At 50.0% G+C, this 142470-nt stretch overlaps 3 protein-coding genes across 4 annotated transcripts; all 3 read left to right on the top strand.

Moving 5' to 3' along the window:
- The first annotated feature begins 9725 nt into the window (after positions 1–9725).
- Positions 9726–15536, top strand: LOC139239502 (basic leucine zipper transcriptional factor ATF-like 3). Its single transcript, XM_070868295.1, has 3 exons — positions 9726–9978; positions 11400–11504; positions 13264–15536. Exons 1-3 carry the CDS (start codon positions 9877–9879, stop codon positions 13468–13470), a joined length of 414 nt encoding a protein of 137 aa, XP_070724396.1. The 5' UTR covers positions 9726–9876; the 3' UTR covers positions 13471–15536.
- Positions 15537–27692: 12156 nt separating this feature from the next.
- Positions 27693–101621, top strand: LOC139239503 (membrane-anchored junction protein). Of its 2 annotated transcripts, XM_070868297.1 has the most exons (10): positions 27693–27996; positions 33611–33656; positions 37330–37405; positions 39450–39575; positions 52447–52475; positions 62404–62507; positions 81280–81358; positions 90100–90166; positions 96963–97089; positions 100320–100451. In XM_070868297.1, the coding sequence occupies exons 1-10, from the start codon at positions 27896–27898 to the stop codon at positions 100366–100368; spliced, it is 804 nt and encodes a 267-aa protein (XP_070724398.1). In that variant the 5' UTR covers positions 27693–27895; the 3' UTR covers positions 100369–100451. The 2 variants fall into 2 exon arrangements, with proteins under 2 accessions (XP_070724398.1, XP_070724397.1); XM_070868296.1 differs by lacking the exon at positions 96963–97089 and having other exon boundaries at positions 100320–101621.
- An 11768-nt stretch (positions 101622–113389) lies between these two features.
- On the top strand, positions 113390–119983 carry gpha2 (glycoprotein hormone subunit alpha 2). Its single transcript, XM_070868052.1, has 3 exons — positions 113390–113575; positions 116783–116967; positions 118751–119983. Exons 1-3 carry the CDS (start codon positions 113395–113397, stop codon positions 118847–118849), a joined length of 465 nt encoding a protein of 154 aa, XP_070724153.1. The 5' UTR covers positions 113390–113394; the 3' UTR covers positions 118850–119983.
- Positions 119984–142470: the final 22487 nt, after the last annotated feature.

Genomic DNA, 142470 nt, shown 5'->3' on the forward strand with positions numbered 1-142470 from the left:
GCCGTGTAGGAGGGGCTTGTTATGTCTGTAATGTACTTATGATTGACTCCACGAGGCAATGTGTTGTACTCAAACTGTAGTGACCTTGGTCCTTTATTCAAACTCCAGAGTGAGGCACAAGCATGGTGGGCAGCCTTTTATACTGGGCCCTGCACACCTATGCAGGTGACCCTCAGGTCTCCCACCGTAGTGCTCTCTAGTGGACAGCCTCTGCCGCAGGGGCAGGAAACCCTGGTCTCCACCAGTTGCACCCTCTAGTCGTGCCAGCAATGTATATACACAGTGTAAACCTTATTGAAAGTACATCAGGTAACAAGTCTCCATCTTATGCAACTATACAGTGACTCCACAGAGAGTATATCTATGGTCTGCATATATAACAGGGCTCTTCCCTGAATTAAAGTGAAGGGCCCAAGCTGTGTACTCTGCATATTGGGAACCCACCTACCCGGACCCCCGGGGGAGAAGGGTGCCATATGATCAGCCCGAGGACCGTGCTGAGCCATTGCGGCACCGACCTCCTGCGTCCGGAGCTGCCTGCCTCTACTTTAACTTTCGCCCCGTCTGCGGCCGGCTGCCTGGTGCGCGTTCCGCTGAAGCTGTCCTCGCCCCGCGCTGCTTCGGGGGGAGGGGGGGGGGAACTCCAATCTAACAGGGCCGCTAAAGGGGGGGCGATGTGCATGGCGATGACGTCACGGTCTCCGGGCGCAATGTTGTAGCACCGTCGCTAAAACCCCGCCGAATTTAACGGGAGTCGTTAGCAGTGTTGCACCCAGTCGCAAAGCCGTCAGCGCCCTGTTACTGCTAACATGGGGCGCAAATGACCCCAATTTCTTCCCCCGTGTGTCCATTTGAAGCACATGCAGTTCATGCACTGCTTACAGGTCGGTGATTGGAGCGTGGGCAGATACAGCAGGAGCAGTGAGAGACTATGGAGGGATGTGATCGGGGCCCACAGGAGGCGTGAGTTCGGAACCAGGGGCCCAGGGACAGCACGGGCCCAGCCCACACTGTGCGATATGAGTGCGCACTAGGTCCGTGCAGCAGAGCAGGTCTCTAGTCGTGTTGGTTAACCCTTGCCACTGGACCAAGACCTAGCTCTGTCAAGCCCGTGTGGTGGCTAGTGTGCAACGGTCACCCCACGTTAAAAAAATCCACGCACAGGCATCTTCCACTCTTCAGGATGTAGTTCGGGATCCGGAACATTGAAACTCATCCCTTTTCGGCGTGGAAGCAAGTCATCCTCGTTTCGAGGGACTGCCTATGATGGTGATGATAAACCAGTAACAATGGACAGAAACACAGCGATACAGCGACAGACCCAAACAGCCAGCGTCACTTGGATCAGATAGTTTCTCTAAACGCATTGAAAAAAATCAAGGTTAGTGTTGGTGATGTTAACGAGCAAATTTAAACACAATCATATAGCATTCCTTCAATGTAATTGAGATTTAAACCTCCAATGAAAAGGAAAAATATCTAACATAGGCTACATCTTGGTGAACTACTGGCACTGCAATATTGTGTCCAATTCTGGGCACCGCACTTTAGGAAGGATGGCAAGGCCTTGGAGAGGGTGCAGAGGAGATTGACCAGAATGGTTCCAGGGATGGGGGATTTCAGTTATGTGGGGAATCTGGAGAAGCTGGGGTTGTTCTCCTTGGAGCAGAGAAGGTTAAGGGGAGATTTAATAGAAGTGTTCAAAATCACAAGGGGTTTTGATGGAGTAGATCGGGGAGAAACTGTTCCCAGGGGCAGGAGGGTCGGTAACCAGAGGGACACAGATTGATGATAATCGGCGATGGAATCAGAGGGGGAGATGAGGAGAATGTTTTTACGCAGCGAATCGTTGTGATCGGGAACGCGCTGCCTGAAAGGGCGGTGGGAGCAGATTCAATAGTGACTTTCAAATGGGAATTGGATAAATAGTTGGGGGTAAATGTGCCGGGCTGTGGGGAAAGAGCAGGGGGGAGTGGGACTGATTGGATCGCTCTGTCACAGAGCCGGCACAGGCTCGATGGCCCAATGGCCTCCTTTTGTGCTGTAAAAGTCTGTGTAAAGTCAGAATAAAATGAACTCTCTTTGACTGCAGTATCTCTTTCTCTCTCCCGCTGTTTAATACGCTTTCTAAAGCTCACAGAGCACACTACAAAAGCCACAACACAAGTGTCATCATATTTTCTCTCACTCTCGCTCACATGCAGATGCTTTCAGTTGAAAAGCAAAAACTGAAGATGAATTTAACCTGAGTGGAGCTTATGAAATGTGACTGATATGTCCTTACTATACAGAATAAATGCACATGAGGCCTATACTTGGGGGAAGGTCACTCTGTGACCAGTCACCTTTATTGCCAAGACCTCAAAAGCAGAAGGTGGGTGGAGCTTCCCCTTTTATACCAGAAAGTCCAGGTTAGGAGTGTCTCCCACAAGTTCGCCTCCTGTGGTCAATATTCTCAAGGTGTACAACTTAGGTCAGCTTATACATGGGTTACAATGATAGTTGAATACATGACATCACCTCCCCCCCCCCAAAGTCTTATTGGGATCACAGGTTAAGTCTCTCTGGTGGTTTACGCTCCCTTGTAGAGCGCCTGAGTTGGGGCTCCGGTTGTTGGGCGCTGGTCTGAGTGTCTGCTGTTTGCGGTGCCTCAGGCCTGTCCGGACTGTCCACAGTGACTGGGCTCTCCTCCCTTTGGTTCCGGTATTCGGTCACCTGTGGTGGAGTAAACTCTACATCGTGTTCTTCCTCTGCTTCTTCTATGGGATTGCTGAACCTCCTTTTAGTTTGATCTGTTTGCGGCAGATTTGTCCATTGGTAAGTTTAACTACCAGAACCCTATTCCCCTCTTTGGCAATCACAGTGCCTGCAAGCCATTTGGGCCCTGCAGCGTAATTAAGGACAAAAACAGGGTCATTGACATCAATACAACACGCCCTCGCATTCCTGTCATGGTAGTCACATTGTGACTGACGCCTGCTCTCAACAATTTCTTTCATAGTAGAGTGTGTAAGGGATAACCTGGTTTTGAGCGTCCTTTTCATTAGCAGCTCTGCGGGTGGAACCCCTGTGAGCGAGTGTGGTCGGGATCTATTGGCCAACAGGAGGTGTGATAAACGGCTTTGTAGGGAACCCCCTTGGTTTCTGAGCATCCCTTGTTTGATTATCTGCACTGCTCGTTCCGCCTGGAGGCCGGCTTGAACGGTGCCGTTCTGACATGGTTGATACCATTGCCTGCCATGAAGTCCTGGAATTCAGTGCTTGTGAAGCACGGGCCATTGTCGCTGACTAAGACGTCCGGTGGCGAACATTGCCCGTAGACTTTCTACCGTGGCAGAGGATGTGCTTGAATTTAAAATGTCACACTCAATCCATTTTTCCCATGAAAGGACCTGCATAGTCCACATGGATGCGTCACCATGGATTGGCCAGGACCATGGGCTAAGGGGGGCTTCCCTGGGTGCGTTGCCCAGTTGAGCACACGTGTTGCACCTGCGAACACAAAGGTCCAGGTCTGCATCTATCCCTGGCCACCAAACGTGTGACCTGACAATTGCTCATTGTGAAGTTCTCTGATAAACACCTCTCTGCCCTTCTGGGGCATGACTACTTGGTTTCCCCACAGTAGGCAATCGGCCTGAATCGAGAGTTCATTCTTGCGCCTATGAAACGGTTTAAACTCCTCAGGGCATGCCCATTCAGGACACATTTCTTAACTAAAGACAGTAGCGGGTCTTTATTTGTCCAGACTTTAATCTGATGGGCTGTCACAGGTGAGCCTTCGCTTTCGAAAGCTTCAACAGCCATGACCATCTCAGCATCATGCTCAGTTGCCCCCTCAGTGGTGGCTAGTGGGAGCCTGCTGAGTGTATCGGCACAGTTTTCAGTGCCCGGTCTGTGCCGAATTGTGTAGTCATAGGCGGCTAACGTAAGTGCCCACCTCTGTATGCGGGCCGATGCATTCGCATTTATGGCCTTGTTGTCGGCCAAAGGGGACGTTAAGGGTTTGTGATCTGTCTCCAGCTCAAATTTCCTGCCAAACAGGTACTGGTGAATTTTTTTTACAGCATATACACATGCTAGCGCTTCCTTTTCTACCATCCCGTAGCCCCTTTCTGCCTGGGACAGACTTCTGGAGGCATAAGCTGCCGGCTGTAACTGACCATTGGCATTCACATGCTGCAACACACACCCGACCCCATAGGACGACGCATCGCATGTTAAAACTAGTTTCTTACATGGGTCATATAACGTTAACAGTTTGTTGGAGCATAACAAATTGCATGCTCTATCAAAAGCCCTTTCCTGGCTGTCCCCCCAGACCCAATTGCAACCTTTGCATAGGAGCACGTGTAGCGGCTCTAACAGCGTGCTCAATTTTGGAAGAAAGTTGCCAAAATAATTCAGGAGCCCCAGGAACGAACGCATCTCCGTCATGCTCTCTGGATCGCTTCCGTTTTGGACGCAGTAGGTCTGATCCCGTCTGCTGCTACCCTCCTCCCCAGGAATTCTACCTCTGAAGCTAAGAAGACGCACTTCGCTTTTTCAGTCGCAGCCCTACAGGTTGTGGAGGTGTTCTTCAGTATCACGATCCGTGATGTGGATGTCGTCTTGAAAAACCACCGTCCTTGGAATCGACTTGAAGAGGCTTTCCATATTTCGCTGAAAGATCGTGGCAGCCGAACGAGTCCCGAATGGACATCTGTTATACTCAAACAACCCCTTGTGTGTCGTGATGATAGTCAGCTTCTTCGACTCACTCGCTAGCTCCTGAGTCATGTAAGATGAGGTCAGGTCCAATTTTGAAAAATGTTTGCCACCGGATAGCGTCGGAAAGAGGTCCTCCGCTCTCGGTAACGGGTATTGGTCTTGGAGTGACACCCGATTGATGGTGGCCTTGTAATCGCCACATATCCTGACCGACCCACCCGCCTTGAGCACCGGCATGATTGGGCTCGCCCAGTCACTGAATTCTACTGGCGAAATGATGCCTTCCCTCAGCAGGTGGTCCAATTCGCATTCTATCTTTTCCCGCATCACGTACGGCACCACTCTGGCCTTGTGATGTACTGGCCTGGCGTCCGGGTTTATGTGAATCACTACCTTGGTCCCCATGAAAGTGCCGATGCCGGGTTGAAATAATGAGTTAAATTTGTCCAGGACCTATGAGCATGATACTCGCGCCACAGAAGAAATTGCATTGACATCGCCCCATTTCCAGTTCGTGACAGCAAGCCAACTCCTCCCCAGTAGTGCAGGACCGTCCCCAGGACAATCCAGAGTGGCAACCTGTTTTCCGAACCTTTGTGGGTCACGACTACCGTGGCGTTACCTAGCACCGGAATGATCTCCTTTGTATATGTCCGTAGCAGTGTATCAATCGGCAATCATTTTGGCCTCCTGGCCTTGGACACCCACAACCTTTCGAACTGTTTGATACTCATCAGGGACTGGCTGGCCCCCGTGTCTAGCTCCATTAATACTGGGATGCCATTGAGGAGCACTTTCATCATTATCGGTGGCGTCCTGGTGTATGAACTGTATATGTGCTCCATATGAACTTGCTGAACTTCAGCTTTCAGCAATTTCCCCCAGTATTCATTTGGCCTCGTAGGGCTTACATCGGGCCCGTCCTCCTCGTACATCAACCTGACTGCAAGCTTCCTGCACATTCGCGCCAAGTGACCGCTGATGTTGCAGTTTCTGCAGGTATATTGCTGATACTGCAAGCTCTGACTGGGTGTTTGCCTCCACACCTCCAGCATGAGCTGGAGGCCCCATTGTTGCAAACAAATGGTCCATTACCAGTCGATCGTCTCTGACTGTCTCTGTAACTGTCCTTAAGTGCACCATTAACAGGTGTTGATGGCCCCATTATTGGCCGCATTGTCCATTGCGATGGCATGAATCGCCGTTCAGCTAGCCATTGTCTCTATTGAATTCCCCCTTTGGGTTCGACTGCATGCTGGGGCATGTCCGATTGCCCTTGTCTGCCTAGAGAACTGTGTGCCACGTTAACAATGTTGACTCCCTGGTCGTTTGCCGCATTTGAGCCAAGGTTTTTGCCATAAATCATTCTGGTCTCTTCCTCCCCTGAGATAATTGTCTGGGCTATCAGAGCCGCCGCTTCCATGGTCAAATCTTTGGTCTCAATCAGTTTCCTGAAAACCCCAGCTTGCCCGATTCCCTCAATAAAAAAGTCTCGCAGCATCTCCACTCTGCATGCATCTTGGAACTTACATAGGCTCGCCAGTCGCCGGAGATCTGCCACGAAGTCTGGAACGCTTTGCCCTTCTCGCCGCCGGTGCGTGTAAAACCGGTGTCTCGCTACATGCATGCTGCTCGCCGGTTTAAGGTGTTCCTCGATCAACTTACTGAGCTCTTCGAATGTCTTGTCCGCCGGCTTCTCTGGCACTCGAAGGTCCTTCATCAGGGAGTACGTTCTGGATCCACAAACCGTCAGGAGATGAGCCCTGCGTTTGTCGGCTGAATCCTGTCCCAACCATTCCTTAGTGACAAAACTTTGCTGTAGTCTCTCAATAAAGTCGTCCCAATCATCACCAACACAGTACCTCTCTTCTATGCTGCTAGTGGCCATGTTCGATTGGTTTAAATCCCAGTTTCTCGTCGCCAATGATATGTCCTTACTATACAGAATAAATGTACACGAGGCCCATACTTGGGAGAAGGTCACCTTTATTGCCAAGACCTCAAGAGCAGAAGGTGGGTGGAGCTTCCCCTTTTATACCAAAAAGTCCAGGTTAGGAGTGTCTCCTACAAGTTTGCCCCCTGTGGTCAATGTTCTCAAGATGTACAACTTAGGTCAGCTTACACATGGGTTACAATGATGGTTGAATACATGACAGTGATCTCTTGTTATTTTTCAAAATAATTTGAGGGAAGGTTACTGGAAGAAAATGCTGGGAACGAAAATGTTGGTACGGCTCACTGAACAGTATTACAGCTTCCTGAGAAATTAGATATGCTGCAGAGGCTCACACTACACAATCCAAACGCACAGTCACAGTCCAGGGCACAAATACCAACTCCATGCCCAGGCTTTTGGGAGAGGCTGAGGCCTTCATGTATAAACTGTCCACATAGTTTAATCCTTTTAGCCCCGGTATCATTCTGGTGCATCTTTGCTGCTCCCCGTCCAAGCCCAATATATCCTTCCTTTGGGATTGATACAGGACTGTGGGAAGAGAGTGGGGCAGTGGGATTAGTTTGGGATTGATACAGGGCTTTGGGGAGAGAGCGGGGCAGTGGGATTAGTTTGGGATTGATACAGGGCTATGGGGAGAGAGTGAGGCAGTGGGATTAGTTTGGGGATTGATACAGGGCTATGGGGAGAGAGCGAGGCAGTGGGATTAGTTTGGGGATTGATACAGTGCTATGGGGAGAGAGTGAGGGTGTGGAATTAGTTTGGGATTGATACAGTGCTATGGGAAGAGAGCGAGGCAGTGGGATTGATATAGGGCTATGGGGAGAGAGCGAGGGTGTGGAATTAGTTTGGGATTGATACAGGGTTATGGGGAGAGAGTGGGGCAGTGGGATTAGTTTGGGGATTGATGCAGGGCTATGGCGAGAGAGCAGGGCAGTGGGATTAGTTTGGGATTGATCCAGCCAAGAGCTGGCACAGACACGATGGGCCAAATGGCCTCCTTCTGTGCTGCAAGCCTCTGTGGGTCGATGATTCTGTGCTCGTATCTCCCAGATTTAGCTAGTCTTGCCTACATTATTTCTCCATACTACACGCTGTCTGCTCAGAGTCTTTAGCTGTTAGATGAACAGATGCGATATACTTTAGCAGTGTTGACGTTTGGTTGATAGCCTTACAACTTTCACTTGAAATTTTCACAACTTCCTTTCAGAAACCCCTGCCAACTTTGTCAAACCTCCGCAGATTTTCTGGGCTGGGTGCTGCCAGTAAAGGCTCAATATGCCGCATGCTGTCACAAAAGAAAGCAACCAATAAGGACGATCGGCTGTCAGAGATCTTTTTTCAAGGCACCACTCAACTAGACGGGCACCAGAATTGCTCAGTACAAGGCCCTCCTTTGGATCTGCTACACTTCAATCATGAGAGCTGTTTAGCCTCTGACCCACAGACAAATATTTACCGCCGTGTAGCATTTGATGCTGGTCCCTCCTGCCGCGGCGATGCCCATGCAGTTGAATAGCCCCCCTCCCCCCCAGACACACACTGTCCAGGCGCGCTAATCGGTCTGTGGGCTTGCTCCCTCGTCTGGTCCTGTTACAGCTGTGAGCGCTCGGCTGTGCTGTAGCTAAGCCTAATCCTGGTCTGGCCACATAGAATAGAATCACGCAGCACAGCAGGAGGCCATTGGGCCCATCATGCCTGTGCCGGCTCTGTGACTGAACGATCCAATCAGTCCCACTCCCTGCTCTTTCCCCACAGCCCTGCTAATTTTTCCCTTTCAAGTGCCGTCTTTCCGGATGAGACGTTAAACCGAGGCCCCATCTGCCCTCTCAGGTGGATGTAAAAGATCCCATGGCCACTATTCCGAAGAAGAGCATGGGAGTTCTCCCAGTGTCCTGGGGCCAATATTTATCCCTCAATCAACATCACTATACCAATAAACTGGTCATTATCACATTGCTGTGTGTGGGAGCTTGCTGTGCGCACATTGACTGCCACGTTTCCCACATTACAACAGTGACTACACTCCAAAAGTACTTCATTGGTTGTAAAGCACTTTGGGACGTCCTGAGGTTGTGAAAGGCGCTATATAAATGCAAGTTCTTTCAAGTATTTATCCAATTGCCTGTTTGAAAGTTACTATTGAATCTGCTTCCACCACCCATTTAGACAGCGCGTTCCAAATCATAAAAAGAAAGATTTGCATTTATATAGCGCCTTTCATGTCTACCGGACATCTCAAAGCGCTTTACAGCCAATGAAGTACTTTTGTAGTGTAGTCACTGTTGTAATGTGGGAAATGTGGCCAGTAACTTGCGCACAGCAAGCTCCCACAAACAGCAATGTGATAATGACCAGATCATCTGTTTCTTTTGTTATGTTATTCTTCAAAATAGTGTCATGGGATCTTTTATGGCCACCTGAAGGGGCTGACAGGACCTCGGTTTAACGTCTCATCCGAACAACAGCATGACACTCCCTCAGCACTGCCCCTCCGACAGTGCGGCGCTCCCTCAGTACTGCCCCTCCGACAGCATGGTGTTCCCTCAGTACTGCCCCTCCGACAGCGCGGTCCTCCCTCAGTACTGCCCTTCCGACAGTGCGGTCCTCCCTCAGTACGACACTCCCTCAGTACTGCCCCTCCGACAGTGCAGCACTCCGTCAATAGTGGCACTGGAGTGTCAGCCAAGATTTATGTGCTCAAGTCTCTGGAGTGGGATTCGAACCCACAAACTTCTGACTCAGAGGCGAGTGTGCTACCCACTGAGCCACTAAAAAATCCTGAAGAGATACATATATTTTTTTGGAGGGGGGAGGGTGCAGCTGCTAAAATTCTAATTTAAATTCTAGGAGTTTACCAAGTTTGCACGAGTGGATTTTTTTTTGTCGCAACTATTTTAAACACCGCATGTGGGAGGCAATGCCGGACATTGCAAAAAAAAAGATAACGTGTCGAGACTCGGAGGCGGAACCATTGGGACTTTCCCAGCCATGTGACTTCTTGCAATTTTCTCCCGTGTTTTCTAAGCAACTGGAGGCACGGCTTATAATAAAATGAAACTGAAGGCTTCAATAAAGGGAAGCTGTTGCCTGTGCAGGCTTCTTTGCAGAGTGTTCGCTCAGTTCAGTGACAATAGCCTCCTGTCCTGGAGAGAGCATTGCTTCTCGTTTCTTCCCTTTGCACCCTGTGTGTGTGCTCGCTCAGAAGTTTTATGAAGTTTAACAACTTTTTCTCGCCCTGCAGCATGGCTGGCATAGCCCTGGATTACTCCCCTGAGTTGGAGTCGGATGATTCCAGCCTGAATTCTGAGAAGGTAACCCCAATTGCTGTCTTCCTGTGTCTCTCTCTTCTATGTTAATGGTTTGGGGAGATTGCTGTGTTATTTTTTTTCAGGAACTTGTGCTGTCCACCAACGCTTTATGAGACTAGAAATGACAGGCAAATGGCCAATGTCTGGGATATCGGAGTTCTGTTCAGTGTCATAGTGGCTTAGTTGGTGACCTTCATTCCCCTGTGAGTCAGGAGGTCGTGGGTTCGAGCACAACACCAGAGACTTGACACCATATTCCTGGTCAACACTTCCCGTGCAGTACTGAGGGAGCGCCGCACTGTCAGAGGGGCGGTACTGAGGGAGCGCCGCACTGTCGGAGGGGCAGTACTGAGGGAGCGCGTACTTTTGGAGGGGCAGTACTGAGGGAGCGTGTACTTTTGGAGGGGCAGTACTGAGGGAGCGCCGCACTGTCGGAGGGGCAGTACTGAGGGAACACCGCACTGTCGGAGGGGCAGTACTAGGGAGCGCATACTTTTGGAGGGGCAGTACTGAGGGAGCGCTGCACTGTTGAAGGGGCAGTACTGAGGGAGCGCCGCACTGTCGGAGGGGCAGTACTGAGGGAGCGCCGCACTGTCGGAGGGGCAGTACTGAGGGAGCGCGTGCTGTCGGAGGGGCAGTACTGAGGGAGCGCGTGCTGTCGGAGGGGCAGTACTGAGGGAGCGCGTGCTGCCGGAGGGGCAGTACTGAGGGAGCGCCATGCTGTCGGAGGGGCAGTACTGAGGGAGCGCCATGCTGTCGGAGGGGCAGTACTGAGGGAGCGCCGCACTGTCGGAGGGGCAGTACTGAGGGAGCGCCGCGCTGTCGGAGGGGCAGTACTGAGGGCGCGCCGCACTGTCGAAGGTGCAGTACTGAGGGAGCGCCGTGCTTTCGGAGGGGCAGTACTCGGGGAGCGTTGCACTGTCAGAGGGGCGATACTGAGGGAGTGCTGCACTGTCTGAGGTGCTGTCTTTATGATGAGACATTAAACCGAGGCCCCATCTGCCCTCTCGGATGGACGTAAAAGGTTCCACGGCCACTATCTGGAGTGCTCCCTGGTGTCCTGGGCCAATATTTATCCCTCAACCAACATCACTAAAATAGCCTAACTGGTCCCTTATCGCAATTGCTGTTTGTGGGATCTTGCAGTGTGCGAGTTGGTTGGAGTGTTTGCCTACATCACAGTGGGTGGGTTCACAGGTTGCAAAGTGCTTTGGGGAACCTAGTGGAGGTGGAAGGCGCTATATAAATGCAAGTTGTGAAGGTCTCTTAATATGGAGGAGCAGAGGATGGGTGTTTTCTGGCATCATCGCAGAGTGGGAATTACTGGCACTTTGGCAATGTGAGGTGTATTGTTGGGGGGGGGAAGGGAGTGGTGACCCTTGCCCACGATCCGACGATAATGCTCTTTCTCCCAATGTATCCAGGATTACGAGGGCGATGGCAAAAAACTGAGACGGAGGGAGAAGAACCGAATTGCCGCACAGAAAAGTCGACAGAAGCAGACACAGAGGGCGGACATTTTACACCAGGTAATAATAAACTGCGCTTGTGAGAGTGCGGGCTCGTGTCTCCGTGTCTGAGCGCCCCCCCTCCCCCGTGTCTGAGCGCCTCCCCTCCCCCGTGTCTGAGAGCCCCCTCCCCCGTGTCTGAGAGCCCCCTCCCCCGTGTCTGAGAGCCCCCCCTCCCCCGTGTCTGAGAGCCCCCCCTCCCTCGTGTCTGAGCGCCCCGCCTCCCTCGTGTCTGAGCGCCACCCCTTCCTCGTGTCTGAGCGCCCCACCCTCCCTCGTGTCTGAGCGCCCCCCACTCCCTCGTGTCTGAGCGCCCCCCCTCCCTCGTGTCTGAGCGCGCCCCCTCCCTCGTATCTGAGCGTCCCCCCTCCCCGTGTCTCAGCGCCCCCGCCAACCCCCATAATCCCGATTTGTTTCCGTCGCGTCCTCCACTAGAACCTTACTGCACAGGAGGAGGCCATTCGGCCCGTCGTGCCCGTGCCGACTCTGTGAAAAAACGATCCAATCAGTCCCACTCCCCCCCCCCACCACCCTCCCCTCGCTCTCTCCATCGAGGGCGCCGGTTTGAAAGGCCCAGAGAGGGATGTGTGTGGGCTCGATGAAATTTAATCTGGCAGGGTTTGCACAGAGCCGGGAGTATTCACGCACTGTCTCGCTCTCGACAACAGCCGTTGAGCCCGCTGTGTGGTCGGCACGTGTCGATTCCAACCTCTGGACTTTACGTCCTGCGTGCAGAGTCGAGACACATGTGAACTTTGAGCTTGCAGTGATGTGGTTAGTCACACAGCACTGTGGTTGCAAGGGAGAAGAGTAATACTGACTCTGGTCATGTTTCAAACTGATGGCCTTCACACCCTCCTTCTCTCCCTCCCATCTCAGCCACATTGCCTCTGTTTGACCTCTGTCGTGTGATTCCTGCTTAATTGTGTGAGCTCTGGCTCAGTGGGTAGCACTCCCGCCTCTGAGTCAGAAGATTGTGGGTTCGAAAACCCACTCCAGGGACTAGAGTACATAAATCTAGGCTGACACTCCAGTGCAGTGCTGAGGTGAGGGTGCTGCCTATTGAGCCGTGACTGAAGCCAGCAATTTGAGCACAGCAAGCTCCCACAAACAGCAATGTGATAAATGACTGCATGATTTATTTTTAGTGATATTGAGACTCCCAAGCAAGCGCTCTTTCACGGAGCTCCTTCACGGCAAACGAGCCAAAGGTGGGCAGCGGAAACTTTACAAGGACACCCTCAAAGCCTCCCTGATAAAGTGCGACATCCCCACTGACACCTGGGAGTCCCTGGCCAAAGACCAGTCCGCCCTAAGTGGGGGAGGAGCATCCGGGAGAGCGCTGAGCACCTCGAGTCTCGTCCCCGGGAGCGTGCAGAAATCAAGCGGAAGGAGCGTGCGGCAAACCAGACTCCCCGCCCACCCTTTCCTTCAACCACTATCTGTCCCACCTGTGACAGAGACTGTGATTCTCGTATTGGACTGTACAGCCACCTAAGAAATCATGCTAAGAGTGGAAGCAAATCTTCCTCGATTCCGAGGGACTGCCTTTGATGATGACGATGATGGTTGAGGGATAAATATTGGCCCAGGACATCAGGGAAAACGTGCCCTGTTCTTCTTCAAAATAGTGCTTCAAATGTGCCTCAATGTTTGGTGATGAGTGATGTACTGGGGTGGGAGGGGGTGACAATGGGGGAGAAACAGGGCCCAGTTGCGAGTGAGTTTTTAAAATTAAATGAAAGCCTCTCATTGACCAGTCTGTTGTTTTACTCCCCAGGAATATGAGCAACTGGAGAGGGAGAATGCCTCCTTGAAGAAGGAGATTCAGAGCCTGAAGGATGAGCTGAAACAGTGGAACCAGGTGGTCCTACAACACGAGCCGCAGTGTGCCATGCTGACTGCCCCCTTAACCGGCAAACCCCAGGTCGATCTGACGGACTTCCTGCCCGAAGACTGGCGAGAGGCGGAACTACTGAAGTACTAGAGCCCGGTCCCAGAGCGGGGCGAACTGCGAACATTCACACAGCGGGCACAGTGAGCCACCCTGACCACCGATCTTCCTCATGTCCCCCCCCCACCCCCCCAATACTTCGGGGACAAACGGAAAATCAGGCTGAGCCCAAGGGACCTGAGATTGCAAAAAGAACTTGCATTTATATAGCACCCTTCACGGCTTCGGGACGTCCCAAAGCACTTTACAGCCAATGAAGTACTTTCAGAAGTGTAATCACGGTTGCACGTGACTGTCTGTCCCACCTGTGACAGAGACTGTAATTCCTGTATTAGACTGTTCAGTCACCTAAAAACTCACTTTCAGAATGGAAGCAAGTCTTCCTCGATTTTGTGGGACTGCCTATGATGATGTGTCTGTCTTTGTGCGCAAGTGTGTGTGTCTTTGTGCGTATGTGTGTTAAACTGTGTGACTCCAAAGTGAAGCCTGTTTGTACCTCCACTCACTGGCAAGAGGCACTACAGTGAGAACCTGCTGTGCTGATGGTCCGCTGAGCGAAGCTGTTGAGAACGTGGAAGTGGTTTGTGCCTCCCCAGATGGGGGGGGTGGGGGAGGAATGTCCGATCCTGGGCTAGCCACAAACTAATCAACCTTGAGAAGGCCCGCTTCCTCCACCTCACCGGCAATCCACTACATTTAAATCCTTGTCATAAACGGGCTCTATTAGTTTTCTTCAAAAATCTGTTTCAATCCAGTTGCGTGCACTTGCTTGAGTATCAGACGCGTGTGCACGTTTAGTACAGTGCACCCCTCCCCAGAGAGCTATTGAGTACTTTAACAACAACAATAACGTGAATTTATATAGCGCCTTTAACGTAGTGCAACGTCCCAAGGCACTTCACAGGAGTGTTATATGCCAAAAATTTGACACCGAGCCACATAAGAAGAAATTACGGGAGATGAGGTCGGTTTTAAGGAGCGTCTTGAAGGACGAAAGAGCGGTACAGAGGCGGAGAGGTTTAGGGAGGGAGTTCCAGAGCTTAGGGCCCAGGCAGCTGAAGGCACAGCCACCGATGGTGGAGCGATTTATAAAAAGAGGCTTAAAATTAGAGCCAGGCCGTTCAGGGTTGATGTCAGGAAGCACTTCTTCACGCAAAGGGTGCTGGGAGTCTGGAACTTTCTCCCTCAAAACGCTGTTGAGTTTGGGGATCAATTAAACATTTCAAAACTGAGATTAATAGATTGTTGTTGGGCAAGGGGATTAAAGGTTACGGAGCCAAAGCGGGCAGATGGAGTTGAGATACAGATCAGCCATGATCTGATTGAATGGCAGAACAGATTTTGCTGGGGGGGGGTGGGGGGAAGAAATGACATAATATGGTCTCACTCCCCAGCAAAGCCAGATCTCGCACTCTGATTCAATAGTGGGAAAAGGCATGCAGCAGCCTGTTTGATGAAGTCGAGATAAGGTTTTGATAGAGTAGATCGGGAGAAACTGTTTCCAGTAGCAGGAGGGTCGGTAACCAGAGGGACACAGATGTAAGATAATTGATCAAACAATCAGAGGGGGAGATGAGAATTTATTTTACGCAGTGAGTTACTGTGATGTGGAAAGGGCAGTGGGAGCTGATTCAGTAGTGACTTTCAAAAGGGAATTGGATAACTACTTGAAGGGGGGAAAGAGCAGGGGGAGTGGGACTCATTGGATCGCTCTGTCACAGAGTCGGCACAGGCAAGCTGGGCCCAATGGCCTCCTCCTGTGCTGTATGAATGTATAACCTCCATGTAGTTGCGACAGGGAATGTATGGGTTTGTACGCATTAATTTCTGGAGCTTATAAAATTAAGTACTGTGTTGCATGGGGACTGGCCATGACCAGATGTAGCTCGCTATACAGACGCACATACTGAAGCTTCCCTTGAGGAGGAGCTGAGAGAACTTGCGGCATTCTAGAAGCCGTTCTTGCAAATGACATTATACACTAAACAGGAGTAAGCTCTATCCTGTCATTTACCTCCCTGTAACATATTGTTTCATTTTTGTAAAATGAATGTATAAATTGTAGCAATGGAGTTTACTCGATAAAATAAAAGTTAAAAGTAGGAAAGATTCATCCTGTTTATTGATGCCCTTTCATGCGGGATAATGCTGTGTAGGAGAGATAATGTACTGGGCAACGGGGGGGCTAATGTACTGGGGAACAGGGGGTTTAATGTACTGGGGAACGGGGGTTTAATGTACTGGGGGACAGGTGGTTAATATACAGGGGGATGGGAGTTAATGTACTGGGGAACAGGGGGGTTAATATACTGGGGAACAGGGGGTTAATGTACTGGGGAACGGGGGTTTAATGTACTGGGGGGCGGGGGGTTAATATACAGGGGGATGGGAGTTAATGTACTGGGGAACAGGCGGTTAATGTACTGGGGAACGGGAGATGAATGTACTGGGGAACAGGGGGTTAATGTACTGGGGAACAGGGGGTTAATGTACTGGGGGATGGGGGTTAATGTACTGGGGAACAGGGGGTTAATGTAGTGGGGGATGGGGGTTAATGTACTGGGGAACAGGGGGTTAATGTACTGGGGAACAGGGGGTTAATGTACTGGGGGATGGGGGTTAATGTACTGGGGAACAGGGGGTTAATGTAGTGGGGGATGGAGTTAATGTACTGAGGAACGGGGTTAATGTACTAGGGAACGGGGGGTTAATATACTGGGGGATGGGGATTAATGTACTGGGGAACAGGGGGTTAATGTAGTGGGGGATGGGGGTTAATGTACTGGGGAACGGGGTTAATGTAGTGGGGGATGGGGGTTAATGTACTGGGGAACGGGGTTAATGTACTGGGGGATGGGGGTAACTACTGGGGGATGGAAGTTAATGTACTGGGGGATGGGAGTTAATGTACTGGGGAACGGGGGGTTAATGTACTGGTGATGGGGGTTAATGTACTGGGGAACAGGGGGTTAATGTAGTGGGGGATGGGGGTTAATGTACTGGGGAACAGGGGGTTAATGTACTGGGGGATGGAGGTTAATGTACTGGGAAACGGGGGGTGAATGTACTGGGGGACGGGGGGGGGGGTAATGTACAGGGGAACGGGGTTAATGTACTGGGGGACTGGGGGTTAATGTACTGGGGTTAATGTACTGGGGAACAGGGAGTTAATGTACTGGGGAACGGGGGGTTAATGTACTGGGGAACAGGGAGTTAATGTACTGGGGGAAGGGGGGTTAATGTACAGGGGAACAGGGGGTTAATGTACTGTGGAACAGGAGGTTAATGTACTGTGGAACAGGGGGTTAATGTACTGGGGAACGGGGGGGGGTTAATGTACTGGGGAAAGGGGGGTTAATGTACTGGGGAACAGGGGGTTAATGTACTGGGGGACGGGGGGTTAATGTACTGGGGGACGGGGGGTTAATGTACTAGGGAACAGGGGGTTAATGTACTGGGGAACGGGGGGGTTAATGTACTGGGGAACGGGGGTTAATGTACTGGGGAACGGGGGGTGAATGTACTGGGGAATAGGGGGTTAATGTACTGGGGAACGGGGGGTTAATGTACTGGGGAACAGGCGGTTAATGTACTGGGGAACAGGGGGATGAATGTACTGGGGATGGGGGTTAATGTACTGGGGAACAGGGGGTTAATGTACTGGGGAACAGGGGGTTAATGTAGTGGGGGATGGGGGTTAATGTACTGGGGAACAGGGGGTTAATGTACTGGGGAACAAGGGGTTAATGTACGAGGGAACATGGCATTAATGTACTGGGGAACAGGGGGTTAATGTACTGGGGGATGGAGGTTAATGTACTGGGAAACGGGGTGAATGTACTGGGGGACGGGGGGGGGGTAATGTACAGGGGAACGGGGTTAATGTACTGGGGAATAGGGGGTTAATGTACTGGGGAACAGGGGGTTAATGTACTGGGGAACAGGGCGTTAATTTACTGGGGAATGGGAGGTTAATGTACTGGGGAACAGGGGGTTAATGTACTGGGGAACAGGGGGTTAATGTACTGGGGAACAGGGGGTTAATGTACTGGGGGACGGGGGGTTAATGTACTGGGGGACGGGGGGTTAATGTACTGGGGGACAGGGGAGTTAATATACTGGGGAACAGGGGGTTAATGTACTGGGGAACGGTGGTTTAATGTACTGAGGGGGCGGGGGGTTAATATACAGGGGGATGGGAGTTTATGTACTGGGGAACAGGCGGTTAATGTACTGGGGAAGGGGGGAAGAATGTACTGGGGAACAGGGGGTTAATGTACTGGGGAACAGGGGGTTAATGTACTGGGGGACGGGGGGTTAATGTACTGGGGGACGGGGGGTTAATGTACTGGGGAACAGGGGGTTAATGTACTGGGGAACGGGGGGTTAATGTACTGGGGAACGGGGGTTAATGTACTGGGGAACAGGGGGTTAATGTACTGGGGGATGGGGGATGAATGTACTGGGGGATGGGGGTAACTGTACTGGGGGATGGGAGTTAATGTACTGGGGGATGGGAGTTAATGTACTGGGGAATAGGGGGTTAATGTACTGGGGAACAGGGTGTTAATGTACTGGGGATGGGGGTTAATGTACTGGGGAACAGGGGGTTAATGTAGTGGGGGATGGGGGTTAATGTACTGGGGAACAGGGGGTTAATGTACTGGGGAACAGTGGGTGAATGTACTGGGGAATAGGGGGTTAATGTACTGAGGAACGGGGGGTTAATGTACTGGGGAACGGGGTTGAATGTACTAGGGAATAGGGGGTGAATCTACTGGGGAATAGGGGGTTAATGTACTGGGGGATGGGGGTTAATGTACTGGGGACCAGGGGGTTAATGTACTGGGAAACAGGGGGTGAATGTACTGGGGAACGGGGGGTTAATGTACTGGGGAACGGGGGGTTAATGTACTGGGGAACTGGGGGTTAATGTACTGGGGAACAGGGGGTAACTGTACTGGGGGATGGGGTTTAATGTACTGGGGAACAGGGGGTGAATGTACTGGGGAATAGGGGGTTAATGTACTGGGGAACAGGGGGTGAATGTACTGGGGAATAGGAGGTTAATGTACTGGGGAACGGGGGGTGAATGTACTGGGGAACGGGGGGTTAATGTACTGGGGAACGAGGGGTTAATGTACTGGGGAACAGGGGGTGAATGTACTGGGGAACGGGGGGTTAATGTACTGGGGACCAGGGGGTTAATGTACTGGAAAACGGGGGGTTAATGTACTGGGGGATGGGGGGTTAATGTACTGGGGGATGGGGGTTAATGTACTGGGGGATGGGGGTTAATGTACTGTGGAACAGGGGGTTAATGTACTGGGGGACAGGGGGTTAATGTACTGGGGGATGGGGGGGTTAATGTACTGGGGAAAAGGGGGTTAATGTACTGGGGAACAGGGGGTTAATGTACTGGGGATGGGAGTTAATGTACTGGGGAACAGGGGTTAATGTACTGGGGAAGTGGGGGTTAGTTTACTAGGGAACGGGGGGTTTAATGTACTGGGGGATGGGGAGTTAATGTACTGGGGATGGGGGGTTAATGTACTGGGAGATGGGGGTTAATGTACTGGGGACCAGGGGGTTAATGTACTGGGGGATGGGGGTTAATGTACTGGGGAACAGGGGGTTAATGTACTGGGGGACAGGGGGTTAATGTACTGGGGAACAGGGGGTTAATGTACTGGGGAACAGGGGGTTAATGTACTGGGGACCAGGGGGTTAATGTACTGGGGGACAGGGGATAATGTACTGGGGACCAGGGGATTAATGTACAGGGGAACAGGGGGTTAATGTACTGGGGAACAGGGGGTTAATGTACTGGAGGACGGGGGGTGAATGTACTGGGGAACATGGGGTTAATGTGCTGGGGAACATGGGGTTAATGTACTGGGGGACGGGGGGGTTAATGTACTGGGGAACAGGGGGTTAATGTTTGGGGAACAGGGGGTTAATGTACTGGGGAATGGGGAGTGTTGATGAACTGGGGGAATGGGGAGATTTGAGTGACTGGGGGATGGGGAGATTTGAGTGACTGGGGGATGGGGCGAGTTGAGGGACTGGGGGATGGGGAGAGTTGATTAACGGGGGATGGGGAGAGTTGAGGGACTGGGGGATGGGGGTGAGTTGAGGGACTAGGGGATGGGGGAGTGTTGAGGGACTGGGGGATGGGGGAGAGTTGATGAACCGGGAGAAGGGGAGATTGATGAACGGAGCATGGGGCAGAGTTGAGGAACTGGGGGATGGAGGAGAGTTGAGGGACTGGGGGATGGGGAGAGTTGAGGGTCTGGGAGATGGGGAGAGTTGAGGGACTGGGGAATGGGGGAACGTTGACGGACCGCGCGGGGATGGGGGAAGAGTTGACGGACCGGGGGGAGGGGGGATGAGTTTGGACGTTAACCGTCCTCCAATTTGGGGAAGGATCTGGTCTCCTGCTCATACCTCCTCTGCAGCCACATCTGTGGGCGAGAGTGTTCGTGAGCGAATGCGGGGGCGTCAAGCAGCTCGAAACCCGTGAGAAGAATAAGTCTCCGATGTCGTCGAGAGCAAAACAAGGGAGAGAGAAAAAAACTAGCTTCGGAAAGAAAAAAACCCCCAAAAGTCGAAAGCGGGCCATTTACGAAAATGTGAGGCCCCAGTGGTTGCAGAGGGAAAGATTCGGGTGGTGGTTGAACCAAGGTGTGAGCCGTCACTGCACATCAAACAAGTACCTGACCCCGGCACGGACGTCACAGATACTCGGCTGTAAGAATTACTGCTTCCTACCCTCTCCGCGTCCGCGCAGCTGGAGTCTTAGTACCAGCCCACAATCCAACGCCTACTCGCATCCTGTTTTGATTGGCGTTCCAGTAAGTGACCTTTTTTGAAAATTTTGGACGCTTAGGAAATGGCAGATGTGACGTCTTGTTGCTGCCTCTGAAATTCCGTTCTCTCGAACAGGATGTTTTCAAACCTGAAACACTGAAAGAGTCCCAACTGCTTTTACCGATAATTACAGCGAGCATACCCAGCATAGAAACAGGCCTTTATGCTTCTCACGGGCCTCCCCCCACCACCTCTTCATCTCACCCCATCAACATAACCTTCTATTCCTTTCTCCCTCTTGAGCCCATATTCCAGGCCGACACTCCCAGTGCAGGACTGAGGGAGACCGCACTTTCGGAGGGGCGGTACTGAGGGAGCGCCGCACTGTGGGAGGGGCAGTACTGAGGGAGCGCCGCACTGTCGGAGAGGCAGGACTGAGGGAGCCCGCACTGTCGGAGGAGCAGTACTGAGGGAGCGCCGCACTATCGGAGGGGCAGTACTGAGGGAGCGCCGCACTGTCGGAGGGGCAGTACTGAGGGAGCGCCGCACTGTGGGAGGGGCAGGACTGAGGGAGCGCCACACTATCGGAGGGGCAGTACTGAGGGAGCGCCGCACTGTCGGAGAGGCAGGACTGAGGGAGCCCGCACTGTCGGAGGAGCAGTACTGAGGGAGCGCCACACTATCGGAGGGGCAGTACTGAGGGAGCGCCGCACTGTCGGAGGGGCAGTACTGAGGGAGCGCCACACTGTCGGAGGGACAGTACTGAGGGAGTGCTGTACTGTTGGAGGGGCAGTACTGAGGGAGTGCTGTACTGTTGGAGGGGCAGTACTGAGGGGGTGCCGCACTGTCGCAGGGGCTGTCCTGAGGGAGTACTGCACTGTCGGAGGGGCAGTGCTGAGGGAGCGCCGCACTGTCGGAGAGGCAGTACTGAGGAGTCGCTGCACTGTCAGAGGTGCCTTTTTTCAGATGAGCCGTTAAACCGAGGCCCCGTCTGCTCTTTCAGGTGGATGTAAAAGATCCCATGGCACTATTTTTGAAGAGGAGCAGAGAGGTTATCCCTGGTGTCTTGGCCAATATTTATCCCTGAACCAACATCATTACAGAACAGATGTCTGGTCATTAGCACATATCTGTTTATTGGAGCTTGCTGTGCTCCAAAATTACTTAATTGGGTATAAAGCGCTTTGGGACATATTGAGGTCAAGAAAGGCACTATATAAATGCAAGTCTGTCTTTCTTTCTTACTCGTGCGTATCAAGCCTCCCCCTTAAATACATCGATACTATTCGCCTTAACCCATCCCTGTGGTAGCGAGTTCCACATTCTCACCACTCTCTGGGTAAAGAGGTTTCTCCTGAATTCCCCATTGGTTTCATCAGTAACTGACTTATATTTATGGCCCCTAATTTGTTTAAAAGGGCAACCTATTTTTGTTCGTTCTTGGGATGTTGGTGTCGCTGGCAAGGCCACCACTTATTGCCCATCCCTAGTTGCATTAATGCCCCCTATCCCCTCTGTACCTTAACTCCCGGTACAGAATCGGAGCTGCCTTCTTGAACCGCTGCAGTCCCGTGAGGTGAAGGTGCTCCCACAGTACTGTTAGGGAAGGAGTCCCAGGATTTCGACCCAGTGACGATGGAGGAACAGCCGATATATTTCCAACATGAGGCGAAATGCAGAGATGAATTCATGGGACAGCTAGATAAGAACATGAGGGAGAAAGGAAAGACTTACATTTATATAAATATTCATAGCAGCGCATTTGGAAAGAGGTGACATGATAGGTCCAAGTCAGCATGGATTTGTGAAAGGGAAATCATGTTTGACAAATCTTCTAGAATTTTTTGAGGATATTTCCAGTAGAGTGGACAAGGGAGAACCAGTTGATGTGATGTATTTGGACTTTCAGAAGGCTTTCGACAAGATCCCACACAAGAGATTAATGTGCAAAGTTAAAGCACATGGGATTGGGGGTAATGTGCTGACGTGGATTGAGAGCTGGTCGGCAGACAGGAAGCAAAGAGTAGGAGTAAATGAGTACTTTTCAGAATGGCAGGCAGTGACTAGTGGGGTACCACAAGGTTCTGTGCTGGGGCCCCAGCTGTTTACACTGTACATTAATGATTTAGACGAGGGGATTAAATGTAGTATCTCCAAATTTGCGGATGACACTAAGTTGGGTGGCAGTGTGAGCTGCGAGGAGGATGCTATGAGGCTGCAGAGTGACTTGGATAGGTTAGGTGAGTGGGCAAATGCATAGCAGATGAAGTATAATGTGGATAAATGTGAGGTTATCCACTTAGGTGGTAAAAACAGAGAGACAGACTATTATCTGAATGGTGACAGATTAGGAAAAGGGGAGGTGCAACGAGACCTGGGTGTCATGGTACATCAGTCATTGAAAGGTGGCATACAGGTACAGCAGGCAGTGAAGAAGGCAAATGGCATGTTGGCCTTCATAGCGAGGGGATTTGAGTACAGGGGCAGGGAGGTGTTACCACAGTTGTACAGGGCCTTAGTGAGGCCACACCTGGAGTATTGTGTACAGTTTTGGTCTCCTAACTTGAGGAAGGACATTCTTGCTATTGAGGAAGTGCTTTCCAGATAACAAAGTACTTTTGGAGTGTAGTCACTGTTGTAATGTAGGAAACACAGGAGCCAATTTGTGCACAGCAAGCTCCACACACAGCAATGTGACAAAGACCAGATAATCTGTTGCTTTTGTTATATTTATTGAAGGATAAATATTGGCCAGGGCACCAGGGAAAACTCCCCTGCTCTTCTTCGAAATAGTGCCGTGGGAACTTTTACGTCCACCTGAGAGGGCAGACGGAGCCTCGGTTTAACGTCTCATCCGAATGACGGTACCTCCAACAGTGCGGCGCTCCCTCAGCACTGCACTGGAGAGTCAGCCTAGATTTCTGTGCTCAAGTCCCTGGAGTGGGACTTGGACCCACAACCTCCTGACTCAGAGGCGAGAGTGATACCCACTGAGCCACTGCTGACGTGTAGGTTTGTAAGGCATGATGTATTACTTCAGAAACCATGCTGACTGCTCCCAAGAAACCTGTGTTTTTCCAGTGTTCATTTATACCAATGATGTCCAAACTGTGATGCATGGTCCATACAGAATTATAGAAATTACAATACAGAAGGAAGCCATTCAGCCCATTGCCAATGTCTGTACTACCTTGTCAACTGGCCCTCTCTACACTAATCCCATTTCTCAGCTTTTTCGCTGGTATTACCCCTGTGCTTGCTGGCCTACATTGGCTCCCAGTCTGGCAACACCTCGATTTGAAAATTCCCCTCCTTGTTTTCAAATCCCTCAGTGGCCTTCGCCCTCCCTATCTCTGTAACCTCCTCCAGCCCCACAATCCTCCGAGATCTCTGCACTCCTCTAATTCTGGCCTCGTGAGCCTACCCGATTTTAATCGCACCACCATCGGTGGTCGTGCCTTCAGCTGCCTGGGCCCCAAGCTCTGGAACTCCCTCCCTAAACCTCTCCGCCTCTCCCTCCTCCTTTTAAGACGCTCCTTAAAACCTACTTCTTGGACCAAGTTCTTGGTCATCTGCCCTGATACCTCCTTATGTGGCTCAGTGTCAAATTTTGTTTGATAACACTCCTGTGAAGCGCCTGGGGACGTTTCACTATGTTAATGGCACTGTATAATGGTTAATGCTTGTTATTGAACGCTTGTGGCTAATTTCTCCCCTCGCCCACCACAAAAAAGGCCAAAAAGTGACAAACCCATTGTTGAACAATACCAGACGTGCTAAGAGTGTCTGTGCACCTCAAGCTCCCACAAACACCAATGAGATAAATGGCCAGTGCAGCAGTTTTCCGTTGTCTGGATTGAGAGATGAAAGCTGAACTAGACACCAGGAGGACTCTCATGCAAAACTTCACTTTTTGCAATACGCACCTATTTATTTCAACAACAACAACAACTCGTTTTTATATAGCGCCTTTAACGTTGTGAAAAAGCAGAGAAGTCCTGCTACAACTGTACAGGGTATTCGTGAGACCACACCTAGAATACTGCGTACAGCTTTGGTCTCCTTATTTCAGGAAGGATATACTTGCATTGGAGGCTGTTCAGAGAAGGTTCACTCGGTTGATTCTGGGGATGAGGGGGTTGACTTATAAGGAAAGGTTGAGTAGGTTGTGCCTCTACTCATTGGAGTTCGGAAGAATGAGAGGTGATCTTATCGAAATCTATAAGATAATGAGGGGGCTCGACAAGGTGGATGCCGAGAGGATATTTCCACTCGTGGGAGAAACTAAAACTAGGGACATATGGGCCCAATTTTGGAAATGATTTGCTCCAATTTTTTTGGAGTAAGTTGGTTTTTCTGGCGCAAGTTAAAAAATGTCATTTTCCCCAATAAACTTGCTCCAGAGTAACTCAGTTAGGTATGATTTTCTTTGGTTGTGTTTTTTTTTTCAAAAGGGGGTGTTCCCAGCCACTTACGCCAGTTTTGGCCATTTATGCCACTTTGGCCAGCTAAAACTTACTCCAAATCCACTTAGGTCAGCGTATGTGGCCAGCTTTGAAAAATATTGCGGGCAGTTAAGAATTTGGTGCAACGAGACCTGGGTGTCATGGTGCATCAGTCATTGAAAGTTAGCATGCAGGTACAGCAGCCGGTGAAGAAAGCAAATGGTATGTTGGCCTTCATAGCAAGGGCATTTGAGTATAGGAGCAGGGAGGTCTTACTGTCGTTGTACAGGGCCTTGGTGAGGCCTCACCTTGAATATCGTGTTCAGTTTTGGTCTCCTAATCTGAAGAAGGACATTTTTACTATTGAGGGAATACAGCGAAGGTTCACTCGACTGATTCCCGGGCAGGACTGACATATGGGGAGAGACTGGATCGACTGGGCCGTTATTCATTGGAGTTTAGAAGAATGAGAGGGGATCTGATAGAAAATTCTGACGGGACTGGACAGGTTAGATGCGGGAAGAATGTTCCCGATGTTGAGGAAGTCCAGAACCAGGGGACATAGTCTAAGGATAAGGGGTAAGCCATTTAGGATCGAGATGAGGAGAAACTTCTTTATTCAGAGAGTGGTTAACCTGTGGAATTCCCTACCGTAGAGAGTTGTTGATGTCAATTCACTAAATATATTCAAAAAGGAATTAGATGTAGTCCTTACTACTAGGGGGATCAAGGGGTATGGCGAGAACGCAGGAATGGGGTACTGAAGGAATGATCAGCCATGATCTTATTGAATGGTGGTGCAGGCTCGAAGAGCCGAATGGCCTACTCCTGCACCTATTTTCTATGTTTCTATGTTAGTACATTTAAAGCACCAAGACTTACAAAGCACAAAAATAAGCATTCAATGACAAATAAAAAGTACAAGGAAGCTGAGAGGACCTGCACCAAGGCTTACAAAGCACGAAACAAACCACAAAAAGTAATAAGCAATCAATCAATAACAAATAAAAAACAGAAGTCCTACCTTTATGCCAGAAACAAGTTTTTTTTAAGTTACCCCCGCCCCCCCCCACCCCCCGCATCAAAACACTCCTCCTCCCCCCGCCCCCGCCAGTCAAAACTCTCCTCCCTTAACAAAGCACAATCATCAATAAATAAAAACTAAAACTCAAGTCCTACCTCGGCCCAGGAAGTCAGCGGGCCGGTGCGGGAGGCCACTCGGTCGGGGATAGGGGCTGCGAGCATCGGGCCCTGCTCGCAGCCCACTGGACATGCTGGGAGGGTGAGGAGCATGCGCGCAGACTCCACTGCGCATGCTCGCAGCTGCCGACAGTGTTTTCTGCGCTGGGCTGTTGCTCCGCGCCGCCCCCCCTCCCAGCGCACTATGTACACCGCGCCAGGACACGGGGGACTCGGCAGAGCGGGCAGGATGAGGCCATTTTTTTCGACGCCGTTTCCAGCGGGCAAAGTCACCAAATTTAGGGTAAGTGCGCCGAAAAAAGGGGTTGGGGAAAATTGGGCCCATGGTCTTAGAATAAGGGGCCGCCCATTTAAAACTGAGATGAGGTGGGATTTCTTCTCTCAGAGGGTTGTAAATCAGTGGAATTCTCTGCCCCAGAGAGCTGTGGAGGCTGGGTCATTGAATATATTTAAGGCGGAGATAGACAGATTTTTGAGCGATAAGGGGGTTGAGGGTTATGGGGAGTGGGCGGGGAAATGGAGCTGAGTCCATGATCAGATCAGCCAGAATCTTATTGAATGGCGGAGCAGGCTCGAGGGGCCGAATGGCCGGCTCCTGCTCCTATTTCTTTTGTTCTTAAATGTCCCAAGGTGCTTCACAAGAGTACTATGAGATAGAAAATTTGACACTTTAATTTAATTTTATAAAATAGAGTGACTTTAATAGCACTGGTGGTATTGGCTCAGGTGGTAGCACACTTGCCTCTGAGTCAAAAGGTTGTGGGTTCAAGTCAAACTCCAGAGATTTGAGCACAAAAATTCAGGCTGACACTCTAGTGCAGTACTGAGGGAGTGCCGCACTGTCGGAGGGACAGTACTGAGGGAGAGCCGCACTGTCGGAGGGACAGTACTGAGGGAGCACCGCACTGTCGGAGGGGCAGTACTGAGGGAGCGGCGCACTGTCGGAGGGACAGTACTGAGGGAGCGCTGCACTGTCGGAGGGACAGTACTGAGGGAGAGCCGCACTGTCGGAGGGACAGTACTGAGGGAGCACCGCACTGTCGGAGGGGCAGTACTGAGGGAGCGGCGCACTGTGGGAGGGGCAGTACTGAGGGAGCGGCGCACTGTCGGAGGGACAGTACTGAAGGAGAGCCGCACTGTCGGAGGGGCAGTACTGAGGGAGCACCGCACTGTCGGAGCGGCAGTACTGAGGGAGCGCCGCACTGTCGGAGGGGCAGTACTGAGGGAGTGCCGCACTGTCGGAGGGGCAGTACTGAGGGAGCACCGCACTGTCAGAGGGGCAGTACTGAGGGAACGCCGCACTGTCGGAGCGGCAGTACTGAGGGAGCACCGCACTGTCGGAGCGGCAGTACTGAGGGAGAGCCGCACTGTCGGAGGGGCGGTACTGAGGGAGCACCGCACTGTCGGAGGGGCGGTACTGAGGGAGCGCCGCACTGTCGGAGGGGCAGTACTGAGGGAGCGCCGCACTGTCGGAGGGGCAGTACTGAGGGAGCGCCGCACTGTCGGAGGGGCAGTACTGAGGGAGTGCCGCACTGTCGGAGGGGCAGTACTGAGGGAGCGCCGCACTGTCGGAGGGGCAGTACTGAGGGAGCGCCGCACTGTCGGAGGGGCAGTACTGAGGGAGAACCGCACTGTCGGAGGGGCAGTACTGAGGGAGCACCGCACTGTCGGAGGGGCAGTACTGAGGGAGAGCCGCACTGTCGGAGGGGCAGTACTGAGGAGAGCAGTGCCAGTCTGGGAATGGGCGGGGCGCTTGGATGAGCACGCGGGGGCGGGTGCAGCCAATCAGGGGGCGAGTTTGGCGGGTGAAGGCGGCGGGGTCAGGCGGGGCTCGAGCCGAGGCGTCAACCGCCAGAAAAAGGCGGCAAAATATAAATGGCGGCCGCGCGCTGAGCTCCCCGACAGATAAAGCACGCTCGAGCTGCGGGGAGCGCCGACGTTGAGGTCACTGAGTGTCCGGCCGGCCTGTGGGCCGAGGCCGAGCCCGCTGCCGCCGCCCCCCGATGCCGCTGAAGGCCTTCACCCTCCCGCTGCCCGAGACCCGCTTTGTCCACGCCGGGAGGTCGGTCTACAAACTGAAATTGCGCTACAGCGAGCACATCAGGTGGGTGGGTGTGTGCGTGGCCCGGCTCTTCGTCCGTGCGAGGGGGCCCCGAGCTCTTCGGCCAGGTGAGTTACCCCGGACTGTTGGGCCAGGTGAGTTGCCCCCTGCCCCCCCCACCCCGGCTTTTCTGCCAGGTGAGTGGGCCCCGGCTATTCATCCATGTGAGTTGCCCCCTGACTATTTGTACAGGTGAGTTGCCCTTCGGCTATTCATCCAGGTGAGGGGCCCTGCGGCTGTTCGGCCAGGGGAGTTGCCCTGCGGCTATTCGGCCAGGCGAGCTGCCCTGCGGCTATTCGGCCAGGTGAGGTGTCCTTGCTATTCGGCCAGGTGAGTTGACCCCAGCTCTTCGGCTAGGTAAGACCTCCAAACCCACCCCCCCCCCGCCCCTGCTATTCGTCCAGGTGAGTTGCCCTGGGCCATTCGTCCAGGTGAATTTCCCCCGGCTACTTATCCAGCTGAGTTGCCCCCTGACTATTTGTACAGGTGAGTTGTCCTTCGGCTATTCAGCCAGGTGAGGGGCCCTGCGGCTGTTCGGCCAGGGGAGTTGCCCTGCGGCTATTCGGCCAGGGGAGTTGCCCTGCGGCTATTCGGCCAGGCGAGTTGCCCTGCGGCTATTCGGCCAGGTGAAGTGTTCCTGGCTATTCGGCCAGTTGAGTTGGCCCCAGCTCTTCGGCTAGGTAAGACCCCCAAACCCACACCCCGGCCCCCGCTATTCGTCCAGGTGAGTTGCCCTGGGCCATTCGTCCAGGTGAATTTCCCCCGGCTATTTATCCAGCTGAGTTGCCCCGGCTATTTGGCCAGTATTGCCCCCCCCCCCAGCTATTCGTCCATGTAAGTTACCCCGGCTAGTCGGCCAGGTGAGTTTACCCCTGGGTATTTGGTCAGTGAAGCCCCCTCCCCCCCCAGCTCGGATAATCAAACTACTTGCTTCCTGTCACACCTCTCACCACCTCAGGACGTCCCAAAGCCAATGAAGGACTTTCTTTGTAGTCACTGATGTAATTAGTGACGATAACACGGCACACAATTTGCGCACTGCAAGATCCCACAAACAATCAGTGATCAAAATGACCCAGATAATGAGGGAGTTCGCCCCGGGCCACTATTTATCCCTCAACCAACATCACTTGAAAAAAAATAAACCCCCCCCTCCCAGATTAGCTGGTTGTTTATCACTTTGATGTTTGTGAGATCTTGCCTGCCTCCTTTCCTACATCGCAGCAAGTACTTCGTTGGCTGTAAGGAGCTTTGGGATGTCCTGAGGACCCAAAAGGCGCTGTATGAATGCCAGTCTTTCTTTATATCTCCCAATTATTTCTGATGGAGACTTGCCTAGAATGGGGATCCGGTATACGGAGCTAGCATGACGTTTACACAGAAACACTGGACTGCTGTGCTCCCCTGTAAAACAACAGTGACTACACTCCAAAAATAGTACTTCGTTGGCTGTAAAGCGCTTTGAGATGTCCTGAGGTCGTGGAAGCCGCTACAGGTTGAACCTCTGTGGACCATCACCCTTGGGAGCTGACCGGTGCCGAACCAGAGAATTTTCCGAACCACGGGAGGTCAGTATATATGTACCGATACACCCTACATAAGCATATGCCTAGCCTAGGTTTACCAGTACCTGTAGCGTGCTGCTCACCGCTCTCCTGGGCTAACTTTAGAAACGTAGCGCAAAAGGAGACCATTTCGGCCCATCGTATCCGCGCGGCCGACAAAGAGCCGCACGGCCCTCGGTCAGCAGCCCTGAAGGTTACATATAAACCTAGGAACAATGAACAATGGCGGAAAGGTAAAGAGCACCCAGCCCAACCAGTCCTTCCCACACAACTGCGACACCCCTTGCACCGAAACAGTCTGCACTCCACCGCAACTGGAGCCATGTGATCTCCTGGGAGAGGCAAAAAACCCAGGCCAATTGGGGGAAAAAGATCTGGGAAAATTCCTTTCCGAATTCTTTCATTTGTCTGCTTGTGTTTTGCTCTGTGGGCACTTTTTATAAAAGTGACTGCTGATAATAGCAGAGAAACTGTCTGTTAATGAGGCCCGCTGTCTCCAGACATAAAATGGCTTGATCGCTGAACCACCTTGGGATGGAGTTTGCCCATCTACAGGCATGGGAGAAGATGGCCGAAAGCGGCAGTTCCCCAAACTAATGCCGGACCAGAGAGTGCCGGACCAGGGAGGTTCAACCTGTACTTATTTCTTCTTGAGGATAATGGGGGATTGGCAAACTCATTCCTAAATAGAAAGCTTACGGGATTCTGGGCTTCATGAATAGAAGCATAGAGTACAAAAGCGTGGAAATTATGATGAACCTGTATAAAACACTGGCTCGGCCCCAAATGGAGTACTGTGTCCAATTCTGGGCACCGCACTTTAGGAAGGATGTGAAAGCCTTCGAAAGGGTGCAGAAAGGATTTACGAGAATGATTCCAGGGATAAGGGACGTCAGTTACATGGATAGACTGGAGAAGCTGGGGTTGTTCTCCTTAGGAATGATAGAGGTGTTCAAAATCATGAGGGGTCTAGATAGAGATAGAGGGAAACTGTTCCCATTGGCAGAAGGGTGGAGAACCAGAGGCCACAGAGTTAAAGTGATTGGCAAAAGAAATAAAAGTAACGTAAGAAAAAACTATTTTATGCAGCGAGTCGTTAGGATCTGTAATTCATTGCCCGAAAGGGTGGTGGAGACAGATTCAATCACTGCTTTCAAAAGGGAATTGGATAAGTACCTGAAAGAAAAAGATTTGCAAGGCTACGGGGAAAGAGCGGGGGAGTGGGACTAGTTGAAGTGCTCTTGCAGAGGGCCGGCATGGGCTCGACGTGCTGAACTACCCCTGCTATGATTTTTCTATGAACAGCCGCCAATAAAAATTGTTGCATTTTTTCCCCATGGATGGACAGTGGCATCCAGCTGGTGAATAAGTCAAATCCACAGGAAAAGATAACTTATACTTAATTCTTGGATTTGTCTATTCAAGCACAGGCACGCCTTGCACCCGGGAGAGTGGAACAGAGAGACTGGTTCATTGTCTGGGTAGTGGAGCAGGGACAGAGGATTGAGAGGCTGTGAGAGACAAATGTCTATCCATGGCTGTCTGAAGAAGCTGATGTCTGAGGTGGGAAGCGTCACTGGTGGCTGGGAAGGAACCAGCTAATATTGTATGAACTGAAACGTAACATAAGAAATAGGAGCAGGAGTCGGCCATACGGCCCCTCGAGTCTGCTCCGCCATTCAATGAGATTATGGCTGATCTTCAACATCAGCTCTACTTTCCCGCCCAATGATTCCCTTCGTGTCCAAAAATCTATCGATCTCAGCCAAAGCTCTTTGGGGCAGCGAATTCCAAAGATTCAACCCTCTGAGTGAAGAAATTTCTCATCTCAGTCCTAAATGGCCGACCTCTTATTCTGAGACTGTGACCCCCTGGTTCTTGACCCTCCAGCCAGAGGAAACAGCCTTTTGGCATCTACCCTGTCAATCCCCCTCATGAATCTTATAACAGCAACTTTGCCTTTTTACAGTACACAGACAGACATCTTGGAGTGTTTTACAACAAGGAGCAAACGGATATGATGGTGAAGAAAATGGAGAGAATAGTATGGAGAATTAAACATATGGTTGAACAGAAGGGTTTCGAGACAACTGGCAGGAGACAGGCTTGGTGGCCGATCTTTACCTGTTATGCTTCATCTGAACTCGTCAATCAACCTTTTCACTACAGCTTACTTCCTGTGCCCATTTTTATCCACTTCAATGGAGTTCTCTGCTTATTGTTAGGGATAGGGTTTATCCTTTTCTTTACCCAACATAAAACTCTGTCTCGTGTAAAAGGCAAACTGCTCCACAAAAATTGATGTTTTAAAAAGAAAAGCTTGAAAGAATAGCTGAAATTGCACACAAATGGGAGCTTTCACATTCTATCAAATGCCCTCAATTACAAATGTGTTGTAGAAACATAGAAAATAGGTGCAGGAGTAGGCCATTCGGCTCTTCGAGCCTGCACCGCCATTCAATGAGTTCATGGCTGAACATGCAACTTCAGTACCCCATTCCTGCTTTCTCGCCATACCCCTTGATCCCCCTAGTAGTAAGGACTACATCTAACTCCTTTTTGAATATATTTAGTGAATTGGCCTCAATAACTTCCTGTGGTAGAGAATTCCACAGGTTCACCACTCTCTGGGTGAAGAAGTTTCTCCTCATCTCGGTCCTAAATGGCTTACCCTTTACCCTTAGACTGTGACCCTTGGTTCTGGACTTCCCCAACATTGGGAACATTCTTCCTGCATCTAACTTGTCTAAACCCGTCAGAATTTTAAATGTTTCTATGAGATCCCCTCTCATTCTTCTGAACTCCAGTGAATACAAGCCCAGTTGATCCAGTCTTTCTTGATATGTCAGCCCCGCCATCCCGGGAATCAGTCTGGTGAATCTTCGCTGCACTCCCTCAATAGCAAGAATGTCCTTCCTCAAGTTAGGAGACCAAAACTGTACACAATACTCCAGGTGTGGCCTCACCAAGGCCCTGTACAACTGTAGTAACACCTCCCTGCCCCTGTACTCAAATCCCCTCGCTACGAAGGCCAACATGCCATTTGCTTTCTTAACCGCCTGCTGTACCTGCATGCCAACTGTATAGATTGTATCGATAGAATTACTGACTTTACACGTGGCAAGGCATGGGGGAATGTGGAAGCACATAGTTAAGTCTGATGAATGACTTTCCTTATCCCATTGGCAATTCTACACCTAAGGCTGGATTCTCGGTTGCCTGACGCCTCAGTTAGCGGCCAGCGGGGGCGTTAATGGGAGGGTCAGAGGTTACCGACCGGGAGCGCAGTGTTGAGCACCCCGACCGAAAATTCATTCGAGGCTTACCGGGAGCACAAACCCTTAGCGCCTGGCTGCTGACGATCGCTCTGATCCTGACGTCAGTCCTGGTGCAAAGCCCACGCTTGCCCCCCCGGACGGTAAATTCGGTGCATGTGCCTCATTGAGCGACCGCCAATAACAACATCTGGAGAACCATTGGGTACAGGCTTGCAGAATTGTGGCTACTTAGGGGATGAGGAATCGCTTCCCTGGGAGGTCGCAGTCAGTGCAACGTTTACACACAGCACGGTGCGTGAGTCTCCGAGTGTGCAGCGGCAGACAGACATAACAGCACGGGGGGGAAACAAGTGATGTTGAAAACTTTAATGGGTGCATAACTATGCCGCGCCTTTAAGACTCGACTGTTGCCGGGGTCTGATTCGGAGTTCGGTGCAGGCGTAATGGGTCCGTCAAATGTACCGCCCAAACTTTTGTTATGGCACCCTCCCCAGCTGTAGTGAGCAACAGCTGATTTAGCACTCCTGTCAGCTCTTCAACCGATTCTGACGAATTTCTGGGCGGAGGGCGCAAACTTTTTCAAGGCGCTAAAAGTACCGCTCCACCTGGGTTACCGTCCCAAATGAGGCGCGACAGAATTTCTCCCCCCACCCCCCCCCCCAACCCTCCGCAATCTTTCAAATAATGTAGAGAACTCGTTGTTAGGACTGTCATGTTTTCCCCACTATCACTGAGTGCCATTCAACCTTTCTTTCCATTGTTATTTTTTTACAGGGAAGACTTGGGAATCGACAGGGAGCAAGTTAGGCAAGAACTTGAGGTAGGATTCCATGTTCAAGTGTTTCGGAATAGAGGTACTTGAAAATTAGAGCCACTTTTGAAATACGTAGAGTGTCAGAATTAAATGGGAAAGCATGAGCGGTCACACCGTTGTTTATGTGCAGTCCAAAGATCTTGAGCCAGAAATTCCATGTGTTCTAGGGACGGAGTTCGGGTGCAGAGTCGGAAGAGGCACCAGAATTTGGGGCAGTATCCGAATTCGCTGGGTTTGTGCCGCACCGATCAATCCAGTCAGCAGCAATTTCTGACCGTGAGCAGGACAGGTGCTCCTTGCATGTTCAGACAGCAATCTGGGGGCATCCCCAGGCTTTCCCCAGCAATGCAGCCACCTCGCCTCCGATTGGCCCAGTGGCACCTACGCCTGCAGAGAGCAGGCGTAGGCAGCCAAGCGTGGGCCCCACAATGAAAGATACAAGGTGTTATGTATGCAATACTTTGTAACCAGCATTCTACCGCCACCAGGCGGGCGCACCTGTTGGAGTCCCAAGGGATCCTAGCATCCCTTGGGAGCACTGTATATAAGCAGGCCTCCCATGCTGTGCCAGCACACTGGAGTCAGAATAAAGAGACTAAGGTCACACTTACTCAAGTCTACAGTACTCAGTCACATTGCTTTATTTGAGACATAACACAAGGAAAGATAAAAATTCGAATACAAGAGCAGGGAGGTTATGCTTGAACTGTATAAAACACTGGTTAGGCCATAGCTGGAGTACTGCGTGCAGTTCTGGTCACCACATTACAGGAAAGATGTGATTGCACTGGAGAGAGTACAGAGGAGATTTACGAGGATGTTGCCGGTACTGGAGAATTTTAGCGATGAGGAACGATTGGGTAGGCTGGGGTTGTTTTCTTTGAAACAGAGGAGGCTGAGGGGAGACCTGATTGCGGTGTATAAAATTATGAGGGGCCTGGATAGAGTGGATAGGACGGACCTGTTTCCCTTGGCAGAGGGGTCAATAACTCGGGGGGGGGGGGGGCATAAATTTAAAGTAATTGGTGGGAGGTTTAGAGGAGATTTGAAGGGAAATGTCTTCACCCTGATGTAGTCTGGAACTCACTGCCTGAAAGGGTGGTAGAGGCAGAAACCTCATTACATTTAAAAAATACTTGGATGTGCATGTGAAGTGCCATAACCGACAGGGCTACAGACCGACAGCTGGAAAGTTGGATTAGGCTGGATAACTCTTTGTCAGCCGGCGTGGACACGATGGGCCGAAATGGCCTCCTTCCATGCTGTCAATTTCTATGATTCTCTGAAAGAACCAAAGGGTCAAGGCCAGGTAGCGCGGGAGCAAAATAAAATGACAAAAAGAGACCTCCTTTCTTAGACTCGACTGAGCCTGTTGAACTCCCCCTCAGAGGGGCAGGGGGCATGCTGTGGATAACACTGGGTGGTGCACCTACTGCAGAAGAGGGCGCCTGCCCCCAATACGCTAATGATCATGTCCCTGGGTCTGGGACAGCATTATGGAGAAGCTGCTGTAATGGATGTAAGTACAACCACTCCACACTTTCAGCGGCTCACTGACACGCCAAGAATGTCTACCCTCTTATTTATAAAACTGGCAAATGGCAATAACTTTCCAAGAGTATAGTTCACCGTGTTATGAAGAAAGCCGAGTGTATTGGCCTTCTCCGTTAAAACATTTGGCTGCTGTTTTACTTAATGTGTCCATTCTCAGATATCTGTACTATGCAATACGTAGCTGGTCGACTCAAGTTATACTGCTTGGCTGCACGCTGTTTGCACTCGTCTCTGGGCCTTGGGCAACATGTTTTGTGAGAACATCCCGTAGTTTAAAAATGCCCACATTGCCCAATGGACTGGAGTCGCACTACATCTGATGCAAAGCCCAAGCATTGTGAGCGCGGCTGTAGAATCCAACCCCAACTATTTAAAATTTACATTAACGACTTGGAAGAAGGGACTGAGTGTAACGTAGCCAAGTTTGCTGACGATACAAAGATGGGAGGAAAAGCAATGTGCGAGGTGGACACAAAAAATCTGCAAAAGGACATAGACAGGCTAAGTGAGTGGGAAAGAATTTGGCAGATGGAGTATAATGTTGGAAAGTGTGAGGTCATGCACTTTGGCAGAAAAAAATCAAAGAGCAAGTTATTATTTAAATGGAGAAAGATTGCAAAGTGCCTCAGTACAGCGGGACCTGGGGGTACTTGTGCATGAAACACAAAAGGATAGTATGCAGGTACAACAAGTGATCAGGAAGGCCAATGGAATCTTGGCCTTTATTGCAAAGGGGATGGAGTATAAAAGCAGGGAAGTCTTGCTACAGTTATACAGGGTATTGGTGAGGCCACACCTGGAATACTGCGTACAGTTTTGGTTTTCATATTTACGAAAGGATATACTTGCTTTGGAGGCAGTTCAGAGAAGGTTCACTCGGTTGATTCCGGGGATGAGGGGGTTGACTTATGAGGAAAGGTTGAATAGGTTGGGCCTCTACTCATTGGAATTCAGAAGAATGAGAAGTGATCTTATTGAAACGTATAAGATTATGAGGGGGCTTGACAAGGTGGATGCAGAGAGGATGTTTCCACTGATGGGGGAGACTAGAACTAGGGGGCATGATCTTATAATAAGGGGCCACCCATTTAAAACTGAGATGAGGAGAAATTTTCTCTTTCAGAGGGTTGTAAATCTGTGGAATTCGCTGCCTCAGAGAGCTGTGGAAGCTGGGACATTGAATAAATTTAAGACAGAAATAGACAGTTTCTTAACCGATAAGGGAATAAGGGGTTATGGGGAGCGGGCAGGGAAGTGGAGCTGAGTCCATGATCGGATCAGCCATGATCGCATTGAATGGGAGCAGGCTCGAGGGGTCGTATGGCCTACTCCTGCTCCTATTTCTTATGTTCTTATCTTTAGCATTGCTGCAGAATTCATTGTTTCGCGTTGCCGTTGAAGTGGCAGCTTGAATCTGAAGTTGGTGCGTGTCCGACTCGAGAGGAAGAAGTGAGAGAAAATAAAGACTTGCATTTATACTTGCATACTTATAAGTTCGGTCCACTGGGCCACCAGAGATCGTTGCCTCCGTGGCCTGGCACCCAAGAGAGGATGCGCGGCTGTCTGTTGGTGGCCCGGCCGAACCCGGGGGCATAATTGTCGGGTCGACCTGGCAGTCGGCCGACAAATGAAATGACATGGCGGCCGAGGCAGCGCGCCCTCCCCTTTAAGGAAAGCCGCATCACCAAGCCACAGAGAGTGTACCGACACAATAAGCTGTCGGGGGCACCGACCGGTGGCGGGTCCGTTCCCGCGGGGTAATACCAGGAAAGGGGCCATTTTCCGAGGGGGTCGGGACAACGGGCAGAGCGATCCCGGGGACCGCTCCAAAACTCGCGACGGGCAATTTACAAAATGGCCGCCCCTCCGTGGTGACTTGGCGGCCATTCCGTGGCCGCTGCCTTAGGGCAGCCAGAGGCCTTATCGGGAGTGGCAATTTCAGCTCAACTAGCTCTTTGTTAAAATGTTGTTGAAATTACCTGCATAATCTGTACTTGTCAAGAAAACTGATCCTAATTACAAAGTTACAGTATATGTAAGAAGAAATCCATAGGTGCCCTGAGTTGAGAAGCTACCACACAGAGACCTGATGTAGTGGTGCTCAGTTCATCTTGGTTTTTTGCAGGATGCCATTCGGGCCGTGCTTGGGAATCTGGACAGTCTACAGCCATTTACCACGGAGCACTTCACCATCTTCCCCTGTATCCTTTGCAGCTTGTTGAAGGAGTGCTGGGTCGAATTAAGTGATATTGGAAGAGACGTTACTAAGGTTTAACACAGAGTAATGGTCTGTGCAGCTGTCACTATGTAAGTTATATAAAATGCAAGTACAATTGTAGGGGTAGACTTTTCAAGTTAGAACCGCTTTACACAGCAGGAATGCGTATCAGGAATTCAAAGGCAACCCAGCATTGCGAAGTGTGAAATGGGAAATATACTTCTGGTGAGAGACTTGAAAACTACGGATGTATTTGCTGGAGCAGAGTGTGTTAAGAGGGGATTTATTCAGACTTTTCCAAGTTTTGAGGGAGTGAAGAGTGAAAGATTATCTCCACTAGTTGGCGAATTGGTAACGAAGGCATGTACATTTAGGATTAGTACTTGAAGCAGAAAGGAGCAGGTTAGAAGAAACCTTCCGTGGAAATATCGGGATTTGGAACGTTTTCTCGCACGTGGGTATTGAAGCTGAGCCAGCCACCACATTTTAAAGGGGAATTAGATAAACCCTTGAGGATCAATATGAAAGATGTGGGGAGAGAGCAGAGAAAGGGAATTGAGGAGCTATTATCACCAGAGGGTCTGGTGCAAATGGACCCCTTCAGTGATTCTCTGATTATATAGAACCAAAACATTACATTGCAGGAGGCCATTTGACCCATCATGCCTGTGCCATCTCTCTGAAAGAGCGCTCCGCATAATTGCATTTCACCGCCCTTTCCCCATATCTGTTTCATTTTTTTCTTTTACAAACATTTATCCACTACCTTTTTAAAAGCTATTAATCGATTCTGCTTTTGCCACTCTACGCTTTAAGAATCCTCTGTGTAAAAAGAAACCTCCTACCCTCTACCTTTGCTCTTTTCATAATGAGGTTAAGTTTATACCCGTTCGTTACAGTTCACTAACCAGTGGAACAAGTTTCCCACCAATTTACCACCTCTATCTCTTAATAGCCTTCTGTTCCAGTATCCCCAGCTTCTAACCTCTCTGTGTTTGATAATGTGACTCCTTTTAATACCGCCTCCTTTTGAACTATTCTTTATTATGTTCCTGTTTTTTTCTTTTCTCTACAACCCTCTTGCTTCCTCTTCTGGCTTTTCCCCATCCACCTGATATCCTTCCTCAACCATGAATAGATTATCTGGTCCTTTATTTCATTGTTGCCAGTGGGACCTTGATGTGTGCAAATTAGCTGCCATATTTCCCTCCATTACAACAGTAACTGCACTTCAAAAGTGACTCATTGGTTGTGAAGCACCGTGGAGCATCCCGAGGATATGAAAGGTGAACATAAGAAATAGGAGCAGGAGTCGGCCATTTGGCCCCTCGAGCCTGCTCTGCCATTCAATAAGATCATGGCTGATCTGATCATGGACTCAGCTCCACTTTCCCGCCCACTCACCATAACCCCTTATCCCCTTATAGTTTAAGAAACTGTCCATTTCTGTCTTAAATTTAATCAATGTCCCAGCTTCCACAGCTCTCTGAGGTAGCGAATTCCACAGATTTACAACCCTCTGAGAGAAGAAATTTCTCCTCATCTCAGTTTTAAATGGGCGGCCCCTTATTCTAAGCTCCCTAGTTCTAGTCTCCCCCATCAGTGGAAACATCCTCTCTGCATCCACCTTGTGAAGCCTCCCCCTCATAATCTTATACGTTTAGATACGATCACCTCTCATTCTTCTGAACTCCAATGCATACAGGCCCAACCTGCTCAACCTTTCCTCATAAGTCAACCCCTTCATCTCCAGAATCAACCTTGTGAACCTTTTCTGAACTGCCTCCAGTGCAAGTATATCCCTCCTTAAATAAGGAGACCAAAACTGTGCAGGTGTGGTCTCACCAATACCCTGCACAATTGTAGCAGGACTACCCTGCTATATAAATGCAAGTTCTTTTTTAGATGTCTGCTGTGTGATTAATTGATCTGGTTTATGTCCTTTATGTATTTTTGGTGTAATGGGATGAGGGGGGACTGTAGACAACACATTCTCCTTTGCCGCTTGAACTTTAACAGTGCCCAAGATAAAAACGAATGGGAAAGATTATCAGAGCTGCGATTTAAACAAGGAGACAAAGTCCTCATTTCTTACCCATATGTATGTACCTTGTACATTGAACTAAGATCAGGTGAACAGAATTCATATGCAGGTAAATGCATTTCTTCCAAATATAGATTTACAAGTGTATGACACAAGGATAAAACAATACTATATGAGAGCTTCCTTTTTTAAAAATTGTTTTTAACCCCATCCCATTTATTTGCTTTTTATTCCGCTCCCTCCATCACGTATCAAGCATCATGCTCTATCCAAAATGGCCGCTTGGTAGCCTGGGGCCAGGCCTCGCCCAATGCCGCTCTATACGGGGAGCAAGGACATGCTGCGTTGACTCAGCCTAACTGTTGCATTCTGGTCTTGACTCGCCTGCTCCTGATTGGGTGGATCCCGAATTTGTTGTGTGAGGAGCTGTGTAACTGTTTGGGTGTCATGTGACTTAAAAGATCTTACAGAAAAGTAAGATGTTCAAAATGATGAAGGGTTTTGATAGAGTCGATGGAAAAAAACTGTTCCACTGGCAGGAGGGTTGGTAACCAGAGGACGCAGATTTAAGATCATTGGCAAAAGAACCAGAGGGGGCGGGGCGGGGCCGGGAACGGCATAAGAATGTTTTTACTCAGCGAGTTGCTGTGATCTGGAATGCGCTGCCTGAAAGGGCGGTGGAAGCAGATTCAGTAGTAACTTTCACAAGGGAATTGGGCTCTTGGGAAAGAGTGAGGAAGTGGGACTAATTGGACAGCTCTTTCAGAAAGCCAGCACAGGCACAATAGGCTGAATGTGCTGTATGATTCTAGGTCTTAATTGCATATTGAGGGAGTGCAGTGAAGGTTCACCAGACTGATTCCCAGGATGGCAGGACTGACATATGAAGAAAGACTGGATCGACTAGGCTTATATTCACTGGAATTTAGAAGAATGAGAGGGGATCTCATAGAAATATATAAAATTCTGACAGGATTAGACAGGTTAGATGCAGGAAAAATGTTCCCGCTGTTGAAGTCCAGAACCAGGGGCCACAGTTTAAGGATAAGGGGTAAGCTATTTAGGACCGAGATGAGGAGAAACTTCTTCACTCAGAGAATTGTGAACCTGTGGAATTCCCTGCCACAGAAAGTTGTTGAGGCCAGTTCGTTAGATATATTCAAAAGGGAGTTAGATGTGGCCCTTACGGCTAAAGGGATCAAGGGGTATGGAGAGAAAGCAGGAATGGGGTACTGAAGTTGCATGATCAGCCATGATCTTATTGAATGGTGGTGCAGGCTCGAATGGCCTACTCCTGCACCTACTTTCTATGATTCTATACTAGTCGATCTCTCTTGGCATTGCACATGGGTAACGGAGACGCAGTACAGCTACAACATTGGCATCTCCTCGACAAAGTAGAAAATTGCCTAGGTATGCCCTGTCCACAAAAAGCAGCACAAATCCAATTACCGCCCCAATAGCCTACTCTCGATCATCAGCAAAGTGATGAAAGGGGTCGTCGACAGTGCTATCATGCGGCACTTACTCACCAATAACCTGATCAACGATGCTCAATTTGGGTTCTGCCAGGACCACTCCCTCCAGACCTCATTACAGCCTTGGTCCAAACATGGACAAAAGAGCTGAATTCCAAGGTGAGGTGAGAGTGACTGCCCTCGACATTTGAGTGTAGCATCAAGGTGCCTTATAAAATTGAAGTCAAATTTATATTGGAATCAGGGAAAACTCTCCCCTGGCTGGAGTCACACCTAGCACAAAGGAAGATGGTTGTGGTTGTTGGAGGTCAATCATCTCAGCCCCAGGATATCACTGCAGGAGTACCTTAGGACAATGTCCTAGGCCCAACCATTTTTAGCTGCTTCATCAATGACCTTCCCTCCATCATAAGGTCAGAAGTGAGAATGTTCACTGATGATTGCACAGTGTTCAGTTCTGTTCGCAACTCCTCGGATGCTGCGTGCAGGCAAAGACTGCTTCATGAAGACCTGGACGACATTCAGACTTGAGCTAATAAGTAGCAAGTAACATTCGCACCACACAAGTGCCAGGCAATGACCATTTCCAACATGAGAGAGTCTACCCATCTCCCTTTGCCATTCAACAACATTACCATTGTCTAAATCCCACCCACCATCAACATTCTGGTCACTTGTCCAGAAACTTAAGTGGACCAGCCACATAAACACTGTGGCTACATGAGCAGGTCAGGGGCTGGTATTCTGTGGCGAGTGTCTTACCTCCTGACTCCCCAAAGCCTCCCCAATATCTACAAGGCACAAGTCAGGAGTGTGATGGAATACTCTCCACTTGCCTGGATGAGTGCAGCTCCAACAACACTCGAGAAGCTCGACACCATCCAGGACAAAGCTACCCGCTTGATCGGCACGCTACCCACCACCTTCAACATTCACTCCCTCCACCACCGGCGCACCGTGGCTGCAGTGTGTACCATCTACAAGATGCACTGCAGCAACTTGCCAAGGCTTCTTCGGCAGCACCTCCCAAACCTGCGACCTCTACCACCTAGAAGGACAAGGGCAGCAGGCGCATGGGAACACCACCACCTCCACGTTCCCCTCCCAGTCACACACCATCCCGACTTGGAAATATATCACTGCTCCTTCATCGGTGGGTCTAAATCCTGGAAATCCCTAACAGCACTGTGGGAGCACCTTCACAACATGGACCGCAGCGGTTCAAGAAGACAGCTCACCACCATCTCAAGGGAAATTAGGGATGGACAATAAATGTTGGCCTTGCCAGCGATGCCCATATCCTGTGAATGAATTGGGGGAAAAAAGCCCCTCGAGCACGTTCCGCCATTCAATGAGATCACGGCTGATCTGTAACATCCATATTTCGTAATATGTTTGGTGAACAAAAATCTATCAACCTCAAATTTAAAATTAACAATTGACGTAGCATCAACGGTCATTTACGGAGGAGAGTTCCAAACTTCTACCACTCTTTGTGAGTAAAAATGTTTCCTCATTTCACTCCTGAAAGGCCTGGCTCTAACTGCTCGACAGATTGGATAGCATGGGTTTGTTTTCCTTGGAACAGAGGAGGCTGAGAGGAGACCTTATTGAGGTGTATAAAATAATGAGGGGCCTAGATATAGTGGATAGAAAGGGCCTATTTCCCTTAGCAGAGGGGTCAACAACCAGGGAGCAAAGATTTGAAGTAGTTGGTAGAAGGTTTAGAGGGGATTTGAGGGGAAATTTCTTCACCCAGAGGGTGGTGGGGGTCTGGAACTCACTGCCTGAAAGGGTGGTAGAGGCAGAAACCCTCACCACATTTAAAAAGTACTTGGATGTGCACTTGAAGTGCCGTAACCTCACTTTTATCCGCCAGTCTCAACTGTTACCAGCAACAGGAATACCTCATTTATCTCAATCTGAGTTACCTCGGTGCACTGAGTGTAACCCCCCAGGATTTTGATGCATAAACGCCACTGGTTGTCAGTTACGTAAATTTCAATTCCAACTTCCCTATCTTCTCTAAAGTTCTTCAACATATTGTCGCCTCACAGATTTGTGCCCATCTCTCCCGCAACTCCCTGTTTGAATCTCTCCAATCAGATTGCCACCCCTCCCAGAGCACCGAAACAGCCCTAACCAAAGTCACAATCGGCCTGCCGTGTAACTATGACCATGGTATATTACCTCTCCTTGACCCCTCTACAGCCTTTGACGTGGTTGGTCACACTGTCTTCCTCCAACGCCACTCCTGCATTGTCGGGCTGCGTGAGATTGCTCAGTTCCAATCTTGCCTATCCAATCATACCCAGAACATCTTTACAAACGGCTTCTCTTCCCATCCTCCCATCATCATCATAGGCAGTCCCTCAAAATTGAGGAAGACTTGCTTCCACTCCAAAAGTGAGTTCTCAGGTGACTGAACAGTCCAATACGAGAACCACAGTCCCTGTCACAGGTGGGACAGACAGTGGTTGAAGGAAAGGGAGGGTGGGACTGGTTTGCCGCACGCTCCTTCCGCTGCCTGCGCTTGCTTTCTGCATGCTCTCGGCAATGAGACTCGAGGTGCTCAGCGCCCTCCCGGATGCTCTTCCTCCACTTAGGGCGGTCTTTGGCCAGGGACTCCCAGGTGTCAGTGGGGATGTCGCACTTTATCAAGGAAGCTTTGAGCGTGTCCTTGAAACGTTTCCTCTGCCCACCTCGGGCTCGTTTGCTGTGTATGAGTTTCGAGTGGAGCGCTTGCTTTGGGAGTCACGTGTCTGGCATGCGGACAATGTGGCCTGCCCAGCGGAGCTGGTCGAGTGTGGTCAGTGCTTCGATGCTGGGGATGTTGCCTCCCATTTGCCACCATTGTTAAACTTCAGCTCATCCAAAACTTTACTTTCACCAAGGCTTGCTTGCCCATTACCCCTGTTCTGACTGAACTTCATTGACTCCTGAACCCCCAACACCTCAAATTGAAATCCCTCCATGGACTTGCCATTCCTCCTCCAGAACTATCCATTCTTTTGACTCTGGCATCATGTGCCCCCTGCCCCCAACCTTCTCCCCGCCAATAGCCACTGCGTTTTCAGCTGCCTCAGCCACATGGTCTAGAATTCTCACCATAAACCCTTCTGCCTCAATCTCCTCCTTTTAAGACCCTCGTTTTAAAAATCCTGCCTTTCTGACCAAACTTTTGGTCAGCTCAGCTAATCGCTCTTTTTGGTTTGGCACCAATTTTCTCTTTGGTCCTTCCTGACCCATTGGGATTGAGGCATGCGCATCATCTCAAGCGCTGCCCTGGGTGGGATCACCTCAGCACAGCATAGGAACTGAAATCTGGGATCTCATGTGGCTCAATCATTTTCCCTCCGAGCCATTCAGGGAGTTTGCTGCTATTTCTTTCTTGTGCTGTGTGTGAGCTCATGTTTGTCAGTTAATAAATTGCAAAACGATGGCTGTAGCAAGTTACAAAATAAGCCGTATGTACTCTTCAACCTGAAAATAAATGCAAGGTACCCCAGAATTTTACATGATTGAAATTAAGTCAATCGGTCCAAGTCAGCATGGATTTATGAAAGGGAAATCATGCTTGACAAATCTTCTCGAATTTTTTGAGGATATAACTAGTAGAGTGGACAAGGGAGAACCAGTGGATGTGGTGTATTTGGACTTTCAAAAGGCTTTTGACAAGATCCCACACAAGAGATCGGTGTGCAAAATTAAAGCACATGGTATTGGGGGTAATGTACTGACGTGGATAGAGAACTGGTTGACAGACAGGAAGCAAAGAGTAGGAATAAACGGGTCCTTTTCAGAATGGCAGGCAGTGACTAATGGGGTACCACAAGATTCAGTGCTGGGACCTCATCTATTTACAATATACATTAATGATTTAGATGAAGGAATTGAATGTAATATCTCCAAGTTTGCAGATGACACTAAACTGGGTGGCAGTGTGAGCTGTGAGGAGGATGCTAAGAGGCTGCAGGGTGACTTGGACAGGTTAGGTGAGTGGGCAAATGCATGGCAGATGCAGTATAATGTAGATAAATGTGAGGTTATCCACTTTGGGGGAAAAAACAGAGATGCAGATTATTATCTGAATGGTGACAGATTAGGAAAAGGGGAGGTGCAACGAGACCTGGGTGTCATGGTACATCAGTCATTGAAAATTGGCATGCAGGTACAGCAGGCGGTGAAGAAGGCAAATGGCATGTTGGCCTTCATAGCGAGAGGATTTGAGTTTAGGAGCAGGGAGGTCTTACTGCAGTAGTACAGGGCCTTGGTGAGGCCACACCTTGAATATTGTGTTCAGTTTTGGTCTCTGAGGAAGGACATTTTTGCTATTGAGGGAGTGCAGTGAAGGTTCACCAGACTGATTCCCGGGATGGCAGGACTGACATATGAAGAAAGACTAGATCGGCTAAGCTTATATTCACTGGAATTTAGAAGAATGAGAGGGGATCTCATAGAAACATATAAAATTCTGACGGGATTGGACAGGTTAGATGCGGGAAGAATGTTCCCGATGTTGGGGAAGTCCAGAACCAGGGGTCACTGTCTAAGGATAAGGGGTAAGCCATTTAGGACTGAGATGAGGAGAAACTTCTTCACTCAGAGAGTTGTTAACCTGTGGAATTCCCTGCTGCAGAGAGTTGTTGAGGCCAGTTCATTGTATATATTCAAGAGGGAGTTAGATATGGCCCTTACGGCTAAATGGATCAAGGGGTATGGAGAGAAAGCAGGAAAGGGGTACTGAGGTGAATGATCAGCCATGATCTTATTGAATGGTGGTGCAGGCTCGAAGGGCTGAATGGCCTACTCCTGCACCTATTGTCTATGTAAGTCAAAATATTAAGTTTTGTATGTTTCACACTTCTGGTACAAGTGAGGATACTGAGTACCTGGATTTATAAAATGTCATTCCATTAAGATTGCCCACCACCTACAAGGCTCAAGTCAGGAGTGTAATGGAATATTCCCCACTTGCTCGGCTGGGTTCACTTGTAACAACACTCAAGCTCAGCATCATTAGAGCAGAGCAGTTTTCTTGATTGCTGCCTTTGCCGCTGGACTCAGTATCCACCCCCTCCAGCACCGATGCACTGTGGCTGCAGTGTGTACAATCTACAGGTGCATTGCAGCAACACATCAAGCCCCATAACCTCTATCACTGAGTACAAGAGAAGCAGCATCATGGGAACACCATCACATTTAACGTTACCTCCAAGTCACACCTCATCCTGACTTGGCCATAAATCCCTGCAGTTACTCCATTGTTGCTCGGTCAATACCTTGGAACTCCCTACCTAACAGCACCGTGCGAGCACCATCGCCTTGAGGACTGCAGCAGTTCACCACTTTCATCACCACCTTCTCGGGACAATTGGGAATGGGCAATAAATGCAACCTTGCCAGTGGCGTCCACATCCCAACAACAAATTACTCTGGTTCGTTGCTGATTAACCGTTACTGGCTCTGTACATTTGTAATAGTATTTGGTGCTTTCTAGAGTTGTTTAAAGTTGGTGAGGGTGGTGCCGCAAGTGGAGAAGGCCTTGGTTCTGACTGCAAGAGTTCTGGTCAGACCACTTGCTCCCAGTCCTGGGTGCTGTCGTTGCCATCCTCCTTAGCCTGCAGCATGACAGGGAAAGAGAGCAGAGGCAGCAAAGAAGAGAACAAGCTGCTCACAGAAGGAACGAAAGAAAGACTTGCATTTATATAGCGCCTTTCATGACCACCAGACGTCTTAAAGCGCTTTACAGCCAATTAAGCACTTTTGGAGTGTAGTCACTGTTGTAATGTAGGAAACGGGCAGCCAATTTGCGCACAAATAACTTCTTCTTTACAGGCGGTCACTCGTAACGAGGATGACTTGCTTCCATACCAAAAAGGGATGAGTTCACAGGTGTTTCAATAAAGGATCTAATATTCCAGATCCCGAACTGCATGTTGAAGGGTGGAAGATGCCTGTGCGTGGATTTTTTTAACGTGTGGTGACCGTTGCACACCAGCCACCACCCGGGCTTGACAGAGCTAGGTCTTGGTCCAGTGGCAGGGATTAAGCAAGACGACTGGAGACCAGCTCTGCTGCACGGACCTAGTGCGCGCACATATTGCAGTGTGGGCTGGCCCAGGGCCCTCGCCTCTCCTGGGCCCCAACCTCGCCGCTCCTGTGTTCTGATCTCGCCAGTCTAGCTATACCTGCCCACGCTCAAATCAGCAACCTGGATAATGGTGATGTCCAATCCCAACAATAACAACAACGACGTGATAATGAACAGATAATCTGTTTTAGTGATGTTGATTGAGGGATAAATATTAGCCAGGACATCGGGGATAGGGCCCTGCTCTTCTCCAAAAGAGTGCCGTGGGATCATTTACGTCCACCTGAGAGAGCAGATGTTTCACGTCTCATCCAAAAGACGGCACCTCTGACAGTGCAGCACTCCCTCAGCACTGCACTGCAGTGTCAGCCTAGATTTATGTGCTCAACTCCCTGGAGTGAGGCTTGAACCCACCACCTTCTGATTCAGAGGCAAGAGCACTACCCACTGAGCAACAGCTGACACTGAGGAGGAAGGGAGGAGGCAACCAGCACATCCTGTCTCCGGCTGGGCTGTCCTTGATCGCCTTATTCGACAACAATTCCACTGAACACAACCCCAAATCTCCATTGTACAACAGTCACACACTTCCAATCCCTCTGTTCCAGACCATCACAGCCTCCTCTTAGTCACATTGCTGAAATAAAAGCTAAAGAAACATTCCAATACTATTTTATACATCAATCAATCCAATATTACAGAACAAAGTCAAATCACCCTTGTGCATTCCCTTAGTGCCTGTCTTCTGTGTGTCTTTGCCTGTTCTGGTGCTCCGACGAGGTGCTACCCCAGTGATGCAGCAAGGCTGGTGGGAGGCTGCTGACTTTCAGTGGCGGAGACTGCAGATGGCCTTGCAGGGCGACCTCGAGCAGCTCTGGGCCCAGATGCCCGGCTCCAAGACTGCAGCACCTCGGCCTGGGCAGCAGCAGTCTGGGCTGGCTGCCACCAGCAAGGGCACTGGCAGTGGTGGGAGTCTGAATGCCGGCATCCTGAGATTGGACAGCAGGTTCGTGCTCCGCAATCCGAGCCATCTTTTGCTGGACTGCTGTGACACCCTGCAAGTCCCTTTCTGCTCTAGTAGACGCACTCTCAATGGCAGCAGTCTGAGCTTTGCGTGGCAGCAAGCTGGGCCTGCATGAGAGCAATATGAGTTTGCATGGCAGCAGCACTTGGGCATTGGGTGGCTTCTGCTTGTGCTGCAGAGACATCGGCCATCGCTGCATGATGGTTGGGTCCACAAGTGCGCTGGTGGAGTTGCCCATCACTTCAACGCTGGAAATCATGGGCTGAGGAATTGTATTCCACCACAATCTGTAACCTCATGGCTCGGCATATCCCTCACTCTATCATTACCATCAAGCCCGGGGACCAATCCTGGTTCAATGAGGAGTGCAGAAGAGCATGCCAGGAGCAGCATCAGGCATACCTAAAAATGAGGTGCTAACCTGGGGAAGCTGCAACACAGGGCTACATGCATGCTAAACAGCGGAAGCAGCATGCTATAGACACAGCTAAGCAATCCCACAATCAACAGATCAGATAAAAGCTCTGCAGTCCTGCCACATCCAGTTGTAAATGGTGATGGACAATTAAGAGGAGGAAGCTCCGTGAATATCTCCATCCTCAGTGATGGCGGAGCTCAGCACACAAGTGCAGAAGACAAGGCTGAACCAACTTCAGCCAAAAGTGCTGAGTGGATGATCCATATCAGCCTCTTCCTGAGGTCTCCACCATCACAGACGCCAGTCTTCAGCCAATTCGATTCAATCCACGTGATAATCAAGAAACGGCTGAGCGCATTGGATACAGCAAAGGTTTTGGGACCGAACAACATCCCGGCTGTCGTGCTGAAGACCTGTGCTCCAGAACAACCTGCGCCTGTAGCCCAGCTGTTTCAGTACAGCTACAACACTGGCATCTACCCAACAATGTGGAAAACTCCCAGCTATGTCCTGTCCATAAAAAGGACAAATCCAATCTGGCCAATTACGGCCCATCAGTCTAGTCTCAATTATCAACACAGTGATCAGAAGGTGCCATCGACAGTGCTATCAAGCAGCAATTACTCACCAATAACCTGCTCACCGATGCTCAGTTTGGGTTCCGCTAGGACTACCCGGCTCCAGACCTCATTACAGCCTTGGTCCAAACATGGACAAAAGAGCTGAATTCCAGAGGTGAGGAGAGTGTGACTGCCCTCGACATCCAGGCAGCATTTAACCGAGTGTGGAATCAAGGAGCCCTCGTAAAACTGAAGTCAATTTGAATCAAGGGGAAAACTCTCCACTGGCTGGAGTCATACCCAGCACAAAGGAAGATGGTTGTGGTTGTTGGTGGTCAATCATTCCAGCCCCAGGACATCGCTGCAGGAGTTCCTCAGCGCAGTGTCCTAGGCCCCACCACCTTCAGCTGCTTCATCAATGACCTTCCCTTCATCATAAGGTCAGAAGTAGGGATGTTTGCTGATGATTGCACAGTGTTAAGCTTTATTCTCAACTCCTCAGATAATTAAGGAGTCTATGCCCGCAAGTAGCAAGACCTGGACGACATTCAGGCTTGGGCTGATAAGTGGCATGTAATATTTGCAGCACACAAGTGCCAGGCAATGCCTATCTCCAACAAGCAAGAGTCTAACCACCACCCCATGACACTCAACGGCACTACCATCGCCAAATCCCCCACCATCAACATCCTGGGGGAGGTCACTATTGACCAGAAACTTAACTGGACCAGCCACATAAATACGGTAGCAACAAGAGCACATCAGAGGCTGGGTATTCTGCGATGAGTGTCTCACCTCCTGACCCCATAGCCCTTCCACCAGCTACAAGGCACAAGTCAGGAGTGTGATGGAACACTCTCCACTTGCCTGGATGAGTGCAGCTCCAACAACACTCAAGAAGCTCGACACCATCCAGGACAAAGCAGCCCGCTTGATTGTCACCCCATCCACCACCTTCAACATTCACTCCCTCCACCACCGGCACACCGTGGCTGCAGTGTGCACCATCTACAAGATGCACTGCAGCAACTCGCCAAGGCTTCTACCGCCTAGAAGGACAAGGGCAGCAGGCGCGTGGGAACACCACCACCTCCACGTTCCCCTCCCAGTCACACACCATCCCGACTTGGAAATATATCGTCCGTTCCTTCATCGTCGCTGGGTCACAATCCTGGAATTCCCTCCCTAACAGCACTGTGGGAGCACCTTCACCACAAGGACTGCAGCAGTTCAAGAAGGCGGCTCACCACCACCTTCTCAAGGAGCAATTAGGGATGGGCAATAAACGCTGGGCCTTGCCAGCGACGCCCACATCCCATGAACAAATTTTTTTAAAAGCCTTGCACCAGCGTGAGCATCCTGCAGAGTATTCAGCCACTCAACAGCTCGTTCAACGCTGAGCCGAATGCCACAATCACGATAATCAGCAGGCAACACACTAACTTTGTGCTGCTTGCATTGCATGAAACAGGCATTGCGATCCCCACGCCCGTTTTTTGGGGCAAACAAATTTCCTGCCGAAAGTTTTAAAAATGGAAGAATTGTCTGAGGTGTTCAATTGATGAATAACGGTGACCATGCTTAAGAAGTATTTCATTGGCTGTAAAGTGTTTTGGGACGTCCTTAGGTTGCGAAAGGCGCTGTAGAAATGCAAGTCCTTTTTTTACTTCAGAAGCTCTCTCCACAGAGCCGACTCATGGACCGAGTCTGTAGCAGTTGGTGTAGCAAAATTGAATGGCTGTGGACAGGAAGTGTGTGCCTTTACACAAGGTTTCAGCATGGTGTGTAGGTGGTGATTATTGTGTCAAGGGATGCTGCTGCAATCACATTAATGTTACACAATCTGCTTTACAGATCAAACAATTACATAACTTTTCTAACATTTCCCAAACTCATTGAAACATACAAGATTCTGAGGTGGAGTTACAGGATAGATACTGAGAAGTTGTTTCCCCGGGCTGGAGAGTCTAGAACCAGGGGGCACAGTCTCAGGATAAGGAGTAGGCCATTTAGGATTATATTGAGGAAAAATGTCTTTACTCAGTGGGTGGTGGATCTTTGGAATTCTCTACCCCGGAGGGCTGTGGATGCTCAGTCGTTGAGTATATTCAAGACTGAGATCGATGGATTTTTAGACACTATGGGGCGGATTTTCGGGTCCTCTCCACTCTGTTTTTCGCCCAGGAGCAGCGGCAATGGCGGGGGTGAGGTGTTCTGGGTGGGCGGTCAGCCTCCAGCGCCTCGCAGCGATCCTCGGGTCCGATTTAGCGGTGGCGCGGAGCAACACCGCCCAGAAGAACTGTGCCCGGTGTGTGCAACGCCTCTGGTTGCGACACCGGCGCGAATTGTGACTCCCGCCCGCCCAGCAGCGCGCCCCGCAGTGGACGCCTGGGAAATCGGGGCGGTCCCACCATCCCTTGCAGCGGAGAGGTGAGTAATGGACTCCTGAGGTCAGTGTGAGTGTTTTTCCTTTTAATTTTTTTTGCGATTTGTGTTGTGATGGCATGGGCAATGTTTTAGGAATTATTTGGGCAGGGGGGGTTACCCCCCAGGCGTCTCTGGGCGCGCTCCTGGCCCAGCTCTTTAGCTCGGAAGTTTCCTATGCTTGCGCCCAAGAGAGCTGTACAACGCCTCCCTTAGCGCTGCACCCCCTGACTTAGGGCCCAGCTGCTCGATGTTACTGACTAAGGCGCAAACTGTTCCCAGGAGCTAACTTTACCGCCCGGCCGCCATTACCGACCCAAAACATTAAAGCCGAAAATCCAGCCCTAAGGGTATCAAGGGATATGGGGATCGGCGGAAAAGTGGAGTTGAGGTAGAAGATCAGCCATGATCTTATTGAATGGCGGAGCATGTTCGAGAGATTGAGTAGACTGGGCCTATATTCTTTAGAGTTTAGAAGAATGAGAGGTGATCTCATTGAAATGTACAACGTTCTTCTAGCGCTTGACGGGGTAGATGCAGGGAGGGTGTTTCCCCCCGGGCTGGGGAGTCTAGAACCAGGGATCACAGTCTCAGGATAAGAGGTTGGCCATTTAGGACGGAGCTGAGGAGAAACTCCTTCACTCAGAGGGTGGTGAATCTTTGGAATTCTCTGCCCCAGAGGGCTGTGGAGGCTCAGTCGTTGAATATATTCAAGGCTGAGATCGATAGATTTTTGAATATTAAGAAATCGAGGGATATGGGGATCGGGCGGGAAAGTGGAGTTGAGGTCGAAGATCAGCCGTGATCGTATTGAATGGTGGAGCAGGCTCGAGGGGTCGTGTGGCCGACTCCTGCTCCTAATTCTTGTGTTCTTATGGTCAATTTATCAAATCTTAAAGTTGAAGTAAATTGAGCACTATTAACTGAACTATTCAACAGGCGTGAGTGAATTATTGACTGATTCATGTTGTCTTTGTTTCAGTTGACGAAGAAAGCCCTTTCACTGATTGTGTAAGTAAGAATCTAAATTTAACTTGTGCAAAGCTTGTTTCAGGTGAGTTATCTGAAATTGAAAGGATTAGTTAGCTTTAAAATGGTGGGCAGGATTAATGGAAAGTGATACAGAATTTACGAAAAAAAACATCAGACTAATCAAGCCCAATCCATCCAGAAAAAGACGAAAATAAATTGCATCAATTCAGGGAAAATTGGAAATTCAGCTCTAACACCCCAGGAATAAACGGTCTTGCATTTATATAGCAACTTTAACGTCTGCAGGATGTCCCAAAGTGCTTCACAGGCAATGAAGTACTTTCAAATGTTGAAATGTAGGTCAAGATGGCAGGCAATTTGTGCATAGCAAGGTCCTCCAAACGGCAATGACTGACTAACTGATAACCAAATAATCTATTTTAGACATTGGTTGAGGGATTAATGTTGGCCAGGACACTGGGAAAACTTCTCTGCTCATCTTCTAATAGTGCCATGCGATCTTTAACATCCACTTGGGCGGGAAGATAAGGTCTTGATTTAGATTTAATATCTCATCCGAAAGACATGCTCTGACAATGCAGCAATCCCTCAGCGCTGCATTGGAGTGTCAGCCTAAGTTATGGGCTCAAGTCTCTGGAGTAGGGTTCGAACCCGCGACCTTAGAGATGAAAGTTGTCATGTTTGTAACTACAATGTAACACCACTGTATTACTGTATACACTCAACTTAGATGCACACCTTGACCACAGGGGTGAACTTGTGGGAGACACTCCCTACCTGACCACACAGGAGGTCCCACGCAGGGTCACCACTTCTGGAATCCTGTAATAAAGAGCTAAGGTCACAAAGTGGCCTTGTCTCTGAAATGTGCCTCGTGTGGTTTAATGCTGTAGAGTAAGGACTTTGGCGATGAGAAACGGGAATCCACGACCCACGAGAATGGCCACCGGTAGCACAGAGGAACGGTACTGTGTTGGGGAAGACTGGGACGATTTTGTCAAAGGGCTTCAGCAAAGCTTTGTCACGAAAGACTGGCTGGGGGATGCAGCGGCCGACAAGCGACGGGCTCATCTCCTGACCAGCTGCGGGCCAAAGACTTATGCGCTCATGAAGGACTTACTGGCACCCGAAAAGCCGTCGGGCAAAACCTTTGAAGAGCTTAGCAAATTAATCGGGGAGCACCTCAAACCAGCGAGCAGCATACACATGGCCCGACACAGATTCTACACCCACCAACGTCGTGAAGGACAGAGCATACCGGACTTCGTAGCGGACCTCCAGCATTTGGCCAGCCTCTGTAAGTTCACAGACGCCTGCAGGGGGGAGATGCTAAGGGAATTCTTTATCGAGGATTTCTGTCATGTGTGAATTTTTCGCAAGTTAATTGAGACCAAGGACTTGACCTTGGGAACGGCAGCGTTGTTAGCTCAAACTTTCATGGCAGGGGAGGAAGAGACGAAAATGATTTACGCGCGCAATTCTGCCTCTAACGCAGCGATGGATCAGGGAGTCAACACTATCAATGCTGCTCAGAGCCCCGCAGGCAGGCAAGGGCAGTCCGACATTTACCAAGCAGCAATAGACCCCAGAGCAGGACCTCAACAGAGACAATGGCAGGCTGAACGGATGTTCACGCCATCACAGTGGACAATGCGGCCCGGGATGGGGCCATTGACACCCACTAATAGGGTACTTAAGAGTAGTCAAAGGGACAGTCAGCATGGAATTCCTGGCCATAGTCCCTTTGTCCCCAACAATGGAAACTTTAACTCATGCTGGAGGTGTGGGGGAAAACACTCAGCCAGATCCTGAAGATTCCAACAGTTTGTCTGCAGAAACTACAATCTCAGTGGCCATTTAGCTCGAATGTGCAGAAAACCTGCAACCAGACTAATATATGAGACAGATGGACCAGAAGAGGGTTCTGTGAGGCAGGATGACTTTTGGGGCAAATCGATGGACGCCGAGGTTCAGCGGGTCCATGTGGCAAATATTCACAGTTCATACACCAAAACGCCACCAATGATGATGAGGGTTTTGTTGAATGGCATCCCTGGACACTGGGGCCAGCCAGTCACTCATGGGCATTCAGCAATTTGAGAAGCTGTGGCCACTCAAAGCCAGTCGACCCAAATTAGAACGTATTGAGACACAATTATGGACTTACACCAAAGAAATCATTCCGGTGCTAGGCAATGCAATGATGCCTGTCACACACAATGGATTAGTGAAACCGGCTGCCACTCTGGATTGTCCTGGGCAATGGTCCCGCACTGTTGGGGAGGAGCTGGTTAGCCAAGATGAACTGGAAATGGGGGAATGTTCACGCAATGTCCTCGGTGGAGCGAAGTTCGTGCTCACAAGTCCTACAACAATTCGAGTCACGATTCCAACTGGGCGTCGGGACTTTCAAAGGCACTAAAGTAGTGATATACACATCACCCCGGACGCCAGGTCAGTGCACCACAAAGCCAGAGCGGTGCCGTATGTGATGAAGGAAAAAATCGAGAGCGAATTGGACCAGCTGTTGCGAGAGGGCATCATCTCGCCTGTTGAATTCAGCGACTGGGCGAGCCCCATCGTTCCCGTTCTAAAAGCGGATGGCTCTGTCAGGATCTGTGACGACTACAAGGCCACCATCAATCGGGTGTCCCTACAAGATCAATACTCGCTCCCAAGAGCGGAGGACCTCTTTGCCACGCTGGCAGGCGGCAAGCTGTTCACCAAGTTGGACCTCACTTCAGCCTATATGACCCAGGAACTGGCCGACGAACCTAAACTACTGACCACCATCACCACGCACAAGGGATTGTTTGCGTATAACAGGTGCCCGTTTGGCATTTGATCAGCAGCCGCAATTTTTCAACGTAACATGGAAAGCCTGCTTAAATCCATTCCAGGAACGATCGTTTTCCAGGATGATTTCCTCATCACGGGTCAAGACACCGAGGAACACCTCCACAACCTGGAGGAGGTGCTACGCCGACTGGACCGGGTAGGCCTGCGACTCAAGAAGTCTAAATGCATGTTTTTAGCTCCTGAGGTTGAGTTTCTGGGCAGGAGAGTTGCTGCAGATGGGATTCGGCCCACCGAATCCAAAACAGCCGATTTGACGAGCACCCAGGCCCTGCAACACATCGGAGCTGCGTTCATTCCTGGGACTGTTGAACTATTTCGGGAACTTTCTGCCGAACTTGAGCACGTCGTTGGAGCCGCTACACGTGCTCCTGCGTAAGGGTTGCGATGGTTTTGGGGGGACCGTCAGGAACGGGCTTTTGATCGGGCGCGAAACCTACTTTGTTCAAACAAGTTGTTGACCCTGTAGAACCCCTGTAAACATTTAGTTCTGACATGTGATGCATCGTCCTATGGGGTTGGGTGCGTGTTGCAGCAGGGTAATGCTGAAATGCTGAGGGTCAGCTACAACCTGTGGCTTATGCCTCCAGGTCGTGCTCTCAAGCAGAACGGGGATATGGGATGGTCGAGAAGGAAGCGCTTGCATGTGTCTATGGTGTAAAAAAAATGCATCAGTACCTCTTCGGTAGTAAGTTTGAATTAGAGATGGAGCACAAGCCACTCACATCCCTGTTGTCATACAGCAAGGCTGTCAATGCTAACGATCAGCTCGCATACAGCGGTGGGCTCTCACTCTAGCTGCTTATGACTACTCCATCCGGCACCGGCCCGGCACTGAAAACTGCGCTGACGCGCTCAGCAGGCTCCCACTGGCCACCACCGAGGGGGCAGTTGAGCAAAGCGCCGAGATGGTCATGGCTGTCGATGCCTTTGACAGTGCAGGCTCCCCCATCACTGCCCGCCAGATCAAAATCTGGACAAACAGAGATCCCCCTCCTATCCCTGATTAGGAAATGTGTCCTGACTGGGGATTGGGCGCCCGCACACGGAGTATGCCCTGAGGAGGTCAAACCGTTCCACAGGCGGATGGATGAGCTCTCCATCCAAGCCTACTGCCTACTATGGGGCAGCCGGGTAGTCATGCCCCAGAAGGGCAGGGAGGCATTCATCAGGGAACTCCACAGCGAGCACCCAAGCATTGTGATGATGAAGGCCATTGCCCGGTCACACTTTTGGTGGCCTGGAATTGACTCAGACCTGGAACACTATGTTCGCAGGTGCACGACCTGTGCCCAACTGGGTAATGCCCCTAGGGAGGCCCCGTTCAGCCCGTGGCCCTGGCCCACCAAGCCATGGTCACGCATTCACGTTGACTACGCGGGCCCGTTCATGGGGAAGATGTTCCTCATTGTAGTAGGTGCGTACTCAAAATGGATCGAATGCATCATCCTGAATTCATACACGTCATCCACCACTGGAAAGCCTACGTGCGATCTTTGCAACCCATGGCTTGCCGGACATCCTGGTTAGTGATAATGGCCTGTGTTTCACGAGCTATGAATTCCGGGAGTTTATGTCGGGCAATGGCATCAACCACGTCAGGACTGCAGCGTTCAAGCCGGCCTCCAATGGCCAGGCGGAACGGGCAGTCCAAATCATTAAGCAAGGTATGCTCAGAATACAAGGACCCGCCCTACAATGCCGCCTATCGCGCCTCCTGCTGGCCTATAGATCCCGCCCGCACTCACTCACGGGGGTTCCGCCCGCAGAGCTACTCATGAAACGGACACTCAAAACTCGGTTGTCCCTCATCCACCTAGTCCTGACCGACATAGTTGAGCGCAAGTCACAAAACGAGTACCATGACCGTAACTCAAGGGGGAGATGTATAGAAATAAATGATCCTGTATTCGTCCTCAATCACGCCATGGGGCCTAAATGGCTTGAGGATACTATAATTGACAAAGAGGGGAATAGGGTCATCGTGGTAAAACTCAACAATGGCCAGATATGCCGTAAGCATGTGGACCAAGTAAAAAAAAAGGTTCAGCATAGACACGGAGGAACCTGAAGAAGACCACGAGATGGAGCTCACACTACTGCCAGCGAACGTGCAACAAAAGCAATCAAAAGAATGCACAGTCCCTGAGGTCAGCCCTGACAGGCCGGAATCACCACAGGTGACAGACACTCACGTCAGTGTCCAACAACCAGAGCCCCAATTGCGGCACTCCACGAGGGAGCATGGATCACCTGAAAGACTAAACCTATGATCCCAGTAAGACTTGGGGGGGGGGGGGGGGGGAGGGTGATGGTGATGTCATGTATGTAACTACAATGTAACACCACTGTATTACTGTATACACTCAACTTAGATGTACACCTTGACCACAGGGGGTGAACTTGTGGGAGACACTCCCTACCTGACCACACAGGTATATAAAGGGAGGTCCCACGCAGGAATCCTGTAATAAAGAGTTAAGGTCACAGAGTGGCCTTGTCCCTGGAATGTGCCTTGTGTGGTTTCATGCTGTAGAGTAAGGACTTTACAAAAGTGTTGCCTTTGAACCAAGGTTTGAAATCCAAGACAATCAAGGGAGGCTCCAGGAGACTTTTATAACCCAAAGCCTCCTAATCCCAGCAAACTAATGATTGTTTATCTGGGCATGGCCTCTTCACGCGGGAATATGCCAAGTTCCCCTTTAAAGAACTGCAGCCAGTCCATACCCAGTTTCAGAAGTCAGTCCTAGAGGGCAATGGCTCTCTGAAAATAAATACTTCCCAGAATCTAGCTTAATATTCAAATTCCAGAAAAACATCAGCATGACAGAAAATCCCAAGGAAACTGGTTTCAATGAAAAACAAGCCGGAACAATGAACATAGATGACTTCATGAGGTTGCTCCATGGTTTCAATTCACAAGGAATCACTTCTTGTGAGATCATTGTTTCCACAACTTAGGTCTGATCATGAATGAAAAGATAGTCTTGTTACAAGCCCTTTTGGAACTTTTTTTGCTATATTGAAAATGATTTTGCAATCATTTGGAACAGGTTTAGTTTGGATTTGGGTCAAAACAGATACAAGTAATCAAAACTGAGCATTGACCTCTTTTGCACACAACCACAATTGAATGTAATGTCAGCTGTAGCTCAGTGGGTAGCACACTCGCCTCTGAATCAGAAGATTGTGGGTTCAAGTCCCACCCCAGGTACTTGAGCACATAAATCTAGGCTGACATTCCAGGGCAGTGCTTGAGGGAGTGCTGCACTGTCGGAGGGGTAGTACTGAGGGAGTGCTGTACTGTCGGAGGGGCAGTACTGAGTGAGCGCCGCACTGTCGGAGGGGTAGTAGTGAGGGGCAGTTCGGAGGGGCAGTACTGAGGGAGTGTCGGAGGGGCATTACCGAGGGAGTGCTGCACTGTCGGAGGGGCAGTACGGTGGGAGTGCTGCACTGTCGGATGAGATGTAAACCGAAATTCCATCTGCCTGTTCAGGTGGATGTAAAATATACCTATTTCGAAGAAGAGCAGGGGAGTTCTCCCTGGTGTCCTGGCTAATATTTATCCATCAATCAACATAACAAAAACAGATTATCTGGTCATTATTACATTTGTGGGAGTTGCCCACATTATAACAGTAACTACACTCCAAAAGTACTTAATTGGCTGTAAAGTGCTTTGAGACGTCTGGTAGTTGTGAAAGGTGCTATATAAATGCATTTCTTTCCTTCCTTCCTCTGTGCCTAATCCATGCCCTCTAGTCTTATTCTCTTTATCGATTTCAAATAACTCATCCAAGCAGGCTAAGACTGAGGTTGTAACTAGCAGAATAGATAAAGGGGAACCAGTGGCTGTGGTGTATTTGGATTTTCAGAAGGCATCTGATAAAGTGCCATCCCAGAGGTTACTAAACAAAATTAGGACTCATGGATTTGGGGTAACCCCAAATTCACCAGACTGCACTATCCACAATAAAAGACAAGTGGCGTGACTTGTTCCTGAGGTAAGGCTACGATTAGATTCCTCGGGAACATGTTTGAAATGAGATTGTAGTGTATTTACTTCATGGGTTCTTTACTTAAGAATTTACAGCAACACATTTGCTGTAAAGAACGATCTGGTGTATTAGCAAAGGTTTAACAATCAAACTGAACCCGACCAGTTCATCCACCAGGCTCACAACTGCATGCCTCATCGTGGAGAACCTGAACTCAATTAACTGGGGTTTTATTGAGCCTTGTGATCATCACGTGACTGGCTAAGCCACTCACAGTACAATTATTTTGTTGTGAACAAATAAAACATTAAATCAAGTGCCCCCTGGGGGAGGGGAGGGGACACACACACTCCAAACACTTTCAAACAAGTGCCTTTTTGTTTTTTGGTTTTTTTTGAGGGCCCAAAAAACTCAAATTATACAAGTGTCCCCTGGCTAAAAGGCTGGGGGGCACTAAAACCGGCACAGTAAACAATTTAAACTTTAGACAAAAAACATCAAATTAAAATTTGGTTGCCGGGGGTGATGATGCACTCCAGTCCCTCCGGCGTCCACCTCTCGCGGAAGGCCGCGAGCGTACCGGTGGACACCGCGTGCTCCATCTCCAGGGACACCCTGGCTCGGATGTAACCGCGGAAGAGAGGCAGGCAGTCGGGCTGAACGACCCCCTCGACCACCCGCTGCCAGGATCGGCTGATGGCCCCCTTGGCCATACCCAGGAGCAGTCTTACGAGGCCTTCCGACCTGCCCGCTCCCCTCTGCACAGGGTGTCCAAAGATCAGGAGTGTGGGACTGAAGTGCAAGCAGAATTTTAGGAACAACCCCCTCAAATAATGGAAGAGGGGCTGCAACCTCGCACACTCCGTAAAAACATGGAACACGGACTCTTCCAGACCACAGAAATTGCAGGTGGCCTGGGAGCCTGTGAACCGACTTAAAAACCGATTGCACGGGAATGCTCCATGCACCACCATCCAGGCCAAGTCCCCAATAAATAGGGGAGGACTCCCGCTTAGAGTGCACTCCATTGGGGACCCCCACCTCCTCCGGACGGCAAGATGGTGCGCCATGGCGTGTCCGGACGGCAGACAAGGATGGCAAGGTGGAGAGTGTGCAGGAGCAGCCCGTACAGGAAACCCCTCCCTCCGCGCAGAACTGAAAGGCAAGGAGGGGATTTCCCCGAGGAGGCTCAAGTTGTGAGGCGCCGGCTCCCGAGGGAGGTTTCGGGGCTTGGGCAGCAGCTCTACAAACCTGTGAGCATACTCCCATTACAGAGATGATTGCGTTAATGTAACTTTCAAAGCCACTTAAATCTGGGCATAGGTTCAGTTGATACAAAATAACGATCCGTGTGCAATCTGTAAATGGGAAAGCCGTTTTATCAGAGAAGCTTACAGCACAGATGGAGGCCATTTGGCCCAGTGTACCTGTCCTGGCTCTGTGAAAGAGCGATCCGGTTAGTCCCACTGCCCCATGCCCTTTCCCCATAGCCCTGCACATTTTAGATCAGCCATGATCTCATTGAATGGCGGAGCAGGTTCGAAGGGCCTCCACCTGTTCCTATGTTCCTAATTTTCTCCCCTTCAAGTATTTATCTAATTTCCCTTCAGAAAGTCACCGTTGAATCTACTTCCACCGCCCTTTCAGGCAGCACGCTCCAGATCACAACAACTCGCTGCATAAAATAAAATAACATTTTAAAACAAAGTGAAGTAAGATTTTGGATAATAAACGACACTGGGATTTTATTAAGTGGAAATAGCCTTTAGGCCCAACAGGTCCATCCCTATGATTAAACTCCATTCCTCTGAACTATCTTTTCTCACCTTATCGCTCAGATAAAGCATACAAAACTAGCCTTTTAGCAGACTGACTGCAGGCTCTGGAAAATTGCTGTTTGCAAATGCCAAAATAAGAATAAAAGCACAGTAATAAAAGTATTTAATAACGGTACTCAAATGCCAAGAGTCAATATTACAGTATGAAACCCAAATAATTAAAATTAATACTAACATTACAGTAGTGATATATTAGTGTTTGTTTTATTAATTTAGGTTCAGTATTACTTTAATAAAGGGATTTTTGACATTTGAGTGCCTTTATTACTGTAATAGTATATTGTTGAAGACATTACTGGTACAGATGTGATGGTTGAAAGGCTTCCTGCTGTGCTGCAATTTCAATGATTCTACAGGTTAATGAGCGCGTGCGGATTATGGCCTTACAGAAACGTCTGTCGCCCGATTGGTATAACACGACCCCTGCTGGCTGTTGGAATATTTTCTGTATTTTGCAGCCCACTGTCCTGCAGATATCTCCTGTGAGAGGTGATTGGCTACCCCTGTTCTAACTCGCACCGAGTCCCGCTCACCCATCACCCCCTGTGCTCACTGCCCCGTGTCCTAACTCGCACCGAGTCCCGCTCACCCATCACCCCCTGTGCTCACTGCCCCGTGTCCTAACTCACACCGAGTCCTGCTCACCTATCACCCACTGTGCTCACTGCCCCGTGTCCTAACTCGCACCGAGTCCCGCTCACCCATCACCCCCTGTGCTCACTGCCTCGTGTCCTAACTCGCACCGAGTCCCGCTCACCCATCACCCCCTGTGCTCGCTGACCTACATTGGCTCCTGGTCAAGCAATGCCTCGATTTCAAAACTCTCATCCTTGTTTTCAAATCCCTCCATGGCCCTCGCCCTTCCCCATCTCTGTAATCTCCTCCAGCCCCACAACCCCCCGAGATGTCTGCGCTCCTCTAATTCTGCCCATCCCCGATTATAATCGCTCACCCATTGGTGGCCGTGCCTTCTGTTGCCTAGTCCCCAAGCTCTGGAACTCCCTCCATAAACCTCTCTGCCTCTCTTTCCTCCTTCAAGACGCTCCTTAAAACCTATCTCTGACCAAGCAATTGTTCACCTCCCTAACTTCTACTTATGCGGCTCGGTGTCAAATTTTTAATCTCATAATACTCCTGTGAAGCGCCTAGGGACATTTCACTACGTTAAAGGGGCTATGTAAATACAAGTTATTGTTTTATTGTAGCTTGACGTGCTCAGGAAGTTCAGTGATTAACAGCCGACTTTACTTGAAGGGTCATGTTCAGAAGCCGACTGGAAAGGCAGTGGTGCCTGCAGTAACAGAAGGAGAAAATGAGAAGAAAGTGGAGAGATCACAGATACAGCCGAAGAGGACAAGGTCAGTGGTCCAGAAATTGCAGCACAGGAGGCCATTCTGTCATTCAGGCCTGTGCTGCTGCTAACTATTCACTGGAACGGTCAACTCTAGACCCATTTGTGTACACTAATCCCATTATATATGCGATCTGTAAATGGTGTATACTGGTTAGATGTTTTTCCAAGGTCCTATATAGTGTCAGCTGTGGCTCAGTGGGTAGCACCCTTGTCTCAGAGTTAGCAGGTTGTGGGTTCAAGTCCTGCTCCAGCAACTTAAGCACAGAAATCTAGGCTGACATTCCCAGTGTAGTGCTGAGGGAATGCTGCAGTGTTGGAGGTGCTTTCTTTCGGATGAGGTGTCAGGTGGATGTAAAAGATCCCGTGGCACTCTTTTGAAAAAGAGCATGGGAGTTCTCCCCAGTGTCATAAGAACATAAGGAGCAGGAGTAGGTCCCTTGAACCTGCTCCGCCATTCAATAAGATAATGGCTGATCTGATTATGGGCTCAGCTCCACTTCCCCGCCCGCTCCCCATAACCCTTGACTCCCTTATCATTCAAAAATCTGTCTATCTCCGTCTTAAATATATTCAATGACCCAGCCTCCACAGCTCTCTGGGGCAGAGAATTCCACAGATTTACAACCCTCTGAGAGAAGAAATTCCTCCTCATCTCAGTTTTAAATGGGTGATCCCTTATTCTAGGACTATGCCCCCTAGTTCTATATTCCCCCACGAGGGGAAACATTCTCTCTGCATCTACCCTGTCAAGCCCCCTCATTATCTTATATGTCTCAATAAGATCACCTCTTATTCTTCTGAGCTCCTGTGAGTACAGGCCCAACCTACTCGACCTTTCTTCATAAGTCAACCGCTTCATCTCAGGAATCAACCGAGTGAACCTTCTCTGAACAGCCTCCAATGCAAGTATATCCCTCCTTAAATATGGAGATCAAAACTGTACACAGTACTCCAGGTGTGGCCTCACCAATACCCTGTACAGTTGCAGCAGGACTTCTCTGCTTTTATACTCTATCCCCCTTGCAATAAAGGCCAACATTCCATTTGCCTTCCTGATCACTTGCTGTACCTGCAGACTAACTTTTTGTGTTTCATGCACAAGTACCCGCAGGTCCCTCTGTACTGCAACTTTTGGTAATTTTTCTCCATTTAAATAATAATTAGCTTTTTTATTTTTTCTGCCCAAGTGGATAACCTCACACTTTCCAACATTATACTCCATCTGCCAAATTTTTGCCCACTCACTTAGCCTGTCTATATCCCTTTGCAGATTTTGTGTGTCCTCCTCACACATTGCTTTCCCACCCAGCTTTGTATCATCAGCAAACTTGGCTACATTACACTCGCACCCTTCATCCAAGTCACTAATATAGTTTGTAAATAGTTGAGGCCCCAGCACTGATCCCTGTGGCACCCCACTAGTTACTGTTTGCCAACCGGAAAATGACTTATTTATCCCAACTGTTTGTTTTCTGTTAGTTAGCCAATCCTCTATCCATGCTAATATATTACCCCCACCCAGTGAACTTTCATCTTGTGCAGTAACCTTTTATGTGGCACCTTATCGAATGCCTTCTGGAAATCCAAATACACCACATCCACTGGTTCCCCCTTATCCACCCTGCTCGTTACATCCTCAAAGAACTCTAGCAAATTTGTCAAACACGATTTCCCTTTCATAAAACCATGTTGACTCTGCTTGATTGAATTTTGCTTTTCCAAATGACCTGCTACTGCTTCCTTAAAAATGGACTCCAGCATTTTACCACCAACAGATGTTAGGCGAACTAGTCTATAGTTTCACTGTCTGCCTCCTTTTTTAAATAGGGGCGTTACATTTGTGGTTTTCCAATCCGCTGGGACCTCCCCAGAATCCAGGAAATTTTGGTAGATTATAACCAATGCATCCACCATCTCTGCAGCCACTTCTTTTAAGACCCTGGGGCCAATATTTATTCCCTCAACCAACATCACTAAAACTGGTCGTTATCACATCACTATTTGTGGGAGCTTGCTGTGCGCAAATTGGCTGCCGTGTTTCCTACATTACAATAATGACTACATTTCAAAAAGTACTTCATTGGCCGTAAAGCGCTTTGGGACTTCCGGTGGTCGTGAAAGGCGCTATAGAAATGCAAGTCTTTCTTGGTGTAGAGTGTGCCTTTTTTACCTTAATAATGTGCCATTGGTGACAGGACCTCACTTGCCACCAAGGCCACGTGCTCAGTGGAAAAGTGGCAGCAGTCTATTCTGCCTACACCTGCTCCCCCTGGTGGCCAAGTAAAGGGCATATACAGTAGACACCTCAAATCGCTGGAGAAATACCACCAACGATGTCTCTACAAGATCCTGCAAATTCCCTGGGAGGACAGACGCACCAACGTCAGTGTTCTCGCTTAGGCCAACATCCCCAGCATCGAAGCACTGACCACACTCAACCAAATCCGTTGGGCGGGCCACATCGTCCGCATGCCCGACACAAGACTCCCCAAAGCAAGCGCTCTACTCGGAACTCCTTCACGGCAAGTGTTCCCCAGGTGGGCAGAGGAAACGTTTCAAGGACACCCTCAAAGCCTCCTTGATAAAGTGTAACATTCCCACCGGCACCTGGGAATCCCTGGCCAAAGACCACCCTAAGTGGAGGAAGAGTATCCGGGAGGGCGCTGAGCACCTCGAGTCTCGTCGCCGAGAGCGTACAGAAATCAAGCGCTGGCAGCGGAAGGAGCGTGCGGCAAACCAGACACCCCACCCACCCCTTCCCTCAACCACTGTCTGTGACACCTGTGACAGACTGTAATTCCCGTATTGGACTGTTCAGTCACCCGAGAACTCACTTTTAGAGTGGAAGCAAGTCTTCCTATGGTGATGATTACCGGTATCAGGCTGTAGTGAATGGTACACGACCCAGAAGAAAAGCGGGCAGAAAACGATTTCCCAAATAGGCCAATACAGCATCTCAGCAGGACTTCAAGAATCCAAGTCTGTGTCGCTCCTGATATCATGAGACCCTCGTCTGGGGTTAACGTCACTGTCAGCCCTAGTCTGGGGTTAATGTCACTGTCAGCCCTAGTCTGGGGTTAATGTAACTGTCAGCCCTAGTCTGGGGTTAACGTCACTGTCAGCCCTAGTCTGGGGTTAATGTTACTGTCAGCCCTAGTCTGGGGTTAACGTCACTGTCAGCCCTAGTCTGGGGTTAATGTCACTGTCAGCCCTAGTCTGGGGTTAATGTTACTGTCAGCCCTAGTCTGGGGTTAATGTAACTGTCAGCCCTAGTCTGGGGTTAATGTCATTGTCAGCCCTAGTCTGGGGTTAATGTAACTGTCAGCCCTAGTCTGGGGTTAATGTTACTGTCAGCCCTAGTCTGGGGTTAACGTCACTGTCAGCCCTAGTCTGGGGTTAATGTTACTGTCAGCCCTAGTCTGGGGTTAACGTCATTGTCAGCCCTAGTCTGGGGTTAATGTTACTGTCAGCCCTAGTCTGGGGTTAATGTTACTGTCAGCCCTAGTCTGGGGTTAATGTTACTGTCAGCCCTAGTCTGGGGTTAATGTAACTGTCAGCCCTAGTCTGGGGTTAATGTTACTGTCAGCCCTAGTCTGGGGTTAATGTAACTGTCAGCCCTAGTCTGGGGTTAATGTTACTGTCAGCCCTAGTCTGGGGTTAATGTCACTGTCAGCCCTAGTCTGGGGTTAATGTTACTGTCAGCCCTAGTCTGGGGTTAATGTCACTGTCAGCCCTAGTCTGGGGTTAATGTTACTGTCAGCCCTAGTCTGGGGTTAATGTAACTGTCAGCCCTAGTCTGGGGTTAATGTCACTGTCAGCCCTAGTCTGGGGTTAATGTTACTGTCAGCCCTAGTCTGGGGTTAATGTTACTGTCAGCCCTAGTTGGGGTTAATGTCACTGTCAGCCCTAGTCTGGGGTTAATGTTACTGTCAGCCCTAGTCTGGGGTTAATGTCACTGTCAGCCCTAGTCTGGGGTTAATGTTACTGTCAGCCCTAGTCTGGGGTTAATGTTACTGTCAGCCCTAGTCTGGGGTTAATGTTACTGTCAGCCCTAGTCTGGGGTTAATGTTACTGTCAGCCCTAGTCTGGGGTTAATGTCACTGTCAGCCCTAGTCTGGGGTTAATGTTACTGTCAGCCCTAGTCTGGGGTTAATGTAACTGTCAGCCCTAGTCTGGGGTTAATGTTACTGTCAGCCCTAGTCTGGGGTTAATGTAACTGTCAGCCCTAGTCTGGGGTTAATGTTACTGTCAGCCCTAGTCTGGGGTTAATGTTACTGTCAGCCCTAGTCTGGGGTTAATGTAACTGTCAGCCCTAGTCTGGGGTTAATGTAACTGTCAGCCCTAGTCTGGGGTTAATGTTACTGTCAGCCCTAGTCTGGGGTTAATGTAACTGTCAGCCCTAGTCTGGGGTTAATGTTACTGTCAGCCCTAGTCTGGGGTTAATGTTACTGTCAGCCCTAGTCTGGGGTTAACGTCACTGTCAGCCCTAGTCTGGGGTTAATGTTACTGTCAGCCCTAGTCTGGGGTTAATGTCATTGTCAGCCCTAGTCTGGGGTTAATGTAACTGTCAGCCCTAGTCTGGGGTTAATGTTACTGTCAGCCCTAGTCTGGGGTTAACGTCACTGTCAGCCCTAGTCTGGGGTTAATGTAACTGTCAGCCCTAGTCTGGGGTTAATGTTACTGTCAGCCCTAGTCTGGGGTTAACGTCACTGTCAGCCCTAGTCTGGGGTTAATGTAACTGTCAGCCCTAGTCTGGGGTTAATGTTACTGTCAGCCCTAGTCTGGGGTTAACGTCACTGTCAGCCCTAGTCTGGGGTTAATGTAACTGTCAGCCCTAGTCTGGGGTTAATGTTACTGTCAGCCCTAGTCTGGGGTTAACGTCACTGTCAGCCCTAGTCTGGGGTTAATGTAACTGTCAGCCCTAGTCTGGGGTTAATGTTACTGTCAGCCCTAGTCTGGGGTTAATGTTACTGTCAGCACTAGTCTGGGGTTAACGTCACTGTCAGCCCTAGTCTGGGGTTAATGTCACTGTCAGCCCTAGTCTGGGGTTAATGTCACTGTCAGCCCTAGTCTGGGGTTAACGTTACTGTCAGCCCTAGTCTGGGGTTAACGTCACTGTCAGCCCTAGTCTGGGGTTAATGTTACTGTCAGCCCTAGTCTGGGGTTAATGTTACTGTCAGCCCTAGTCTGGGGTTAATGTTACTGTCAGCCCTAGTCTGGGGTTAACGTCACTGTCAGCCCTAGTCTGGGGTTAATGTTACTGTCAGCCCTAGTCTGGGGTTAATGTCACTGTCAGCCCTAGTCTGGGGTTAATGTAACTGTCAGCCCTAGTCTGGGGTTAACGTCACTGTCAGCCCTAGTCTGGGGTTAATGTTACTGTCAGCCCTAGTCTGGGGTTAATGTCACTGTCAGCCCTAGTCTGGGGTTAATGTTACTGTCAGCCCTAGTCTGGGGTTAATGTTACTGTCAGCCCTAGTCTGGGGTTAATGTTACTGTCAGCCCTAGTCTGGGGTTAATGTTACTGTCAGCCCTAGTCTGGGGTTAATGTAACTGTCAGCCCTAGTCTGGGGTTAATGTTACTGTCAGCCCTAGTCTGGGGTTAATGTTACTGTCAGCCCTAGTCTGGGGTTAATGTTACTGTCAGCCCTAGTCTGGGGTTAATGTTACTGTCAGCCCTAGTCTGGGGTTAACGTCACTGTCAGCCCTAGTCTGGGGTTAACGTTACTGTCAGCCCTAGTCTGGGGTTAATGTAACTGTCAGCCCTAGTCTGGGGTTAATGTCACTGTCAGCCCTAGTCTGGGGTTAATGTTACTGTCAGCCCTAGTCTGGGGTTAATGTTACTGTCAGCCCTAGTCTGGGGTTAACGTCACTGTCAGCCCTAGTCTGGGGTTAATGTTACTGTCAGCCCTAGTCTGGGGTTAACGTCACTGTCAGCCCTAGTCTGGGGTTAATGTCACTGTCAGCCCTAGTCTGGGGTTAAAGTTACTGTCAGCCCTAGTCTGGGGTTAACGTCACTGTCAGCCCTAGTCTGGGGTTAACGTCACTGTCAGCCCTAGTCTGGGGTTAATGTAACTGTCAGCCCTAGTCTGGGGTTAATGTCACTGTCAGCTCTAGTCTGGGGTTAATGTCACTGTCAGCCCTAGTCTGGGGTTAAAGTTACTGTCAGCCCTAGTCTGGGGTTAACGTCACTGTCAGCCCTAGTCTGGGGTTAATGTTACTGTCAGCCCTAGTCTGGGGTTAAAGTTACTGTCAGCCCTAGTCTGGGGTTAACGTTACTGTCAGCCCTAGTCTGGGGTTAACGTTACTGTCAGCCCTAGTCTGGGGTTAAAGTTACTGTCAGCCCTAGTCTGGGGTTAACGTTACTGTCAGCCCTAGTCTGGGGTTAATGTTACTGTCAGCCCTAGTCTGGGGTTAACGTCATTGTCAGCCCTAGTCTGGGGTTAATGTTACTGTCAGCCCTAGTCTGGGGTTAATGTTACTGTCAGCCCTAGTCTGGGGTTAATGTAACTGTCAGCCCTAGTCTGGGGTTAATGTTACTGTCAGCCCTAGTCTGGGGTTAACGTTACTGTCAGCCCTAGTCTGGGGTTAATGTAACTGTCAGCCCTAGTCTGGGGTTAATGTTACTGTCAGCCCTAGTCTGGGGTTAATGTAACTGTCAGCCCTAGTCTGGGGTTAATGTTACTGTCAGCCCTAGTCTGGGGTTAATGTAACTGTCAGCCCTAGTCTGGGGTTAACGTTACTGTCAGCCCTAGTCTGGGGTTAACGTCACTGTCAGCCCTAGTCTGGGGTTAATGTAACTGTCAGCCCTAGTCTGGGGTTAATGTTACTGTCAGCCCTAGTCTGGGGTTAACGTTACTGTCAGCCCTAGTCTGGGGTTAACGTCATTGTCAGCCCTAGTCTGGGGTTAATGTTACTGTCAGCCCTAGTCTGGGGTTAACGTCACTGTCAGCCCTAGTCTGGGGTTAACGTCACTGTCAGCCCTAGTCTGGGGTTAACGTCATTGTCAGCCCTAGTCTGGGGTTAATGTTACTGTCAGCCCTAGTCTGGGGTTAACGTCACTGTCAGCCCTAGTCTGGGGTTAATGTAACTGTCAGCCCTAGTCTGGGGTTAATGTTACTGTCAGCCCTAGTCTGGGGTTAATGTCACTGTCAGCCCTAGTCTGGGGTTAATGTCACTGTCAGCCCTAGTCTGGGGTTAACGTCACTGTCAGCCCTAGTCTGGGGTTAACGTCACTGTCAGCCCTAGTCTGGGGTTAATGTCACTGTCAGCCCTAGTCTGGGGTTAATGTCACTGTCAGCCCTAGTCTGGGGTTAATGTTACTGTCAGCCCTAGTCTGGGGTTAATGTCACTGTCAGCCCTAGTCTGGGGTTAACGTCACTGTCAGCCCTAGTCTGGGGTTAACGTTACTGTCAGCCCTAGTCTGGGGTTAATGTTACTGTCAGCCCTAGTCTGGGGTTAATGTCACTGTCAGCCCTAGTCTGGGGTTAATGTTACTGTCAGCCCTAGTCTGGGGTTAATGTCACTGTCAGCCCTAGTCTGGGGTTAATGTCACTGTCAGCCCTAGTCTGGGGTTAACGTCACTGTCAGCCCTAGTCTGGGGTTAATGTCACTGTCAGCCCTAGTCTGGGGTTAATGTCACTGTCAGCCCTAGTCTGGGGTTAATGTTACTGTCAGCCCTAGTCTGGGGTTAATGTAACTGTCAGCCCTAGTCTGGGGTTAATGTTACTGTCAGCCCTAGTCTGGGGTTAATGTCACTGTCAGCCCTAGTCTGGGGTTAATGTAACTGTCAGCCCTAGTCTGGGGTTAATGTTACTGTCAGCCCTAGTCTGGGGTTAACGTCACTGTCAGCCCTAGTCTGGGGTTAACGTTACTGTCAGCCCTAGTCTGGGGTTAATGTAACTGTCAGCCCTAGTCTGGGGTTAATGTTACTGTCAGCCCTAGTCTGGGGTTAATGTTACTGTCAGCCCTAGTCTGGGGTTAATGTAACTGTCAGCCCTAGTCTGGGGTTAACGTTACTGTCAGCCCTAGTCTGGGGTTAATGTCACTGTCAGCCCTAGTCTGGGGTTAATGTAACTGTCAGCCCTAGTCTGGGGTTAATGTTACTGTCAGCCCTAGTCTGGGGTTAACGTCACTGTCAGCCCTAGTCTGGGGTTAATGTTACTGTCAGCCCTAGTCTGGGGTTAATGTTACTGTCAGCCCTAGTCTGGGGTTAATGTTACTGTCAGCCCTAGTCTGGGGTTAATGTAACTGTCAGCCCTAGTCTGGGGTTAATGTTACTGTCAGCCCTAGTCTGGGGTTAACGTCACTGTCAGCCCTAGTCTGGGGTTAACGTTACTGTCAGCCCTAGTCTGGGGTTAATGTAACTGTCAGCCCTAGTCTGGGGTTAATGTTACTGTCAGCCCTAGTCTGGGGTTAATGTTACTGTCAGCCCTAGTCTGGGGTTAATGTTACTGTCAGCCCTAGTCTGGGGTTAATGTTACTGTCAGCCCTAGTCTGGGGTTAATGTTACTGTCAGCCCTAGTCTGGGGTTAACGTCACTGTCAGCCCTAGTCTGGGGTTAATGTAACTGTCAGCCCTAGTCTGGGGTTAATGTTACTGTCAGCCCTAGTCTGGGGTTAATGTCACTGTCAGCCCTAGTCTGGGGTTAACGTCACTGTCAGCCCTAGTCTGGGGTTAACGTTACTGTCAGCCCTAGTCTGGGGTTAATGTAACTGTCAGCCCTAGTCTGGGGTTAATGTTACTGTCAGCCCTAGTCTGGGGTTAATGTCACTGTCAGCCCTAGTCTGGGGTTAATGTCACTGTCAGCCCTAGTCTGGGGTTAATGTCACTGTCAGCCCTAGTCTGGGGTTAATGTTACTGTCAGCCCTAGTCTGGGGTTAATGTAACTGTCAGCCCTAGTCTGGGGTTAATGTTACTGTCAGCCCTAGTCTGGGGTTAATGTCACTGTCAGCCCTAGTCTGGGGTTAATGTTACTGTCAGCCCTAGTCTGGGGTTAATGTCACTGTCAGCCCTAGTCTGGGGTTAATGTTACTGTCAGCCCTAGTCTGGGGTTAATGTCACTGTCAGCCCTAGTCTGGGGTTAATGTTACTGTCAGCCCTAGTCTGGGGTTAACGTCACTGTCAGCCCTAGTCTGGGGTTAACGTCACTGTCAGCCCTAGTCTGGGGTTAACGTTACTGTCAGCCCTAGTCTGGGGTTAATGTAACTGTCAGCCCTAGTCTGGGGTTAAAGTTACTGTCAGCCCTAGTCTGGGGTTAACGTCACTGTCAGCCCTAGTCTGGGGTTAATGTCACTGTCAGCCCTAGTCTGGGGTTAAAGTTACTGTCAGCCCTAGTCTGGGGTTAACGTCACTGTCAGCCCTAGTCTGGGGTTAACGTCACTGTCAGCCCTAGTCTGGGGTTAATGTAACTGTCAGCCCTAGTCTGGGGTTAATGTCACTGTCAGCTCTAGTCTGGGGTTAACGTCACTGTCAGCCCTAGTCTGGGGTTAATGTCACTGTCAGCCCTAGTCTGGGGTTAAAGTTACTGTCAGCCCTAGTCTGGGGTTAACGTCACTGTCAGCCCTAGTCTGGGGTTAATGTTACTGTCAGCCCTAGTCTGGGGTTAAAGTTACTGTCAGCCCTAGTCTGGGGTTAACGTTACTGTCAGCCCTAGTCTGGGGTTAACGTTACTGTCAGCCCTAGTCTGGGGTTAAAGTTACTGTCAGCCCTAGTCTGGGGTTAACGTTACTGTCAGCCCTAGTCTGGGGTTAATGTTACTGTCAGCCCTAGTCTGGGGTTAACGTCATTGTCAGCCCTAGTCTGGGGTTAATGTTACTGTCAGCCCTAGTCTGGGGTTAATGTTACTGTCAGCCCTAGTCTGGGGTTAATGTAACTGTCAGCCCTAGTCTGGGGTTAATGTTACTGTCAGCCCTAGTCTGGGGTTAACGTTACTGTCAGCCCTAGTCTGGGGTTAATGTAACTGTCAGCCCTAGTCTGGGGTTAATGTTACTGTCAGCCCTAGTCTGGGGTTAATGTAACTGTCAGCCCTAGTCTGGGGTTAACGTTACTGTCAGCCCTAGTCTGGGGTTAATGTTACTGTCAGCCCTAGTCTGGGGTTAACGTCACTGTCAGCCCTAGTCTGGGGTTAACGTTACTGTCAGCCCTAGTCTGGGGTTAATGTAACTGTCAGCCCTAGTCTGGGGTTAATGTTACTGTCAGCCCTAGTCTGGGGTTAATGTCACTGTCAGCCCTAGTCTGGGGTTAATGTTACTGTCAGCCCTAGTCTGGGGTTAACGTTACTGTCAGCCCTAGTCTGGGGTTAATGTAACTGTCAGCCCTAGTCTGGGGTTAATGTTACTGTCAGCCCTAGTCTGGGGTTAATGTAACTGTCAGCCCTAGTCTGGGGTTAACGTCACTGTCAGCCCTAGTCTGGGGTTAACGTTACTGTCAGCCCTAGTCTGGGGTTAATGTAACTGTCAGCCCTAGTCTGGGGTTAATGTTACTGTCAGCCCTAGTCTGGGGTTAATGTCACTGTCAGCCCTAGTCTGGGGTTAATGTTACTGTCAGCCCTAGTCTGGGGTTAACGTTACTGTCAGCCCTAGTCTGGGGTTAATGTAACTGTCAGCCCTAGTCTGGGGTTAATGTTACTGTCAGCCCTAGTCTGGGGTTAATGTAACTGTCAGCCCTAGTCTGGGGTTAATGTTACTGTCAGCCCTAGTCTGGGGTTAATGTAACTGTCAGCCCTAATCTGGGATTAATGTTACTGTCAGCCCTAGTCTGGGGTTAACGTCACTGTCAGCCCTAGTCTGGGGTTAATGTTACTGTCAGCCCTAGTCTGGGGTTAAAGTTACTGTCAGCCCTAGTCTGGGGTTAACGTTACTGTCAGCCCTAGTCTGGGGTTAACGTTACTGTCAGCCCTAGTCTGGGGTTAAAGTTACTGTCAGCCCTAGTCTGGGGTTAACGTTACTGTCAGCCCTAGTCTGGGGTTAATGTTACTGTCAGCCCTAGTCTGGGGTTAACGTCATTGTCAGCCCTAGTCTGGGGTTAATGTTACTGTCAGCCCTAGTCTGGGGTTAATGTTACTGTCAGCCCTAGTCTGGGGTTAATGTAACTGTCAGCCCTAGTCTGGGGTTAATGTTACTGTCAGCCCTAGTCTGGGGTTAACGTTACTGTCAGCCCTAGTCTGGGGTTAATGTAACTGTCAGCCCTAGTCTGGGGTTAATGTTACTGTCAGCCCTAGTCTGGGGTTAATGTAACTGTCAGCCCTAGTCTGGGGTTAACGTTACTGTCAGCCCTAGTCTGGGGTTAATGTTACTGTCAGCCCTAGTCTGGGGTTAACGTCACTGTCAGCCCTAGTCTGGGGTTAACGTTACTGTCAGCCCTAGTCTGGGGTTAATGTAACTGTCAGCCCTAGTCTGGGGTTAATGTTACTGTCAGCCCTAGTCTGGGGTTAATGTCACTGTCAGCCCTAGTCTGGGGTTAATGTTACTGTCAGCCCTAGTCTGGGGTTAACGTTACTGTCAGCCCTAGTCTGGGGTTAATGTAACTGTCAGCCCTAGTCTGGGGTTAATGTTACTGTCAGCCCTAGTCTGGGGTTAATGTAACTGTCAGCCCTAGTCTGGGGTTAACGTCACTGTCAGCCCTAGTCTGGGGTTAACGTTACTGTCAGCCCTAGTCTGGGGTTAATGTAACTGTCAGCCCTAGTCTGGGGTTAATGTTACTGTCAGCCCTAGTCTGGGGTTAATGTCACTGTCAGCCCTAGTCTGGGGTTAATGTTACTGTCAGCCCTAGTCTGGGGTTAACGTTACTGTCAGCCCTAGTCTGGGGTTAATGTAACTGTCAGCCCTAGTCTGGGGTTAATGTTACTGTCAGCCCTAGTCTGGGGTTAATGTAACTGTCAGCCCTAGTCTGGGGTTAATGTTACTGTCAGCCCTAGTCTGGGGTTAACGTCACTGTCAGCCCTAGTCTGGGGTTAATGTTACTGTCAGCCCTAGTCTGGGGTTAACGTCACTGTCAGCCCTAGTCTGGGGTTAACGTTACTGTCAGCCCTAGTCTGGGGTTAATGTAACTGTCAGCCCTAGTCTGGGGTTAATGTTACTGTCAGCCCTAGTCTGGGGTTAATGTAACTGTCAGCCCTAGTCTGGGGTTAACGTTACTGTCAGCCCTAGTCTGGGGTTAACGTCACTGTCAGCCCTAGTCTGGGGTTAATGTAACTGTCAGCCCTAGTCTGGGGTTAATGTTACTGTCAGCCCTAGTCTGGGGTTAACGTTACTGTCAGCCCTAGTCTGGGGTTAACGTCATTGTCAGCCCTAGTCTGGGGTTAATGTTACTGTCAGCCCTAGTCTGGGGTTAACGTCACTGTCAGCCCTAGTCTGGGGTTAACGTCACTGTCAGCCCTAGTCTGGGGTTAACGTCATTGTCAGCCCTAGTCTGGGGTTAATGTTACTGTCAGCCCTAGTCTGGGGTTAACGTTACTGTCAGCCCTAGTCTGGGGTTAATGTTAGTGTCAGCCCTAGTCTGGGGTTAACGTCATTGTCAGCCCTAGTCTGGGGTTAACGTCACTGTCAGCCCTAGTCTGGGGTTAATGTAACTGTCAGCCCTAGTCTGGGGTTAACGTTACTGTCAGCCCTAGTCTGGGGTTAACGTCACTGTCAGCCCTAGTCTGGGGTTAATGTAACTGTCAGCCCTAGTCTGGGGTTAATGTTACTGTCAGCCCTAGTCTGGGGTTAATGTCACTGTCAGCCCTAGTCTGGGGTTAATGTCACTGTCAGCCCTAGTCTGGGGTTAATGTCACTGTCAGCCCTAGTCTGGGGTTAATGTCACTGTCAGCCCTAGTCTGGGGTTAATGTCACTGTCAGCCCTAGTCTGGGGTTAACGTCACTGTCAGCCCTAGTCTGGGGTTAATGTAACTGTCAGCCCTAGTCTGGGGTTAATGTTACTGTCAGCCCTAGTCTGGGGTTAATGTCACTGTCAGCCCTAGTCTGGGGTTAATGTCACTGTCAGCCCTAGTCTGGGGTTAACGTCACTGTCAGCCCTAGTCTGGGGTTAACGTCACTGTCAGCCCTAGTCTGGGGTTAATGTCACTGTCAGCCCTAGTCTGGGGTTAATGTCACTGTCAGCCCTAGTCTGGGGTTAATGTTACTGTCAGCCCTAGTCTGGGGTTAATGTCACTGTCAGCCCTAGTCTGGGGTTAACGTCACTGTCAGCCCTAGTCTGGGGTTAACGTTACTGTCAGCCCTAATCTGGGGTTAATGTTACTGTCAGCCCTAGTCTGGGGTTAATGTCACTGTCAGCCCTAGTCTGGGGTTAATGTTACTGTCAGCCCTAGTCTGGGGTTAATGTCACTGTCAGCCCTAGTCTGGGGTTAATGTTACTGTCAGCCCTAGTCTGGGGTTAACGTCACTGTCAGCCCTAGTCTGGGGTTAATGTCACTGTCAGCCCTAGTCTGGGGTTAACGTCACTGTCAGCCCTAGTCTGGGGTTAACGTCACTGTCAGCCCTAGTCTGGGGTTAATGTCACTGTCAGCCCTAGTCTGGGGTTAATGTCACTGTCAGCCCTAGTCTGGGGTTAATGTTACTGTCAGCCCTAGTCTGGGGTTAATGTAACTGTCAGCCCTAGTCTGGGGTTAATGTTACTGTCAGCCCTAGTCTGGGGTTAATGTCACTGTCAGCCCTAGTCTGGGGTTAATGTAACTGTCAGCCCTAGTCTGGGGTTAATGTTACTGTCAGCCCTAGTCTGGGGTTAATGTAACTGTCAGCCCTAGTCTGGGGTTAATGTTACTGTCAGCCCTAGTCTGGGGTTAATGTCACTGTCAGCCCTAGTCTGGGGTTAACGTCACTGTCAGCCCTAGTCTGGGGTTAATGTCACTGTCAGCCCTAGTCTGGGGTTAACGTCACTGTCAGCCCTAGTCTGGGGTTAACGTCACTGTCAGCCCTAGTCTGGGGTTAATGTTACTGTCAGCCCTAGTCTGGGGTTAATGTCACTGTCAGCCCTAGTCTGGGGTTAATGTCACTGTCAGCCCTAGTCTGGGGTTAACGTCACTGTCAGCCCTAGTCTGGGGTTAATGTCACTGTCAGCCCTAGTCTGGGGTTAATGTCACTGTCAGCCCTAGTCTGGGGTTAATGTTACTGTCAGCCCTAGTCTGGGGTTAATGTTACTGTCAGCCCTAGTCTGGGGTTAATGTTACTGTCAGCCCTAGTCTGGGGTTAATGTTACTGTCAGCCCTAGTCTGGGGTTAATGTCACTGTCAGCCCTAGTCTGGGGTTAACGTCACTGTCAGCCCTAGTCTGGGGTTAACGTCATTGTCAGCCCTAGTCTGGGATTAATGTTACTGTCAGCCCTAGTCTGGGGTTAATGTCACTGTCAGCCCTAGTCTGGGGTTAATGTTACTGTCAGCCCTAGTCTGGGGTTAACGTTACTGTCAGCCCTAGTCTGGGGTTAATGTTACTGTCAGCCCTAGTCTGGGGTTAACGTTACTGTCAGCCCTAGTCTGGGATTAATGTTACTGTCAGCCCTAGTCTGGGGTTAATGTCACTGTCAGCCCTAGTCTGGGGTTAATGTTACTGTCAGCCCTAGTCTGGGGTTAACGTCACTGTCAGCCCTAGTCTGGGGTTAATGTTACTGTCAGCCCTAGTCTGGGGTTAATGTTACTGTCAGCCCTAGTCTGGGGTTAATGTTACTGTCAGCCCTAGTCTGGGGTTAATGTTACTGTCAGCCCTAGTCTGGGGTTAATGTTACTGTCAGCCCTAGTCTGGGGTTAATGTTACTGTCAGCCCTAGTCTGGGGTTAATGTTACTGTCAGCCCTAGTCTGGGGTTAATGTTACTGTCAGCCCTAGTCTGGGGTTAATGTAACTGTCAGCCCTAGTCTGGGGTTAATGTTACTGTCAGCCCTAGTCTGGGGTTAATGTTACTGTCAGCCCTAGTCTGGGGTTAATGTTACTGTCAGCCCTAGTCTGGGGTTAATGTTACTGTCAGCCCTAGTCTGGGGTTAATGTAACTGTCAGCCCTAGTCTGGGGTTAATGTTACTGTCAGCCCTAGTCTGGGGTTAACGTCACTGTCAGCCCTAGTCTGGGGTTAAAGTTACTGTCAGCCCTAGTCTGGGGTTAACGTCACTGTCAGCCCTAGTCTGGGGTTAAAGTTACTGTCAGCCCTAGTCTGGGGTTAACGTCACTGTCAGCCCTAGTCTGGGGTTAATGTTACTGTCAGCCCTAGTCTGGGATTAATGTCACTGTCAGCCCTAGTCTGGGGTTAAAGTTACTGTCAGCCCTAGTCTGGGGTTAAAGTTACTGTCAGCCCTAGTCTGGGGTTAATGTCACTGTCAGCCCTAGTCTGGGGTTAAAGTTACTGTCAGCCCTAGTCTGGGGTTAAAGTTACTGTCAGCCCTAGTCTGGGGTTAATGTTACTGTCAGCCCTAGTCTGGGGTTAATGTCATTGTCAGCCCTAGTCTGGGGTTAATGTCATTGTCAGCCCTAGTCTGGGGTTAATGTTACTGTCAGCCCTAGTCTGGGGTTAACGTCACTGTCAGCCCTAGTCTGGGGTTAATGTTACTGTCAGCCCTAGTCTGGGGTTAATGTAACTGTCAGCCCTAGTCTGGGGTTAATGTTACTGTCAGCCCTAGTCTGGGGTTAACGTCACTGTCAGCCCTCGTCTGGGGTTAATGTTACTGTCAGCCCTAGTCTGGGGTTAATGTTACTGTCAGCCCTAGTCTGGGGTTAACGTCACTGTCAGCCCTAGTCTGGGGTTAATGTTACTGTCAGCCCTAGTCTGGGGTTAATGTTACTGTCAGCCCTAGTCTGGGGTTAACGTCACTGTCAGCCCTAGTCTGGGGTTAACGTCATTGTCAGCCCTAGTCTGGGGTTAATGTTACTGTCAGCCCTAGTCTGGGGTTAACGTCATTGTCAGCCCTAGTCTGGGGTTAATGTCACTGTCAGCCCTAGTCTGGGGTTAATGTCACTGTCAGCCCTAGTCTGGGGTTAATGTTACTGTCAGCCCTAGTCTGGGGTTAATGTTACTGTCAGCCCTAGTCTGGGGTTAACGTCATTGTCAGCCCTAGTCTGGGGTTAATGTAACTGTCAGCCCTAGTCTGGGGTTAATGTCACTGTCAGCCCTAGTCTGGGGTTAATGTTACTGTCAGCCCTAGTCTGGGGTTAATGTTACTGTCAGCCCTAGTCTGGGGTTAATGTCACTGTCAGCCCTAGTCTGGGGTTAATGTTACTGTCAGCCCTAGTCTGGGGTTAATGTCACTGTCAGCCCTAGTCTGGGGTTAATGTCACTGTCAGCCCTAGTCTGGGGTTAATGTTACTGTCAGCCCTAGTCTGGGGTTAATGTTACTGTCAGCCCTAGTCTGGGGTTAATGTCACTGTCAGCCCTAGTCTGGGGTTAATGTTACTGTCAGCCCTAGTCTGGGATTAATGTTACTGTCAGCCCTAGTCTGGGGTTAATGTCACTGTCAGCCCTAGTCTGGGGTTAATGTAACTGTCAGCCCTAGTCTGGGGTTAATGTAACTGTCAGCCCTAGTCTGGGGTTAATGTCACTGTCAGCCCTAATCTGGGGTTAACGTCATTGTCAGCCCTAGTCTGGGGTTAATGTAACTGTCAGCCCTAGTCTGGGGTTAACGTCACTGTCAGCCCTAGTCTGGGATTAATGTTACTGTCAGCCCTAGTCTGGGGTTAATGTCACTGTCAGCCCTAGTCTGGGGTTAATGTCACTGTCAGCCCTAGTCTGGGGTTAATGTCACTGTCAGCCCTAGTCTGGGGTTAATGTCACTGTCAGCCCTAGTCTGGGGTTAATGTCACTGTCAGCCCTAGTCTGGGGTTAATGTCACTGTCAGCCCTAGTCTGGGGTTAATGTCACTGTCAGCCCTAGTCTGGGGTTAATGTCACTGTCAGCCCTAGTCTGGGGTTAATGTTACTGTCAGCCCTAGTCTGGGGTTAATGTCACTGTCAGCCCTAGTCTGGGGTTAACGTCATTGTCAGCCCTCGTCTGGGGTTAATGTTACTGTCAGCCCTAGTCTGGGGTTAATGTTACTGTCAGCCCTAGTCTGGGGTTAACGTCATTGTCAGCCCTAGTCTGGGGTTAACGTCATTGTCAGCCCTCGTCTGGGGTTAATGTTACTGTCAGCCCTAATCTGGGGTTAATGTTACTGTCAGCCCTAGTCTGGGGTTAATGTTACTGTCAGCCCTAGTCTGGGGTTAATGTTACTGTCAGCCCTAGTCTGGGGTTAATGTTACTGTCAGCCCTAGTCTGGGGTTAATGTCACTGTCAGCCCTAGTCTGGGGTTAATGTTACTGTCAGCCCTAGTCTGGGGTTAATGTTACTGTCAGCCCTAGTCTGGGGTTAATGTAATTGTCAGCCCTAGTCTGGGGTTAATGTTACTGTCAGCCCTAGTCTGGGGTTAATGTTACTGTCAGCCCTAGTCTGGGGTTAATGTCACTGTCAGCCCTAGTCTGGGGTTAACGTCACTGTCAGCCCTAGTCTGGGGTTAACGTCACTGTCAGCCCTAGTCTGGGGTTAATGTCACTGTCAGCCCTAGTCTGGGGTTAATGTCACTGTCAGCCCTAGTCTGGGGTTAATGTCACTGTCAGGCCTAGTCTGGGGTTAATGTCACTGTCAGCCCTAGTCTGGGGTTAACGTCACTGTCATCCCTAGTCTGGGGTTAACGTCACTGTCATCCCTAGTCTGGGGTTAATGTCACTGTCAGCCCTAGTCTGGGGTTAATGTCACTGTCAGCCCTAGTCTGGGCTAGCTGCTACTGTCTTTAGGTTGTTGTCACAACCCATAGTGTGTTGCCTTAACCATAGTGTGATCATGGAATCATAGGGCTAGAAATTAGTCAGCCTAACTCACGTTTTAATGCGATTTTTTTTTTGCATTAGAACTGCTTTTTGGTTCTTAAAACAAAGTACACAAAATTCCCCAAAGTTATCGAATGGCTTTTTCAAAATGTCGCCATTTTCCGGATCGCCGTACCGTAAAACTCTAAAGTTGGTCATTCGGCGAACCCGTACTCGGGTCAAGAAACAATGCATGGAAAAAGCAGACGTTGCAACCTAAGAAATGTCAGTAAGTAAGAAGACCTACAAAAAATATATATTTTTTCAGCAATTTATTTCTTAGGACTTGTGCAAATGTTTTCTCATTTTTTACTTTTGCAAATTTTTGGGGGTGTTTTCTCCCATGTATTTTTTGCGATATCGGCCTCGCTGTACAGTTAGAGAGGACGATGGTATTAAACACGATTCATCCAGCAATGGCGTTTTTTAATGACATATTTTTTCGCCAAACTTACCCCCTTAAAAACTGACGACATTTTGCTTCTTATTTCTTCACAAAAATGACGTTATTTATCAAATAACGACAGGCTGGGGAAGTTCTAGCCCAAAGAAATTTATAGCACGAAGGAGGTCATTCAGCCCATCGTGTCCGTGCCAACCGGCAAAGAGCTACCCAGCCTAATCCCACTTTCCAGCTCTCAGTCCATAGCCCTGTAGTTACGGCACTTCAAGTGCACATCCAAATACTTTTTAAATGTGGTGAGGGTTTCTGCCTCTACCACCCTTTCAGGCAGTGAGTTCCAGACCCCCACCATCCTCTGAGTGAAAACATTTCCCCCCAAATTCCCGCTAAACCTCCTACCAATTGTTACTGGTGACGGTGGTGTTACTGCCTGTGTGACTATAGTGTTGTCACGAGCTGTAATGTGGTTTTACTGACACTGAGCCATCGTGTGGCGTACTGTCACAAGCTCGGCCAGAATGGAAGGGACTAATAAGACACTGATGCCATTTATATTTAAAGGTGCAAAAGTGCCCTTATGGACATCAACAATAAAGAGAACATGGTCGCTTCGGAGATGGGGAGTGAGAAGCCCAGGAAGGTAAGGATGTGAAAGAACCCATTCTACTGGTTTATGCTCCGCTCATGTTTTTAACTCCACTACTTTGCCAGTTGGATTGTTCTAAATCTTTAGCATTCCTTGAGTAAAGAAATGTTTTCAAAAATCAGTTTTAAATCACATTTTCCTGAACTTTGTCATCTTGTTCAACTGGCCTGACAATTATATTCTCCTACACTATTGAGCAAAACGTTTTTGTATTTTATGACAAAATGGGATTTATCTTCCTCTGTGAAGAAGCAGTTGCATACAATTCAATCTAACATTCATCATCATCATCATCATAGGCAGTCCCTCGAAGCGAGGATGACTTGCTTCCACGCCAAAAAGGGATGAGTTCACAGGTGTTTCAATGAAAGACCTAATATTCCAGTCCAGAACTACATCCTGAAGGGTGGAAGATGCCTGTGCGTGGATTTGTTTAACGTGGGGTGACCGTTGCACACCAACCACCACACGGGCTTGACAGAGCGAGGTCTTGGTCCTGTGGCAAGGATTACCCAAGACTAGCTGGAAACCAGCTCTGCTGCACAGACTGCGCGCGCACACATATTGCAGTATGGGCTGGCCCGTGCTGCCCCTGGGCCCTTGCCTCTTCTGGGCCCAGATTCACGCCTCTCCTGGGACACGGTCAATTCCCTTTATGGACTTTTGTCGCTCCTTCGCTCAAAGAATCTTAACATTGGGATTGTGCTGACTGCCTAACTGTACCTGGGGGAAATGACAAGAATGGGTGACGGTGAGGGATTTGGTGGGAACAGAGATGTCAAAGACAAGCAAATGAGCTGATTAGCAGGTTGACAGTAGCAGAGCTGTTGGGACAAGCGGAGGGTCAGAGGGGAAGGAGCTGGGAGATTGAGAGTGAGTTTGTGAGGAAGCAGAGGAAGAGATTCCACAGGCAGATTGTGAGAGCTGTGGGACTGAGGAAGGCAGGGATCTGGACGGAATAACGGACAAAGGGAATGGTCAGAGATAGCTTGATCCGAGATTGACAGCCTGGGAGCAGAGAGACCAAGGGGGTTAATTTTCTCGGAACGGCTCCTGCTTTGCCGCTGTAACTTCACCGGAAGTGCGGCGGAGTCAGCGGGGATCTCCACCCATTACAGAGAATTTCTGACCCTGGAGAGATGCTGAGGTCGAGGGGTAGTATTAGTTGGAGAGTTTATATGAAGGGTGAGATTAAGTGAGGATAGGAGGGTAAAGAAGAGGGGGATAGGGTAGGTTGAAGCTGAGCTAGGAGAGAAGGGGATGAAAATCGGTTTGTTGCCGCCTCTCTTCACGCCCCAGAGGGGCGGTAATGTTGGTGGAATTGATTTCCGGGAGGGTGGCCCGCCGGAACATTCGGTGCCTGGTTTGTGGGGGTGCGGGTCAGTACTACCTGGGAGAAGCAAGCAGGTTGCGACACTGTTCTGAAATGCCCTTGGGGGACCGCCTGGGAAAGCAGGCGGTCCGAGCTGTTCCCGCGGCGGTGAGGGAAGGAATAACTACATGAGGGAAGTGTGATTGCTTTTTTTTTTTGCGTTATATGTTTATGTGGGGTGAGCAAGTTTTGGGAATGTTTTTGGTGCTTTTGTTTGGCGATTTATTTTTTCAAAGGGAAGCCTCTCTCAGGGCACTCCGAGACCAGCTCTTTAGCTGGGGATTTTCAATTCACAGCTGGCCTAACGCCCTGAGAGAGGTGTGGAACCCCTCCCCTAGTGCCCTGAGAGAGGTGTGGAACCCCTCCCCTAGTGCCCTGAGAGAGGTGTGGAACCCCTCCCCTAGTGCCCTGAGAGAGGTGTGGAACCCGTCCCCTAGTGCCCTGAGAGAGGTGTTGAACCCCTCCCCTAGTGCCCTGAGAGAGGCGTGGAACCCCTCCCCTAGTGCCCTGAGAGAGGTGTGGAACCCCTCCCCTAGTGCCCTGAGAAAGGTGTGGAACCCCTCCCCTAGTGCCCTGAGAGAGGTGTGGAACCCCTAGTGCCCTGAGAGAGGTGTGGAACCACTCCCCTAGTACCCTGAGAGAGGTGTGGAACCCCTAGTGCCCTGAGAGAGGTGTGGAACCCCTCCCCTAGCGCCCTGAGAGAGGTGTGGAACCCCTCCCCTAGTGCCCTGAGAGAGGTGTGGAACCCCTCCCCTAGCGCCCTGAGAGAGGTGTGGAACCCCTCCCCTAGTGCCCTGAGAGATGTGTGGAACCCCTCCCCTAGTGCCCTGAGAGAGGTGTGGAACCCCTAGTGCCCTGAGAGAGGTGTGGAACCCTTCCCCTTGTGCCCTGAGAGAGCTGTGGAACCCCTCCCCTAGTGCCCTGATAGGGGTGGAACCCCTCCCCTAGTGCCCTGAGAGAGGTGTGGAACCATAGAAACATAGAAAATAGATGCAAGAGTAGGCCATTCAGCCCTTCGAGCCTGCACCACCATTCAGTAATATCATGGCTGATCATTCACCTCAGTACCCCTTTCCTGCTTTCTCTCCATATCCCTTGATCCCTTTAGCCGTAAGGGCCATATCTAACTCCCTCTTGAATATATCCAATGAACTGGCATCAACAACTCTCTGCGGTAGGGAATTCCACAGGTTAACGATTTTCTGAGTGAAGGAGTTTCTCCTCATCTCAGTCCTAAATGGCTTACCCCTTATCCTTAGACTATGTCCCCTGGTTCTGGACTTCCCCAACATCGAGAACATTCTTCCTGCATCTAACCTGTCCAGTCCCGTCAGAATTTTATATGTTCTATGAGATACCCTCTCATCCATCGAAACTCCAGTGAATACATACCCGATTGATCCAGTCTCTCCTCATATGTCAGTCCTGCCATCCCGGGAATCAGTCTGGTGAACCTTCGCTGCACTCCCTCAATAGCAAGAACGTCCTTCCTCAGATTAGGACACCAAAACTGAACACAATATTCCAGGTGAGGCCTCACTAAGGCCCTGTACAACTGCAGGAAGACCTCCCTGCTCCTATACTCAAATCCCTTCGCTATGAAGAACAACATACCATTTGCCTTCTGCACCACCTGCTGTACCTGCATGCCAACTTTCAATGACTGATGTACCATGACACCCAGGTCTTGTTGCACCTCCCCTTTTCCTAACCTACCACCATTCAGATAACATTCTGCCTTCGTGTTTTTGCCACCAAAATGGATAACCTCACAATGATCCACATTATACTGCATCTGCCACACATTTGCCCACTCACCTAACCTGTCTAAGTCACCCCGCAGCCTCTTAGCATTCTCCTCACAGCTCACATCGCCACCCAGCTTAGTGTAATCTGCGAACTTGGAGATATTACATTCAATTCCCTCATCCAAATCATTAATGTATATTATAAATAGTTGGGGTCCCAGGACTGAACCCTGCGGCACCCCACTAGTCACTGCCTGCCATTCTGAAAAGGACCCATTTATCCCGACTCTCTGCTTCCTGTCTGCCAACAATTCTCTATCCACGTCAATACATTACCCCCAATAATACGTGCTTTGATTTTGCACACCAATCTCTTGTGTGAGACCTTGTCAAAAGCCTTTTGAAAGTCCAAATACACCACATCTACCCGTTCTCCCTTATCCACTCTACTAGTTACATCCTCAAAAAATTCTAGAAGATTTGTCAAGCAGGATTTCCCTTTCATAAATCCATGCTGACTTGGACCGATCCCATCACTGCTTTCCAAATGTGCTGCTATTTCATCTTTAATAATTGATTCCAACATTTTCCCCATTACTGAAGTCAGGCTAACCGGTCTGTAATTACCCGTTTTCTCTCTCCCTCCTTTCTTAAAAAGTGGTGTTGCAATAGCTACCCTCCAGTCCATAGGAACCGATCCAGTCGATCAACTGTTGGAAAATGATCACCAATGCATCCAGGGCTACTTCCTTAAGTACTCTGGGATGCAGACTGTCAGGCCCTGGGGATTTATCGGCCTTCAATCCCATCAATTTCCCTAACACAATTTCCCGCCTAATAAGGATTTCCTTCAGTTCCTCCTTCTCACTAGACCCTCGGTCCCCTCACTAGACCCTCGGAAGCCCTCCCCTCGCGCCCTGAGAGAGGCTTGGAACCCCTCCCCTAGCGCCCCGCCCCACACTCGGGGCCCAGATGATGAATTTTGTGGCTGCAGACGCAAACCAGTTCCTGGCGCAAAATTTACCGCCATTTGCGCCCTAATTAGCCTCAAACCAAATTTCCAGTCCAACGTCTTGATGAGGATGTCAGTGTGGGGCCTTAGAGAATGGTATATGACACAGATATTTATTGGGAGGCAGGAGGAGTGGAATAAGGATTAGTAAATGTGAGAGGAGATGGGGTGAGGCTACACCATTGCTATGATGTTTGGGAAGGGCAAGGGCGGCAGGATAATTGAGGACGAATGATTTGCTGCCTACAAGTCAGGTTCCTGCTAGCACCAAGATGTTGATAGATTCTTCCACGATGTGATGGATTTGAGCACCGAGTGACCAAGACTACAATCATTCTGGAAGATCCTACTGGGCAGTGCAGTGATTTGTGATCTGCTGATGGGCTGTGGATAAGGTAAGAGAAGTTAATCCAAAAGAAAAGGATTAAAGACTTGCATTTCCACGGCGCCTTTCACGATCACCAGACGTCACAAAGGCTTTACAGCTAATGAAATACTTTTCAAGTGTAGTCACTGTTGCAATGTGGGAAATGCGGCAGCCAATTTGCACACAGCAAGCTCCCACAAACAGCAATGTGATAATGAGCAGATCATCTGTTTTAGTGATGTGACTGAGGGATAAATATTGGCAAGGATTCCCCTGCTCTTCTTCAAAATAGTGCCATGGGATCTTTAAAGGATAAAGGAGTGAGCTGGTCATTGGTAAGGAGGATGAGACAGTTGGGGTTCATAGTCATAGAGACATTACGGCACATAATGAGGAAATTTGGCCCATCGCGTCCATGCCAGCTCTCTGTAGAACAATCCAGTCAGTCCCATTTCCCTGCTCTATCGCCATATCCATCAAGTGCCTATCCAATTTCCTTTTGAAATCATTGATCGTCTCCACTTCCACCACCCTCATCGGCAGCGACTTCCAGGTCATTACCACTTGCTGCGTAAAAAAGCTCTTCCTCACATCCCCCCACCTCTCTATCGCTTGCCCTTAAATCGATGTCCCCTAGTCCTTGTACCATCAGCTAATGGGAACAGCCTTTCTCTGTCGACCTTATCCAAATCCGCCAAAATCTTGTACACCCCTCTCAAACCTCCACTCAACCTCCTTTGCTCCAAGAAGCACATAGAAAATAGGTGCAGGAGTAGGCCATTCGGCCCTTCGAGCCTGCACCACCATTCAATAAGATCATGGCTGATCATTCCCTCAGTACCCCTTTCCTGCTTTCTCTCCATGCACGTTGATCCCCTTAGCCGTAAGGGCCATATCTAACTCCGTCTTGAATATATCCAATGAACTGGCATCAACAACTCTCTGCGGCAGGGAATTCCACAGGTTAACAACTCTGAGTGAAGAAGTTTCTCCTCATCTCAGTCCTAAATGGCCTACCCCTTATCCTAAGACTGTGAGCCCTGGTTCTGGACTTCCCCAACATTGGGAACATTCTACCCGTATCTAACCTGTTCCATCCCATCAGAATCTTATATGTTTCTATGAGATCCCCTCTCATCCTTCTAAACTCCAATGTATAAATGCCCAGTTGATCCAGTCTCTCCTCATATGTCAGTCCTGAGATCCCGGGAATCAGTCTGGTGAACCTTCGCTGCACTCCCTCAATAGCAAGAACGTCCTTCCTCAGATTAGGGGACCAAAACTGAACACAATATTCCAGGTGAGGCCTCACCAAGGCTCTGTACAACTGCAGTAAGACCTCCCTGCTCCTATACTCAAATCCCCTAGCTATGAAGGCCAACATACCATTTGCCTTCTTCACCACCTGCTGTACCTGTATGCCAACTTTCAATGACTGATGAACCATGACACCCAGGTCTTGTTGCACCTCCCCTTTTCCTAATCTGCCGTCATTCAGATAATATTCTGTCTTTGCGGTTTTTGCCCCCAAAGTGGATAACCTCACATTTATCTACATTATACTGCATCTGCCATGCATTTGCCCACTCACCTAACCTGTCCAAGTCACCCTGCAGCCTTCTAGCATCCCCCTCACAACTCACACCACTACCCAGTTTAGTGTCATCTGCAAACTTGGAGATATTACACTCAATTCCTTCATCCAAATCATTGATGTACATTGTAAAGAGCTGGGGTCCCAGCACTGAGCCCTGCGGCACTCCACTAGTCACTGCCTGCCATTCTGAAAAGGACCCGTTTATCCCGACTCTGCTTCCTGTCTGCCAACCAGTTCTCTATCCACGTCAATACATTACCCCCAATACTATGTGCTTTGATTTTGCACAGCAATCTCTTGTGTGGGACCTTGTCAAAAGCCTTTTGAAAGTCCAAATACACCACATCCACTGGTTCTCCCTTGTCTACTCTACTAGTTGCATCCTCAAAAAATTCCAGAAGATTTGTCAAGCATGATTTCCCCTCCATAAATCCATGCTGACTTGGACTGATCCTGTCACTGCTTTCCAAATGCGCTGCTATTTCATCTTTAATAATTGATTCCAACATTTTCCCCACTACTGATGTCAGGTTAACCAGTCTATAATTACCCGCTTTCTCTGTAAGTGGTGTTACATTAGCTACCCTCCAGTCCATAGGAACTGATCCAGAGTCGATAGACTGTTGGAAAATGATCACCAATGCATCCACTATTTCTAGGACCACTTCCTTAAGTACTCTGGGATGCAGACTATCAGGCCCCGGGGATTTATCGGCCTTCAATTCCATCAATTTCCCTAACACAATTTCCCGCCTAATAAGGATATCCTTCAGTTCCTCCTTCTCACATAGACCCACTGTCCCCTAGTACTTCCGGAAGGTTATTTGTGTCTTCCTTCGTGAAGACAGAATCAAAGTATTTGTTCAATTGGTCTGCCATTTCTTTGTTCCCCATTATAAATTCACCTGAATCCGACTGCAAGGGACCGACGTTTGTCTTCACTAATCTTTTTCTCTTCACATATCTATAGAAGCTCTTGCAGTCAGTTTTTATGTTCCCGGCAAGCGTCTTCTCGTATTCTTATTTTCCCCCTTCTAATTAAACCCTTTGTCCTCCTCTGCTGAATTCTAAATTTCTCCCAGTCCTCAGGCTTGTTGCTTTTTCTGACCAATTTATATGCCTCTTCCTTGGATTTAACACTGTCCTTAATTTCCCTTGTTAGCCACGTTGGGCCACCTTCCCTGTTTTATTTTTACTCCAGACAGGGATGTACAATTGCTGAAGTTCATCCATGCGATCTTTAAATGTTTGCCATCGCCCATCCACCGTCAACCCTTTAAGTATCATTTGCCAGTCTATTTTAGCCAATTCACGCCTCAAACCATCGAAGTTACCTTTCCTTAAGCTCAGGACCCTAGTTTCTGAATTAACTGTGTCACTCTCCATCTTAATAAAGAATTCTACCATGTTATGGTCACTCTTCCCCAAGTGGCCTCGCACAACAAGATTGCTATTTAGTCCTTTCTCATTGCACATCACCCAGTCTAGGATGGCCAGCTCCTTAGTTGGTTCCTCGACATATTGGTCTAGAAAACCATCCTTAATACACTCCAGGAAATCCTCCTCCACCACATTGATACCAGTTTGGTTAGCCCAATCAATATGTAGATTAAAGTCACCCATGATAACTGTTGGACGTTTATTGCATGCATCCCTAATTTCTTGTTTGATGCTGTCCCCAACCTTACTACTAATGTATGGTGGTCTGTACACAACTCCCACTAGCGTTTTCTGCCTCTTAGCTCCACCCATACCGATTCCACATCATCCAAGCTAATGTCCTGTCTTACTATTGCATTAATTTCCTCTTTAACCAGCAATGCCTCCTTTTCCTTTCTGTCTATCCTTCCTAAATGTTGAATACCCCTGGATGTTGAGTTTCCAGCCTTGGTCACCCTGGAGCCATGTCTCCGTGATGCCAATTACATCATACCCGTTAACTACTATCTGTGCAGTTAATTCGTCCACCTTATTCCGAATACTCCTCGCATTGAGGCACAAAGCCTTCAGGCTTGTCTTTCTAACACACTTTGCCCCTTTAGAATTTTAATGTAATGTAGCCCTTTTTGCTTTTTGCCTTAGGTTTTTCTGCCCTCCACTTTTACTTTTCTTCTTTCTATCTTTTGCTTCTGCCTCCATTCTATTTCCCTTTGTCTCCCTGCATAGGTTCCCATCCCCCTGCCATATTAGTTTAACTCCTCCCCAACAGCACTAGCAAACACTCCCCCTAGGACAACCCCAGCTTCTCCAACCTGCTCCAGGAAAGCCAGTGAGTGGTGTCTGTCGGAAAAGGGAGGCACAGACGGAGGGTGTGGGCTTGTTCAAGAGCATCTCGAGCCTGGGGCGGTGGCGAGAGAGAAGATAGGCCAAGCAGTGATATCAAGTTGGGGAGGAGAACCGAGGCACTGGACGAGGGGAAAATGAAAGGGATTTATTGGGAGCTGGTGACGTGGCTTGGTTTGGGAACTAATTGTGGAGAGCTCACAGGTTAACCACACTGTACCCCAGCACGTTGAAGCCCCAACATACCAAGTCTTCATGTGCTGTCAGTAATGCTGGTGACCCATGCAGCTGGCCTTCCTAGTTCCTCCATTGCCGTGTAACTACAATAACATGAAAATGTTTTATTTTTGGTCTAGAAGCGAGCAAAGAAGCCTACCCAAGCTGACAGCACACTCGCCAAGCAGCCCGGCTCATGGGGTTCAGGTTGGTACACTCTCGCAGGGCCAGGATGGTTACTTAGGGGGCTGATTTTGATGAATGCCACCGACATTCCTCTGCTCGAACCGCTCAGTGCCACTTTCGACGTGGCCTGGTGCGGGCGGGAGTCGGCGGCAAGGCGGCAGTGCACCGCTGCATGAAGGCTGCTCCATCCTGAATGGTGAGTGTCAAGATCCTGTAAGAAAGGTAAGTGGAATGTTTTTAAATTATTTCTTTACAAGACGCTGCAGGGTGACTTGGACAGGTTCGGTGAGTGGCAGATGCAGTATAATGTGGATAAATGTGAGGTTATCCACTTTAGTGGCAAAAACAGGAAGACAGACTATTATCTGAATGGTGAGAGATTAGGAAAAGGGGAGGTGCAACGAGACCTGGGTGTCATGGTACATCAGTCATTGAAAGTTGGCATGCAGGTACAGCAGGCGGTAAAGAAGGCAAATGGTATGTTGGCCTTCGTAGCGAGGGGATTTGAGTAGAGGAGCAGGGAGGTCTTACTGCAGTTGTACAGGGCCTTGGTGAGGCCTCACCTGGAATATTGTGTTCAGTTTTGGTCTCCTAATCTGAGGAAGGACGTTTTTGCTATTGAGGGAGTGCAGCGAAGGTTCACCAGACTGATTCCCGGGAAGGCAGGACTGACATATGGGGAGAGACTGGATCGACTGGGCGTGTATTCACTGGAATTTGGAAGAATGAGAGGGGATCTCATAGAAACATATAAAATTCTGACGGGATTGGACAGGTTAGATGCGGGAAGAATGTTCCCGATGTTGGGGAAGCCCAGAACCAGGGGTCACAGTCTAAGGATAAGGGGTAAGCCATTTAGGACTGAGATGAGGAGAAACTTCTTCACTCAGAGAATTGTGAACCTGTGGAATTCTCTACCGCAGAGAGTTGTTGAGGCCAGTTCGTTAGATATATTCAAAAGGGAGTTAGATGTGGCCCTTACGGTTAAAGGGATCAGGGGGTATGGAGAGAAAGAAGGAATGGGGTACTGAGGTGAATGATCAGCCATGATCTTATTGAATGGTGGTGCAGGATCGAAGAGCTGAATGGCCTGCTCTTGCACCTATTTTCTATGTTTCTACTTACCTGGATGGGGTCCCCTGAAGGTCCTCAGATGTTTTATTTTTGTTGGTGATGATTTTTATTTTTAGGTCTTCGACCCTCCGTGGGCCCGACTCCATCCTCGGCGGCACTTGGGCATGAGACCTCCCGCCCGCTGTCGCCCAGATTGGCGGTGTAGGTGGTTGATTTGCCGCCCACTGACCTTCGAGGAACCTCGGCGATGAAAACCCCGCTGAAGGTACCTTTCGGTACCTCGGCGGGCGGAGGCCTTGACCAAATTCAGCCCCTTGGAGCCCAGAGCACACCATGCACAATGTGGCTCCAATTATTTAGGGGCATTATGAGCAACAAAATCATTGGGTTAACTCTTCTATGAAAACGGCAGACAAAGCACGCTCATACAGATGTGCTAAGCATTCTGACATTTCATACAGACATTTCTAGGCTCGTAGGTTACCTCTGAGAGGCAAATTCCTTTTAGTTTCGAATACTGTCTGAAATGGCACAACAATCTAGTCAGTGAGGTGTAGTATGCTTTCAAATAAGTTTTTAAATAAGATTTGCTAAGTGCTGGCAGAATTAAATTACACATAAACATGAGTATTAAATTACACTGTGCACCACCATACCAAATATTAAATTACACTATGCACCACCGCATCATTTAATTGAGGTGTATAAAATTATGAGTGGCCTAGATAGAGTGGATAGGAAAGCCCTATTTTCCTTAGCAGCTAGGTCAATAACCAGGCGCATAGATATAAAGTAATTGGTAGAAGGATTAGAGGGGAGTTGAGGAGAACATTTTGCACCCAGAGGGTGGTGGGGGTCTGGAACTCACTGCCTGAAAGGGTGGTCGAGTCAGAAACACTCACCGCATTTAAAAAGTATTTGGATATGCACTTGTAACCTACAGGGCTACGGACCAAGAACTGCAAACTGGAAGTAGGCTGGATAGCTCTTTTTCTGCCAGCACAGACACGATGAGCCGAATGGCCTCCAACTGTGCCTTAAATTTCTATCAAACCGCCAAGCCTTACATAAGAACATAAGAAATAGGAGCAGGAGTAGGCCATAAGGCCCCTGGAGCCTGCTCCGCCATTCAATAAGATCATGGCTGATCTGATCATGGACTCAGCTCCACTTCCCTGCCCGCGCCCCATAACTCCTTATCCCTCTATCATTAAGAAAATGTCTATTTCTGTCTTAAATTTATTTAATGTCCCAGATTCCACAGCTCTCTGAGGCAGCAAATTCCACAGATTTACAACCCTCTGAGAGAAGAAATTTCTCCTCATCTCAGTTTTAAATGGCGGCCCTTATTTTAACATTATGCCCCCAAGTTCTAGTCTCCCCCATCAGTGGAAACATCCTCTCTGCATCCACCTTGCCAAGCCCCCTCATAATCTTATACGTTTCGATAAGATCACCTCTCATTCTTCTGAATTCCAATGAGTAGAGGCCCAAACTGCTCAACCTATCCTCATAAGTCAACCCCCTCATCTCCGGAATCAACCGAGTGAAACTTCTCTGAACTGCCTCCAAAGCAAGTATATCCTTTCGTAAATCTGGAAACCAAAACTTCACGCAGTATTCCAGGTGTGGCCTCACCAATACCCTGTATAGCTGTAGCAAGACTTCCCTACTTTTATACTCTTGCTGTACCTGCATACTATTCTTTTGTGTTTCATGCACAAGTACCCCCAGGTCCCGTTGTACTGCAGCACTTTGCAATCTTTCTCCATTTAAATAATAACTTTTTGATTTTTTTTCTGCCAAAGTGCATGACCTCACACTTTCCAACATTTTACTCCATCTGCCCACTCACTTAGCCTGTCTGTGTCCTTTTGCAGATTTTTTGTGTCCTCCTCACACATTGCTTTTCCTCCCATTTTTGTATCATCAGCAAACTTGGCTACGTTACACTCAGTCCCTTCTTCCAAGTTGTTAATATAAATTGTAAATAGTTGGTGTCCCAGCACTGATCCCTGCAGCACCCCACTAGTTACTGGTTGCCAACCAGAGAATCAACCATTTACCTCGGCTCTCTGTTTTCTGTTAGTTAGCTGATCCTCTATCCATGCTAATATATTACCCCCAGCCCCGTGAACTTTTATCTTGTGCAGTAACCTTTTATGTGGCACCTTGTCAAATGCCTTCTAGAAGTCCAAATACACCACATCCACTGGTTCCCCTTTATCCACCCTGTTTGTTACATCTTTAAAGAATTCCAGTAAATTTGTCAAACATGACTTCCCCTTCATAAATCCATACTGACTCTGCCTGACCGAATTTTGCTTTTCCAAATGCCCTGCTACTGCTTCTTTAATAATGGACTCCAACATTTTCCTACAGATGTTAGGCTAACTGGTCTATAGTTTCCTGCTTTTTGTCTGCCTCCTTTTTAAATAGGGGCGTTACATTTGCAGTTTTCCAATCTGCTGGGACCTCCCCAGAATCCAGGGAATTTTGGTAAATTACAACCAATGCATCCACTATCCCTGCCGCTACTTCTCTTAAGACCCGAGGATGCAAGTCATCAGGCCCAGGGGATTTATCTGCCTTTAGTCCCATTATCTTACTGAGTACCACCTCCTTAGTGATTGTGATTGTGTTAAGTTCCTCCCACCCTATAGCCCTTGACTATCCACTGTTGGGATATTGTTACTGTCCTCCACTGTAAAGACCGATATAAAATATTTGTTCAGAGTTTCTGCAATCTCCATGTTCCCCACTTTCCTGCACTATCCCCATATCCCTTGCATCCCTTAATATCCAAAAATCTACCGATTTCAGCCTTGAATATACTTAATAACTGAGCATCCACAGCCCTCTGGGGCAGAGAATTCCAAAGATTCACCACCCTCTGAGTGAAGAAGTTTCTCCTCATCTCAGTCCTAAATGGCCGACCTCTTATTCTGCGACTGTGACCCCCTGGTTCTAGATTCCCCAGCCCCGGGGAAATATCCTCCCTGCATCTGGCCTGTCAAGCCCTGTAAGAATTTTGTATGTTTCAATGCGATCATCTCTCATTCTTCTAAACTCTAGAGAATATCGGCTTAGTCTCCTCAATCTCTCCTCATCGGACAATTCCCCCCTTCCCAGGAATCAGTCTGGTGAACCTTCGTTGCACTCCCTCTATGGCAAGTATATCCTTCCTTAGGTAAGGAGACCAGAACTGTACACAATACTCCAGGTGTGGTCTCACCAGGGCCCTGTATAATTGCAGTAAGACGTCTTTACTCTTATACTCAAATCTTCCTGTAATAAAGGCCAACATTCCATTTGCTTTCTGAACTCCTTGCTGTACCTGCAGGTTAACTTTCAGTGATTGGTGTACAAGGACCCCCAGGTCCCTCTGAACACCAACATTTCCCAATCTATCACCGTTTAAAAAATACTCTGCTTTTCATTTTTCCTACCAAAGTGGATAACTTCACATTTCTCCACATTATATTCCATTTGCCGTGTCCTTGCCCACTCCCTCAGCCTGTCTATATCCCCTTGAAGCCTCTCTGCATCCTCCTCACAACTTACATTCCCACCTAACTTTCTATCATCAGCAAACTTGGATATGTACATTTGGTCCCCTCATCCAAATCATTGATATAGGTTGTGAATAGCTGGGGCCCAAGCACCGATCCTTGCGGTACCCCACTAGTTACAGTCTGCCAACCCGAAAGTTACCTGTTTATTCCTACTCTCTGTTTTCTGTCCGTTAACCAATCCTTAATCCATGCTAATATATTATCCCCAAACCCATGAGCCCTAATTTTATTTAATAACCTCTTGCATGGCACCTTATTGAATGCCTTCTGAAAATCCAAATACACCACATCCACTGGTTCCCCCTTATCTATTCTGTTCGTTACAACCTCAAAAAACTCATTTGTCAAACATGATTTTCCTTTCATAAATCCGTGCTGACTCTGCCAAATTTCATTATTATTGTCTTAAGTGCCCTGTTACCACGTCCTTAATAATAGATTTCAGCATTTTCACTATGACTGATGTCAGGCTAACTGCTCTGTCGTTCCCCATTTTCTCTCTTGCTCCTTTCTTAAATGGTGGGATTACATTTGCTACCTTCCAATCCGCGGGGACCGTTCTAGAATCTATGGAATTCTGGAAGCTGACAACCAATGCATCCACTATCTCTATAGCCACCTCTTTCAAAACCCTAGGATGTAGGCCATCAGGTCCAGAGGATTTATCGGCTTTCAGTACCATTAATTTCTCCAGTACAATTTTTTTTACTAATACTATTTCTTTCAGTTCCTCATTCTCGCTAGACTCTTGGTACTCCACTATTTCCGCGAGGTTTTTGCATCTTCTTCCGTGAAGACAGACGCGAAGTATTTGTTTACTTTCCCTGCCATTTCGTTATTCCCCTTAAACGTTTCAACACAGGTTAGCAAGGCCATAAAAAAATAAACCAGGCACTAGGGTTTATTTCTAGAGTGATAGAATTGAAAAGTAGGGAAGTTATGCGAAACCTTATCGAACCTTGGTTAGACCGCACTTGGAGCACTGCGTACAGTTCTGGTCGCCATATTATAAAAAGGATATCGAGGCACTGGAGAGGGTGCAGAGATGATTTACAAGGATGATACCAGAAATGTGAGGGTGTACATATCAGGATTGGATGAACAGCCTGGGTCTCCTTTCTCTTCAAAAAAGAAGGCTGAGGGGTGACCTATTAGAGGTCTTTAAAATTATGAAAGGTTTTGATAGAGTGGATAGAGAGTGTTTCCACTTGTGGGGAAGAGCATAACTAGAGGTCATCAATATACAATAGTCACCCAGAAATCCAATGGGGAATTCAGAAGAAAGTTCTTTACCCAGAGAGGGGTGAGAATGTGGAACTCGCTGCCACAGGGTGGGATTGTGGCGAATAGTATCGATGTATTTAAGGGGAGGCTGGACAAACATGAGGGAGAAGGGAATAGAGGGTTATGCTGATAGAGTTAGATGAGGAAAGACGGGAGGAGGCTCGAGTGGGGCATAAACGGCGGCATGGACTGGTGGGGCCGAATGGCCTGTTTCTGGGCCGTATATCCTATGTAATCTTCCCTAAGGGCCCCTTTACTACAAGGTTATTAATTAACTCTTTCTCTTTGCACAATACTAGATCTAAAATAGCCTGCTCCCTCAACATACTGATCTAGAAAACCATCTTATATACATTCCATGAATTCGAGCTGCACACGATTACTGCAAATTTGTTTTGCCCAGTCGATATGTAGATTAAAGTCCCCCATGATTACCCTTGTTACATGCACCTCTAATTTCCTGATTTATACGCTGCCCGACATTACAACTACTGTTTGGGGCCTATAAACAACTCCCACCTGTGTTTTCTGCCCCTTGCTGCTTCTTAGCTCCATCCACACTGATTCTACTTCTTGATTTTCCAAGCTAAGATCCTTTCTACTGTCTTTATCCCATCCTTTATTATCAGGGCTATCCCTCGTCCATTTCCAATTTGCCTATCTCTTCTATAAGTTAAGTATCCTGGAATATTTAGTTCCCAACCTTGGTCACTTTGCAACCACGTCACCGTAATGGCTGTTAGATCAAACCTATTCATTTCTATCTGCGCTATGAATTCATCTATTTTGTCGCAAATGCTTTGCGCGTTCAGATATAGTACCTTATCTATATAGCAAACCAATCGGCTGTAAGCTATCCTGGGACCGTGTTTCTCTCTCATCAGGTAAGCCTGTCAATGCCGCAGGCAGCTGGAGTGATGATGGCGTGAAGAAGCAGACTACTTCACACCAGACATCGAATCGCGACTCACCAGAGGCAGCAGCAGGTGGGATCCTCAGGAATATAATCAGGTGATAGATCTATGCTTTTGCTGTTTCATTACTCGTAGTATTTTAAACCTGCTGCTCTCCTCCATGATCTGCTCATGGTCTACAGAGCAGTAGTGATACCCGCCCTCCTATATACCTCAGAGACATGGACTATGTACAGCAGGCACTTCAAAGCACTGGAGAAGTACCACCAACACTGCCTCCGCAAAATCCTGCAAATCCATTGGCAGGATAGGCGCACCAACGACCACACTCGATCAGCTCCGATGGACGGATCACATTGTCCACATGCCCGATACTAGAGTCCCGAAACAACTCCCTACTCCAAGTTATGTCACGGCAGGCGAGCCCCAGGAGGGCAGAGAAAACGCTTCAAAGACGCCCTCAAAGCCTCCTTGAAAAAATGTAACATCTCCACCGACTCTTGAGAATCTCTGGCCCAAGATCGCTCCAAGTGGAGGAGAAGCATCCGAGAAGGCGCCGAACAACTCGAGTCTCTTCGTCGAGAGCACGCGGAAGCCAAGTACAAACAGCGGAAGGAGCGTACGACAAATCACGCGCCTCACCCAGCCGTCCCCCCAACCACCATCTGCCCCACCTGTGACAGACTGTAGATCCCGCATTGGTGTCATCAGTCATATTAGTGTGGAAGCAAGTCATCCTCGACTCCGGGGGACTGCCCAAGAAGTCTCCCCTCCATCTTTTATAGGAAACGTTTTTACTCTCTCTATGGGGGTCCTAGGTGCAATCTATGCTGAGTGAACTGTGGCTGGACTAGGACACGTTTGTTGGCCTCAGCCTCATTGGGATATCATTCTAGCTCCTAATTATTACCTTGTATCCTAACTCGCACCAAGTCCCGTTCACCCATCACACCCCCCGCCGCCCCCCCCCCCCGTGCTCGCTGACCTACTTTGGTTCCCGCTCCGGCATCGCCTCGATATTAAAATTCTTATCCTTGTTTTCATATCCCTCCATGGCCTCGCCCCTCCCTATCTCTGTAACCTCCTCCAGCCCTAGAACCCTCCAAGATGTTTACGCTCCTCCAATTTTGACCTCTTGAGCATCCTCGATTTTCATCGCCCCACCAATGGCGGCCGTGCCTTCAGCTGGCTGGGTCCCAAGCTCTGGAATTCCCTCCCTAAACCTCTCCGCCTCTCCTCCTTTAAGACGCTCCTTAAAACTTACCTCTCTCTGTCCTAATATTTCCCAATATAGCTCGGTGTCAAATTCTGTCTTGATTACCCTCCTGCGAAGCGCCTTGGGACATTTTACTACGTTAAAGGTGCTATATAAATACAAGTTGCTGTGGGATCTCACCACTCCTTGTGAGGGTGGGGTCGCACTGGGCTCTGACTTTCAACAGGATCGAATTGGCCTGGCCCGTGGATGAAACATGAAGAAGTGTGCACCAGCAACACTCAGCTTCTTCAGGAGAGGCAGATAGAGAGCAGAGGGTGAGGGATAGAACCTCTGTTTCCCGTTTAGATCAAGTGATACAAGTGCTTCCAAACATATGCAAGTTGTTGTAATATCTGCTCACAATATGGAGGCTGATTTACATTTGAAACACTGAATGGGAACGGAGCCAACAGTTGTCTGAGGGAGTGTGAATGGGGGAGAGCGGTGCCTGAGGGGCAGGAACACTGGTGGGGGGGGCGGTGGGGAGCGATGTCTGAGGGGGACAGGGCACCGGGGGAAGTGTGAGTGAGGGACATGTTTAGTGTTGTGTTGTGACCGTGACTGGGCCAATGATTAGCACTGGCCAGAGACTGGCTCCTGATGTCAATCCATTGCCCCCCACTGAACGTGTAGTGTGTGCATGGGGCATTGCTGGGATCGGGCCCGACTGTGATGCTCCAGGTCGATGAATGCTTTTTGGGAAGGAGAGTAAAAGGGAGTAATAATAGAATCCAGCGCAGGTTGCACAGGAAATGGTGCTAACATTGCCAGCAATTACAGTAATGGGCTGAGTCACTACTCCTGAAATCCACTGTGCCGCAGAGCAAGCTCTTAACAGCGTATTCCTTTCAGCGTGGTCAGTACAATCCTCTACATATATTATACATGTACAGTTAAATTCACCTTGGAATCAATCCAATGTTGTGAGTTCTGTTTAAAAGGTTTGCAGAGGAAGCAATGGTCTAGCTTGCAAGAATCTAAATGCTTCTGCACTCCCGGTGCCAGTTTTAAGAGAGTGATGGTTTTACTGGCCCTCAGGCACCACTCTCCCCCATTCACACTCCCCACCCCGCCACCGCTCACCCCATTCACACTCTCCCAACCCCCCAGTCCCCCTCAGGCGCTGCTCTCCCTCATTCACACTTCCCTCGGTGCCCTGTCCCCCTCAGACCCCGCTCTCCCCCATTCTTCACACTCCCCACCCCGCCACCGCTCTCTTCCAATCACACTCTCGTCCCCTGTCCCCCTCAGACACTGCTCTTCCCTAGTCACACTCCCAACTGGTGCCCCTGCCCCCCCCCTCAGACACCGCGCTCCCCCCCCACCCCAATGTCTCTGCGCCCCTCAGACACCGCTCTCCCCCATTCACACTCGCAACTGGTGCCCTGACCCTCTCAGGCACTTATCTTCCCCCCCCCTCTCCCTTCCCCACCGGTGCCCTGTCCCCCTTAGACACCACTCCCCCCACACCCCCAGTGTTCCTGCGCCCCTCAGACACCGCTCTCCCTCCCGCCCCGATGCCCTGTCCCCCTCACACACCGCTCCCTCCCCCCCCTCCCCAATGTCCCTGCGCCCCTCACACACCACTCCCTCCCCCCTCCCAGTCTCCCAGTGTCCCTGCTTCCCTCATACACCGCTCTCCCTCTCGCCCCGATGCCCTGTCCCTGTCAGACACCGCTCTTCCCCCATTCACACAGCCTCTCCGTCGGTTTGTGTCATGAGTCACTATTTATTTCTCACTCTTGAACCTGCACCAGTCGCAAACTAAACGTCATGGGAGGGGCATCGTTGCCTGCCTTTGGCCTGCCGGGTCCCACCCCACCGCCCCCGTCTCGCCTCGCCTCACCTTGGGAATCACGTCAAAGCGGGAGGGGTGCCTGGTAGTCCAAACACGGCACTGCCCCTCCCATCACGGAGCGGCAGTCAGAGTTAAGAGTAACCCTCAGGCTGCGGTGAGCCACCTTCCAGCTGGGCCCAGGCAAGCACGGGCTGAGGCCGATGAGTCGCGGCCCAGTAAAGCAATGTGTTAATCTCACTGATTATCAAAGCTGACCATCTATGTTTTGCAGCACCATCTTCCCATTCCATGCGATTTTCGGCACGAGGCGATCACAGTAGCAGCTGCCACCTGCTCCCAGAATCGAGGATGAAAGTTGCGACCTGGACAGGGCTTAAACTCTCCAGTCCAGCACTGAATATTTGCATTGTTTTAAAATACTTTCTCCCATCATATTTCACACATTTGAAAATATAGTCTGATTTATAATTGTTAAATTGGGCTGAGGTAATGTTCTATCAATCTCTGATACCTCAGCCATGTTTGATGTCGAAGCCTAGAGAGTGAGTGCTGGGCAGGCTATCTCACCATGGCTGTCTTACAGCTCAGCCCAAACTAGTCCTGCCCTTATCCAATTCCCCAAAACAGTTCTTTCCATCCTGGGAGCTGGGGCCTGGCTGATTCCCCTCTCTCTGGGGTGGAAATTCGGTCGCGTCTCACTTGGGGCGGTGCCCTGAGCAGTAAATTTTACACCGGCAAATGGTTTGCGTCTGCTGCAGCAAAATTCATCAGCTGGGCCCGGAGTTTGGAGTGGGGCACTAAGGGAGGCCTTACACGCCTCTTTTAGAGCACTAGGCCGGCTGAGCAAGGGAAAATCCCGAGCTAAACAGCCGGCCTGGGAGCGACCGAACAGAGGCCCGGGGTGGGGCGTAAAACTGAAAAAATACCACAAAAAACATTCCCAGTACATAGCTCACACCACCACAACATAAGTCTAAAAAAAAAACATTTATTTAAACAATCACACTTACCTGAGGTCGACATTACTTACCTCACTGCTGCCACAGGCGTTCCCACCAGGGCGGCAACCAAAAATCGAGCCCGTGTCACAACCAGGGGCGTTGTTAACCGGCTCACCTCTCCCGGGCGGTACTGCTCTGTGCCCCGTCGATACCGGCACTGAATGTCCTGGCGGGGTGCTGGAATGGCCCGGGCGCAAGAGCTTACCATGGCCATTGCCGCCCCTCTCTCTGTGACCTGGGCCATCTCTAACTGTTACCCCAGCAAACTTGACATAGCCCTCTCTGCCATCAGAGCCCTGGGGTCAGAGGGGATCGAACCCGCGAACCTTCTGGTCTATAAGGTGCAGTTATTATGCAACCTCCATTGTAATATTACATTCAAATTGTCGCAGGCAAAGGATGCTTGAATACATCACCATCAGTATCAGTTATTTTAGATATAGTTCCTGTTAAAGTTATGCATTGCTGTGAATGCTAGGAATGTGAACATTATTATAAATTGTGGTACCTCTCTTCAGTGTTATCCACTTTGCTATGCACGACTCAATAAAACCATTTTGAGGACCGTTGAATCTCGTTGAACCTCCCTTACAGCTGCTGCAAAAATGAACAATATTTGTCTCACCGATAATCTTCAGGCTTTTATAATCCCAACCTTGGTACTCAACAGTAAGAAAAGGTTGCTCCACAAGAGGGTGCTATCCAACACACTCAATCCCATGGTACAATGTTTTTTCTTATAATGATTTGACTGCCGAGAGCACCATTTTATGTCCTTTTAAAAACCCAAGTGCAAGGCACCCCCATGTTTCAGAAGCAGGTCAGGAAGTGGTGGGTGGCTGGCACTGAGCTTTTGAACAGTGCCTGCTGCAATGTATTTGCTTCATGGGTTCTTTGCTTAAAAATTCATAGCAACACATAAGAAATAGGAGCAGGAGTCGGCCTTACGGCCCCTCGAGCCTGCTCCACCATTTAATACGATCATGGCTGATCTGATCATGGACTCAGTTCCACTTCCCCACCCGCTCCCCATAACCCCTTATCCCCTTATCATTTAAGAAACTGTCTATTTCTGTCTTAAATTTATTCAATGTCCCAGCTTCCACAGCTCTCTGGGGCAGCGAATTCTACAGATTTACAACCCTCTGAGAAGAAATTTCTCCTCATCTCAGTTTTAAATGGGCGGCCCCTTATTCTAAGATTATGCCCTCTAGTTCTAGTCTCCCCCATCAGTGGAAACATCCTCTCTGCATCCACCTTGTCAAGCCCCCTCATAATCTTATACATTTTTGATAAGATCACCTCTTATTCTTCTGAATTCCAATGAGTAGAGCCCCAACCTACTCAACCTTTCCTCAGAAATCAACCCCCTCATCTCCGTAATTAACCGAGTGAACCTTCTCTGAACTGCCTACAAAGCAAGTATATTCTTTCATAAATATGGAAACCAAAACTGCACGCAGTATTCCAGGTGTGGCCTCACCAATACCCTGTATAACTGTAGCAAGACTTCCCTGCTTTTATACTGCATCTCCTTTGCAGTAAAGGCCAAGATTCCATTGGCCTTCCTGATCACTTGCTGTATCTACATACTATCCTTTTGTGTTTCATGCACAAGTACCCCCAGGTCCCTCTGTACTGCGGCACTTTGCAATCTTTTTCCATTTAAATAATAACTTGCTCTTTGATGTTTTCTGCCAAAGAGCATGACCATCTGCCAAATTTTTGCCCACTCACTTAGCCTGTCTATGTCCTTTTGCAGATTTTTTGTGTCCTCACACATTGCTTTTCCTCCCATCTTTGTATCGTCAGCAAACTTGGCTACATTACACTCAGTCCCTTCTTCCAAATCGTTACTATAGATTGTAAATTGTTGGTGCCCCAGCACTGATCCCTGCGGCACACCACGAGTTACTGATTGCCAACCCATGAATGAACCATTTATCCTGACTCTCTGTTTTCTGTTAGTTAGCCTATCCTCTATCCATGCTAATATATTACCCCCAACCCTGTGAACTTTTGTCTTGAACCTTTTATGTGGCACCTTGTCAAATGTCTTCTGAAAGTCCAAATACACCACATCCACTGGTTCCCCTTTATCCACCCTTTTCCTGACATCCTCAAACAATTTCAGCAACTTTGTCAAACATGACTTCCCCTTCATAAATCCATGCTGACTCTGCCTGACCGAATTTTACTTTTCCAAATGTCCTGCTACTGCTTCTTAATAATGGACTCCAACATTTTCCGAATCACAGATGTTAGACTAACTGGTCTATAGTTTCCTGCTTTTTGTCTGCCTCCTTTTTTAAATAGGGGTGTTACATTTGCAGTTTTCCAATCTGCTGGGACCTCCCCAGAATCCAGGGAATTTTGGTAAATTACAACCAATGCATCCACAATCCCTGCCGCTACTTCTCTTAAGACACTAGGATGCAAGCCATCAGGTCCAGGGGATTTATCTGCCTTTAATCCCATTATCTTACTGAGTTTCACCTCCTTAGTGATTGTGATTGTGTTAAGTTCCTCCCCCCCCATAGCCCCTTGACTATCCACTGTTGGAATATTGTTAGTGTCCTCTACCGTAAAGACTGATGCAAAATATTTGTTCAGAGATTCTGCAATCTCCATGTTCCCCATTACTAATTCCCTGGTTTCGTCCTCTAAGGGACCAACTGGCTAAGCCATTCACAACTCAACAGGTCTACCAGCCTATTAGTATACTCACAGGGACACACATTACAGCCACAGATTGCAGGAAGGCGGCAAGACTGAGGGAACTGTGAGGAACCCCCAGATATGAGGCTCTGGGAAGGAATGAGTTTGAGGAGGATGATGCAGTGTTTGACACAGTGAGTACGTTTATGAATGGCACCACAAACCGCCACATACCCTCCGGACATCGGGGGTGAGGGGGAAGCAATAGCGTGCTATGTTTCACTGAGTGCACTTCATCATAGGCAGTCCCTCGGAATCGAGGAAGACTTGCATTCACTCTTAAAATGAGTTCTCAGGTGGCTGAACAGTCCCATACAAGAACCACAGTCCCTGTCACAGGTGGGACAGATAATTGTTGAGGGAAAGGGTGGGTGGCACAGGTTTGCTGCACGCTCTTTCAGCTGCCTGCACTTGGTTTCTGCATGCTCTCGGCAATGAGACTCGAGGTGCTCAGTGCCCTCCCGGATGCACTTCCTCCACTTAGGGCGGTCTTTGGCCAGGGACTTCCAGGTGCCGGTGGGGATGTTGCACTTTATCAGGGAGACTTTGAGGGTGTCCTTGTAACCCTCTGCCCACCTTTGGCTCTTTTTCCGTGAAGGAGTCCGAGTAGAGCACTTGCTTTGGGAGTCTCGTGTCTGGCATGCGAACTATGTGGCCTGCCCAACGGAGCTGATCAAGTGTGGTCAGTGCTTCGATGCTGTGAATGTTGGCCTGGTCGAGGATGCTAATGTTGGTACGCCGGTCCTCCCAGAGGAATTGTAGGATCCAGCGACTTGAGGTGTCTGCTGTACATGGTCCATGTCTCTGAGCCATACAGGAGGGCGGGTATTGCACAATGCTAGCATTGCAGCAAGTAAATAAGGAGGTGGCAGGGTGACAGGAATCTTCCCTCCCACCTCACTTGGATCCATACAATAGGCCAACGCAGGCCCAGTCCCTACCTTCTCTCCAGAGACCCCCAAATCCCAGGGCAAATGTTGAGGGTAGACTCGCCCATTGCGGCTGTGGAAATGCACATTAACCAGGGGGGTAAGGATTGGGCGGATCAGTCGAATGTAGAATCAGTCCACCAGGAATTCAGAATGTGCTTCTGAAAAGCAAAAGGACTTCGTCGACGAAATCATCTTTTATAGACGAGAAGGTGACATCAATAGAAGTGTAGAAAACTAAAATGAGAACGCAACAGCTCCCAAACACTGAGGTGAGGCATTAATCTCTCATTTTTTTTATTCGTTCCGGCATGTGGGCGTTGCTGGCAAGGCCCAGCATTTATTGCCCGTCCCTAATCACCCGTCGAGAAGGTGGTGGTGAGCCGCCTTCTTGAACCGCTGCAGTCCGTGTGGTGAAGGTGCTCCCACAGTGCTGTTAGGGAGGGAGTTCCAGGATTGTGACCCAGCGACGATGAAGGAACGGCCGATATATTTCCAAGTCAGGATGGTGTGTGACTCGGAGGGGAACATGGAGGTGGTGGTGTTCCCATGCACCTGCTGCCCTTGTCCTGCTAGGTGGTAGAGGTCGTGGGTTTGGGAGGTGCTGCCGAAGAAGCCTTGGAGAGTTGCTGCAGTGCATCTTGTAGATGGTGCACACTGCAGCCAGGGGGCGCCGGTGGTGGAGGGAGTGAATGTTGAAGGTGGTGGGTAGCGTGCTGATCAAGCGGGCTGCTTTGTCCTGGATGGTGTTGGGCTTCTGGAGTTTTGTTGGAGCCGCACTCATCCAGGCAAGTGGAGAGTATTCTATCACACTCCTGACTTGTGTCGTGTCGATGGTGGAAAGGCTTTGGGGAGTCAGGAGGTAAGACACTCGCCGCAGAATACCCAGCCTCTGACCTGCTCTTGTTGCCACAGTATTTATGTGGCTGGTCCAGTTAAGTTTCTGGTCAATGGTGACCTCCCCCAGGATGTTGATAGTGGGGGATTTGGCGATGGTAATGCCGTTGAATGTCAAGGGGAGGTGGTTAGACTCTCGCTTGTTGGAGATGGTCATTCTCTGAAACTTGTGTGGTGCGAACGTTACTTACCAGCCCAAGCCTGAATGTTGTTCAGGTCTTGCTGCATGCGGGCATGGACAACGTTCGTTATCTGAGGAGTTGCGAACACTGTGCAGTCATCAGTGAACATCCCCACTTCGGACCTTATGATGGAGGGAAGGTCATTGATGAAGCAGCTGAAGATGGTTGGGACTGGGATACTGCCATATTATAGTTGTTCTTAAAAGAGTTCCCCTGAATGGTTCAATGGACAAACTCAATTTCTTTATTGCACCTTGCATCAATCCGCAAACAGCAACATTTCAAACAGACTGCTTTTATTTGGTCGCAAGGGAAACCACGACACCATCGAGGTTTATAGTACAGAAGGAGGTCATCATGTCTGAGCCGGCTCGATGTGAGAGTAGTCCAAAATGAATTACATCGCCCTCCTCTTCCTCTGCTTCAAATATTTATCCAAGGTTTCCTTAAAAGATGCAACGGTCTCTGCCTGAACCAATCCCGAGATGACACGGGGTCCCATTAAGTACCCACCCAAAACGGCAGTAATGACAAGAGTGACATAGGAAATAGGTGCAGGAGTAGGCCATTCAGCCCTTCGAGCCTGAACCGCCATTCAATAAGATCATAGCTGATCATTCCTTCAGTACCCCTTTCCTGCTTTCTCTCCATACCCCTTGATCCCTTTAGCCATAAGGGCCATATCTAACTCCCCCTTGAATATATCCAATGAACTGGCATCAACAACTCTCTGCGGCAGGGAATTCCACAGGTTAACAACTCTCTGAGTGAAGAAGTTTCTCCTCATCTCAGTCCTAAATGGCCTACCCCTTATCCTAAGCCTATGTCCCCTGGTTCTGGACTTCCCCAACATCGGGAATATTATTCCCGCATCTAAACTGTCTAGTCCCGTCAGTATCTTATACGTATCTATGAGATCCCCTCTCATTCTTCTAAACTCCAATGAATAAAGGCCCAGTTGATCCAGTTTCTCCTCATATGTCAGTCCAGCCATCCCCGGAATCAATCTGGTGAATCTTTGCTGCACTCCCTCAATAGCAAGAACGTCCTTCCTCAGATTAGGAGACCAAAACTGAACACAATATTCCAGGTGAGGCCTCACCAAGGCCCTGTACAACTGCTGTAAGACCTCCCTGTTCCTATACTCAAATCCCCTAGCTATGAAGGCCAACATATCATTTGCCTTCTTCACTGCCTGCTGTACCTGCATGCCAACTTTCAATGACTGATGAACCATGACACCCAGATCTCGTTGCATCTCCCCTTTTCCTAATCTCGCCATTCAGATAATATTCTGCCTTCGTGTTTTTGCCCCCAAAATGGATAACCTCACATTTATCCACATTATACTGCATCTGCCATACATTTGCCCACTCACCTAACCTGTCCAAGTCATCCTGCAGCCTCTTAGCATCCTCCTCACATCTCACACCGCCACCCAGCTTAGTGTCATCTGCAAACTTGGAGATATTACACTCAATTCCTTCATCTAAATCATTAATGTATATTGTAAAGAGCTGGGGTCCCAGCACTGAGCCCTGCGGCACTCCACTAGTCACTGCCTGCTATTCTGAAAAGGCCCCGTTTATCCCGACTCTGCTTCCTGTCTGCCAACCAGTTCTCTATCCATGTCAGTACATTACCCCCAATACCATGTGCTTTGATTTTGCACACCAATCTCTTGTGCGGGACCTTGTCAAAAGCCTTTTGAAAGTCCAAATACACCACATCCACTGGTTCTCCCTTGTCCACTCTGCTAGTTACATCCTCAAAAAATTCCAGAAGATTTGTCAAGCATAAATTCATGCTGACTTGGACCGATTCTGTCACTGCTTTCCAAATGCGCTGCTATTTCATCCTTAATGATTGATTCCAACATTTTCCCCACTACTGATGTCAGGCTAACCAGTCTATAATTACCCGTTTTCTCTCTCCCTCCTTTCTTAAAAAAGTGGTGTTACATTAGCTACCTTCCAGTCCATGGGAACTGATCCAGAGTCGATAGACTGTTGGAAAATGATCACCAATGCATCCACTATTTCTTGGGCCACTTCCTTAAGTACTCTGGGATGCAGACTATCAGGCCCCGGGGATTTATCGGCCTTCAATCCCATCAATTTCCCTAACACAATTTCCAGCCTAAAAAGGATATCCATCAATTCCTCCTTCTCACTAGACCCACTGTCCCCTAGTACATTTGGAAGGTTATTTGTATCTTCCTTCGTGAAGACAGAACCGAAGTATTGGTTTAATTGGTCTGCCATTTCTTTGTTCCCCATTATAAATTCACCTGAATCCGACTGCAAGCGACCTACATTTGTCTTCACTAATCTTTTTCTCTTCACATATTTATAGAAGCTTTTGCAGTCAGTTTTTATGTTCCCTGCAAGCTTCCTCTCGTACTTTTATTTTCCCCCTCTTAATTAAACCCTTAGTCCTCCTCTGTTGAATTCTAAATTTCTCCCAGTCCTCAGGTTTGTTGCTTTTTCTAGCCAATTTATATGCCTCTTCCTTGGTTTTAACACTATCCTTAATTTCCCTTGTTAGCCACGGTTGAACCATCTTCCCCATTTTATTTTTACTCCAGACAGGGATGTACAATTGCTGAAGTTGATCCATGTGATCTTTAAATGTTTGCCATTGCTTATCCACCGTCAACCCTTTAAGTTTCCTTTGCTAGTCTATTCTAGCCAATTCACGCCTCATACCGTCGAAGTTACCTTTCCTTAAGTTCAGGTCCCTATTTTCCGAATTAACTGTGTCACTCTCCAACTTAATGAAGAATTTTACCACATTATGGTCACTCTTCCCCAAGGGGCCTTGTACAACAAGATTGCTAATTAATCCCGTCTCATTACACATCAGGCAATCTAGGATGGCCACTCTCCAGTTGGTTCCTCGACATATTGGTCTAGAAAACCATCCCTAATACACTCCAGGAAATCCTCCTCCACCGCATTACTACCAGTTTGGTTAGCCCAATCAATATGTAGATTAAAGTCGCCCATGATAATTACTATACCTTTATAGCACACATCCCACGTTTCCCCTGAGTAGCACTGGTTGCTCGGATGCATATAATGGTTTTGCAAAGGTAATAGGGAAGCCCATCAATTGAGGCAGTGAGTGGCAGTTTGACATCAGTAGGTTATACGTTGTATCAAGAAATGTTTTTGTATGAAGAGGCCAGCCCCTTGTGGTTGCTACTGGTGTCAGGCATTTCCCAACCCCACGGCCGCCCCCGCCCCCGATATCTGTAGGACTCCTGCCTGCAGGCCACTGAACCTAGTTTAAACTAGGCTGGTGCTAGGAAATTCTCCAAGGGGGGTCCACAGCGATGGGTGGGAGGGTGGGGGCAGCCCCGATCCCCATGCACACTGACAGTCTGGGTACAGGTGGGAAGGTCCCAACTTTGATCCCTCTTGTTATGTTAGTTGGAGCAGCCATTTGAAGAGTTTCCAGTTCCGAGAAAGGATGATTTGCGTTTCTATAGCGCCTTTCATGACCACTGGACGTCCCAAAGCGCTTTACAGCCAATGAAGTACTTTTGGAGTGTAGTCACTGTTGTAATGTGGGAAACGCGGCAGGCAATTTGCACACATCAAGCTCCCACACACAGCAATGTGATAATGACCAGATCAACTGTTGAAGGTTTAGGGACCTAATAAAGAGACGTCAAAGTATTGTCTAAATGGCGAGAAGTGAAGAATTATGGAGAAGTGGAGAGATTTTGGGGTCCAAATACAGAAAGAACTAAAAATTAATGGACAGGTATAAAAATAATTTAAAAGCCTCATGGAATGTTTGTCTTTATCTCAGGGGGCTGGAATACCGAGGGGAGGGAGTTTTACTACAGTTTCTATAAAGCTCTGGTTAGACCCCAATCGGGAGTGACTGTGTCCAGTTCTGGGCCCCGCCCCTCAGGTAGGATATATTGCCCTCGGAGGGGTTGACAAAGATTCCCAGAATGATACCGGGGTGTAAAGAGTTCAATCCCAAGGGCATCTTGCACAGACTGGGCGTGTGTTCCTTCGAGTGTAGAAGGTTATGGCTGATCCACTTGAGGTGTTTAAAATGATAAAGGGATTCGATGGGGTAGGTAGAAAGGATTCGATGGGGGGAGATCGAGAGAAACCATTTCCTCTGGTGGGGGGAGTCCAGAACAAGGGGGGTGTCACCTTAAAATCAGAGCCCGGCCGTTCAGGGTGATGTCAGGAAGCACTTCTTCACACAAAGGGTGCTGGGAATCTGCAACTCTCTCTTCCCCCCACCCAAAATGGCTGTGGATGCTGAGTGGTCAATTGAAATGTTCATGACTGAGACCGATAGATTTTTGTTGGGTAAGGCTAGCAGGGGATATGGATCAAAGTTGGGCACATGGAACCGAGGTACAGATCAGCCGCGATCTAATTGAGTGGCATAGCAGGCTGTTTTGATGTTGGTGTCAAATTGGACATCTGCCCTCTCGGGTGGGTGTCAAAGATCCCACGGCCACTATTGGAAGAAGAACAGGGGAGCTGGTGGTTGTATCATAGAAATTTACAGCACGGAAGGAGGCCATTTCAGCCCATCGTGTCCGTGCCGGCCGACCAAGAGCTACCCAGTCTAATCCCACTTTCCCGCTCTCGGTCCGTAGCCCTGTAGGTTACAAGTGCACATCCAAGTACTTTTTAAATGTGGTGAGGGTTTCTGCCTCTACCACCCTTTCAGGCAGTGAGTTCCGCCCCAGACCCCCACCACCTTCTGGGTGAAGACATTTCCCCTCAAATCACCTCTGAACCTCCCCCCAATTACTTTAAATCTATGCCCCCTGGTTGTTGACCCCTCTGCCAAAGGAAACAGGTCCGTTCTATCCAGGCCCCTCATCATTTTATACACCTCAATCAGGTCTCCCCTCGGCCTCCTCTGTTCCAAGGAAAACAACCCCAGCCTACCCAATCTTCCCTCATAGCTAAAATTCTCCAGTCCTGGCAACATCCTCGTAAATCTCCTCTGTACCCTCTCCAGTGCAATCACATCCTTCCTGTAATGTGACCAGAACTGCACTGTAATATATTTGCTTCAAGGGTTCTTTGCTTAAGAATTCATAGCAACACATTGCTATTCAGAACTAGTTGGTTTATTAACAAAGGTTTACCAATCACACTACACATTACCGGTTTATCCACCAGGCTCATAACGGTATACCTCATCGTGGATCCCCCAAAAACAACTGGCCGGGGTTTTATTGAGTCTTGTGAACATCACGTGACTGGCCAAGCAACTCACAATGCTACAGCTCTGCAACTATTTTAAATCAACAGCTCTACAACTATTTTAGAAGAAAACTTTTAATCAAGTGCCCTCTGGAACCCACAAATTAACAATTTAAAACTGTAACGGCAACAGCTCTACAAACCTGTGAGCATGTTCACAGGTGCATACACCACGGTGGTAAACAATGAATGCTCAATGAACAGAAACAGAGTATCTGGTCGTTTAGCCAATGATGGCAGGATCTTGCTGTGCCAAAAAAAGGAAATTAGGAACGTCGTCCCATCCCTCTGTCCTTTCCCCATTGCCCCTGTCTGAAAGAGCTCTCCCCTTAGTCCCTTCCCCGATCCCCTTTTAATTTTCCCCCAAAATCTTTATCCCCTTCCATTTCATATACTGTTATGGATTCTCCTTCCCTCACTCTTCCTGGTCTGGCAATCCATGTCTAAACAACCATTTATGTAACATAACCTTCTAACCTTTCCCTTTGTAGTGGTGATCTTAAATCTCCACCCCCTTGTGTCCTGACTCACCGCCCAGTGGAAATAGTCGCTCCTGATTTATTTCATCAAAGCCCCTCCGACCCTTGAAGCCCTCTGTCTTAACGTTATCTGTGATAAATAAACCGCTGCTTCACAGAGTCTTACAGCACAGGAGGAGGCCATTGGGCCCATCGAGCCTGTGCCGGCTCTGTGACAGAGCGATCCAATCAGTCCCACTCCTATTAGCCCGGCTAATGTTTCCTTTTCAAGTATTTATCCAATTCCCCGGTTTGAAAGTTACTATTGAATCTGCTCCCACCGCCCTTTCAGGCAGCGCGTTCCCGATCACAACAACTCGCTGCGTAAAAACATTCTCCCCATCTCCCCCTCTGGTTCCATCGCCGATTATCGTCAATCTGTGTCCCTCTGGTTACCCACCCTCCTGCCCCTGGAAACAATTTCTCCTTATTTACTCAGCTCATGTCCTGGGCCAATATTTATCCCTCAATCAACATTGCAAAAACAGATTATCTGGGTCATTGTCACATTACTGTTTGTGGGAGCTTGCTGTGCACAAATTGGCTGCCGTGTTTCCCACATTACAACAGTGCCTACACTCAAAATAGATCACCAACGATGTCTCCACAAGATCCTGCAAATCCCCTGGGAGGACAGACGCACCAACATCAGCGTCCTCGACCAGGCCAACGTCCCCAGCCTCGAAGCACTGACCACACTCGATCAGCTCCGCTGGGCGGGCCACATTGTCCGCATGCCAGACACGAGACTCCCAAAGCAAGCGCTCTACTCGGGACTCCTTCATGGCAAATGAGTCAAAGGTGGACAGAGGAAACGTTACAAGGACACCCTCAAAATCTCCCTGATACAGTGCAACATCCCCACCGCCACCTGGGAGTCCCTGGCCAAAGACCGCCCGAGGTGGAGAAAGTGCATCCGGGAGGGTGTTGAGCTCTTCGAATCTCAACGCTGCTAGCGTGAAGAGGCCAGGCACAGGCAGCGGAAGGAGCGTGCGTCAAACCAGTCCCACCCACCTCTTCCCCTGGCGAATGTCTGTCCCACCTGTGACAGAGACTGTGGCTCTCGTGTTGGACTATGCAGCCACCAAAGAACTCACTTCAGGAGTGGAAGCAAGTCTTCCTCGATTCCGAGGGACTGCCTATGATGATGACACTCCAAAAGTACTGCATTGGCTGTAAAGCGCACTGGGACGTCCGGTGGTCGTGAAAGGCGCTATATAAATGCAAGTCTTTCATTTGGAAAGACATTTTTTTTATGGGCAATTCTGCCCTGAGAATCTCACAGTTGCAGTCGAGCATTGAGTGCTGCTTGTATACTGGAGACTGATCTCAAAGTGGGCCTGACTCCTTGGGGTTTTCAGCACAATAGCACAGGTTCTCATTCAATAAACTCCAACCTGTCAGCGCTGGAGCGCAGGAAACATTCCACACATCAACTTCAAAGGGAAACAAGCCCAGACCATGTTTCTTTTGGAAGTTAGTAGGTGTGAAGCTGTTTGAAGGTTGGAGGTGTGAGTGGGAGCTGAATGGATGCCCTCCATGAATGTGATAGGTCAGGGAGGCTGAAGGGGTTGGCTGTGAGGTATGGCAGAGCTACTTAATCTGAGGGGCTCTCCGCAAACACCCACAGACTGAGAGACAGAGAAACTAGTGGCTCTATTTAAGAGCAGAGAGAGAGAAAGGGAGAGGGTAGGAACGGAGAGAGACAGAGAGAGCAAAATCAGATAGAGGGAGGAATAAACAGAGAGAAAAAGAGACTCGAGACCAGAGCAAGAAAGAAAGAACGAGGCAGGTGCCAGGTGAAGAGGTGAATGCACTTTACTCATTTTTGGCCACAAGGACTGAGATGGCGCCGTCTGCTATTTTCGCCGTGTGTCGGGCTGTGCTCTGTTGTGACTCCATCGTTCCTCACTCAGGAAGCACCAGGATGTCTCATCTCCGGGAGTTGATCACCGCCGGGCTGATCCTGATGCTGGTCTCTGCAGGACTGAGCCCCGATCCAGAGGCTCCAGGCTGTCAGTTGTACCGTAAGTACAGAGGGAGGGAGTGAGAGAGGGGGAGGGAGAGGGAGGGAGGGAGGGAGAGAGGAGGAAGAGGAGGGAGGGAGAGAGAGAGGAGGAAGGGGAGGGAGGGAGAGAGAGAAAGAGGGAGAGGGAGGGAAAGAGAGGGAGGGAGGGAGAAAGGGAGAGAGGGGGGAGGGAGAGAGAGGGAATGAGGGAGGGAGGGAAGGAGAGAGAGAGCTGGAGAGGGAGGGAGAGAGGGGGGGAAGGAAGGAGGGAGAGAGAGGGAGAAAGGGAGAGAGAGAGAGGAAAGGCGGGGGAGACGGAGACAGCGAGAGAGAGAGAGAGCATGGGAGGGAGAGAGCTAGTGAGGAGGAGAGACGGAGAGAGAGAGGGGGGGTGGGGGAGGGAAAGAGAGGGGGAGAGAGAGAGAGAGATGGTGAGGGAGAGGGGAGAGGGAGGGAAGGAGAGAGAGAGGGGGAAAGGGAGGTAGGGAGAGAGAGAGCATGAGAGCGAGAGAGAGAGGGAGGGAGAGAGTGGGGGATAGCGAGCCTGAAAGTGGGGAAGTAAGCTGTGAGGAAGTCACAGAGCCTACAAAGGGGATATAGACAGGCTGAGGGAGTGGGCAAGGACACGGCAAATGGAATATAATGTGGAGAAATGTGAAGTTAGCCACTTTGGTAGGAAAAATAGAAAAGCAGAGTATTTTTTAAATGGTGAGAGATTGGGAAATGTTGGTGTTCAGAGGGACCTGGGGGTCCTTGTACACCATTCACTGAAAGTTAACCTGCAGGTACAGCAAGTGATTAAAGCAAATGGTATGTTGGCCTTTATTACAGGAGGGTTTGAGTATAAGAGTAAAGACGTCTTACTGCGATTATACAGGGCCCTGGTGAGACCACACCTGGAGTATTGTGCACAGTTTTGGTTTCCTTACCTAAGGAAGGATATACTTGCCATAGAGGGAGTGCAACGAAGGTTCACCAGACTGATTCCTGGGATGGGGGGATTGTCCTATGAGGAGAGATTGAGGAGACTAGGCCAATATTCTCTAGCGTTTAGAAGAATGAGAGGTGATCTCATTGAAACAGACACAATTCTTACAGGGCTTGACAGGGTAGATGCAGGGAGGGTGTTTCCCCCCCGGGCTGGGGAGTCTAGAACCAGGGGTCACAGTCTCAGGATAAGGGGTCGGCCATTTTAGACTGAGATAAGGAGGAATTTCTTCACTCAGAGGGTGGTGAATCTTTGGAATTCTCTGCCCCAGAGGGCTGTGGAGGCTCAATCGTTGAGTATATTCAAGGCGGAGATCGATAGATTTTTGGATATTAAGGGAATCGAGGGATATGGGGATCGGGCGGGAAAGTGGAGTTGAGGTCGATGATCGGCCGTGATCTCATTGAATGGTGGAGCAGGCTCGAGGGGCCGAATGGCCGACTCCTGCTCCTAATTCTTATGTTCCTGGAAGGTAATGGAGAGAGGAAAAAAACAATACTTGCATTTCTATAGCGCCTTTCACGACCACCAGCCGTCCCAAAGCGCTTTACAGCCAATGAAGTACTTTTGAAGTGTGGTCACTGTTGTAATGTGGGAAACGCAGCAGCCAATTTGTGCACAGCAAGCTCCCACAAACAGCAATGTGATAATGACCCAGATCATCTGTTTTAGTGATGTGGGTTGAGGGATAAATATTGGCCCCAGGACACCGAGGAGAACTCCCCTGCTCTTACATATAGTGGCCGTGGGATCTTTTATGTCCACCCAAGGGAACAGACAGGGCTTCGGTTTAATGTCTCACCCGAAAGACGACATCTCCGACAGTGCGGCGCTCCCTCAGTACTGCCCCTCTGACAGTGCGCCGCTCCCTCAGTACTGCCCCTCCGACAGTGCGGCGCTCCCTCAGTACTGCCCCCCCGACAGTGCGGCGCTCCCTCAGTACTGCCCCCCCGACAGTGCGGCGCTCCCTCAGTACTGCCACTCCAACAGTGCGGCGCTCCCTCAGTACTGCCCCTCCGACACTGCGGCGCTCCCTCAGTACTGCCCCTCCGACAGTGCGGCGCTCCCTCAGTACTGCCCCTCCGACACTGCGGCGCTCCCTCAGTACTGCCCCTCCGACAGTGCGGCGCTCCCTCAGTACTGCCCCTCCGACAGTGCGGCGCTCCCTCAGTACTGCCCCTCCGACAGTGCGGCGCTCCCTCAGTACTGCCCCTCCGACACTGCGGCGCTCCCTCAGTACTGCCCCTCCGACACTGCGGCGCTCCCTCAGTATTGCCCCCCCGACAGTGCGGCGCTCCCTCAGTACTGCCCCTCCGACAGTGCGGCGCTCCCTCAGTACTGCCCCTCCGACAGTGCGGCGCTCCCTCAGTACTGCCCCTCCGACAGTGCGGCGCTCCCTCAGTACTGCCCCTCCGACAGTGCGGCGCTCCTTCAGTACTGCCCCCCCCCGACAGTGCGGCGCTCCCTCAGTACGGCGCTCCCTCGGTACTGCCCCTCCGACAGTGCGGCGCTCCCTCAGTACTGCCCCTCCGACAGCGCAGTACGGCGCTCCCTCAGTACTGCCCCTCCGAAAGTGCGGCACTCCCTCGGTACTGCCCCTCCGACAGTGCGGCACTCCCTCAGTACTGCCCCTCCGACAGTGCGGCGCTCCCTCAGTACTGCCCCTCCGACAGTGCGGCACTCCCTCAGCACTGCACTGGGAGTGTCGGCCTGGATTATTTATGGCCAAGTCCCTGGAGTGGGACTTGAACCCACAACCTTCTGACTCAGAGGCGAGAGTGCTGCCCACTGAGCCACGGCTGATACTAGAGAGAGGGAGACAGAGAGAAGGAATGGGAGAGATACAGAGGGAGAGATAATGGGCGTGGTGGAGTTGGAAGGGGAGGCTGAGTCAGGAGAGAGGGCGCAAAGTCAGAGGGCCGATGAGATGCTGAACATCACATGACTGTGCTGTGACTGAGATGACAGTCTTTCACCATTGGCTCAGTGGCTTCCTGTCTCGGGGGCTTGACGCAGGACTGGGAGTGTGTTCCAGATATATACAGGTCTCCCCTCACCCCGCCCAGCCCCGTGTTTCGGGGGATCCCGCAGGGGAATTTGCAAACCTGGCCTTTGGTCCATGAAGTTCTGGAGTGTCTGAGTGGGAATGGAGGTGGGGAGAGAAAGGTCAGGTCACCATCCGCGGGGCCCTGGCTTTATTCCCCACCATCGGCTGACTGTCCTGCCCCTGCCTTGCAGCCTTTAACGTGACCATCAAGAGTGACCGGCGTGGGACGTGCCGCGGCACCCAGCTCATCCAGGCCTGCGTGGGCCATTGTGAGTCCAGCGCCTTCCCCTCCAAGTACTCGGTGCTGCAGGCCAGCACATTCACGCACAACATCACCTCCGTCTCACAGTGCTGCACCATCAGCACCATGCACAAGGTGAGCATCGGGAGCCTGAACCCCAACCACAGCAGCCCACCCCGGCTCTCCCTGTCTCTGTCTCTCTCTCTCTCTCTCCCTCTCCCACTTTCTCTCTCTCCCCCCCCGCTGTCCCTTTCTCTCTCTCTCCCTCTCCCACTTTCTCTCTCTCCCCCCCCGCTGTCCCTTTCTCTCTCTCTCTCTCTCCCACTTTCTCTCTCTCCCCCCCCGCTGTCCCTTTCTCTCTCTCTCTCTCTCTCTCCCACTTTCTCTCCCCCCCCCCCCCGCTCTCTCTCTCTCTCTCTCCCCCTTTCTCTCTCTCCCCTCACTCTCTTTCCCCCTCCCCCTCATTCTCCCTCTCTTCTCTCCCCTCTCTCTCTTTTTCCCCCTCACTCTCTCTCTCCCAACTCTCTCTCTCTCTCTCTCTCCCCCCCCCTCATTTTCCTCCCCCCTCTCTCCACTACTCTCTCTCCCCTCTCACTCTCCTCCCGCTTCCTCTCTCCCTTCCCTCTCTCTCTTCCCCCCCTTTCACCCCCTCACCCTCTCTCCCCTCAGTCCCTCCCCCTCTCTCTGCCCCCCCTCTCCCCATCTCTCTCTCTCTCCCCCTTTCTCTCGCCCCCTCTCTCTCCCTCTCTCCCCTCACTCTCTTTCCCCCTCCCCCTCATTCTCCCTCTTTCCCCCTCCCCCTCATTCTCCCTCTCCCCCCCCTCTCTCCTCTCCTTCTCTCCCCTCACTCTCTTTTTCCACCTCACTCTCTCTCTCCCAACTCTCTCTCTCCCCTCATTTTCCTCCCCCCTCTCCACTACTCTCTCTCTCTCTCCCCCCTCACTCTCCTCCCGCTCCCTCTCTCCCTTCCTTCTCTCTCTTCCCCCCCTTTCACCCCCTCACCCTCTCTCTCTCTCTCCCCTCATTCTCTCCCCTCAGTCCCTCCCCCTCTCTCTCTGCCCCCCCTCCCCCATCTCTCTCTCTCTCTCCCCCTTTCTCTCGCCCCCCTCTCTCTCCCCCCTACCCCCCCGCTCTCTCTTTCTCTCTCCACCCTCTCTCCCCTCACTCTCTTTCCCCCTCCCCCTCATTCTCCCTCCCCCTCATTCTCCCTCTCCCCCTCTCTCTCCCCCCTCTTCTCTCCCCTCACTCTCTCTTTTTCCCCCTCACTCTCTCTCTCCCAACTCTCTCTCTCTCTCCCCCCTCATTTTCCTCCCCCTCTCTCCACTACTCTCTCTCTCTCCCCCCTCACTCTCCTCCCGCTCCCTCTCTCCCTTCCCTCTCTCTCTTCCCCCCTTTCACCCCCTCACCCTCTCTCTCTCTCTCCCCTCTCCCCTCACTCTCTCCCCTCAGTCCCTCCCCCTCTCTCTCTGCCCCCCCCTCTCTCCCCCATCTCTCTCTCTCTCTCCCCCCCTCTCTCTCGCCCCCCTCTCTCTCCCCCCTCCCCCTCATTCTCCCTCTCCCCCCCCCTCTCCTTTCCCTCTCTCCTCTTACTCTCTCTCTCTCTCCCCCCATCTCTCTCTGCCCCTCACTCTCTTTCTCCCAACTCTCTCTCTCTCTCTCCCCTCACTCTCTCTCCCTCCTCATTCTTCCCCCTCTCTCCCCTACTCTCACCCCCTCACTCTCTCCCCCTCTCTCTCCGCGCCCTCTCTCTCTCTCGCCCCATCTCTCTCTTTCCACCCCTCTCTCTCCCCCCCCCCCACACTCTAATCCCCCTCACTCGCCACTCTCTCTACCCCCACCCTCTTCCCCCCCCCCTCCCCGGATCGGTGGGGAGGGGGTTTGATTGATGCCTCTCACAAGCTCCTGCTGTGTTTTCCAGGTGAAGGTGAGGCTGGTTTGCGGTGCCAGGAGGGAAGCGATCGAGATCTTCACGGCCAAGACCTGCCAGTGTGACATGTGCCGACAGTCCCGATACTGAGGGTCACGGGGCGTCCGGCTGTACCTGAGCCGGGACCCTGGATACCCCCAGAACATACAGCAACACTCAACCACTCGCATTTCTATAGCACCTCACACCACCTCGGGACGTCCCAGAAGGCTGTACAGCCAGTGAAGTACCTTTGGAGTGTAGTCACTGTTGTAATATGCAATCGCGGAAACCAATTTCCGCACAGCAAGATCACACAGACAGCACTGTGATAATGACCAAAGAATCTGTTATTGAGGGATAAATATTGGACCCAAAACACTGAGGGAGAATTCCCCTGCTCTTCTTCTAATCGTGGCCGTGGGATCTTTTACATCCACCTGAGAAGGCAGATGGGGCCTCGATTTAACGTCTCATCCGAAGGACAGCCCCTCCGACTGCGGCGTTCCCCCAGTACTGCCCCTCCGACAGTGCGGCACTTTTTCAGTACTGCCCCTCCGACAGTGCGGCATTCTCAGTACTGCCCCTCCGACAGTGCGGCGCTCCCTCAGTACTGCCCCTCCGACAGTGCGGCACTCCCTCAGTACTGTCCCTCCGACAGTGCGGTGCTCCCTCAGTACTTGACATCTGATCCTTTTAAAGGGGGAGAAGAGATCTCTGGGGTGAAGTGCTCTGTTATCTCTTTTGGAAATATCACACTGAGCTGGGATCAAGCAAAACTCAGTGTTCTGCGCCTGTAAATCTGACTCTAGGACAGATCTCAACCACTCTGTGTATCCCTATCTGACCCGGTTATTTTATGCTGTGTTTTGCACTGTATGTTACTGTGATATCTTCTTGCGACATCATTAACAAACACACTCCATACAAGATGGCTCTTAACACAGAAACTGTCAACATGTGACCTTGCCATGTGACTCTTTTGTATTTGCATCAGTAGTTGCAGTACATCAGTGGTCCACCAGGTGGAGCAGTAGTCCACTAGGGGAGCTCTATTCGTTACACTGTGTGTTGCAATGTTTTGTACACTGCTTGCGACTGTTATCCTACGCTGTATCTCTGTCCCTTACCCTGTACAGAGTTCCGAGTCGCTACCCTCTGTGTGAGGATCGATGTAGAAATATTAATTGTTGTGTTGGTGCAAAGTGTATTGTTTCTGGTTGAATAAAATCCAATGGAATTAGAGAGCGCCCGGGTCTGGAGTCTGTGAGATGTCGCGAGGTGTAAAGTCTTGCGTTAAATCCGTGCCCTTCCTGCTCCGCTGCACGTGTCCACCTTCCGTGTCACGGCTTCGCGCGACAACTGTTGCACAGACCGAGCGACTCGCCGTGTCGCAATGTTTCCGTCCCGCACTCCACGATTCACCGCAAATACCAGCGGAAAAAAGATCCCATTTTGGAGTTCAAAGGCAAATTGGGGGCTCGGCGACCCCAGGGGTCATCGAGGGGGAACCTGGGGGGTTGACAACAACAACTTGCATTTATATAGCGCCTTTAACATAGTGGGACGTCCCAAGCTGCTTCACCAAGGAGCGTTAGCAAACACAATTACCAATGGTGGAGCGATGGAAATCGGGGGATGGCCAAGAGACCAGAATTGGAGCAGAGAAGAGATCCTGGGAGGGTTAATGGGGCTGGAGGAGGTTATAGAGATAGGGAAGAGTGAGGGCAATGGAGGGATTTAAACACAAAGATGCTAATTTTAAAATGGAGGCGTTGCTGGACCGGGAGCCAGTGTAGGTCAGCGAGCACAGGGGGTGATCGGTGAACGGGACTGGCTGCGAGTTAGGACACGGGGCAGTGAGCACAGGGGGTGATGGGTGAGCGGGACTGGGTGTGAGTTAGGACACGGGGCAGCGAGCACAGGGGGTGATGGGTGAGCGGGACTCGGTGCGAGTTAGGACACGGGGCAGTGAGCACAGGGGGTGATGGGTGAGCGGGACTCGGTGCGAGTTAGGACACGGGGCAGTGAGCACAGGGGGTGATGGGTGAGCGGGACTCGGTGCGAGTTAGGACACGGGGCAGTATTATTCTGAGCATGAGAATTGTAGGGCTGGAGAAGGTTACAGAGATCGAAAGGGAAATCTGGTGGTCCTGAGAGGAGATGAGATTTCTGTATTTTCCTCTAGCATGTGACCCTCTCACACTCAGAACCTATTGTTGGATCACAATAGGAAGCTGTTTCATTTGATTCCCGGCATGGGTCAGTATTTACAGAGGGACCCCGGGAATGTGTCAGTATTAACAGGGGGTCCCCGGGAATGTGTCAGTATTTACTTGGGAGTGTGTCAGTATTTACAGAGGGTCCCCGGGAGTGTGTCAGTAAGTACAGGGGGTCCCCGGGAGTGTGTCAGTATTTACAGGGGGTCCCCGGGGAGTGTGTCAGTATTAACAAGGGATCCCCGGGAGTGTGTCAGTATTCACAGGGGGTCCTCGGGAGTGTGTCAGTATTTACAGGGGGTCCCCGGGAGAGTGTCCATATTTATAGGGGGTCCCCGGGAGAGTGTCCATATTTATAGGGGGACCCAGGAGTGTGCCAGTATTTACAGTGGGTCCCCAGGAGTGTGTCAGTATTTATAGGGGGTCCCCGGGAATGTGTCAGTATTTACAGGGGGTCCCCGGGAATGTGTCAGTATTTACAGGAGGTCCCCGGGAATGTGTCAGTATTTACAGGGGGTCCCCGGGAATGTGTCATTATTTACAGGGGGTCCCCGGGAATGTGTCAGTATTTACAGGGGGTCCCCGGGAATGTGTCAGTATTTACAGGGGGTCCACGGGAATGTGTCAGTATTTACAGGGGGTCCCCGGGAGTGTGTCAGTATTTACAGGGGGTCCCCGGGGGAGTGTCAGTATTTACAGGGGCTCCCCGGGGAGTGTGTCAGTATTTACAGGTGGTCCCCGGGAATGTATCAGTATTTACAGGGGTCCCCAGGAGTGTGTCAGTATTTACAGGGGGTCCCCAGGAATGTATCAGTATTTACAGCTGGTCCCCGGAAGTGTGTCAGTGTTTACAGGGGGTCTCCGGGAGTGTATCAGTATTTACAGGGGGTCCCTGGGAGTGTGTCTGTATTTACAGGGGGTCCCCGGGAGAGTGTCCGTAATTATAGGGCGTCCCCGGGAGTATGTCAGTATTTACAGGGGGTCTCCAGGAGTGTGTCAGTATTTACAGGGGGTCCCCGGGAGCGTGTTAGTATTTACAGGGGATCCCTGGGAGTGTGTCAGTATTTACAGGGGGTCCCCGGGAGTGTGAGAGTATTTACAGGGGGTCCCCAGGAATGTATCAGTATTTACAGGGGTCCCCAGGAGTGTGTCAGTATTTACAGAGGGGCCCTGGGAGTGTGTCAGTATTTACAGCAGGTCCCCAGGAGTGTGTCAGTATTTACAGGGGGTCCCCGGGAGTGTGTCAGTATTTACAGGGGGTCCCCAGGAATGTATCAGTATTTACAGGGGGTCCCCAGGAGTGTGTGAGTATTTACAGGGGGTCCCCAGGAGTGTGTCCGTATTTACAGGGGGTCCCCGGGATTGTGTCAGTATTTACAGGGGGTCCCCAGGAGTGTGTCAGTATTTACAGGGGGTCCCCGGGATTGTGTCAGTATTTACAGGGGGTCCCCAGGAGTGTGTGAGTATTTACTGGGGGTCCCTGGGAGTGTGTCAGTATTGACAGGGGGTCCTCGGGAGTGTGTCAGTATTTACAGGGGGTCCCCGGGAGAGTGTCCGTATTTTCGGGGATCGCCAGGAGTGTGCCAGTATTTACTGCTGGTCCCCGGAAGTGTGTCAGTGTTTACAGGGGGTCCCCGGGAGTGTGCCAGTATTTACAAGGTCCCCAGGAGTGTGTCAGTATTTACAGGGGGCTTCCCGGGAGTGTGTCAGTATTTACAGCTGGTCCCCGGAAGTGTGTCAGTGTTTACAGGGGGTCTCCGGGAGTGTGTCAGTATTTACAAGGGATCCCCGGGAGAGTGTCAGTATTTACAGCTGGTCCCCGGAAGTGTGTCAGTGCTTACAGGGGGTCCCCGGGAGTGTGCCAGTATTTACAGAGGTCCCCAGGAGTATGTCAGTATTTACAGGGGGTCCCCGGGAGAGTGTCCGTATTTATAGGGTGTCTCCAGGAGTGTGTCAGTATTTACAGGGGGTCTCCAGGAGTGTGTCAGTATTTACAGGGGGTCCCCAGGGAGTTTGTCAGTATTTATAGGGGGTCCCCAGGAGTGTGTCGGTATTTACAGGGGGCTCCCCAGGAGTGTGTCCGTATTGACAGGGGGTCCCCGGGAGTGTGTCAGTATTTACAGCTGGTCCCCGGAAGTGTGTCAGTGTTTACAGTGGGTGTCCGGGAGTGTGTCAGTATTTACAAGGGGTCCCCGGGAGAGTATCAGTATTTACAGGGGGTCCGCGGGAGAGTGTCCGTAATTATAGGGCGTCCCCGGGAGTGTGTCAGTATTTACAGGGGGTCTCCAGAAGTGTGTCAGTATTTACAGGGCGTCCCCGGGAATGTATCAGTATTTACAGGGGTCCCCGGGGAGTGTATCAGCATTTACAGGAGTCCCCAGGAGTGTGTCAGTATTTACAGCGGGTCCCCGGGAGTGTGTCAGTATTTACAGGGGGTCCCCAGGAGTGTGTCAGTATTTACAGGGGGCTCCCCAGGAATGTGTCAGTATTTACATGGGGTCCCCGGGAATGTATCAGTATTTACAGGGGTCCCCAGCAGTGTGTCAGTATTTACAGCTGGTCCCCGGAAGTGTGTCAGTGTTTACAGGGGGTCTCCGGGAGTGTGTCAGTATTTACAGGGGGTCTCCAGGAGTGTGTCGGTATTTACAGGGGGTCCCCGGGAATGTGTCAGTATTTACATGGGGTCCCCGCAAGTGTGGCAGTATTGACAGGGGGTCCCCAGAAGTGTGTCAGTATTTACAAGGGGTCCCCGGGAGTGTGTCAGTATTTACACGGTTGTCCCCGGGAGTGTGTCAGTATTTACTTGGGCTTCCCAGGAGTGTGTCGTTATTTACAGGGGATCCCCGGGAGTATGTTAATATCTACAGAAGGTCCCCGGGAGTGTGTCAGTATTTACAGAGGGTCCCCAGGAGTATGTCAGTATTTACAGGTGTCCCTGGGAGTGTGACAGTATTTACAGAGGGTCCCCGGGAGTGTGTAAGTATTTACATGGGGTTCCCGGGAGTGTGTCAGTATTTACTGAGGTCCCCAGGAATGTATCAGTATTTACAGGGGTCCCCAGGAGTGTGTCAGTATTTACAGGGGGCCCCTGGGAGTGTGTCAGTATTGACAGGGGGTCCCCGGGAGTGTGTCAGAATTTACAGGGGGTGCCCGGGAGAGTGTCTGTATTTATAGGGGATCCCCAGGAGTGTGCCAGTATTTACAGCTGGTCCCGGAAGTGTGTCAGTATTTACAGGGGGTCCCCAGGAGTGTGTCAGTATTTACAGGGGGTCCCCGGGAGTGTGTCAGTATTTACAGGAGGTCCCCGGGAGTGTGTCAGTATTTACAGGAGGTCTCCAGGAGTGTATCAGTATTTACAGGGGTCCCCAGGAGTGTGTCAGTATTTACAGGGGTCCCCAGGAGTGTGTCAGTATTTACAGGGGTCCCCAGGAGTGTGTCAGTATTTACAGGGGTCCCCAGGAGTGTGTCAGTATTTACAGGGGGTCCCTGGGAGCGTGTCAGTATTTACAGGGGGTCCCCGGGAGTGTGTGAGTATTTACAGGGGGTCCCCAGGAATGTAGCAGTATTTACAGGGGTCCCCACGAGTGTGTCAGTATTTACAGGGTGTCCCTGGTAGAGTGTCCGTAATTATAGGGCGTCCCTGGGAGTGTGTCAGTATTTACAGGGGGTTTCCAGAAGTGTGTCAGTATTTACAGGGGGTCCCCAGGAATGTATCAGTATTTACAGGGGTCCCCGGGGAGTGTGTCAGTATTTACAGGAGTCCCCAGGAGTGTGTCAGTATTTACAGGGGGTCCCCGGGGAGTTTGTCAGTATTTACAGGCGGTCCCCGGGAGTGTGTCAGTATTTACAGGGGGTCCCCAGGAGTGTGTCAGTATTTACAGGGGGCTCCCCAGGAATGTGTCAGTATTTACATGGGGTCCCCGGGAATGTATCAGTATTTACAGGGGGCTCTCCAGGAATGTGTCAGTATTTACAGGGGGTCCCCGGGGAGTTTGTCAGTATTTACAGCGGGTCCCCGGGAGTGTGTCAGTATTTACAGGGGGTCCCCGGGGAGTTTGTCAGTATTTACAGCGGGTCCCCAGCAGTGTGTCAGTATTTACAGCTGGTCCCCGGAAGTGTGTCAGTGTTTACAGGGGGTCTCCGGGAGTGTGTCAGTATTTACAGGGGGTCTCCAGGAGTGTGTCAGTATTTACAGGGGTCCCCGGGGAGTGTGTCAGTATTTACAGGGGATCCCCAGGAGTGTGTCGGTATTTACAGGGGGTCCCCGGGAATGTGTCAGTATTTACATGGGGTCCCCGCAAGTGTGGCAGTATTGACAGGGGGTCCCCAGAAGTGTGTCAGTATTTACTTGGGCTTCCCAGGAGTGTGTCGGTATTTACAGGGGAGCCCCGGGAGTATGTTAATATCTACAGAAGGTTCCCAGGAGTATGTCAGTATTTGCAGGTGTCCCTGGGAGAGTGACAGTATTTACAGAGGGTCCCCGGGAGTGTGTAAGTATTTACAGGGGATCCCCAGGAGTGTGCCAGTATTTACAGCTGGTCCCCGGAAGTGTGTCAGTATTTACAGGGGGTCCCCAGGAGTGTGTTAGTATTTACAGGGGGTCCCCGGGAGTGTGTCGGTATTTACAGGAGGTCTCCAGGAGTGTATCAGTATTTACAGGGGTCCCCAGGAGTGTGTCAGTATTTACAGGGGTCCCCAGGAGTGTGTCAGTATTTACAGGGGGTCCCTGGGAGCGTGTCAGTATTTACAGGGGGTCCCCGGGAGTGTGTGAGTATTTACAGGGGGTCCCTGGGAGCGTGTCAGTATTTACAGGGGTCCCCGGGAGTGTGTGAGTATTTACAGGGGGTCCCCAGGAATGTAGCAGTATTTACAGGGGTCCCCAGGAGTGTGTCAGTATTTACAGGGTGTCCCTGGGAGTGTGTCAGTATTTACAGAGCGTCCCCAGGAGTGTGTCAGTATTTACAGGGGCTTCCCAGGAGTGTGTCGTATTTACAGGGGTCCCTGGGAGTGTGTGAGTATTTACAGAGGGACCCCGGGAGTGTGTCAGTATTTACAGGGGGTCCCTGGGACCGTGTCTGTATTTACAGGGTGTCCCCGGGAGTGTGAGAGTATGTACAGGGGGTCCCCAGGAATGTATCATTATTTACAGGGTTCCCCAAGAGTGTGTCAGTATTTACAGGGTGTCCCTGGAGTATGTCAGTATTTACAGTGTTGTCCCCACGAGTGTGTCAGTATTTACAGGGGCTTCCTAGGAGTGTGTCGGTATTTACAGGGGTCCCTGGGAGTGTGACAGTATTTACAGAGGGACCCCGGGTGTGTGTCAGTATTTACAGGGGTCCCCAAGAGTGTGTCAGTATTTACAGGGTGTCCCTGGGAGTGTGCCAGTATTTACAGGGTTGTCCCCAGGAGTGTGTCAGTATTTACAGGGGCTTCCCAGGAGTGTGTCGGTATTTACAGGGGTCCCTGGGAGTGTGACAGTATTTACAGAGGGACCCCGGGAGTGTGTCAGTATTTACAGGGGCTTCCCAGGAGTGTGTCGGTATTTACAGGGGGTCCCCGGGATGTCTCTCAGTATTTACAGAGGTCCCCAGGAGTGTGTCAGTATTTACAGGGGGTCCCCGGGAGTGTGTCAGTATTTACAGGGGGTCCCCAGGAATGTATCAGTATTTACAGGGGTCCCCAGGAGTGTGTCAGCATTTACAGGGTGTCCCCAGGAGTGTGTCAGTATTTACATGGGCTTCCCAGGAGTGTGTCGGTATTTACATGGGTCCCTGGGAGTGTGTCAGTATTTACAGGGGTCCCCGGGAGTCTGTCAGTATTTGCAGAGGTCCCCAGGAGTGTGTCAGTATTTACGGGGGGTCCCCGGGAGTGTGTCAGTATTTACAGGTGGTCCCCAGGAGTGTGTCAGTATTTACAGGGGGTCCCCAGGAGAGTGTCAGTATTTACAGGGGGGTCCCCGGGAGTGTGTCAGTATTTACAGGGGGTCCCCAGGCGTGTGTCAGTATTTACAGGGGATCCCCGGGAGTGTGTCTGTATTTATAGGGGGTACCTGGGAATGTATCAGTATTTACAGAGGTCCCCAGGAGTGTGTCAGTATTTACAAGCGGTCCCCGGGAGTGTGTCAGTATTTACAGGGTTGTCCCCAGGAGTTTGTCAGTATTTACAGGGGGTCCCCGGGAGTGTGTCAGTATTTACAGGAGGTCCCTGGGAGTGTGTCAGTATTTACAGGGGGTCCCCAGGAGTATGTCAGTATTTACAGGGGGTCCCCGGGAGTCTGTCAATATTTACAGTGGGTCCCCAGGAGTGTGTCAGTATTTACAGGGTTGTCCCCAGGAGTTTGTCAGTATTTACAGGGGGTCCCCGGGAGTGTGTCAGTATTTACAGGGTTGTCCCCAGGAGTTTGTCAGTATTTACAGGGGGTCCCCGGGAGTGTGTCAGTATTTACAGGAGGTCCCTGGGAGTGTGTCAGTATTTACAGGGGGTCCCCAGGAGTATGTCAGTATTTACAGGGGGTCCCCGGGAGTCTGTCAATATTTACAGTGGGTCCCCAGGAGTGTGTCAGTATTTACAGCGGGTCCCCAGGAGTGTGTCCGTATTTACAGGGGATCCCCGGGAGTGTGTCAGTATTTACAGGGGGTCCCCAGGAGTGTGTGAGTATTTACTGGGGGTTCCTGGGAGTGTGTCAGTATTGACAGGGGGTCCCCGGGAGTGTGTCAGTTTTACAGGGGGTCCCCGGGAGAGTGTCCGTATTTTCGGGGATCTCCAGGAGTGTGCCAGTATTTACAGCTGGTCCCCGGAAGTGTGTCAGTGTTTACAGGGGATCCCCGGGAGTGTGTCAGTATTTACAGGGGCTTCCCAGGAGTGTGTCAGTATTTACAGGGGGTCCCCAGGCGTGTGTCAGTATTTACAGGGGATCCCCGGGAGTGTGTCTGTATTTATAGGGGGTACCTGGGAATGTATCAGTATTTACAGAGGTCCCCAGGAGTGTGTCAGTATTTACAAGCGGTCCCCGGGAGTGTGTCAGTATTTACAGGGTTGTCCCCAGGAGTTTGTCAGTATTTACAGGGGGTCCCCGGGAGTGTGTCAGTATTTACAGGAGGTCCCTGGGAGTGTGTCAGTATTTACAGGGGGTCCCCAGGAGTATGTCAGTATTTACAGGGGGTCCCCGGGAGTCTGTCAATATTTACAGTGGGTCCCCAGGAGTGTGTCAGTATTTACAGGGTTGTCCCCAGGAGTTTGTCAGTATTTACAGGGGGTCCCCGGGAGTGTGTCAGTATTTACAGGGTTGTCCCCAGGAGTTTGTCAGTATTTACAGGGGGTCCCCGGGAGTGTGTCAGTATTTACAGGAGGTCCCTGGGAGTGTGTCAGTATTTACAGGGGGTCCCCAGGAGTATGTCAGTATTTACAGGGGGTCCCCGGGAGTCTGTCAATATTTACAGTGGGTCCCCAGGAGTGTGTCAGTATTTACAGCGGGTCCCCAGGAGTGTGTCCGTATTTACAGGGGATCCCCGGGAGTGTGTCAGTATTTACAGGGGGTCCCCAGGAGTGTGTGAGTATTTACTGGGGGTTCCTGGGAGTGTGTCAGTATTGACAGGGGGTCCCCGGGAGTGTGTCAGTTTTACAGGGGGTCCCCGGGAGAGTGTCCGTATTTTCGGGGATCTCCAGGAGTGTGCCAGTATTTACAGCTGGTCCCCGGAAGTGTGTCAGTGTTTACAGGGGATCCCCGGGAGTGTGTCAGTATTTACAGGGGCTTCCCAGGAGTGTGTCAGTATTTACAGGGGCTTCCCAGGAGTGTGTCAGTATTTACAGGCGGTCCCCGGGGAGTGTGTCTGTATTTACAGGTGGTCCCCAGAAGTGTGTCAGTATTTACAGAGGGTCCCCAGGAGTATGTCAGTATTTAAAGGGATCCCTGGGAGTGTGACAGTATTTACAGAGGGTCTTCGGGAGTGTGTCAGTATTTACAGCGTGTCCCCGGGAGTCTGTCAGTATTTACAGAGGTCTCCAGGAGTGTGTCAGTAATTACAGGGGGTCCCTGGGAGCGTGTCAGTATTTACAGGGGGTCCCCGGGAGTGTGTGAGTATTTACAGGGGGTCCCCAGGAATGTATCAGTATTTACAGAGGTCCCCAGGAGTGTGTCAGTATTTACAGGGTTGTCCCCAGGAGTGTGTCAGTGTTTACAGGGGCTTCCCAGGAGTGTGTCGGTATTTACAGGGGGTTCCCGGGAGTCTGTCAGTATTTGCAGAAGTCCCCAGGAGTGTGTCAGTATTTCAGGGGGTCCCCGGGAGTCTGTCAGTATTTGCAGAGGTCCCTGGGAGCGTGTTAGTATTTACAGGGGGTCCCCGGGAGTGTGTGAGTATTTACAGGGTGTCCCCAGGAATGTATCAGTATTTACAGGGGTCCCCAGGAGTGTGTCAGTATTTACAGGGTTGTCCCCAGGAGTGTGTCAGTGTTTACAGGGGCTTCCCAGGAGTGTGTCGGTATTTACAGGGGGTCCCCGGGAGTCTGTCAGTATTTGCAGAAGTCCCCAGGAGTGTGTCAGTATTTACAGGGGGTCCCCGGGAGTCTGTCAGTATTTGCAGAGGTCCCCAGGAGTGTGTCAGTATTTACAGGGGGTCCCCAGGAGTGTGTCAGTATTTACAGGGGGGTCCCCGGGAGTGTGTCAGTATTTACAAGGGGGTCCCCGGGAGTGTGTCAGTATTTACAGGCGTCCCCAGGAGTGTGTCAGTATTTACAAGCGGTCCCCGGGAGTGTGTCAGTATTTACAGGGGGGTCCCCGGGAGTGTGTCAGTATTTACAGGGGGTCCCCAGGAGTGTGTCAGTATTTACAGGGGGGTCCCCGGGAGTGTGTCAGTATTTACAAGGGGGTCCCCGGGAGTGTGTCAGTATTTACAGGGGTCCCCAGGAGTGTGTCAGTATTTACAAGCGGTCCCCGGGAGTGTGTCAGTATTTACAGGGGATCCCCGGGAGTATGTTAATATCTACAGAAGGTCCCTGGGAGTGTGACAATATTTACAGAGGGTCCCCGGGAGTGTGTAAGTATTTACAGGAGGTTCCCGGGAGTGTGTCAATATTTACTGAGGTCCCCATGAATGTATCAGTATTTACAGGGGTCCCCAGGAGTGTGTCAGTATTTGCAGGGGCCCCTGGGAGTGTGTCCGTATTGACAGGGGGTCCCCGGGAGTGTGTCAGAATTTACAGGGGGTGCCCGGGAGAGTGTCCGTATTTATAGGGGATCCCCAGGAGTGTGCCAGTATTTACAGCTGGTCTCCAGAAGTGTGTCAGTATTTACAGGGGGTCCCCAGGAGTGTGTTAGTATTTACAGGGGATCCCCGGGAGTGTGTCAGTATTTACAGGAGGTCCCCGGGAGTGTGTCAGTATTTACAGGAGGTCTCCAGGAGTGTATCAGTATTTACAGGGGTCCCTGGGAGTGTGACAATATTTACAGAGGGACCCCGGGAGTGTGTCAGTATTTACAGGGGGTCCCTGGGAGCGTGTCTGTATTTACAGGGGGTCCCCGGGAGTGTGAGAGTATTTACAGGGGGTCCCCAGGAAGGTATCATTATTTACAGGGGTCCCTAATAGTGTGTCAGTATTTACAGGGTGTCGCTGGGAGTGTGTCAGTATTTACAGGGGGTCCCCGGGAGTCTGTCAGTATTTGCAGAGGTCCCCAGGAGTGTGTCAGTATTTACAGGGGGTCCCCAGGAATGTGTCAGTATTTACAGGGGGTCCCCAGGAGTTTGTCAGTATTTACAGGGGGTCCCCAGGAATGTGTCAGTATTTACAGGGGGTCCCCAGGAGTGTGTCAGTATTTACAGGGGCTCCCCAGGAGTGTGTCAGTAGTTACAGGGGGCACCAGGAGTGTGTCGGTATTTACAGGGGGTCACCAGGAGTGTGTCGGTATTTACAGGGGGCTCCCCGGGAGTGTGTCGGTATTTACAGGGGGCTCCCCGGGAGTGTGTCTGTATTTACAGGGGGTCCCCGGGGAGTGTGTTTATATTTACAGGGGGTCCTCGGGAATGTATCAGTATTTACAGGGGGTCCCCGGGAGTATGTCAGTATCTACAGAGGGTCCCCAGGAGTGTGTCGGTATTTACAGGGGGCTCCCCGGGGAGTGTGTCGGTATTTACAGGGCATCCCCGGGAGTATGTTAATATCTACAGAAGGTCCCCGGGAGTGTGTCAGTATTTACAGAGGGTCCCCAGGAGCATGTCAGTATTTACAAGCGGTCCCCGGGAGTGTGTCAGTATTTACAGGGGGTCCCCAGGAGTGTGTCAGTATTTACAGGGGGCTCCCCAGGAATGTGTCAGTATTTACATGGGGTCCCCGGGAATGTATCAGTATTTACAGGGGTCCCCAGCAGTGTGTCAGTATTTGCAGCTGGTCCCCGGAAGTGTGTCAGTGTTTACAGGGGGTCTCCGGGAGTGTGTCAGTATTTACAGGGGGTCTCCAGGAGTGTGTCAGTATTTACAGGGGTCCCCAGGAGTGTGTCGGTATTTACAGGCGGTCCCCGGGAGTCTGTCAGTATTTACAGGGGGTCCCCGGGAATGTATCAGTATTTACAGGGATCCCCAGGAGTGTGTCAGTAGTTACAGGGGGCACCAGGAGTGTGTCGGTATTTACAGGGGGTCACCAGGAGTGTGTCGGTATTTACAGGGGGCTCCCCGGGAGTGTGTCGGTATTTACAGGGGGCTCCCCGGGAGTGTGTCTGTATTGACAGGGGGTCCCCGGGGAGTGTGTCTATATTTACAGGGGGTCCTCGGGAATGTATCAGTATTTACAGGGGGTCCCCGGGAGTATGTCAGTATCTACAGAGGGTCCCCAGGAGTGTGTCGGTATTTACAGGGGGCTCCCCGGGGAGTGTGTCAGTATTTACAGGGGTCGCTGGGAGTGTGTCAGTATTTACAGGGGATCCCCAGGAATGTATCAGTATTTACTGAGGTCCCCAGGAGTGTGTCAGTATTTACAGGGCGTCCCTGGGAGTGTGTCAGTATTTACAGGGGGTCTCCAGGAGTGTGTCAGTATTTACAGAGGGTCCCCGGGAGCGTGTCAGTATTTACAAGGGATCCCTAGGAGTGTGTCAGTATTTGCATGGGTCCCCAGGAGTGTGTCAGTATTTACATGGGTCCCCAGGAATGTATCAGTATTTACTGAGGTCCCCAGGAGTGTGTCAGTATTTACAGGGGGTCCCCGGGAGTGTGTCAGTATTTACAGGGCGTCCCTGGGAGTGTGTCAGTATTTACAGGGGGTCTCCAGGAGTGTGTCAGTATTTACAGAGGGTCCCCGGGAGCGTGTCAGTATTTACAGGGGATCCCCAGGAATGTATCAGTATTTACTGAGGTCCCCAGGAGTGTGTCAGTATTTACAGGGGGTCCCCGGGAGTGTGTCAATATTTACAGGGGGTCCCCGGGAGTGTGTCAGTATTTACAGGGGGTCCCCGGGAGTGTGTCAGTATTTACAGGAGGTCTCCAGGAGTGTATCAGTATTTACAGGGGTCCCCAGGAGTGTGTCAGTATTTACAGGGGTCCCCAGGAGTGTGTCCGTATTTACAGGGGGTCCCTGGGAGCGTGTCAGTATTTACAGGGGGACCCCGGGAGTGTGTGAGTATTTACAGGGGGTCACCAGGAATGTAGCAGTATTTACACGGGTCCCCAGGAGTGTGTCAGTATTTACAGGGTGTCCCTGGGAGTGTGTCAGTATTTACAGAGCGTCCCCAGGAGTGTGTCATTATTTACAGGGGGTCCCTGGGAGCGTGTCTGTATTTACAGGGGTCCCTGGGAGTGTGACAATATTTACAGAGGGACCCCGGGAGTGTGTCAGTATTTACAGAGGGTCCCTGGGAGCGTGTCTGTATTTACAGGGGGTCCCCGGGAGTGTGAGAGTATTTACAGGGGGTCCCCAGGAAGGTATCATTATTTACAGGGGTCCCCAAGAGTGTGTCAGTATTTACAGGGTGTCCCTGGGAGTGTGTCAGTATTTACAGCGTTGTTCCCAGGAGGTGTCAGTATTTACAGGGGCTTCCTAGGAGTGTGTCGGTATTTACAGGGGTCCCTGGGAGTGTGACAGTATTTACGGAGGGATCCCGGGAGTGTGTCAGTATTTACAGGGGTCCCCAAGAGTGTGTCAGTATTTACAGGGTGTCCCTGGGAGTGTGTCAGTATTCACAGCGTTGTCCCCAGGAGTGTGTCAGTATTTACACGGGCTTCCCCAGGAATGTGTCGGTATTTACAGGGGTCCCTGGGAGTGTGACAGTATTTACAGAGGGACCCCGGGAGTGTGTCGTTATTTACAGGGGGTCCCCGGGATGTCTCTCAGTATTTACAGAGGTCCCCAGGAGTGTGTCAGTATTTACAGGGGGTCCCCAGGAGTGTGTGAGTATTTACAGGGGGTCCCCAGGAATGTATCAGTATTTACAGGGGTCCCCAGGAGTGTGTCAGCATTTACAGGGTGTCCCTGGGAGTGTGTCACTATTTACAGGGTTGTCCCCAGGAGTGTGTCAGTATTTACAGGGGCTTCCTAGGAGTGTGTCGGTATTTACATGGGTCCCTGGGAGTGTGTCAGTATTTACAGGGGGTCCCCGGGAGTCTGTCAGTATTTGCAGAGGTCCCCAGGAGTGTGTCAGTATTTACAGGGGGTCCCCAGGAATGTGTCAGTATTTACAGGGCGTCCCCGGGAGAGTGTGTGTATTTACAGGGGGTCCTCAGGAGTGTGTCAGTATTTACAGGGATCCCCAGGAGTGTGTCAGTAGTTACAGGGGGCACCAGGAGTGTGTCGGTATTTACAGGGGGTCACCAGGAGTGTGTCGGTATTTACAGGGGGCTCCCCGGGAGTGTGTCGGTATTTACAGGGGGCTCCCCGGGAGTGTGTCTGTATTTACAGGGGGTCCCCGGGGAGTGTGTCTATATTTACAGGGGGTCCTCGGGAATGTATCAGTATTTACAGGGGGTCCCCGGGAGTATGTCAGTATCTACAGAGGGTCCCCAGGAGTGTGTCGGTATTTACAGGGGGCTCCCCGGGGAGTGTGTCAGTATTTACAGGGGTCACTGGGAGTGTGTCAGTATTTACAGGGAGGTCCCCGGGAGTGTGTCAGTATTTACAGAGGGTCCCTGGGAGTGTGTCAGTATTTACAGGGGATCCCCAGGAATGTATCAGTATTTACTGAGGTCCCCAGGAGTGTGTCAGTATTTACAGGGCGTCCCTGGGAGTGTGTCAGTATTTACAGGGGGTCTCCAGGAGTGTGTCAGTATTTACAGAGGGTCCCCGGGAGCGTGTCAGTATTTACAAGGGATCCCTAGGAGTGTGTCAGTATTTGCATGGGTCCCCAGGAGTGTGGCAGTATTTACAGGGGGTCCCCGGGAGTGTGTCAGTATTTACAGGGAGTCCCCGGGCAGTGTGTCAGTATTTACTGGGGGTCTCCGGGAGTGCGTCAGTATTTACAGGGGGTCCCCGGGAGTGTGTCAGTATTTACAGGGGGTCCCCGGGAGTGTGTCAGTATTTAGAGGGTGTCCCTGGGAGTGTGTCAGTATTTACAGGGTAGTCCCCGGGATTGTGTCAGTATTTACAGGGGGTCCCCGGGAGTGTGTCACTATTTACAGCGGGTCCCCGGGAGTGTGTCAGTATTTACAGGGGGTCCCCAGGAGTGTGTCAGTATTTAGAGGGGGTCCCTGGGAGTGTGTCAGTATTTACAGGGAGTCCCCGGGGAGTGTGTCACTATTTACAGGGGGTCCCCGGGAGTGTGTCAGTATTTACAGGGGGTCCCCGGGAGTGTGTCAGTATTTACAGGGGGTCCCCGGGAGTGTGTCAGTATTTACAGGGAGTCCCCGGGGAGTGTGTCAGTATTTACAGGGGGTCTCCGGGAGTGTGTCAGTATTTACAGGGGGTCCCCGGGAGTGTGTCAGTATTTACAGGGGGTCCCCAGGAGTGTGTCAGTATTTAGAGGGTGTCCCTGGGAGTGTGTCAGTATTTACAGGGTAGTCCCCGGGATTGTGTCAGTATTTACAGGGGGTCCCCGGGAGTGTGTCAGTATTTACAGGGGTCCCCAGGAGTGTGTCAGTATTTACAGCGGGTCCCCGGGAGTGTGTCAGTATTTACAGGGGATCCCCAGGAGTGTGTCAGTATTTAGAGGGGGTCCCTGGGAGTGTGTCAGTATTTACAGGGAGTCCCCGGGGAGTGTGTCAGTATTTACAGGGGTCCCCGGGAGTGTGTCAGTATTTACAGGGGGTCCCCGGGAGTGTGTCAGTATTTACAGGGGGTCCCCAGGAGTGTGTCAGTATTTAGAGGGTGTCCCTGGGAGTGTGTCAGTATTTACAGGGTAGTCCCCGGGATTGTGTCAGTATTTACAGGGGGTCCCCGGGAGTGTGTCAGTATTTACAGGGGTCCCCAGGAGTGTGTCAGTATTTACAGCGGGTCCCCGGGAGTGTGTCAGTATTTACAGGGGATCCCCAGGAGTGTGTCAGTATTTAGAGGGGGTCCCTGGGAGTGTGTCAGTATTTACAGGGAGTCCCCGGGGAGTGTGTCACTATTTACAGGGGTCCCCGGGAGTGTGTCAGTATTTACAGGGGGTCCCCGGGAGTGTGTCAGTATTTACAGGGGGTCCCCGGGAGTGTGTCAGTATTTACAGGGAGTCACCGGGGAGTTTGTCAGTATTTACAGGGGGTCCCCGGGAGTGTGTCAGTATTTACAGGGGGTCCCCGGGAGTGTGTCAGTATTTAGAGGGTGTCCCTGGGAGTGTGTCAGTATTTACAGAGTAGTCCCTGGGATTGTGTCAGTATTTACAGGGGGTCCCCGGGAGTGTGTCAGTATTTACAGGGGTCCCCAGGAGTGTGTCAGTATTTACAGCGGGTCCCCGGGAGTCTGTCAGTATTTACAAGCGGGTTCCGGGAGTGTGTCAGTATTTACAGGGGTCCCCGGGAGTGTGTCAGTATTTACAGGGGCTTCCCAGGAGTGTGTCAGTATTTACAGGGGCTTCCCAGGAGTGTGTCAGTATTTACAGGGGTCCCTGGGAGTGTGTCAGTATTTATAGGAGGTCGCCGGGAGTGTGTCAGTATTTACAGGGGGTCCCCGGGAGTGTGTCAGTATTTATAGGAGGTCGCCGGGAGTGTGTCAGTATTTACAGGGGGTCCCCGGGAGTGTGTCAGTATTTACAGGGGGTCCCCGGGAGTGTGTCAGTATTTATAGGAGGTCGCCGGGAGTGTGTCAGTATTTACAGGGGGTCCCCGGGAGTGTGTCAGTATTTACAGGGGGTCCCCGGGAGTGTGTCAGTATTTATAGGAGGTCCCCGGGAGTGTGTCAGTATTTATCGGAGGTCGCCGGGAGTGTGCTTGTATTTACAGGGGGTCCCCAGGAGTGTGTCAGTATTTACAGGGGGTCCCCGGGAGTGTGTCAGTATTTACAGGGGGTCCCCAGGAGTGTGTCAGTATTTACAGGAGGTCCCCGGGAGTGTGTCAGTATTTACAGGGGGTCCCCGGGAGTGTGTCAGTATTTACAGTATTGAAACTCGACGTAATTGGCCAGATTGGATTTGTCCTTTTTATGGACAGGACATAGCTGGGAGTTTTCCACATTGTTGGGTCGATGCCAGTGTTGTAGCTGTACTGAAACAGCTGGGCTACAGGCGCAGGTTGTTCTGGAGCACAGGTCTTCAGCACGACAGCCGGGATGTTGTTGGGTCCCAAAACCTTTGCTGTATCCAGTGCGCTCAGCCGTTTCTTGATTATCACGTGGATTGAATCGAATTGGCTGAAGACTGGCGTCTGTGATGGTGGAGACCTCAGGAAGAGGCTGATATGGATCACCCACTCAGCACTTTTGGCTGAAGATGGTTCAGCCTTGTCTTAGAAACATAGAAACATAGAAACATAGAAAATAGGTGCAGGAGCAGGCCATTCAGCCCTTCTGGCCTGCACCGCCATTCAATGAGTTCATGGCTGAACATGAAACTTCAGTACCCCCTTCCTGCTTTCTCGCCATAACCCTTGATCCCCCGAGTAGTAAGGACTTCATCTAACTCCCTTTTGAATATATTTAGTGAATTGGCCTCAACTACTTTCTGTGGTAGAGAATTCCACAGGTTCACCACTCTCTGGGTGAAGAAGTTTCTCCTCATCTCGGTCCTAAATGGCTTACCCCTTATCCTCAGACTGTGACCCCTGGTTCTGGACTTCCCCAACATTGGGAACATTCTTCCTGCATCTAAACCCGTCAGAATTTTAAACGTTTCCATGAGGTCCCCTCTCATTCTTCTGAACTCCAGTGAATACAAGCCCAGTTGATCCAGTCTTTCTTGATAGATCAGTCCCGCCATCCCGGGAATCAGTCTGGTGTATCTTCGCTGCACTCCCTCAATAGCAAGAATGTCCTTCCTCAAGTTAGGAGACCAAAACTGTACACAATACTCCAGGTGTGGCCTCACCAAGGCCCTGTACAACTGTAGCAATACCTCCCTGCCCCTGTACTCAAATCCCCTCGCTATGAAGGCCAACATGCCATTTGCTTTCTTAACCGCCTGCTGCACCTGCATGCCAACCTTCAATGACTGATGTACCATGACACCCAGGTCTCGTTGCACCTCCCCTTTTCCTAATCTGTCACCATTCAGATAATAGTCTGTCTCTCTGTTTTCACTGAGGAAGGAGATATTCACGGAGCTTCCTCCTCTTAATTGTCCATCACCATTTACAACTGGATGTGGCAGGACTGCAGAGCTTTTATCTGATCTGTTGATTGTGGGATTGCTTAGCTGTGTCTATAGCATGCTGCTTCCGCTGTTTAGCATGCATGTAGCCCTGTGTTGCAGCTTCCCCAGGTTAGCACCTCATTTTTAGCTATGCCTAATGCTGCTCCTGGCATGCTCTTCTGCACTCCTCATTGAACCAGGTGTTGGTCCCCGGGCTAGATGGTAATGATAGAGTGAGGGATATGCCGGGCCATGAGGTTACAGATTGTGGTGGAATATAATTCTGCTGCTGCTGATGGCCCACAGTGTCTCATGGATGCCCAGTTTTGAGCTGCTCGATCTGTTCTGAATTGTTCCCATGTAGCACAGTGGTAGTGCCACACAACACGATGGATGGTGCCCTCAGTGTGAAGACGGGACTTTGTCTCCACAAGGACCGTGGGGTGGTCACTGCTACCAATGCTGTCATGGACAGAGGCATCTGCGACAGGTAGATTGATGAGGACGAGGTCAAGTAGGTTGTTCCCTGGTGTTGGTTCTCTCACCACCTGCCGCAGGCCCAGTCTGGCAGCCATGTCCCTCAGGACTCGGCCAGCTCGGTCAGTAGTGGTGCTACCGAGCCACTCTTGGTGATTGAAGTCCCCCACCCAGGGTACATTCTGTGCCCCTGCTACCCTCAGTGCTTCTCCCAAGTGGTGTTCAATATGGAGGAGAACTGACTCATCAGCTGAGGGAGGGCGGGAGGTGGTAATCAGCAGGAGGTTTCCTTGCCCATGTTTGACCTGAAGCCACGAAACTTCATGGGGCCCGGAGTCAATGTTGAGGACTCCCAGGGCCACTCCCTCCCGACTGTACACCACTGTGCTGCCACCCCTGGTGGGTCTGCCCTACCGGTGGGACAGGACATACCCAGGGATGGTGATGGAGGAGTCTGGGACATTGGCTGGAAGCTACGATTCTGTGAGAATGACTATGTCAGGCTGTTGCTTGACTAGTCTGGGGGACAGCTCTCCCAATTGTGGCACAGTTCCCCAGATGTTAGCGAGGAGGTCTTTGTAGGGTCGACTGGGCTGGGTGGGCCTTTGTCATGTCTGAAGCTGGTGCCTAGTTTGATCCGGTTTTATTCTGCTTACTGTTTTTCATCGAGCTTTGGTACAACCGAGAGGCCTGCTAGGCCCTTTCAGAAGTCAGTTAAAAATGAACCACATTGCTGTGGGTCTGGAGTCACTGAAGTGGGTCTATCGAGCTCTGTTATAATTAAAGGGTTAAGAATGTATCTCGGAATTAGGCTTTTGTAGTGGTCAACTTTCTAAAGGTGTTTAAAGGGAAATAACATCAAAATGATTAATTGTTACAAGCTGTGTAGCCCGAGGACAATTATAGGAGGCCCAAGTATTGAACCACAGGAAGCCCAGAGGGGCAGCTAAACAGGGCAAGGGGTCAAAAGTGACACAATGGAAACACTCCACCCGGTCAAGGCAAGAGAGATAAGGTAACATTCTAATGTGATGATGAACTTTTGGGACACAGTGAGGTTTATGGAAAAGTACTGGCGATAGGTGTAGTCAGCATTGTACCTTTACTTTGAGTGACACGGGTTTTGACCATTCAAATCAATGTATGTCTCATGTATTGAATGTCCGGCCATTATCGGTCGAGGAACCCTGTGTTTTCTTTGTTCAGGGAGTGAGTAAGGACAGCACAGCAACAGGTTGACTGCAGACTTGACTCTCCCCTGCCAGAACTTAAAGACTACTTGAATCTTCAAACCCAGACCTGGTGTTGTGTTCATTTTAAATACTCCACTACAATTGGTGCTGCGAGCAGGGTCTCAAGTGGGTGACAGACACTGGCTGATGGAAGCCATTTCAAAGGCGTGAGTAGGCTTTAATTACCATGCACAGTTCGGCCAAGGGCAGAAATCTGTCTGGTGTCAGCTGCCTGAGAGATCTGAATCTGCAAGTCTGGCGAGAAGATCCCAGGTGAAACAATTGCAATCGGTTATATCGAAGTGTGTCTGTGCAATGTTGCGATTGATAACTGATAAGGTTGCAAGTAACGGTCTCACTCATGAGGAGTAAGTAAGGAACATACCGCTGACAACCTATAGGTTACACGTATTAGTCTCACTCAGGGCGAGTAAGTAAGGGATGTACCACTGACAACCTATAGCCATGGGAAGTGAGAAACTCGAGTGAGGACCTAGCAGACGAAAATCGAAAACTAATTGAACAAAATTGGAAACCAGACAACCCACCCGCTGAATAAAGAAAATGGTGGGAGTCAGGAAAGAAACAAAAGGAGGGGAATGCCCTTGTTTTAGTCACTCACGCGTATTATAAATTAAGTAAATGGACGAGACTATTGACTGAGAAAGTGACAAAATAAACTGACAGTAGATGTGATGACGATAAAAAGGAACAACTGCCAGCAGCCCCCATCAATTAGAAACAGTGGGGTGGGGGGCTAGGACACCCGAAGTCTGTTACAACTGCAACAGACTCTGATAAACGTGGTGGAAATGTAGAGAGAGGGGCTCTTAGTCATGCAAGAAATGAGGGGTCGAAGTTGGTTGCTATGGTGACCGTTTAAAAAAAAAAGCAGGAAGCAATTCTAAAAGGAGATGTTTAGTGGGAATCCAAACCATGAAGTGTAGGCATATAGCAGTAAAACGTGCTAAAAACTACAGGGGCAACAGATTAAGTGCAGATTATAGAACAAACATTAAATGGTACGACACTGAGAAGTGTAGAGGAATAAAGGGACCTTGGAGTGCAGGTCCACAGACCCCTGAAGGTAGCAGGCCAGGTAGATAAGGTGGGTTAAGAAGGCATATGGAATACTTGCCTTTATTAGCCGAGGTATGGAATACAAGAGCAGACACGTCATGTTTGAACTGTATAAAACACTAGTTGACTCACCACATTACAGGAAAGATGTGATTGCACTGAAAAGGGTGCAGAGGAGATTTACAAGAATGTTGCCTGGACTGGAGAATTTTGGCTGTGCGGAAAGATGTTGGGTCTCTTTTCTGTGGAACAGAGGAGGCTGAGGGGAGACTTTATTGAGGTGTATAAAATTAGGACAGGCCTGGATAGAGTGATAGGAAGGTCCTGTGTCCCTTGGCGGAGAGGTCAACAACCAGGGGGCATAGATTTAAAGTAATTGAAGGGAGGTTTAGAGGGGATATGATAGGGATCAGAAATTGAAAATTGATTTAAGGAATAATGGATAAAAATAGTTATGACTGAATCAAAAGGAGAAAAGGAAAATCATATTGCTTTCTCGTGTTTTTCTTTGATGTTTCAGTAAAGTTTTAGGAAAACATGAGCGACTATTCCTTTGTTTGGCTGTGGCTCCTCCCCCTTTTCCAAGTGGCATTGGGAAGTTTAATATTGGAGTTACTGAGGTTAATTAACCTATTAAAAACCAGACTTTTATTATGGCCATGATGAAATTCTGGTTGATGTAAATTGTGTGGAGAGTCTTTAGTTCCAGACACAAGGCATTTCACATGAATAATTGGTATGGTTTTAAAAAGAATTCTGACCAATGTGCAACTGGGGAGAAAAGGATGAAATAAGAACATAAGAATTAGGAACAGGAGCCCCTCGAGCCTGCTCCGCCATTCAATAAGATCATGGCTGATCTGGTCGTGGACTCAGCTCCACTTACCCGCCCGCTCCCCGTAACCCTTAATTCCCTTATTGGTTAAAAATCTATCTATCTGTGACTTGAATACATTCAATGAGCTAGCCTCAACTGCTTCCTTGGGCAGAGAATTCCACAGATTCACAACCCTCTGGGAGAAGAAATTCCTTCTCAACTCGGTTTTAAATTGGCTCCTCCATATTTTGAGGCTGTGCCCCCTAGTTCTAGTCTCCCCGACCAGTGGAGACAACTTCTCTGCCTCTATCTTGTCTATCCCTTTCATGATTTTAAATGTTTCTATAAGATCACCCCTCATCCTTCTGAACTCCAACGAGTAAAGACCCAGTCTACTCAATCTATCATCATAAGGTAACCCCCTCATTTCTGGAATCAGCCTAGTGAATCGTCTCTGTACCCCTTCCAAAGCTAGTATATCCTTCCTTAAGTAAGGTGACCAAAACTGCACACAGTACTCCAGGTGCGGCCTCACCAATACCCTGTACAGTTGCAGCAGGACCTCCCTGCTTTTGTACTCCATCCCTCTCGCAATGAAGGCCAACATTCCATTCGCCTTCCTGATTACCTGCTGCACCTGCAAACTAACCTTTTGGGATTCATGCACAAGGACCCCCAGGTCCCTCTGCACCGGAGCATGTTGTAATTTCTCCCCATTCAAATAATATTCCCTTTTACTGTTTTTTTCCCCAAGGTGGATGACCTCACACTTTCCGACATTGTATTCCATCTGCCAAACCTTAGCCCATTCGCTTAACCTATCCAAATCTCCTTGCAGCCTCTCTGTGTCCTCTACACAACCCGCTTTCCCACTAATCTTAGTGTCATCTGCAAATTTTGTTGCATTACACTCTGTCCCCTCTTCTAGGTCATCTATGTATATTGTGCGCAAATTTGTTTTTCTGAATATTTATTTTGAGAATAAAAACACGTAGACATTACAAAAGTAAAATTTTTAACTGCCGAGTTTAAACTGAAAAAGACTGCAGGCTGAAGTCAACATGGATTGGTGGTGTCAGTGTTTGTCAGCTTTCAAAACAAAGGAAGTTACCTCGTTCACAGGCAGCTGTGAACTCTGTTTTAACTCAGTGGGTGATACCGTTTGAATGTTGGAAATCTTCTTAATTTGAAGAGAATCACCAGAAATTCTGTTTCTTTTGTTTTAAGTAGGTGAC

Source organism: Pristiophorus japonicus, chromosome 27 (genome assembly GCF_044704955.1).
Source record: "Pristiophorus japonicus isolate sPriJap1 chromosome 27, sPriJap1.hap1, whole genome shotgun sequence".
In the NCBI taxonomy this organism is placed as follows: domain Eukaryota; kingdom Metazoa; phylum Chordata; class Chondrichthyes; family Pristiophoridae; genus Pristiophorus; species Pristiophorus japonicus.

Coding starts and splice junctions, on each gene's coding strand:
- LOC139239502 (XM_070868295.1), top strand. CDS start 9,877: ATGAAGTTTAACAACTTTTTCTCGCCCTGCAGCATGGCTGGCATAGCC. Junction 9,979..11,399: donor CCAGCCTGAATTCTGAGAAG/GTAACCCCAATT, acceptor CAATGTATCCAG/GATTACGAGGGCGATGGCAA. Junction 11,505..13,263: donor GGGCGGACATTTTACACCAG/GTAATAATAAAC, acceptor TTTACTCCCCAG/GAATATGAGCAACTGGAGAG.
- gpha2 (XM_070868052.1), top strand. CDS start 113,395: ATGGCGCCGTCTGCTATTTTCGCCGTGTGTCGGGCTGTGCTCTGTTGT. Junction 113,576..116,782: donor TCCAGGCTGTCAGTTGTACC/GTAAGTACAGAG, acceptor CCTGCCTTGCAG/CCTTTAACGTGACCATCAAG. Junction 116,968..118,750: donor CCATCAGCACCATGCACAAG/GTGAGCATCGGG, acceptor TGTGTTTTCCAG/GTGAAGGTGAGGCTGGTTTG.
- LOC139239503 (XM_070868296.1), top strand. CDS start 27,896: ATGCCGCTGAAGGCCTTCACCCTCCCGCTGCCCGAGACCCGCTTTGTC. Junction 33,657..37,329: donor AAGTTAGGCAAGAACTTGAG/GTAGGATTCCAT, acceptor GGTTTTTTGCAG/GATGCCATTCGGGCCGTGCT. Junction 90,167..100,319: donor GCCCGGCTCATGGGGTTCAG/GTTGGTACACTC, acceptor TATGTTTTGCAG/CACCATCTTCCCATTCCATG.